Source organism: Stigmatopora argus, chromosome 10, assembly GCF_051989625.1.
Source record: "Stigmatopora argus isolate UIUO_Sarg chromosome 10, RoL_Sarg_1.0, whole genome shotgun sequence".
Classification (NCBI taxonomy): Eukaryota; Metazoa; Chordata; class Actinopteri; order Syngnathiformes; family Syngnathidae; genus Stigmatopora; species Stigmatopora argus.
In genome coordinates, this window is record NC_135396.1 from 13,488,363 (window position 1) to 13,632,541 (window position 144,179).

The 144,179-nt window shown below is 38.7% G+C and overlaps 3 protein-coding genes across 14 annotated transcripts in view; 2 read left to right on the forward strand and 1 right to left on the reverse strand.

The window, feature by feature from the left end:
* The first annotated feature begins 16,252 nt into the window (after positions 1-16,252).
* mecom (MDS1 and EVI1 complex locus) lies at positions 16,253-87,734 on the forward strand. Of its 12 annotated transcripts, XM_077611837.1 has the most exons (18): positions 16,253-16,387; positions 16,536-16,713; positions 58,871-59,005; positions 66,628-66,733; positions 66,828-66,941; positions 67,029-67,140; positions 68,871-69,018; positions 69,148-69,328; positions 72,097-73,471; positions 73,947-74,037; positions 75,188-75,214; positions 79,037-79,203; positions 79,503-79,580; positions 80,616-80,785; positions 82,593-82,737; positions 84,092-84,328; positions 84,700-84,886; positions 85,920-87,734. In XM_077611837.1, exons 2-18 carry the CDS (start codon positions 16,711-16,713, stop codon positions 86,052-86,054), a joined length of 3,411 nt encoding a protein of 1,136 aa, XP_077467963.1. In that variant the 5' UTR covers positions 16,253-16,387; positions 16,536-16,710; the 3' UTR covers positions 86,055-87,734. The 12 variants fall into 12 exon arrangements, with proteins under 12 accessions (XP_077467963.1, XP_077467962.1, XP_077467964.1 ...); XM_077611836.1 differs by having other exon boundaries at positions 16,340-16,713; XM_077611838.1 differs by having other exon boundaries at positions 16,340-16,713; positions 73,950-74,037.
* Positions 87,735-105,695: 17,961 nt separating this feature from the next.
* The window catches only part of egfem1 (EGF-like and EMI domain containing 1), a 47,241-nt gene continuing 8,757 nt past the window's right edge, over positions 105,696-144,179 (reverse strand). Inside the window, exons 5-31 of the mRNA XM_077611257.1 lie at positions 140,010-140,132; positions 139,154-139,276; positions 138,551-138,676; positions 138,308-138,430; positions 136,363-136,485; positions 136,055-136,192; positions 135,861-135,983; positions 134,870-134,992; positions 134,296-134,532; positions 134,084-134,212; positions 132,056-132,184; positions 131,792-131,920; positions 124,559-124,693; positions 124,150-124,284; positions 122,450-122,581; positions 117,105-117,233; positions 115,738-115,866; positions 115,522-115,650; positions 113,301-113,432; positions 112,935-113,063; positions 112,356-112,481; positions 109,640-109,768; positions 109,349-109,477; positions 109,089-109,217; positions 107,119-107,244; positions 106,874-107,002; positions 105,696-106,661 (exon numbers count right to left, since the gene is read on the reverse strand). Coding sequence (XP_077467383.1) covers positions 106,582-106,661; positions 106,874-107,002; positions 107,119-107,244; positions 109,089-109,217; positions 109,349-109,477; positions 109,640-109,768; positions 112,356-112,481; positions 112,935-113,063; positions 113,301-113,432; positions 115,522-115,650; positions 115,738-115,866; positions 117,105-117,233; positions 122,450-122,581; positions 124,150-124,284; positions 124,559-124,693; positions 131,792-131,920; positions 132,056-132,184; positions 134,084-134,212; positions 134,296-134,532; positions 134,870-134,992; positions 135,861-135,983; positions 136,055-136,192; positions 136,363-136,485; positions 138,308-138,430; positions 138,551-138,676; positions 139,154-139,276; positions 140,010-140,132 — 3,524 coding nt within the window. The 3' untranslated portion in view covers positions 105,696-106,581. The remainder of the gene's footprint in view (positions 106,662-106,873; positions 107,003-107,118; positions 107,245-109,088; positions 109,218-109,348; positions 109,478-109,639; positions 109,769-112,355; positions 112,482-112,934; positions 113,064-113,300; positions 113,433-115,521; positions 115,651-115,737; positions 115,867-117,104; positions 117,234-122,449; positions 122,582-124,149; positions 124,285-124,558; positions 124,694-131,791; positions 131,921-132,055; positions 132,185-134,083; positions 134,213-134,295; positions 134,533-134,869; positions 134,993-135,860; positions 135,984-136,054; positions 136,193-136,362; positions 136,486-138,307; positions 138,431-138,550; positions 138,677-139,153; positions 139,277-140,009; positions 140,133-144,179) is intronic.
* LOC144083421 (EH domain-containing protein 2-like) lies at positions 126,105-131,152 on the forward strand. Its single transcript, XM_077611256.1, has 6 exons — positions 126,105-126,433; positions 126,493-126,669; positions 127,685-127,782; positions 128,171-128,583; positions 128,671-128,835; positions 130,601-131,152. The coding sequence occupies exons 1-6, from the start codon at positions 126,213-126,215 to the stop codon at positions 131,150-131,152; spliced, it is 1,626 nt and encodes a 541-aa protein (XP_077467382.1). The 5' UTR covers positions 126,105-126,212.

Genomic DNA, 144,179 nt, shown 5'->3' on the forward strand with positions numbered 1-144,179 from the left:
CTCCTTGTGCCCTGTGATTGACTGGCCACCAATTCAAGGTGTCCCCAACCTGGTGACCAAAGTCAACTGGGATAATCTGCAGTATCCCCCGTAACCCGAGTGAGAATAAACGTTACAGAAAATGAAGGAATTTCTAAAAATGGTCTTTGTATGGGACACTTGCATGAATCTTTTCCGTTAGTGAGACTGTTACCAATACATGTCTGTGGGATTTAGTTGCCTAAACCACAGGGATTAGTTTTTCAGTAAATATGGTCACAAATGCTAATAGATTGGCTCTAATGAAAGTGGGGGATAAACTGAAAATGTCAACGACTTAAAGTTGATTTTAAACATTATTTGTGAATTTACAGCAAACCGCCATGGTAAACATCAGCTCCCAATCAACACAATTGTGTGGCTTTATGATATTGCCGCTCTCTATATGAAGATGACCCTTGCCAAAGGTTGTCTCCCCTTACTGCTTTACATTCCACATATTCACCAGTCTCCATCGTGCCTGTGTGTTTGGATGGCCTCGGCACTCTGTCAGACTATGAGGAACTGCTGTTTTTCTTACAGGCCAGATCAAGACAAGAGATGGGCCCCGGAGGGTTTGACAATGTGAAGCTTCTGACATGTCTCGTAAATCTAGGGTGTCCCATCTCCAATGCCCGATGAGTGCACGGCAAAGAGAACGGCAATGGGGCGTGAGGATGAACATTCCTCAAAGTTTTCTCACAAACAAACCTCAGGGTTTTGCTTGGAGATTTTCTTGGGACACATTTCATACTAGTGAACTGTTTACCTTTCTACTTAAATAAACTCTGATCAGATAGACTCTGAAATCCCAACTGACCGACGAGATTTTTTTTATGAAGATGACCAGAGCCATTTCAAAATACTGTATGTAGGAGAGAGGGATCAACACGCAGCACCCAGGACAGCGGGTGGTTTGAAAATGTAACAATCTCTGTGTTGATTTATCACGTCTGCCAACACTATGTTGTTAAATCTTCACATCTGTCCCATGTATGTGGTTACATTACTTAAGATGAAGCCAACCATTTTGTGTGTTGCTTATCCTATTTAGGATCATCGAAAAGCAAGGTAGCTGGCTTAAGGCAAGAGGCAGGTTGACCACTTTTGCAGCAATTGTAACTGTTTATATAACATTTTTTTTTTCTTTTTAATCACCTATTTTCCAAGAAATACTGTATGTCCGAATTCTCAAGTGTAAACAACAAGTAGTTACAACTCAATAAAATCATTCAATCATTTGCCAATCAGGTTATCCTCACAAGCGTCATGGGAGGTGCTCGAGCCTATCCCAGCCAACGACAGGCAGTAGGCTATTGGTTTCCAGAAATCCCAGGGCACAATGAGATGGACAACCATTTGCACACACACTCATACCTACAGAAAATTTGGAGACAAGCACACATCTTATGGGCATTTGGAAGGAAGCCAAAACACCTGGAGAGGACGCACGGGCAGCACCTGCGAAACTCTACACAGGAAGGTGGGAACACACCGGGATTAAACCCTCAATCTCAGAACTGTGAGGCGAACGTGCTAACCACTCGTTCACCGTGCCGCCTTATTCAAATCAAGGTAAAGGAAAAAACAAAACAATGTCAAGTGACAGATAAACCAGATCCATCAATAAGAAAAGGTGTTTGGGTTCAGTCGGCCCATCATGTTCTTCTTCTTCCTTTCATCCAGTGATCCGCGTAAGGAATGTTAGCCAGATTTTTCACCCAAATGGAAATGCAACCTGTCACTTTACGCAGCCTCCAATCGCTATGTCTGCCAAATCCGTCATCACGCACAGGCAGCTCGGCAAATAGGCCTGCCACTCTCGCTGTCATCTGAGTAACGGATGTCCCCAGTTACCAGTGGGTGGGGCCAGGCTACACTCAAGTCCACTTTCACCTCTCTTGCCCTAAACCATTTTCACCCGGTTGTCTTCTCAAGACTTCTTTAAACTGCTAATCAATTTGGCAGTTGAGTTTATAGTTTTACTAGTTTTCTGATTCTGCCTACATATAAAGCACTAATATGTATGCAGGCACCCCTAAATGCACCGACTTGTATACTGTATCAATCCCTGATCAGGTCTCAAGAGCTTATGTATAATAGGAGTAGTAGTGATACGGTGAGATAAATTGCGCCCTGCATTTGTAAACTAACAACCATCATAAATAATGTAGAGAAGATGGGGCATTAGAAGCTATTTATTTTACGGGAGCTGAGCTATCGATCTATGGGGATGTCCCATAGATAAGAAAGGGATGACGTTATGGTTATTTATAGGGCTTCTTTACGGAAAAGCTAAAGAAGAGCTTTCAGGGTGACATAAAGGAGTTTTGAGAAGAGGAAGGAATTTTGGCACCAGTGAAAAAAATTGTAGTGATTGAGGTTCTTAGTGGGATGCAGCTATAGATACACTCAAACAGACGTTCGGTCTGTCATGAAGTCATGCACAGATATCTACCCAAGACATAAATGTATTATCTTTCCATACAAACACACATTAAACATGCATACCAATACATACCCAAGGATGCACAGTGCCTCTTGCGTGATTAGATCCTATAAGTGTCATGAAACAGAAATGCTAAGAGGGGGAAACAGTATGTCTCTGTCTTACAGCTCTATAAAACATTGGTGCTCCACTGGTGTGATATCAAGTGAGCCCTAGGCCAAATTCAATAGAAGTCTCAGACAGAATTACCATTCAGGGATCACTTGAGAGGCCAACATAAATATAAATGAGCTGCTGATGCATCATAAAACTAGTGAGAACTATGAGTTTCAGAGTTTCATTTCTAATTTCAAAACAATTTACAGAAATTTAAAAAAAAAAAATCTGGTTATAAGTGGATGTAGTTAGTGGGGAGGTTTCATTAAAAACATTGGTCATAATTTCTGCTTCAATCAGGGATTAGAATCCTCCTCCTGCGTGAAACTGCATGTTCTTGTCATACTTCTATGGATGTTTTTGCTCAAACATCTTCACATATTTCAAATGCATGTTCCTTAATTAAATGCCCTGAATTGTCTGTGGTGTGATTGAGAGTGGCAATGGTTATAATTGCAGTTGTCCAACGAACAGTACAGGGTGTACTTCGCCTGTGCTGAAATGGCATAAGAAATAGATAAACACTGCACTGGTTGCATTTGTAAAACGAAATACGAAAATGATACCATCTCCACATCAACTAATGATAAGTATATGATAATTTTCCATTCAAATTACTATGGTTATAGGAACAGAATGGCATTCATCAAAATATCTTAAAAGTGTAACACATTTTCAAATTGCTGTACAGAGTTGGACAGAAATCAATAAAACAGATGTAATGTTGATCTTTTTCAGAATTAGACTTTTGACAGAATTTCAAAGGCATACAGCAATTTAAGATCTCATTGTTGATATTTAGATGCATTGGAGATACTAAAATTGATGTGCTCTTAAAAACAAAAAGCAGGGGTTTATTGAGATTTGGGGAAATAATTCTTCTCTTTCTTCATATCTTCCCATCCAACATTACCGCACAGCAAATAAAGGCAGATTGTTTTGTTCTCAATAAGATTGTATAGTGTGTCATTCAATGACCTCAAGTGCCTTTTTCTTATCTGTTTTGTTTAGTCATTCATTCAGTTTTTTTTTCTCACTCCGACCACATATATGTACTATCAACCATTTTTACCCATAAAGACGAAAAAAAATACTAAATTTGTTTGTCAGAATTAGTTACATTGATGTCCTATTCACAGCCAAACATTCATTCATTCATTTTCTGAACCGCTTTATCCTCATATGGGTCACAGGGGGTGCTGGAGCCCATCCCAGCAGACTTCGGGCCAGATGGGCGGACACCCTGAATCAGTGGCCAGCTGATCCCAAGGCACAAGAAGATAGACAACCATTCACACTCACAATTTTATAGTGTTCAATCAGACTACCATGCATGTTTTTGGAATGTGGAAGGAGGCCCGGAGAGAACATGCAAACTCCACACAGGTGGACCAACCTGGATTCGAATCCAGGACCCCAGAGCTGTGAGGCCGACGCGCTAGCCACTCAACAGCCAGGCTGCCACTTTTTTAGTGTATATAAATCTTTTAATGAATACTTATTCATGTGTCCACATTATGGTGAAGCTTTAAAATGCATTGGACCTGTATAATGACAATAAAGGCACACAATTCAATCTCATAGACCACAAGTCATAGAGCAGGGGTGTCAGACTTGGGTTGGTTCACGGGCCGCGTTAACGTCAACTCGATTTCATGTGGGCCGGACCATTTTAGATATAATATTTAGATTTTTTTAAATAAATGGATTAAAAGAACTGGATTAAAAAGCCCTGAATATTCAGTTTTTTATAGATATAAAATAATGTTTATTTTAGATTTTTTAAATATATTTTTAGATTTAAAAAAATGATTTTTTAACTAAAAGCACAGAAAAAATAGATAAAAAAAATTACAATTATTGATTTAAAAGGGGGAAAATCAGGAAATTTAATATACGTCTATACTCTTCATTTTAATTTGATCCTAAAACAGAAAGTCGGCACTCATGATTTACTTTCCCAGGCCACACAAAATGATGCGGCGGGCCAGATTTGGCCCCCACGCCGCCACTTTGACACATGTGTTAGAGTATGATTTTTAAATGCATATCTAACATATCAGCAATATAAGGTACAATTAATACGTAAGAGACCAATTTGCTTTAAAAATGGCTCAAGAGACTTACAGTGTTTTAAATACAGAAGGAGTGACTCCCAAAGCGCACTGAGGTGTAGAGAGAAAGGGGAGTCAATGCTTGGCACACTCCAATGTGTTGTTTTGTCACTGGGCCCTAAGCGACCAACAGTATTGTGAATATTAGTTTAGAAATGCTGGCAGCTATCCAGAAATTGGACTGGCTGTGTGTGTGAGAGACATACCAACACTGCTGCCATTACTTCCACCCCCAATCACCAGAACACACTTAAAGACTAAAAAGGCTCCAAAACAACAAGATGCGTGGAGCCTAAAGTCCTGCCCAGCCCTGATAACAAGTCCCAGCTTTTAAAAATAAGCATGCACATATGGCTGTTTGATGTTCCCCTACGCTTATCTTTGGTAACTTCAAATTCTCAAAGACTTTCTCCTGTGAGATCAAGTTGACTTGCTAATCTGCTTGCTTTTTATGAATTATTATTATTATTTGGGAAGGGGGGGTGTCCTTTTAACTACTTACTCAAAAGCTTACAGCTGCACCAATGGTGTTTCTGGGGGCCTTCTTTTAAGCTTTAATGAGAAAGTAGAGGAGAGGCCATGAAAAGTCAGCTGAACTTCGCAAAACTTATTTAGTTTTGAAACAGGAAAGTTGTTCCCTTACTGTTAACAATTGCAATTACGCTGCAAAAACAGATCTACTCAAAACTAGTTTAATTCTTTCATTTTCAGTGTAAATCTACTAGAAATAAGTAAAATGATTTGCCAGTGCCCCATTGGACGACGTGGTTGGGCATCTTTTTAGCTTTTTAAAGTTGACTCATGTTGAAAACATGCACACCTGCAGCATTTTTTTCATAATAAGCAATGATCACCTACTATAAATGAGAAATTAATGAAATAACATTTTTTAAAAACTTCCATCACTTATATCGAGCAACAAATCAATTATATTCTAAGTTCCAGTGAAACATTTTGATGTTAAACTTTTCCCATACATGAGGATTTATGGAAACCTAGATTAATGAACTCCGAGTATTTTAAATGTGTGACATATTATCTGAAATTGTCTAGCGACCATTCCAGGTTGTACCAAACACGGCACAGCTAAAACCTTGATGAAGACACGTGGGATAGGAAAAATGCTACTGTGCCAATTTGTTCATTTTCTAATGCACTTTCCTGCTATCTCATATAGTACAGAAGTCGGTCAGTATTAGCCTGTAAGCACATTGAACAGAGCAATCATCCCCTAATAGTTTCATACCCCCAAAGATCTTTTTGTGTTATTTTCACAGGTTTTAAATTTTGGGGATCATACCATTGCTTGATTATTATTGGGAAGGGTACAGATATTTATTGAGGAGTCAATTATCTTTCCCTTGTGGACTGTATTTGTATTGTGAAATGAAAAGTGCTCCTGTATGATGATACCAACCTGTGCTTTTGCAGCTAGGCACAAAGTCAAAATAACAGTGAAATATAGAGTGAATTTAACAGTGATAAGGCACATCACTTGCAGGGAGTGGGATAAGGATGCAGTCTCTATTCAAGAGGAACAAGGAAACACAATACAAACAGGTCATTGTTGGGTCACCAAAGTCCATGAACCCTTACTTTTGAGATACAAGTGTGTAAAGGCAAGTAACTTCATCACAGTTAAAGTGTGTCTATTTTGCAGGACTTTTACCTAGCTTGGCCCACTCATGGCTTATTTCACTTCAAAAATGGATGGAGAGAAAATAACTCTCTGTATGTGGTTGCGCTCTTAAAAGTCCTTTAAGGTCAAATTAAAATGAAGAATTTTTTTTGGACTGGGCGAAATAAAGACTATTGTTAACAACCTGGACAAATTTGAATGAATAAAAAAAATGACTGCATGAAATATGTCTTTACCGACCCACTTTCATTTTTACACAACAATTACACAATAGAATCCTGTAAAAGAGTATTCAAACCTGTGATCAAGACTTACCCAGATCATTAACTATTTAAATTGTACGCCAAAAAAACATTAATGTAACATTGCCATCAGCTTTGTTAAAAAACGATGACGTCACAAGAATGCAGGAGCCAGCAGAGGGAGTATGCCTATATAGAACCAGAGTCACTAGACAAATTCTTATTGGTTCTATTATGGAATATGAAACTGAAAGATGGTCATATGCCGCGAAGAACATGAGATTGTACCATACGAGTTCAAACCGGCAGCTGAAACGTCTTAACACAGGCCCCATGACTCAAAATAGAAGAGACCTACTCCCGACATGGATCCATCTTGGGCGCCATTCACATAGGCTATAATGAATGGTAAATTTCTTACATTTACGGCCCTTGACTCTACAAGCAAACGTGGCAATTGAAGTTTAGTGTTGTTGTTTTGGTTCCCATGCCAATGACTAGGGCAGCTAGTCCGATCCTTTCGATTCATACAGTATCTCAGAAATACCACATGTGATGATTTTTCTTAAGATTTTCCCTTCAAAGTGACATATTTGTACTCCCTAGTAAAACCATGAATATGGAGGTGAAAGTTGTGAATCAGGGGGCGTCTCATACGAGAGAAATCGTAAAATACAACGATTTTAAGGCAATTCTAAGGGCACGGCTTATACGTGGAGGCGGTCAATATGCGAGAAAATACCGTAGTTGAATGCCATGCAGAAAGATACATTCACATGTATATATTTTTAAGCCAACCCTAAAAACAATCAGTTTGCATCGCATTCATATAATAGCCACATTTGTAAGAAAAATCTACATGTATGTGAAGAAAGGTGTTTTAACTTTTGGTTCAGATCTCTCTGGCAAAGGTCATATTACTCTAAGTATGTCTTTGGCCTTTCACCCATGACCTTTTCGCCAGTCAAGACAACAAAGGACTGAATGAAGGGATACCATGGTAACACTACTAGTGGGTCAGTGAAGGGACAGATGCTACATAGTTAGTGTAGTGATTGCATGGCAAATTTAAACATGATCAAGTATGAATGCCCACGACTTAGGCAAACACCTGCTCCTTTGGCCAGCCTGAAGCAAACATGAAAAGCTAGTACTTTCTTCACAATAAACGTGCCGGATAAATCTGTGATTTCTAAAATTAGGAGAAAACAAGCAGAAATGGAAACCAGCGTGTCAGTTAGGCAGGAAAATATAATAATAATTCTACTATGACTCAGAACATATTGAGGAAGTTTACTTTATGTTTAAGCCAATTAAATAATTACTTGAATCTATTTCATTTATTCATTTTTTTGTTATACTTATCCTCATAAGGGTCATTGGGGGTGCTGGAGCCTATCCCAGTTAACAATAGGAAGTAGGCAGGGTACACCGTGAATTGGTTGCCAGCCAATGGTATGGCATAATGAAACCAACAACCATTCACACTCCTACAATTTTGACTGTTCAATTAGCGTACCATGCATGTGTTTGGGATGTGGGAGGGAACTGGAGTAAACTGGAGAAAACCCACGCAGGTACGGGGAGAACCCCCCACATAAAGGCCGCCATCGATTGAACCCTTGATCTCAGAACTGGGAAGCAGACGTGCTCACCACTCATCCACCATGCCACATTATTTCATTCACTTATTAAAATGTATTCCGAAAAAAATTCTATGAACCTCAACAAAAAACAAGGAATCTTGATTAATTAACCAACGTCCCATTGTGGACATTCCCCTTGACAATTTATTTGGCAGCGTCATATCCAAGCAGTGTTGTTCATGTTACTTTTAAAAATAAAAAGTGCTATAGTTATCGTTACTTCTCTGAAAAAGTCATTCAATTCCGATACTAGTTACTTAATTAAGAAAGTAACTATTACTTCACGTTGTTTAAAAAAAATAATATAAAATATTATTTGGCTTGCCACATATTGAGGGTGTCCTCTTGCTGGTGTCCATATTTGACAGGGACAGGCTCCAACACCCCCAGCAATGCTTATATTTCCACCCTGAAAAGGCACTGTGTTATACGCACTTGCCATTGGAGCATACTTTTATTTAAGTTTTGCGTGTGTGTGTGCGCAAACTGGGTTTGTATGTGTCTGTTAATAAGCCATACTAGTAAGACCCACCCTATTCTGTCAAACTGTCTCTGATTGGTTTAACCTGACACCTTGACCTATGTTAGCCGATTGATAACCTCTTCCGTGATGCACTTTATTCACGGTAGAGTGAGAAGAGCCCTGTTGACTCTAGAATGTTGTTTAAGAACCAAGGCTGCCAACTGAGACACCACGGAGAGCAGCAGCTGTGAATGACAGACCGACCCACTTGAAAGTGCAGATGTGCGTTTGAACATTGCCTGCAGGCTGAGGGATTTGGACCAATAAAGTTTGGGGACAATGCTCAGTTGAATGAAAGTCAATCGAGTTTCCTCACAGTGTGTCTCATGTCCATTCATAAGAACGGATAAGTACTTTTCATTTTGGGCCGTTATATGTTGAAAATTGTAGCAAGTTACAACAAAAAAGTAGTTTTGTTATATAACGTAACGCATTTAACGGCATTAGTTCCAACACTGTATTAAAGTAAAAATTCCACTGATAAACACAATGCAGTTAAAAGGAAGTTTGAAAAAAAATACCTGCGTAGTGGTGAAAAGTGTTTGACAGTGTTCATTGCCATTTTCTCCACATTCAACCCTCCTTCTGGCAGCCCAGAGGTTGAGTGGTTAGCATGTCGGCCTCACAGCTCTGGGGTCCTGAGTTCAAATCCAGGTCTGTCCACCTTTTTGGAGTTTGCGTGTTTTCCCCACATCTGTGAGGGTTTTCTCTGGGCACTCTGGTTTCCTCTCACAATCCAAAAACATGCATTGTAGGCTGATTGGACACTCTATGTTGCCCCTAGCAATGAGTGTGAGCGTGAATGGTTTTCCGTCTCCTCGTGCCCTCCAATCGGCTGGGCACCAATTCAGGGTATCCCCTGCCTCTGGCCCCAAGTCAGCTGGAAGACTATCCGGCATTCTCGGCGACCCTAGTGAGGATAAAGTGGTTCAGAAAATGAATGAATTAACCCCCCTTCCAAAGCAGCCACTTGAGCCTCTTCACAAAATTACCCAAAATCTGATCATGCCATTCTCTTCAGTAATAAGTTCCAATAGCAAAACTTCACAATATATAAACTATTGATTCGATGGAAAATAAAGTGTCCCAGTTGACAAATAATTACGACATCCACTTCTTTGAATTTGAATCTCAATATATGTGTATGAGCATGCAAAAAGTCAAATGTAGTTGAACTCAGCTAATCAGAAACTCTGCACATTTTTGGGAGTGTATACTTCATATTGCTCCTGCAAAGTAATAAATTACCACGCTTCCCACAAAATGAGGATGAGTTGCTGAACTCTCAAGTCTCTGTCCCAGCTTGGCTTGTGGGCGGGGCGATGAGGCTTTGTCTCTTATACCCCTTTGGTTAGAATACCCCTATAATAAATCTGGATCTGGTAAATAGCCCATGAATAAAGGCATATTTTATCCTTTGTGGCATGCAGGAAGATTTAGTGAGAAATGGGCCTTTTTCCACAACTACAAAGTGGTCACTCAGTGAGCCTTGGGAGGCATAAAAAGCCTGCGGTAGTTCATTAAATATCCAGAATGAAGATGGGACTGCTGTGGTCTTGATTTAGAGTCTTCAGGTGCATATATCGAGGTGACACTTGGCCCCACCTCCAATACTCTGTTTGTCTCTGAAAGGAAATAACTGGACATTCTGTGCAATTTTTCGGATACGGGTTTGGAAGCGAGGGTACTGGAGGAAAGAGATTAGTTCGGGAAGAGAAATATAGTATTTTTCCACACATTATTTGCCCTAAACATCAGTTCAGAGGCTATGCACATGTTGAGTTAGGAAGGTTCTGTAATTAGTATTAATTTACTCAATCACCAGTTTTCCGCTTCCTGTCCATTTAGAAAAATCACAAGAGGCCACAAGTCTAATTTGCAGATGTAAAAGCAAATATAATTATGAAATGAAAACTTTTATTAGCTCTTAAATTGTATGATATCAAACTACAGATTTTATAAAATATAAATGTATGTGTCCTTGGTGAATGGAATTGTCATCATATGAAGTCCCGGACGTATTGTAACTTAAACCCTCAATAAATTATCACCATTTTAATGTTATGCCACCGCACATGTTCACGCATGCACACAAATCTTTTCCTCTCCTGCTGGCTTTACTTTGACCTCTTTGGAACACATTACTTTTTTACAAGTCTGAGTTTTTCACCTGTGTGACATTTACGGCTCAACCACTTAAGATGTAAAACATTCAATATTTGATTCCACATTCTTAAGTGTTTTTATGTCTGTTATAGGGTGTTTGCGTGCTCAATCCTCTTGGTCCTGCTCAAATATTCACACACTACATGGGAGGGGACACCTGAACAGTGCGGTGGATCTGTTTGAACCCTGACACAAAGAGTTTGATAAGACTGTCAAATAAAGAAGTAGTATTATCTTGGATCTCATTGATGAGTGGAACAAGTTTTGTTGGATTTTTGAGAGATGGCCAGACTTTTTCTCAAACATGAAAACCTGAATACCTTAACATAAATTTGTTGTTCTGAGAATGCCTAACTTATTTAAGGCAGGAGACTGGTTAAATATTGCACTGGTCTTGAACATTCACAAAAATGTATAGTTAAAAATCCATTCATAGGGAAGTTTACTTTGATTGTGAAAAGTTGTAAATGAATCAACACATCCCCAGAGTACAACTTTCTGCCCTGGCCAAACAAATCTATTTCTGCTTTAAATGTAATATTAGATTTAAACAGTGATGTGCCGTCAGGGCCTTCAAGGCCTTCTCTGCTGGCCTAAGAAATATCTGAATCACAGACTGATGTTAATTATATTTTGTCCATGAATACTTATTAAATAATTCCAAATTGTCTGTTAGCTTCCTTTCATTACTTTCCTCCCTGGTTGCACTGCTTCCAAATGTGTGTTTTCATACTGAAGCATTTAACCAATCACATTTCAGCCATTATTTGTTGCCAGGGTCAGAAATCTGCCTCAAGGCCTTCACAATCAGTTCTGCAGTCTCTGCTGCATTAAACAAGCGTCGATAAGACTGTTGCTTTAACCAATCAGAATTCGATTTGGTGACACCAGGGCCTTCTCGCAGGCGTAGGGATACGTCATCACTTTCACCAACTATGATTGGCTAGTGATAGAGTGGACTAGCCAGAGCTACCAAAGTGTATCTGGAGCGAGCTGCACAAGCAAATATATTGTTGTGTTGATTTAATAGCGGTTTTGTCAACCCGCAATGGCTGAAGGAGGAGAAGAAATGGATTTGTTTGCAGATTTACTGTCAAAGCCATTTTCAAGACAGAATTTTCAAGAAAAAAAGCTGGACATCATTAAGAAAGCCTGCAAGCCTGTCACAACCGGGAACGAACATTTTCAGCACTAAATCGAATAAAAACATAGAAATACGACAGGACAGGCTCGACTTTCAGCATTAGCTTCGATGGCGATAGAAAAGAAGGAAGAAAGAAAGGAGGATGGATATTGTGTACAGTTAAAAAGGATTTTTGGTGAGTAAAATATGGCTATATTCCTAAATAACATTTCAATTGTATGAGGTTATTATTGATGATTTTTTAAGTGTCACAGCTGTAGCTGCAGTAGAGGTTTTATAGCCATAAAATAGTTTTTAAGGGTTGGATTGATTCCGATAGCTGAAGGCGTCACTAGGAAATTCACGGACCGCCACTGGATTTAAATGATACTTTTAAAACACGGCAAATCTTTGTTGACTCAAGTCACACTTCTTCATAATTTTGAGAGCGGTTCACCATTATTTATATTTGTTTAGGACAATGAGTCCGTTGTCTCATTCTATCGCACTCTCAATCCAACCTTATGTTATTTATTCACTGAACTATATCTCACAACCACTACAGAATGGCAAATGTATAGGATGCTGCTTTTGACATTAGCAAACTTATAAGGCAAACATGCTGCTTGATACCAAAGTACAATTGTAGTATTGCCCCATTCGAAAGTTTCTCTCTTTTCAGCAACAGCAGTGCTTGAATTTAGTTCTTCATTTCCCTTCCTTTCTTTACCCTTCAGCCACCTCTCCGGTGTCAGGATAAAGATATAGGGCCTGATCAGTGGAAGCTGATGTCCTAATAGAGACGTAATGAAAATAGATCTGCTAGCTGTCGGGCCGTCCTCGAATCCCGCCACGCCGCTGTGTTCAACCACTCATAAAAGACATGAGGGGGAGGTTGTACGATGCACTCCCGCCCCTTCGCGCAGAGATAATATTCACTCTTTTATCCAGCTGGCCTTGACAAATGGCTGTCATTAATCAGAAATCATAGGTGCACAGACAGAGGTGAATAGCGAGCATGAGCCTTATTCACTATATGGAGAAGAGGAGATTGCATACATAACAGTTACAGTTTTATGTGAATAGAATCATCTTGAAAATATAGATGTAGAAGTGAGAAGAATAAATGTGGAATAAAACAGACATGGGGGCCGCAGTTGCTTGCACTCTCAGCGGCGAGTGAGAAGTACACAGTAGAAGTTTTGTATGAATTCATGTATCATAACCTGATCCAACTTTATCATGAGGCTAGGTCATTAATCATTACATTGACAGCAAACACGGAGAGCAAAAGACAGACATTTGGCTGATAAACCTAGAGGGACAGACCGTCACAAAAATAACACGCATAGACTTGGACCTCCAATGGATATGTTGTTTTAGCAATCCCATAACTACAATTTCATTTGGAGGGAGTCCAAACATTCAACACAAAGGGAAACAAACATATTGTTTGTTGGCAGATAGATGAACAGACAAGCATTGTCATTACATCCAGTTAATTAACAACTATTATGGGTTCTTCCTTTGATTGATAGGTAACTCTCAACAAACCTCAGTTTAAATCATTTTAATTCTTTTAATCCCGTCATCTGGTTGTGAGCAATTACTTAGTGTCTCAAGAACTGTTCTGCAATTTGTAAATGTCAGTGCACATGTAGAGTATTTTTCTAGTTGCACAATTCCAATTAATGCCCTACCAAAATTGGCCTAACAGGGCACTGACTTTGATTCCTCTGTTAAGTCTTGACTGGTCTTACATGTATATCAAATTGACAATGTAGGAATCACATATTAACGGGTTATGTTCACCATTGTTTCGTATGTAACGATTTACCAAGACTGACCACTGAGGCAGCGTCCCCCCTTTTGCAAGGATTCCCCTCAGTCCATTGAGTGTAGATATCCATTTTGATCAAGAGATAACGCACTCTGTGTAGTTGATCAATTATATCAGTGGAGCCTATTTTAGTTTTCTCCCTGAGGTGCATTGGAAATGGAAAATGTTTCCCAGAAGGGTCTGTTGTTGAACAATCGACAAACTGAGCATTTTTTAGTGAAATCATCAATGACGTCGCACATATATGGATGCCACCAATGTAGGTGTGGTCGTGTTATCTGTGTCTTTGGCAAGGAATCTTTGAGATTTTCCAGTCTTTCTTGCTTGAACATTTGCCAATAAACCAACTGAAATCATCATAAGCTGACACGCATGCTACATTGACAGTGAGGAGAGAAAGCTTATTGTTTATTTCTAGACCAGTTGCTCATGTCCTTGGCTCTTCTGTTATCACAATCACTCCTCGGACATTTATAGGACATCTATACACATTCCAAAAGAGCTCATATGGTTTTTAGCACTGTTGCCAAAAAGTCTTGGGGAGATCATTCACAGTGATCTAATTTACAACTTACGTGACAAATTAAGGCAACTTTATAGTGCATTATTTAAGACAGAATCTTAAGCAACATGCAAAATATCAATTTATCTTTAATTATAAGATATCTTATATCATCTCATATCATTTTCTGAACCGCTTTAGCCTCATTAGGTTCGTGGAGGGTGCTGGAGCCTATCCCAGCTGACTCCAGGCCAGAGGTAGGGGACACCCTGGATCGGTTGTCAGCCAATCGCAGGGCACAAGGAGACGGACAACCATACACACTCACACTCATACCTAGGGGCAATTTAGAGTGTCTAATTAGCCTACGAATGTGTGAGGGAACTGGAGTACCTGGAGGTAACCCACGCAGGCCCGGGGAGAACCTGCAAACTCCACAAAGGTGGCCGTGACCTGGATTTGAACCCAGGACCCCATAGCTGTGAGGCCAACGCACTAACCACTCGCGCCACCCATTACGTATAAGATGTATTCATTTGTCTCTCATCACATTTATCGTTATCTAACCTGAAAGCATGACAGCACGTTTTACTTATTTCATTCAATATTACGGTACTTCGTCGTGATCTGTCATTGCTTCGTTTACGCCTTTCTTAAGAGTCCATCTAAAAGTCACCATCCTGAAAGGACTGTACCAGCTCTACATGTGAGAGCGTTTAACAAGGCCATAGCCGCAGTGTTTAATAGTTCTGTGATGGTAATTGTGGGCTGCGTGATGGTTTGCTCGTTAAAGTCTCTCCAGTAAGATTTGATTTCATGGTAGTAATTGCAGCTTCATATAATCAGGCCAATCAGAAGCCTCTGCTCGCCTCTTCATCCAAAGTCTCTCGTTCTTTGTTTATGTCAAACTGCAGGAAATAAACAGGAACAGCTGACAGCGATTTGTTTTGATTGCTTCCTGCCATAACAGCCCTGTAAAACCATTTTCTAAGTTTAATAAAGTTTTCATACATTCACAAGCTAATTGCATGTGCCTCTCATACTATCTTTTGGAATTTTAAAACCAAAGGTAAAAAAACAATAATACTAAATAATAAGAGAAATAACTAAATCAAAATATGTATTTTGATAAAAAAAACCATTTCAACCAAAATCAAGGTAGCTGTACATTACATTTTTTTCTGGGGAACTAAATAGAATTCTATTCTATACTAGTTGTAAGTATGACCACTTAGAAAATGTGTAAAATGTACTTTTTTACACTAAAATAATGTTGCCAACAGTTACAGTCTAAGTGATTTAAAAATGAGTAATATAATGATTTACATTGTATGACTTCTTTGCAGGTAATTTTGGTTGGGAAACACTGGTGTATTCATTTATATACCTGTAAAAAAATAAATACAATTATTAAAGAATATTCAATGTAATATATTACAAATGTTACAGTCTTTTTTGCCAATATCATGTTGATGCTGAGATATTACAAGTTCTAGTCTAGTGGTACACTAGTCAGACTTCATGGAAACAGTCTGATTTCAGTTGTAAATATTAATAGTCTTTTTCCTCTAAATATAACCTAAAAATGACTGGCAACGTGACCATCAGGAGGACAAGTGTTGCAGGAAATGCTTGCATTATGGATGGATCAATCTTTTTTAAATATAGATAAAATAGTTAGGTTTCAAATTATTGGTTTATTAGCTGTATATGTGCATTTTTTTCATATATTCTAACTAAGAAAATATCCTGTACAGCCAGAGGTATCCAAACTATTTCATAAAGGGCAGCATTGGGTGCCATTTTTCATTCTAACCTTTCCACCAATCTGGTATTTTAGAAATGCAATCAGTGGATTGCAGTCAGGTGCTTCTTGTTTCAGCAAAAAACTCATTGGTTAAACTATTTGTGTTGGATTAGTTGGATCAGAAAAAGCTGCAGGAGACATTGATCCTTTAGCTTTTCAAATGTGAGTGAGCTTTCATAGAACCTCTATTTACTTGTGAAAACTTTGTTAGGTGCCGCTTTAACCTGTATATTGCTAAATTTGGTTTCACTTTAGGCCTAGCCCTATTGATTATTCAGAACATTCTAACTTTAATTGTCTTTAATGTCAGTTCTCTCAGTGTTGGCAGCAGAAGATAGAAAGGGCGGATAAAATTTTTACACGGAAGCAAGGCCCGAGGCCACCCAGCCCTAGAGGAACATTTATATGGCCAGGTTGTTAAATTGAGAACTCATTGTGACAGTGAAGACTTGTAAATATCACAATCCGGCCGGCGAAGAAGTCCAATGGTAAGTTGTTGTATTTCTGTACTACTTTTGCTTTTAGCTTTGCCTTGATGGCCTCTGTGTTAATTGGTGGTGGTATTTTCACTTTGTTTAAACTGCACTCCAGATTTTAAAAATATATAAAATAAAATAATCATTTTACCTCTAAGTTAATGCCCCTTAAATCCAATGTTTCCATTTGAGTCTATAAAGTTGACAGATGAATTACATAATTTCATCACTGCATGCATCTTTCTTAAATGATCAGAGAACCTAGTTTATATTACCTTTATGCAATAGATGGTTGTGCAACGTATCTAAATAAACAAAAGGATGGGATTATAAAATAATGTTTAAAAATGGAGTGGACGAGTCTATAGCGCGTCGGCCTCGCAGTTCTAAGATCAAGTGTTCAATCCCCGGACTTGTGTGGGTTTTCTCCGGTTTCCTCCCGCATCCCAAAAACAAAATTGTCCCTAGGTATGAGTGTGAGTGTGAATGGTCATCCATGGCAAGCAAATCAGGTTGTCCGTAGTTGGCCGCAACCCTTGTGAGGATTAGTGTTGCAAAAAATGTCCTGAAAAGTCTTCAGAGGCTTTTGAAGTCATAAACAGTGTGCAGGTTATATCTCTTAAACAAGCCCTTCGGCAATGTGAGTGTCTGGCGGCAGCCGAAAGCCGGACATTGTGGCCTATCGGCATGGCCTTCCCCTTTTCTTAGTTTTTTTTGTGTTTTTTTTTTACTTATAACATCTAAGCATGTAAAACTGTAGACTAAATTACAGGGGTCCTTAGCAGATACATCACACTAAACCAAACATTGGAAACAAAGACCAGACAACATAAATATGAGTACAACAAAATGCACAACCTTTTCTTTTACTTTATATTAAATTCAGCAAAATCTGCGTAAATGGAACGATGGAAGTGATGATTCACCACATGTAAACAGCATCACCATCGCAGTAGCCTAGAATTGTGAATATGACTGTAAAGAGCAATAGCAGTCAGAATTGGAAATTATCGCATGTGATTACTCAAAACAGTTCTACTGTTTAAACATGTCTGTTGACTTAAATTAGTAATAATAATAATAAGATTTGTTCTGCTGGGATTTGCTTGATCAAAAACTTGCCTTTTGTGCACTGCCGGTCTCCTGCCTTTTAAAATATGGGCTTCTTGATAATTGATCAAAAGCTAGAATATTTTTTGTCCAGAGACAAACATGAGTAAACAACAACAAAAATCGATGCCCAACAAATGATCACATTTCCAATGACAGTGTGATTGCTGGGTTGGATTTCTTAAGTCTAAGTAGTTATGAACATGTATTGACTTCAGCATACACGAGCAGTCAAGAAAGAACAGACCAATAGCAATAAGTGCATGTTTAGACTTGCCAATCACGCTGTGTGACTATTTTTATGTTTTGATGTCATTTTACATAACCCTTAAAAACTATTAGGAAAAGAAAAAAAATATTTTCTCACGCTATCTATTGGCTAAGGCAGACTGACTTGTTAGTGCAATTTGAAAGTATGAATGTCAATGTATTTAACTACTTGGATGTTGGTTTCTATCCAATGTATCTCTGCTCTCTCAATAAGGAACTTCTAATAAAGGCTTAAAAAACGAGGTGCCCATGACTCTTTCTTGAGGAATGGGGTCCATCATTCTCACCTCATCGCTGTAGACGGTATTATGCAGACGCCTTAACATGCGCCTGTGCTTACCCACGCTTAAGCACAATTGCACACCCTCTGATGCTCATATTTATGTCTCTCTTTACGAGTCAACCCTGTGGTCTGTAGAAACAGATGCAATGCTAAACAACACGCATCCATTTTTAAACTAATTAACACCACCATTCCTAATATCGGTACAGAAAATGAATGAACACTACCAGTTTAACTTTTCCTTTTGGTTGATTAGTGTCTGCTCCAACATGCATACAATTATAAACTCAGTGGAGGTCCGTGCATTTTCTCATAGCGCCATCAACGAATTAATCCAACCCTCAAAAACTATTTTATGGCTATAAAACCTCTACTGCAGCTACAGCTGCGACACATAAAAAATAATCAATAAATCAATGCATAAAAATGGGGTAAAATCCACTTCCTAGCAGCATTTATTGATTAAATACGAATACTGGAGCTTTTCAGACATAACAACCGGCCCAGGGGGGGAAAACAATGAAAGTAAGCTAACAGACAATTTGGAATTATTTAATAAGTATTGATGGACAAAATATAATATATGATTCAGATATTTCTTAGGCCAGCAGAGAAGGCCTTGAAGGCCCCGACGGCCCGCCATTGTATAAACTAAATAAATTGGCCCACTAGTATTTTCTATTTGGTTGAATAGAGATAGCCATCCAGGTAACAGTTACTTTAAACAACTCTTAATTTTCTTCTTTTGCATATAATTGTTACATAATTAAGATTACATGATAGGACCAATGTGTTAAAGAGCATTTCAATACATGTGTTAGTCACAGCTCCCATTAATGCTCTCTGGTGGACTATTTGGAAGTACGAGTCATAACGGCAAAAATTAAATAAATACACTTGAAAAAAGGCAGGGCTGGCACACACAAAACCAAATAAAAAAGATTTTAAAAGGCCTGCTGAAATGAGGATGAAAATCAGGAATGAATCAAACACTTGCCATTTCAGTAGTAATGATAAGTAAAGTAAGTACTTGAATCACATTTTAGTTTATAAGCCAAAAGCATAAACATAAGTCTGTAAACAGGGCATTCCTGTTAAACAAAAGATAATAAGGAACTCCAACAGTAAGTTATAAACACAGCCATAGAAAACAACTTTGATTGTGAGCTAAATATAGTATATTAGATGAACTCTTACTCATAGTCAAGGAATCCAATTGTTTATGACTGTCAGTGAAGTAATGCTGATGTTGTTGACTATATGCTAGTGCACTTTCATTTGATTGTTGCCAGAAACATTTGCTTATCTGCAGTGTTTGTGCGTGTGAGTTGTTTTGAGTGATTAGTAAATATAAATTCTTGAAAAAATGATGGATATGGATCACTTTAAAATATTTAGTGAATAGACTACATCACATGTATCAAAGTGGCGGCCCGGGGGCCAAATCTGGCCCGCCGCATCATTTTGTGTGGCCCGGGAATCATGAGTGCTGACTTTCTGTTTTAGGATCAAATTAAAATGAAGAAAATAGATGTATATTACATTTCCTGATTTTTTTCCCCCTTTTAAATCAATAATTGTAATTTTTTAATCATTTTTTTCTGTGATTTTAGTTCACAAAATCATTTTGTAAAATCTAAAAATATATATCAAAAAGCTAAAATAAACATTGTTTTAGATCTATATAAAAAACTGAATATTCAGGGATTTTAATCCATTTATTAAAAAAATCTAAATATTATATCTGAAATGGTCCGGCCCACATGAAATCGAGTTGACGTTAACGCCGCCCGCAAACCAACCAGAGTCTGACACCCTTGGACTACATTGTCGGAATTGGGCGTTTAAACTTAAATTGTATTAAAAAAAAATGAAGCCTTCAAACGCACTGGGTCGAGTTTTATCTGGTGTGGGACACTGTCAAATGCACTAATATCTGTATGACAAGTCCTACACTAAACTACAAAGTGAGCAGTGAAGCAACCGCCAATGCTTCTGTGCCCTTGTTCGTTTTGTCAAGTGCATGTTAATGTATTAATATAATGCAGAGAAGAAAGTGGGGGACATCCATATAAACGACTAATTAAGATAATGAGAAAGGGAAAAAAAGCACGTAGCGCGGTATCACTATTGATTAATTCATTCATAAAAAAACGAGGAGGCGCAGCCAGGGGACGGCCCATGACAGCCGTTGCTTCAGTGTTCTTCACGGAATTAGTCAAAAGAATTTGCGGCTAGCGAGAAATAGGTGATGCTTCACTCCACCAAAAAAAATGCGTATAGAATAATAATCTTGAGGAGAATTGTGTCGTAGTTCTAAAGATTATTCGAAATATTTTATTTTCATCTTGTTCATGTGTTTGTGAAGTGTTCAGAGTATGATATTGAGTACCATTGGGTATAATTATAAATGTTACACATTTGCTTTGTAGATAAATCTTGTTTGATATAAAGTTATTTATCTTTTAAACTTTCTATTACTGCCCTCTCCTCATGTAACTTTCAGTATTCGTATTAATCGGCTCAATTGCATTTGCATTTACCCAGTGCTCGAATACAAGACCATGAGAATGGTGAATCTAGATCCAGGGGTGGGCAATCCGGTCCTTGAGGGCCGCTGTAGGTCCAGGTTTCTGTTCCAACCGATCCAACACAGATTGTTTAACCAATGAGATTTCTGCTGAAACAAGAAGTGCCTGACTGGAATCCACTGATTGTCTATTTAAGATACCAGATTGGTGGAAAGGTTGCCTCTTATGGGTTGGAATGAAAACTTGCACCAACTGTGGCCCTTTATGGAATAGTTTACCTACCCCTAATCTATGCACATGGCTGTTATCTTCTGCTACTTTTCTCAAGCCTTTAATATAATAATTTATATTGCTTTGTAGGCTGATTGTGCCATGTTGTATATGATCTTGTTCATGGAGTAGAAAATGTAAACACATCTGTGGTTAAAAACCGCCAACTCAAATGTACGCCGTATACTTTAAGCACATTTCTGGCGCAAGTGTTTCACATTCACTTTCGACATGTCTCACTGAATCTTTTTCAATGTGGCACTCTATGTGAAGGCAACAGCGGGCGACTTGACTGCAGACAGACATTCTCTGCTCCCTGCAGACTCGAGGCCCATCAATCATGTTAACATGTTAATTACTGGGATTTATTTTATTCATCAGAAATAACAATAAGGACCCCATTACAGAAACTGGCCTGAGGGTGTGAGTCCATGTGTGTGTATCTGTTAGCATAGTCTGTGTTAACAAATAAGCCAGGGAAGGTCCTTTGGGAAGTCTTTCCTTTCATCTGTAAGGCTTCCTTTTAATAGCATAGTGTAAAAAAAACAATATTGTCATGATAATCAATCTATAAATGTCCCATTCATTTATTTAAAAAAATGTGAGACATAATTATAAATAGACACACCTAATAAAAAGAGCAAACCAAAATGCAAATTACATCAATGCTCTAGTAATTCATTTAGTAAAGTCAGTGTATCAGGAACATGTTTGGAAGAGTGAGGTCATGTCTTGGTCACATACAACAACATTTACACTCCACTGCTCACTCTCAGAGTGCAAATATGATAATCAAATAATAAGTGGTGTTCAGGTTACTCGAACTGACATTTAATCATAGGTTTCATATTCCATGAACAGCACATACATGGGCCATATCAGGCGCTATTTGCACGGTGTTTGACATTTGTTGAGTGTGTTTGGAGGGGATAGTGTTAGTTAATGTGAAAATTGAAGGGAGTGTTTGCATTTATTTTTTCTTCTGTGTAATCAATGCACCTCAATTACATAGGTGTGATGAACTTCAATTGTAAAATGCTCGGGCATTATTCTCGATTTGCATTTAGTGGTTGATCATCAAGGCAGGGCATGTGTCGCTGACATTAATAAAAGCACAGAGCTTGGGAGGGAAACGGTAGCTGGGAATCTGATCTACCCTGTCTTTATCTTGCCCTGTAAAACAACAGCACTCCAAAGCAATCCATTCTACAATGGACATTGCACATGTTCAATGCTGTGTACGGCTGTGTGTGTCTACATGTGTGTCATCCATTGAAAGAGACATTACCTCAAATTCAAAGTGAAAATTGCTTACATTGGGATATGCCAGTGGATGCAAAACAGTCAAACACTGGATATTTTAAGGACCTTAGTTCTCAATTTCTGTTTCAACGGGAATGTAATATAAATTTAGTTTTAATTATTGCATTTTTATTGGGGGCGGCCCGGTGGGGCGTGTGGTTAGCGCATTGGCCTCGCAGCTCTGGGGTCCTGGGTTCAAATCCAGGTCACGTCCACCTGTGTGGAGTTTGCATGGTCTCCTGGGCTTGCGTGGGTTTCCTCCGGATACTCCAGTTTCCTCCCACATTCCAAAAACATGCATGGCAGGCTGATTGGAAACTCTAAATTGCCCCTAGGTATGGGTGTGTGCATGGTTGTCCGTCTCCTTCTGTCCTGGGATCGGCTGGCCACTGACTCAGAGTCAGCTGGGATAGGCTCCAGCACCCCCCACGACCTTAATGAGGATAAAGCGGTTCAGAAAATGAAATGATGAGATTTTTAATTGGTAAAGCAACAAAAGCATGTGAGGATGCAGATTCCACACAGGACAAAACCCACTGTAATGCTTAACCTGACTATGGAGCCATCCACAGAATCACAGAAAACATGAACATTAAAAACAATGTTTTATGTGTGTTTTGCAATGTGACCCTTTCACTTCATGTTCTCGCCTCATAAAAATGAAAAATGACCAAAAGACCTTTTTCAGTGTTCAGTAATTTTAAATGACACTTTAATGATTTGGCTGTTCACTTTTTATTGTCTCTTTGTATTCCATACCAGTTTTACACAAGATCAAAGTAGTACCCAATTGCAAAGACTGAATGACGCTGATTCATCATGATATTTAATACGTAAACTTGAAGAAGCAATTCTCAGTTATAATAAGATCATATTAGAAAATGCGTTCAATTAGTTTAAGGTAAATACTTGTACTCACTGACAGCACCACTGGCTGAGCAAAATGTAGTATTTTAAATTATCTGGGGGTTAAAAATGCAAAGGTTGCAATAACATAAGTAAAAAAACCTTGCACCTTCATTAACAGGATCTATACTAAGCACTGACAAAATATGTAATTGGTTTGCATCATTTTATAGGCATGAGAGTACCAGATGTAACAGGTTCCAGTTGCAACCAGTTTTGTTTCCTGCTCATGTGTACCAAAGAGATGCGTGCGAGCCTGTTTAATTGTTTTACCACCTGTGCCCACCCTGTCAACAGATTATTGCCTCCTACACTGACACTAAAGCTCAGGTTCTTCAGCTGTCTTTGTGTCGAGCAGGTTAAGCGATTCGTTTTCTTTTTTTTAAGTGGGCCTATCCAGTTTCTCCTACTGGGTGACCAGGCAAACTTCCGTTGCCATCTAATTTTCTTTCAGATTCTCATTGTGCCTCTTATTTTAGCTTAGAATACGATCTCCTATACATTTATCTGATAGCCTATCTGTCCATACCCTAGATGAATGTAAAGCTAATTGCTTACACTCATTTAAGTGGCATCCTATTTGCTAAGCAGGAATTGGGAGTGGGCAGCAGAAGCCTAACAGAGTGGCCCAGAGAGTGGATAAATGGATACTTGCCAAGCAAACTCCCTCCTTTCGTCCATCCCTTACTCCTTCAGAATGTTGATGAGTGTACCCACTCTAAAAGCTCACAAATTCTACTCGCTGTGACAATGGTTAAGTCAGCCTAGATAAAGCATGTCCATTAGAGGCAATCGAGCTAGGGGACAGTGACAGACAGGAGGGCAGTATGGGAGGAGTGAGGGGACTTTGACAAATAAAGGTGGCTATAATTCTTCCTGCCTCTGTTGCATGTATTTTTCCTTGGAGCCTGATAAGTGTCTTGGAATCAAATTGCTTTTAATTAGCAGCTCCTAAGTGGTGATTGTCATTAAGAAACTAATTAGCATATCACACATCATATATGTGGCAATGGATGGTCTAGCTCTCTTGAGGTAATTTAGTCCATTTAATAAAAAGATAGATATACTTTTGAACTACACTAGAATTGTTATTTTTTGTGAACTCATTATCCATCACCTTAGAAACAGTAACATATTTTTTTTCGTTCCTTCTTTCAGTTCTTCAGTTTCCCTCACCCTCTCTGTTCACGGTTAGCTTGTGGTTATGTGGTGTTGGAAGCTGATGACTGGTGGTTGGTGGCTGTTCTGCAGGGATTATGGAGGAATTCATCTGTGACCATGTGGTTGTAATTTGGTCTGATGGTAAAGGCTGGTCCGTTGCGGTGGCATTGCAGAATAATATTCCTTATAAAGAGGACAACTGTATTATCGAGAACATTGACTCAGATCCGTGGTTTACAAGATTTACATGGACTTAATCATTCAAGCAGGTTAATGAGGTGTTCATCTATCCATCACAGGAAAGACAGACAAAGACAACCATTTGCTTAACACGTTTTTTTGATTATGAGAAGAATATGTACCGGAAGAACATTTCAATTCAAACGACTCAGAAATTCTTGGTGTTACCTTTTTCCCACATCATAAAGCCAATCTGGGGTTTGACCAAGCTTCTTTTGAATTTTTTCCATTTTCTGTCATCTCGCACTTGTACTCATTAGGGTTGTGGGGACAAGGTGGTATCAATTTTATTAAAATTTTGCCAAGCGATTAGGAACACATACCAACTGCAGGACACATACAAAAACTATTATCTCTCACATATTAGCAATTTATCAGTGTCAATTAATCAACCGTGCATGTTTATGTAACATGGGTGTAGGTAGGTATACCAAGAGACAACCCATGTAAGCATTGGAAGAGCAAGGCAACTCTAACATAGAGCCAAGATCTGAGCTAAAAGCTGTATGGTAGATCTATGATTTAACCTCCAGTATTCCTGTCCACCTAGTCTACCTCAAGTTTTTTACACTTAGTATTAGTGTTAGGTTGTATTTACACTAACTTCTCTGCCAGTGTTCGTGTTCTCTACGTCATCCTCTTTGGAGTGATGTTGCATGTTATCTATAATCCTTATAAAGTGTGATTTATGGATGGACGGATGTATATGTTGACATTCTCACGCTACGTTTGTCCAAACCGTGCGTCGTAGAGTTGAATTTTTTCCGACGGCTGTTGAACCCTAAGAGACGAGTAAATTTCTTCACCTTCTCAAAGTGTGTAAACTCAAGCTTTGTATTTGTTAAAGCCGAAAGCAAAGTTGATGTATGGATCGTTGTTTTTACATGATATCCCTAGACGCACCGCCTGGCTTATTGGTCGGCGAGTTCCCAGGTGCGGGAAAACTGTTATCTTTCCATGCTGACTATGCCTTACGGTAGATATGTTCATGCTTTTGTGTGGGCTTCATGTATAGCCTTGATTGGCCCTGATTTGTTTGCATTTCGAGGTATAGCTGTCTTTGGGCCTCCTGTGCTTTGTAAACAGGGTATGTATGCAGAAGTATGGGTGTGAGTTGATGGTCGTCGTCAACACAATCAAATCAGTGTAAATGTGCATTTTAAAGTGTTACTGCTGCTTGGTTGATTTGTGTAATTCGTGTTGGTGGTTATTGTTTTCAATGGGTTTGGGCTGACTGTGTGGGTGCTGCTGTCTTGGTTTTTGGTAAGTAAACTTCATTTTAGCCTTAGCTCTCTCCAGAATATTCATGTTTTCTTTCACTTTTTATGAAAGAGAATTCCATTTCTACATATTCCTCAAACTGATATCGTGTGCTACTTTGTTTTGGTATCCTACTGACGTTTTGGCTTGATTGAATTGAACTGCTGAATTGCTTCTCACATCTGTACATTTTGCTTGATTGATTTGAAGTGCTGAACTTCTTCTGTATCATACCTGAACATAATTGTATAGAAATGTGCTATGCGTTTAACTGACATTTTTATTTCTCATGTAACTCATTTTTCGAAAATGTTTTTTTTTAGAGCGCAACAACTGTCTTTTGGTTCTAAACAAGCAGGTGGTATCAGCCAAGCTGAGCACCTCAGCTTGTTTAATATAATTGGTGAAACATTTAACATTCAAAGGTATTAGTTGCCCTGAAATCAGTTAAAGGAAAACTTGAATAAAGGGAATGTCACGGTCGTGGGTGAAAGGCTGCAAAGTAGGCAAGAGTGACAACTCTGACGTTGACAATATATCAGACAGACAGAAATATAACATTTGGGACATGCAAATGTTCAGGCTTGCTTTTTAAGAAAGTAAATATGTACTAATCATTGCACATATGCCACTCCATACAAACAAATGCTATAAAAACAAGTACAGCTGTGAGACAAATATATCCAGAGTAATTTAAATTGCATATGTGAGTGCAGTAAGAGATCAATAAATGTATATGGGATGGCGGGGGACATGTCAACGCTTTCAGGACTGGTTGTAAGTATTGGGTTGAATGACAAAGCAAGAGGGAGAAGAATGAGTTGTCTACATTTGCCCCATGAAAAAAAAGTTGCTTTTGACTCATTCCATATCACACTTTTTTAAATATATGTTTCCTCTTTGGGGCATCTTGTTTCCCATCTTTGACGACCACGCATAATACCTCAGATCACTCCCCATCCCCCTAATGGGTATTGTTTAATATTCTAAAGTTGGCTTACACTGCAGCCAATACGGGCTGATGAGCTATAAATCTGGCTGTGTTGACCAGTTACCTCATTGAGGTCAGCAAGAGACAGAGAGGAGGAAAACATGTTTGTATTGTGTGCCTGTGAGGATCTAGCACATAGTGAGAAGTGTCCGAACCTTGAAATACAGACAAGACTGATAAGGCGAATTCTAAGTCCGTCAAGCGCTCAGTTTAAAAATTAAGCCATAACTAAAAACAAGGGCGGTGACCTCGGCTTTTCTATGGATCAACGACTCAAGCCTGTTTGAATAGGAAACACTTGATGAAACACTCTGGGGCTTTTCAGTAATCTCACAGGAACGTGCCATGTGTGTGTGTGTGTGTGTGTGTGTGTGTGAAGGGGAAGGGGTGGTTTAGTCGCCGTGTCATTGTAACTGTGTGGGTTGAGTTCCATAAAATAAAAACAGAATGCCGTAATATATGTAAATAAGTCAGAGAACAAATGTTTTGCACATTTTGACCTGTGTAAGTAGCTTCTCAACTCCAGAGTTACTACACTCATTTTAATTCTTGTTATCATTAAGTTTATATTAAAATGACATATTGAAGACAGGTCGTCTTACTCTTTGTGGGCTCTTCGGCTGACTGGGGACCAGTGTAGCGTATAAACTGCCTTTCGCCCAAAGTTGTCTGGGATAAGTTCCAGCAACCCCCGCAACTCTTACGAGGATGTGCGATGTAGAAGATGAATGAATGAATGAATGAATGTTGAACACATTTATTGGGATTGTCTAGCCAAGGCTTTCTTTGCTCTGGTGAGCTCAGAAATGTTGCTGAAGCTGCTTTCACCTCCATGGCATTTAAGCGGTCCAGCATAATTTTCTGATTGTTCTGTTCCTTTTTTGCATGCAGTGTATCTGTCGTCAAGAATTTTTGACGTAATACAGAGGTTGCGCACATGACAAGCCTATTCAGCAACAAGCCCAAACATAACTATGTTGTCATATGATTAGGTGTGTCAATTACGGATTCTTTTATATTGGGTTATGTTTGACAGGTTTAAATAAGTCACACCTCATTCTGTTACTCTGCTATGATGTACTTAAGAGGTGCTACTTTTACAACTATATTTAAAACCCATGCAAAATTAATCAGACTTCCAACTTACATGCACACAGAATGATACATTTATTGGATGAAAATTAAATCCATTCAGACTCTGTATTAACCATTTGGAACCTTGAGGTAAAGCGATGTTTTTTCAGGGAATACAGAGTCACAACAGGCTCTCAGGTGAGAAGCATGTCTGCACTGTGAGACCATGCTGTTCCACTCAGCACAGCCAAGTGTCTACATGTCTGTTTCTTTTTTAAATTGTATTAATATTAACATATGATAATGAAGGCGCAGACACAGACAGTGAGGCCTTTACTCTCGCACTGGGCCTTTCCCCTCCCTATGTCTTTGCAGCACTCTTCCTGTGACAATCTAAACCAGATGCCACGGGTCAGAGAGTTAAGGAAGAGGGTGAAGGTGGTACTGATGTGTGTTTGTGTGTGTATGTGTGTGGGGGGGAGTGGACGTCAGTGTCCAGATATGTGTGGCTGTGCTTATGTGATTTGGAAGGGATCAAAAGTCTGGACAGGAGGGAGGGGAGGATCGGCAGGGAAGTGCCAAGCGAGAAGTCAATCGTCAGAGGTTGGGGTTTTGGGGGTTGGCGTGGTGGGGGGATTGCAGGGGCATGGGTCATTAATTTGCTGTCCTTTGTTTTGTCAGTTTGTTTTCATGATGGTTGGCCTGAAAGTAAATGCACTCAGGCTGAAAATTGTCTGCCTGCTCTGCGGAGTGTTCTACCCTCTGGGCTGACTGAGCCACCCCTGGGATGAAGGGTGATGTGTGACCAAGGAACTGGGTCTAAGCTGGGGTGGGGTAGGTTAGGCATGATGAGAGTTGGGGGCAGCCAGGGGTTGACCCCACTTTCCATGCATACCATCCTCGTGGGTCAAGATTGATCACAGATTACAGATAGCAGTGCCGCTTTTTCGTGTTCTTCGTCTCTTGTCTCCCACCTTCATTGCTTCCTAAGACAAGCGCTTATCAGAGACCAAACCTAGCTAATTAATATCAGGAAATGAGTGCAAGTCATAAAGCTCTAATCAATGCACACTCATGAACAGGTCTAGGAAGGTGTTTATTCATTCAACCAAGGAATCATTGCTTTAAACTGCTCAACATCTGGGTCTCCTTAGTCTCATCACAGGGTAACTTAATTAGAAATATATGTTGAATAAGTTCTAATCATTAAGACAATTTGCCAAATACAGTGGGTACCTCTTCTTATGAAATTAATTGGTTTCGTAATTTGAATTTTCGTAAGTAGAGACTCATTTTACACGTAATAACCTTAATCCTTCTAATCTTACCTGCAAAACCCTTTAACAATGACAAGAGTATACCAGATTTGTATGAAATATGTGAAACACACAAAAGGAGAAAATCATAAAATTATTTATTAAACTATTTAAAAAAACATACAAATATTTTCTAATGTTGTTGAGGGCAGGTGGGAGACGAGGAGGCAAACGTTTGGCAACTAACAAACACACAAACACATAAATACACAACCTAAAAGTGTAAAATTTTGAATTCTTTTTTTTTTGTATAGTGTTTTATGGGGAGTGGTTAGCATGTCACTATTCTGGGATTGAGGGTTTGATCCTAGGTGGCTCTTTACTGTGTGGAATTTGGATGTTCAACCTGGGCTTGTGTGGGTTTTCTCCAGGTGCTCCAGTTTTCTCCCACATTTCAAAAACATGCAGGCTAGCCTGGTTGAACACTAAATCCAACATACATATGAATATTAGTCTATTTTAAATCTTGTGATAAAAAATATCACAGTAATATGTACTTGACAATAAAATGAATGAAGTAGTACGTAATGATATACTCCAAATTATGTAAAAATACACTGCGGTTTTACGTAAAAAAAATTCAATTATTTAATTTATTTAAATGAAGAATCCTCCAGAATGTGCTTCATTTTTGGATCTCCAATGATTTGATTTTCATGAATGTTGCATGCTGTGATTGTGTTGATGAATCGTTGTATCCTCTTCTACATTTGAGCTATTTACCGAGAGACTTTACCATTAAGGATATTGAGTCAGATGGAAATAACAAACAATCTAGAACGCCGTCAGAAGAAAGTTTTGTCACTCACTTTCCGTAAAATATCACGTGACATCAACTTCCCTCTCTCTGTATTTGGTTTCCTACACCGTTACACTTTTCCTATCTTTTTTTTTAATTTAGCCATATTGCCCTCTTTTTTCCCCTCATTTTTAAGACTGTGCATGGAATGATGTTGTCATTTATTTCTGTCTGTGCTCTAAGAGGCCCAGTGCAGTTAAATGACTATGAGTCGTCTTAAGTTTCACAACATGTAATTAGGGAATAAGTAGAAAGGTCAGCTTTGGTCAGCCTTGTGGCCAGCACTCCCATTACCTCTCCTTCCCAGTCCTGCCACACGTATCTATCTCCTTTCATTTCAAATCACTTTTTAATGACAACTTCTCCTTTCTCTCTCTCCTTAAATGAGGGCCCCGTTCCAAAGGCATCATATAGTTGCATCGTGCCATTGACAGCACTCTTGCGATTTCAAAAGTGAATAATGTGAAAGCCTATTTATAAATACATTTGCTTAATTGTTGATTGTTCTCTTATAATTTGTTAATTGAAATGCCAGCAGAGTATTCTGGTCCAACAGTCAATAAAAAAGTCCTCTGAATAAAAATGTACAGCGATTGTCTTGTACATAATTAAACCCTTAAGGCACTTCAGAAAAGTAAATCCGTACAAATTAATGATTGGGCAAGAGCAACCTTCTGAAAAGAAAGAGTTACAGATAGAGAAAATGTGTGTTGAGGGAGAGCCTGTTTAGAATTTTGCTCGCCAATCATTAATGCTACCATTGCTGCATACACCCCTTTACTTTAGCTGACAACAGCATGGCAACTTTTTGATGTTAACGAAAGCCATATACTATAATTCTACTTTAAATAATGTCAGGATTGTCCCCACTCTGGTGCCCGTAGTTGGCTTAGATAGGCATTAGCACTTGCGACCCTTGTGAGAATAAGCAGTTGGGGAAATGAATAAATGTTAACACTGCTAATGCATGCTATATACAAAAAATGTCATTATGACGACAATACAACTATTGTTAATTACTGTAGGCGATCCCTTTACTGCTTCACGATAAAAAGTGGTCTGTGAGTTGCCTAAAAGAGGGTATTTGTTTGAAATCCTTTGCCCTTTCATAAGCAATGCAATGCAAATGGGTTCAGATTGCCCACACAGATAAATGCAACCTTCCAACACACCGACACATGCACACTCCCTCACAATATAACAAATAAATGTGATTCTAGGAAACGAGCAAACATTTAAAGCCTCTTATGTGAGTGTATGTATACGTTTGTCATTCCACGTGGATCTAGTTTCTCTTTTTAATGGCATAACATCACAATATTCACTTCTCCATTCACAGTTTACATGGAAGTTATTACAAATTGTTTCACGTGAACAGATAGGTGCTAGCACACGTGTGTGTGTTCTCTATACACATCTGCTTACGTGAGTGAAGTTATTGGTCTCGACTGCGCAGGCCCTGCTTCTTCTGACTGATGATAAATGACAGCGCCAGCCAGAAGCAGATAACCCTTAAGGAGTTTTTGCTCTGGAGAACCGAGATGGAGAACATTCTGAAACTCCCCAATGACTTGACACACACTGTAGCCTCTGTCTGTTTGTTTTCTTTACCTGGATCTTGCTCCTGCTCTAGTCCTCACTTTTTACATCCTTGCAATTGGTCCCTCACCCCCTCTCTCTTCTTTCTCTTTTTGCTCAGGCCAGTGGTAGAGGAAAGGCCCAGAGCAACCTCTTCGCTGTGGGCAGTACACCATTCTTGGCGCCAGGCAGTCGCTTGAGCGCCTCCTCTCAAGTTTTTTTTTTTTTGGTGTGGGGGTTGGTTTGGGTTAGATTTTACTGCTTTGCACCTCTGCCAGTGTGTTATATATGAGGGAAGAAAAGACATGCAAAATTTGGGTTTGCTTAGTTTGGTCATAGGTGCATAGACATTTATTATAGGAGTGGACATGCCTGTTAGAGTAGCCTACATGAAGTTAAAGATATTAACCAATCACAAACCCATGTATAATTTTTAATGAGATATAATGTAGAAGTAACAGAACGGTGAAACGTGATGCTTTTACAGTCGAGTAAAAGGTTCTGTTTAATAAAAAATCAAGTAACAGATCCAACTGTGTCATAAACCCTTAATTTCAGCTGTAAGTAACAGGTTAGGCTGAGCTGGCTGCAGTCTGAATGCATTCATTCATTTTCCAGACCGCTTATTCTCACAAGGGTCGCGGGCGTCCTGGAACCTATCCCAGCCAACTATGGGCACCGGGCGGGGGAGACCCTGAATTGGTGGCCAGACAATCGCAGGGCACAAGGAGACGGACAGCCATTCACATTCACACTCATACCTAGGGGCAATTTTGAGTGTTCAACCGGCCTACTCTGCATGGTTTTGGGACGTGAGAGGAAATTAGAGTACCCGGAGAAAACCCACACAAGCTCGGGGGAGAACATGCAAACTACACATAAGGAGGACCCACTTAGGCTGACACGCCAACCACTCGTCCGCCGGGCCCATCTGTATCCATGTGTTTTGTAATTGGCAAGGTACGACTTTGTTCACTTTTATATAGCGTCACTTAACCACTGGTCTGCCCTACTTGCAATTTTATTAAATATTCTGTTTGTTCAAATGCTTGTTCCATTCAGAAAACAACTAAAAACACCACTGCATATGCCTCTTTTTTTCAATTGATTGGTCGAGTAAAACAAAAACGCTGCAATTTAAATTTGGCTCGCAAGTCAAAGTAAAATAAAAGTGACAGCTCTTAGTGTGCAAAAATGTAGGTCTAGGTACCACTGTAATTCAAAATTGAGCTTGAAACAGTATACATAACTTTTGCTCCGTGGGATGCCACAATGACAGTCTTGTTGGTTTGCTTTGAGGATGTTCACATTTAGATTGGCCTTCTGTAAGTGTTTTGGGTTAGTTACTTGGAGTTGTTCCTGGCATCGAAAACAGAGGTTGCGCCTGAGGCACCCTGTGGCATGCCAGGCAGGATGTGCTCAAATTGCCAGAGGGTAGCTTGGTTTGGCACTGTTCAGTCACCAACGGGAAAATTGACAATGAAGTTAACCATTCTTGTCAAGGATTTTTAACGTAACTGCATATAGTTTGGCTGATCATATTCATCCGCATAATGTAGTTATACATAAGATAGTGGTCAAGCGCCCCTCACACCCATTGGCTTTATTTAGAGCAGCTGTGGTGACCATTATCAGTTTTTGACAACAGACGCCATCTCTGTAAAATGACAAAAGTTTTCAGTGTCTCGTGTTTTCTTATTGTCACCCTGTCCTTCAGATATTCCCTTCATACTAGTGCAGGGCTGTCTCCTCCTCCCACTGTTTGTGTGAAGAAGCTTGTTCCCCTGCTGGGATAGAGTGCATGGATGCCAGCCCGAAAGACCCCAGGGGACAGAACTTTTTGAACCCCTCTTGTCCTACTGGTTTGATGCAGTGCATCTCTCTGTTGTGGGTTGTCTTTGTGTGGCACAATGGGAGGTCCATTACTTTAGATCCCTCTGAGTACCCTTTCACTTACTTTAAAATACATCCACTCCCCGATTTCTGCAAACAATTTATGTTGCAGATGAACTTCGAGACTGTCACTGTTTATTAATTTACAATAGTATTATGAGAGACTGGCTGGTTGTTCAGTCAATTACTGTGTCATGTAATAATGGTTGTGGTGAGTTAAAATTTCATTCTCAAAATTTACCGTTACTTTCTACTGAATAGGTTTTTTTTTTATTTTTTATTCAGTCCTTATATAGTCTTTTGCATTAAGTGAAGAATAACCAACCAACTAACCATTAGTATGGTAAATAGTCCAAACCTGCCTGTAAACAACTCAATTTTTTATTTTATTTTATTTGAACCGCTAGAAACTTCTCTTTTAAAAGGATTTAAGGGTGAGTGTTAGTCATCATAGTCTAATGATGAATAACAAATGAATTATATATTGATGAATACATTTCAACAATGCTATAAATGGAACTGAAAACATGGTTTCATATAAGACATGGGGTATATAGTGTTCATCACATTTTGACTGTCAGCAACCCCAATTCAAAAATAAAGGGAGTACGCATATGTCTGCATGCATGTGTAAATATACTGTCAGTTTAAAAGGGGATCTGATTATTTAGATATGGGATTTCGGATGTCCAGCAGGTTAAAGGGCGCAATTAAAAACAGACCAGGGTCAAACAGACATTACGATTCTGCAGGCTCATCTTACTCCACTACTCAATCTCAGGAGCCATTGTCATTATTGAACATTAGAAAAAGATTTCCTGAACTTTGGTAAAAAGTTAGTTCAATTTCATTGACACTTAAAGGGATTTTTAAAGTACTAGGTTGAATAGATCATTGTTGGATTAAGACATGGAGTAAGGCATCATTGTCTAAATTTAACATTGTTACCTAAATTTACATCTTAACATAAAGTTAAAAGAAAAAAACATGTTGGGCTCTGGCACTACAAAGGTTTGGGAATTTGGCAAATTATAAGCTTAGTTAGGGTCTGTCCATTTAGATTCAACGAGCACCTAATAATTGCTGATGGACAGGTAGTCTTGATTTAAGATAGATTCCTGGTTTTTACATTACTATGTGAGTCTGATAAAATGGAAACAGAAGGACACATAATCACCATGGCCATCTGAGCATTAATATAGTCCCACAAGGAAGGACAGCATTTATTGTCTTCTCACATTCTTTCAGCGTCTACTCTTTACCATAAATGCATATAGAATGGTCCAACATAAGTGATCCGTTGGAATGGTAGTCACCAAGTGCCCATTTGACTGCTCAGTTCTCTCGTGCCAATTTAATGTAATCTGCCCGCTAGGTTTTGATCATACTACCTGGAACAAACCAATTTCTCCTCACATTAGGTAGAGGAAGTGTGCCGTTATTGAAAGGAATGTAAAGAAGCATACTTATTGGTGCAAAGGAGTCTGCAATGTCCATTTCTATATCCAGCACATGCCACTGTCTTCCGAACGTGCAGGCATGTGCCTGTTCACAAAATTACCCAAAGTTTGTGTAAAACACATCTTTGCTCATTGTAGTATTGCACTAAGCGAGGTTTAGTTAAGGTATAGTTAAGGAGGTCTACATTCATGACTGTGATGGCCAGAACTCAGTTTGAAACACTTCTCCACAGGGAGGTACAGATTTGGTTGAGAGAAAAATCAAACTCCCAGCCCAACTTCAATGTTTTCTCTCATAAAATGGTCTAAAACATAATCTAGGAAGTGCTTTTCAGACAAAAATCAATATTTATAAAAGTATGCCTCGTGGGTGTCAATATTTTTTTCTGCCTAGATGAAAGTTCAACTTGCATTTGTGGCTGTGCGTATCGACGCACTTTTATTCTATCATGTTATGTTACAGATGTTTCCATATACCATCCCTGGCCCTGCATGGTTTTTTGTGCCACTCCATGTATACTGTATACTCTAAATTGCCCCTAGGTATGGTTGTGAGTGTGCATGGTTGTCCGTCTCCTTGTGCCCTGCGATCGGCTGGCCACCGATTCAGGGGCTCCGCCGCCTCTGGCCCCGAGACGGCTGGGATTGGCTCCAGCAACCCCTGCGACCCTAATGATGTTAAAGCGGTTCAGAAAAGGAGATGAGATGAATTTTGCATTTTCTTTTTATGGACATGAATTCAACTTAAAGCCCCTTAAATTATGTTCTATGTGATGTTTTGTGGCTGTTTATTTCTTAAAATTTCACATCCTATATGGGCTACCCTCCCAATGAATTTGATAAACATTTACGGTAAAAAGTAGAAACTAAGAGGATGTGCATATGTTGATGAGAAAGGGAGAACACCCTGATATTCGTGCCCACCTTGTGTGAATACATTAATTCATTTACCACTTTGTGGCTGCCAAACTCAAATATTTACTTCTGTAGATATTTAATATTTATGATGTAGAAAGTAAATATTGGCTTGAGGATTGAGTGACACGGAGAGGTCAAACTCTGGGCTTGGCCAAAGGAGGCAAAAGGGAATGTTATTAGTGTGTGTGTGCATTTGTGTGTGTGTGGGCATTCTCCTGAGAGAGCCAATCCACATCTTAGAGGTGCCGCACACTGCTCTGTTTGCTCAGTAAAACACATGCAAATATGACTTGGTTTAACAAACAATCTACATGAATTTGTCTATTATACATTCATGATCTTAAATCTCTCCATGTCTCCTACAAAAGGCATCTATGTTGATGAAAAGGTGCTCAAGAGGACATTAGGATGAATGTGGATGCTTTGCCTTATGCTTTCAAATGTGTGTGCATCCAATGTTTTATGCACACACTACTTAGCATCTTTAAGAGTATGTACTACGTGCTTTGGGATATACGTCTCCGGAAGCTGATCCATTAGAAGGGACAGTTTTATGAGCTGGATCAGCTAGATAAGATCTTGTTTCCTTCAGACAGATCTCCCTCACCATTGATTCCGGCTCAAGGGCTCCATGACTAAATGGTGCATACCTAATCTCTTTTGAACTGACACCCAATAGAGGCATCCCTAAATTATAATATCAAGTTTTCTAACAAGATCTGCTTCCAGATAACGTTGCACGTAGGCTTTGTGACTGTATAGCGCTTTGGACTGACGGCAATCAGCGAGATGGAAAAGACGACAATAAGATGACCTGTCTTAACCTTGAGGTTTCATTAAAAAAAGTGTGTAAACTTAGTATATGAAGGTCTATGGTGATAAATTGGCATGTAAAAGTAGATTAGACTTTCTTCACTGCAGAATCCATTCAAGCAACTTCCTTGTAAACTGAGTCATCCAAAACACAAAGAAACCAGCTTTTTCTTATCTCACCCGTTTGTCCCTTCTGTTTCTATCTTAAAATTTATCTGTCCTTCTTTTACCTTCAACAAGTTATTGTGCATATATTTCAAATGCATAAAAACCAATAATGATTATGAAATGATTGGTTTGTTTGGTTTCTAGTTGAAGCAATTCAGGGTGTCCCCCGCCTCTGGCTCGAAGTCAGCTGGGATAGGCTCCAGCAACCCTAGTGAGGATAAACCGGTTCATAAAATGAGATAATGTAATTTTGTGAAATAAATATCTGCAGAACTGGAACCTCTGCCAACGGACGAAATGTGTATGCTGTTAGTCTGTATAATGTATAATATCATATCATATTCTAAGCGACATTTTTTACGGGCAATCTTTTGACCTGAAATAAAGCACAGATTTCACTGTCCTTAAAACTGAGGGGGCTGGCCCGGTGGTGAGTGGTTAGCACGTCGGGGTCACCGTTCTGGAGTCGTGGGATCGAATCCAGGTCGGTCCACCTGTGTGGAGTGTGAGTGTGAATGGTTGTCTGTCTCCTCCTGCCCTGCGATTGGCTGGCCACCAATTCAGGGTGTACTCGCTTGAGCCCGAAGTCAACTGGGATAGGCTCCAGCAACCCCGTAACACTTGTGAGGATGAAGTGGTTCAGAAAATGAATGAGTGAATAAAACTGAGGGGTGAGCACAAGTTATAGGTGTGGCTATGTTTTACACAAATAATGTTTGAAATTAAATAGGGTAATTATTTTGGAACCCAGAATACAGAATGCTTGCTATGGAGAATAGAGAAAACTTGCTTGCATTGCTCATTTCTGATGACTTCAAATGATAAATATTTATGTTTCATGTCAACCTGTTCATTGCATTTTCAACAAAGGAAATTTAGGCCCAATTTGTGATAATTAGTAAACAACATTTTATATTGTGAAGGCGAAAAGGCCAAGGCCATCTTCGTTGAAAGGGGGTGAAAATGAGTGCCTGTGTGGGAATGAGTCGACTGTGGCAGCTGGTAACACTCCCTCTCTTCTTTTGTTGACTTAAACCATTTGATGCCAATGAAACAAAGCAAGACTGAATGAATGCAAGAGCAGAGGTGATTGCTTGTGTGAAGGTGCAGAGCAGCGTGATGCAATGTGAGATAGCAGCTGTGTAAGGGTTTTGTGTGGGTGTGTTTGCTTGTGTGTGCAAAGGAATGACTAAATTCTTTTAATCGCATCAGCTTGCCAGTCTATTTAAAATCTCTTTCTTTCAAAACCTCTCACTCATCTCGTACCCTCTTGTCCATTTACATCCGTCTGTCCTTTTATTTGGTCAAATAGTGAAATAAGAGGTGGTAGCATGAGTTGGAGAAGATGTTTTGAAGCGTTTGACAGTTCCACACCTGTGTTTGTAAGCCAGTTGGAAACCTTATCTTCTCTGCTTTGTGCGTGGCCTTTTTCTTTGGCAATGGATATGAACAAATTGAGCATTGTGTTTGGTCAGAAGCCGCGGGGATTGTAGGGAAGGAAGCCAGCACTCTGCACAGCAGTAGCCTGAGAAGGGAGAGGAGGAGTGATTCCATCTTTAAGAGTGCTTCCTTCTCACGGAGAGTGCTAATGAAGTGTGTGTACCTTTTGTTTGACAGGCTCGTCACACAAAGCCAAGTGGTCTTATAGAAGCGGTAACCTCTTTTATACCATATTTGTACATCGGATTATGAACGCAAATGAAGGTTCTCCAGATTTGTCGCACCATTCTGGTACATGTTCCGTCCATCAATTTATTATACCAACCGTCATGTTCATGGTGTCAGAAATGTAAGGTATTGGATATTCAAGATATTTAACCAGTTAATTACATTAAGAAACTACCATTCACAAATCTTTTCACATTGTCAAAATTGTGAAATACAGCCATGGGCTTCAGCAGAATTCAGGAGATGGTGTCAGGGTCAGGATAGGTCAGGGTGGAAGGCAGATCTTCAAGTGCCCCACTTCAAATTCTAACTTGTCATTTAACTCCTTTGTCTGATTTTGCATGCCTTCATGTTTCCTTTATATTTCAAAGAAAGACTACCGTAATTACTCGAATATAACGCGCACTCGAAAATAACACGCAGGTATAACTTTGGGCCAAAAAAATCTGGAAAAACACAGTACTCGAATATAGTGCGCACCTAAAATTTGCCGCTGACGAAAATCAGAAATCTTACCTTTTTTTCTTCGTTTCACGATTGTTTTGTTCAAACAAATTTATTCATTAGAATCCTTCAAATGAAAAGTTCCTCTCTCTCTTTGTCTGTCCTCTCATACATCTCTTCGTTGAGAATCCTATCAACGTCCACGCTTCCTTCATCCACTTCCTCTTCCTCCCACAACACATCATCCGATTGGCTTTACGAGATGACGTAAAATCCGTGCGTCAAAGTGAGTTTGACAATGCTTTTTTCGATCGAAAATTTGTAATTTATTTTAGTTATTGATTATAACACTGAACTGAGAGAGGGTGAACTGAGACGGGTACGAGGCTAGAGGGGGGCAGTGGTGGTCTCGGCTTCACGAGATGACGTAAAATCCGTGCGTCGGCTCTACGAGATGACGTAAAATCCGTGCGTCAAAGTGAGTTTGACAATGCTTTTTTCGATCGAAAATTTGTAATTTATTTTATTCAATTCAATTTCAATTCAATTTATTTGGCAAGAAAAAGCACCAGGCTAAGGGCCATGTAACAAGACAAAAAAAATAAATAAAAAAAAAAAAAAAAAAAAAAAAAAAAAAAAAAATAGTTTTTGATTATAACACGCACCCCCAACTATTGGAATTAATTATTTTGCAAAAACCTGCGTGTTATATTCGAGTAATTACGGTAGTTTAAAATTGCCATCTTTTCAGGAAAACATGATCTACATATCCAAACTGTTTTCCCCCCCTCACTCTAACCACATATATATGTATAAACATTTTGGACCCATAAAGATGAAAAAAACACTGTTTTTGTAAGAATTAGTTACATTGATGTCCTATAGACAGCCAAACATTCACTCATTTTCTGAAACAATTATCCTCACAGGGGTCGCGGGGGGTGCTGGAGCCTATCCCAGCTGACTCCGGGCCAGATACGGGGGGCACCCTGAATCGGTGGCCAGCCGATTGCAGGGCCCAATGAGACGCACAACCATTCACACTCACTCATACCTAGGGGCAATTTAGTTTTCCAATCAGCCTACCATCCATGAATGTGGGAGGAAACCAGAGTACACAGAGAAATCCCAATATACAATGGTAGAAAATGAGACTGGATCCTTTTATATATCGCAATTCAACACAAACAGCAGTTAGGGTCATTGTCGTTTTCGGCATTAATTCATATTATGGTCAAAACATGTTCTATTCAATACATAGACCAACAGTGCCAAAGAAGATAACACATCTGAGTAATTCTTTTCACCAAGTTGTTGTAATAAAGTCAAATTTAGTTTACAGATCATTTTCAAAATCACTTGCACACTCTAACTGAATTTGTGAAACTCACATATATCTCTCCTTTCTCACCGGTTGCCACAAGCATCTGTCCTCACTTGTAACTATTGTCGATTTTTGGTTTGACATCACAATGGAATCAATCGTGGGATATGTAATTCTTTAAGGAAGGGGTGGCGAACGAGCATGCGGCCCACCGGCCAAAATAAACAAGGCTCTTTGCTTCTTATCCTTTTTTATATATACTCTGGCTCTTTGCCTTGTTTCATATTTCTCGTTTCATGCAACTCTGGCTAAGTTGCATTTGATGTATGTGTGTGTTGAGGGTGGACACTTACCTTGAAATGAACACATCTTTGTTTTGTAAGTGGAAGAAAGTTTTATGGTTTTAATTGTGTGTTTTTGCTCTTTGTGTCTAACTTGTTTGTAGTGTTTTCCATCGGGGATAAAGGGCAAAACAAATGGCAAAATATGCACATAAACACGTGATCCATCCAGCATTTTAAAACGTAGTATTCATGAGGACAATAAACCTATAAAACTCGGAGCATTTTCTCCTGTTTTACTGGGTGTGAGTGAATGAGCACGTGGGTGACATAATCACAAAATCACCAGGCTTGAAAAACAGCATGCGCACAGGACACGCCGGCCGTGCTTCGACCCCAGAGGGTTAAGCTGTCTTTCAGCGTTTATATTCCACTGAGCAAACCAGTTTCTCCTCTCACCTGTTAGAGGAAGAACTACACTACTCCAAGACCAAGTGTTTTAAAACAATGTAAAGAAGTCTGCTTATTGGTGCATATGAGTCGGCAGGGTCCTTTCCAAATCAAATACTTGCACATGCCCACAAAATTACCAAAACTGATCGGAAACACCCCATTGCTTGTTGCCGACTGCGACTGGTCTAGATTATGATAGACTACTATTTGAAAGACAAGTCACCTCACATAAACACTTTAAGTACTATTCAACAGTATATCGACTGAGCCAACCGGAGCACAAACGTGACCTTGTTAGCTGTTCTGTATAGTTCTGTTTGCTATACCAACTTGACAGTGTAATGGTTGCAACTTCCAGTCATGCGTTGGCATTACACATCCGGGCTAATTTGGCAAGTGAGTTATATTGTACAATTATCCTATTTAAAAAAAAAAAGGTCCGTTTTTAGCAAACATCCCAAGTCATGTATTGTGTTAGCCTTTGATATAGTATTCACAGTTTATTTTATGTCACTTTTTCAGTAAGGTGTGTGTGTGCGCAGTGGTGTCCATTATAGGAAGGGAGGAGGGAAGAGATTAGTCAGTTTGGGGAGATCAGAAGAGACAGATACCCTTGTTTCCATGCATCCTATTAGGACGACTCCTGTTTCCAATTATAACTGGCTGTAATGATAGCACAATGTGACCAGCAAGACAATGGTATGCCTAGTAAATCCTCGTTTAGCGGTTGAGAGGTGGTTAGGCTGAGCGATGAGGCTCAAAAATGAACTCGAGCATCAAAGCAGTAAATGATGAGAAAGAGAGCAGGGAATAGACTTAGTGTGGTATGGTTACTTTTTCCAAGGACATTTACGCACTATCATGGATGAAGACAAACAGTGTCAAGCCTAGATAACAAATGCAGGACTCCAAATTAAGTTTTACACAAAAATAACGTAATAGGTCATAAATCATGTTACCTCACTGTTTTCTCATTTCAAATATCTATTACTTTTATTTATCACTACTGCCAAAGTCCTCATTGTGTTTCTTCACGGGTTTGGAGTAAGTACTGAGAAACCTGCAGGACCACTGCTCAGCTCTGCAAACCTATTTTACTTTCACTCTACACTTTATCTGTCTTGCTCACCCCAGCATGACCCAAACGTGCAGACAGCGTCTTCACTGTTTTCTGGACATTTGGGAAAGTATGGAGGCTCCAAACCAAACCTCATCCATGCCAGGCCTAGGAAGGAATAAGCAGGCTCCTTTTTGAGAGAAAATCATCACAGAATCCAAATAACAGGGCTGGTCCCGCCTGGGGCCCACTGTCAGGCCAATGATCGATGATGGAAGTCTCAGATGCATGGCCACTGGTGAACAAAGAGGGGCAAATATAGAGACACGAGGAGTCTTCTTGAGTTTTTCCATGCCCGATTGGTGGGTTGGATCAGGAAAGGTTGTTGGTTTTTATCAAGTGTGGACCAAAGAAGCCCTTGTTGTGATTAAGAGCTATATAGATAAATGCAACTTGACTGGATTTTACTTGAATCCATGCCATGGTTTGAATGACATCCGACTAGGCCAAGGGATGAAACAGAGAAGAAGGAGGGGTGTTGAACCTTTCCGGTTTGTTAATTGCTCGTCTCTTTGATTCAAAAAGCAGACATGTCTTGCTGTTTTATTTTGTCTGCACTGTGTCCAAAAATTGCCTGCATTGAGACAGCGCTACATTTTAGTGATTGCAGCTCCCGCAGCTGTGGCCACAGGAATTCAGACCAGCCTTTTTCCACTTGGTTCCATCTACAAGGCTATCTCCCGTTCAGGTCTTCTCTCCCAGCTTTCTCTGCATCGTCACTCTCCCCCTTAAGGCAATGTCTTAATTCAGACAAACACAGCACCCTCATGTTTAACAAGACAGCCCCCCTCCAACTACCACCTGTGCAGTCATTAAACTCCCTCTCCTGTTTCATAATCATGCTGCATTCAGGAGTGATTAGCAAAAAAAAGTTTTTTACCTAGTTCTACAATGTCTTGCTACTGCAACCAAGAAAATTCCCGAATATGGGATGAAATAAAGTTCTAATCTAAATGGGAACGTTTGCATCATATCCGAGGCCATCATGTTACTGCGTCCTAATTACTACAATATTTTAAAATTAATATCACTTACAAAAATATAACCAGTAATATCGCTGTCTAATTGAGCCTAGTAGATCCTATGCAGCTTAATCAACATTCTTAACTGAACATTTAACAATTGCATTTTTCAGTCAATGGGATGTAGTACTCAACTCAATAGTCACAGCTCAATAGGGAAAAGGAGCAGGGAAAATGATTTACCATTGTTATGTAGTACATAAACTTAAATAAATCTTTCGGTCTCGTCATACTTTTTTTTTGTTGGTGTAATGCTATTTTAGCGACTTCGCTGTTAATTGTTCTCTTGAGGGGTGACTGGGGCAGCCAAGAAAGACAGCTGCTGTACTCACCATGTTCCAAGCAAACTTTCAATCAGATGCACTTTTGCCAGTAACCATTCATTTGCACTCAAAGTCTGCTTCCCTCCCAAGTCATCAAATTGATGGTTCTCTTTCTTCTATCTTCATTTTTAAGAGACGCCGAGGGAAATTAGCATGAACTTTGATGACAATAACAGCCCCTTAGCATGGGAATGAGAAATGTAATGCTGTAAATAGGGAAAATCATAATTGGGGAAACAAGATTGAAAGAACATTCGTCCTGCGTGTGAGTGCAGTGGGGAGTAGTTGAAATTTGCTTTGGACCAATGTATCAATGTCTAGTCTATGTGAAGTTCGCGTTTATGTTTTACTGTCAAGTAATTTTTCCTTAGAAGTCCAGACAGAGCCAATTAATAGTCAGGAAATGAGTCAGGTCACGACTGCAAGTGAGGTTGACGTGTGGAGGAAATGACTGCTAGTGACCAACTGAGGAAGAAGAACGACTGATCTGGCAGTGTGTGCATGCAGACACATGTCTATCCTAATATGATCTTTTTCCCTCTGTAATGTGATATATACACATGTGGATCCATGTAATCATGAATAATAACACATTTTATGAGACGGACTCTGTTTTAGGTCTAAAGTGAGTCAGATAAATATAGGATTTTGTGCAGGATTCAACAGGTACTGATCAAAACGAATGGTCTGCTTGGTTTGCATGCACACATTACTAATTTCTTTTTAAGGACTCTAAGTGAAACACTTTATGCATGAAGAGAAAACTTTTGTATCACTACCCTAGTGAAAGTGGGAGAGATCATCTTTTGTACATAACTAATGGGAAAATGTTTAAACAGGTGGCATAGTATAGCATATTTGTTAAAGTAAATTAAATGGTAAATTTTAGGTTTCGATTATTTTGAGAAAACTATTGGCATTGCAATTTTAGCCAAGCAGCAGGACATCAATCTTGTCCTACATTACAATTTATTTCTCTTTTCGTAGGATTTCCCTAAGGAAAAATTACCTTGATTAGTTTTTAAGTTTTGCAATTGGCACTTTATGCCTGTTTTTTGTTTTTGTTTTTACACATCTTATTGGTGACAATTTGTGTCTGCCAACAGCATGTTAGGTGGGGACAGAGTCTGAGTGGGAGGACGAATGCTGATCAAATGAGTAGTAGTAGCTAGCAGTACTAAGCCTGTGTTTCTTTTGTGTACCGTATGTTGGTTTATTCCTAATAGTCATTCCATCTCCTGCAGAACAACAAGAAGAGCTTAAAAGATGGCCTGGCTACTTTTTGCCAAAGGGGAGAAGGAAAAGCTATGTAGCTTGTTGAGCACTCGTATTATTACTCCTCCAGAGTACTTTATTGCAGGGTCAATCTAGTTAACTAGTGGCAGGCGTTCAGATGTTTTGTGCTCCAACTTCAAACAGACAACATTATGGCTGTTCACGCTCACAGGATATTGCACTGTAAGGCCACTGAAAGTGGGCTGGATTACAGAAGGGAGGCTTTGTATCAAGCCCATTAATGGCCGAAACCAATCCTAATGAAGCTGTTTCCGTTACAAACTGCATGGCTCAAGGGAAACTGGATCTAGGTCTTCATAAGACCAGCTCCAATCCCTACTAATATGCTGGATTGAAAAAAAAGTGATGGTACTGAGCGGGCGACTAGTGGTCCTACACTCAACCTCCTTTGGAAAAGTTAATTACGCATGATTAATGGAGCGTTTTCCCTGCAATGATATCTGTGACAGCACAAAGCTGTCGTAAGGCTTGTCAGGCCCAATTCGAGCTGAATAAGTATTTATGTGATCGCATGTGATGGGGCTCCTCTCAGCAGCACCAGCCCTCATCAATCAAGCCCTGCTGCACGCAGTAGTGGGAAATTGGTCTATCAGCGTGGCTGCCTCCCACCCCCCACCTCACCCCCAAACCGCCACCACCACATCAGCCACCTCCCTCCCTCCCCATTCAATCAGGCCCGGGGCTACAATGCTTCTTTAGCTCTTACTTCGGACCAACGCAGAGGTCATGAGGGGAAACGGGAAGCCAGAGCCGAAACCCATCCATTACAGCTCTTGTTTCTCTCAGTGGCAGCCGGACGGCGGGATTCTATTAAGAGCTTCGTCTATTCAGCACTGAGATTACACCAGGGCCTTCTCTCAGGACACATCTCACCCACCAACCCCTGAGCCATCGCCCAACCCTATACCTAGCCTAGGGGCCATTGGAACTCACCCCCTTCTGCCGCTTTTTCTTTTTTAACAGCCGTAGTCGTGTTGTTTTTCTACAGCCTTAATGAAAAAGACCTACAGAGAGCATGAGCCCGAAAGACAGGGCAAGGAGCCTGGAGAGGAATGAAAGCAGACAGCTTAAGCTGAACCTATTCTTGTTTGGGATGTGGACACTCTCCCAGTCTGTTCGCCTTCATACCATTCGGCATTGAGTCTCTCTCACATTGACACACGGTCAAGAGGAATTAACGTACACATGTACTAAGGAGAATCCTCCTTGCAAAGTGAAGATGGAATGATTTAGCAACAGTGCAGAGTGATGAAGGCCATCTTGACTTTTATAAACACACTTCCATAAGTAAAATCACAATCATGACTCTCTTGCAATTAAGCAATAAACGTCCCTCAACACAACACAAACTGTCACTTCGACGAGATTTAAGAAGCTTGTTTTGTCTTTTGCATGCCTGAAAGGACTGGCCTAACCCTGCACCATCAAGCAAACGTGAGCATGAAGGAAACTGTTGCCAGGGTCGTGGGCTGGTTTGGACAGATGGGGGTTCTTCCCATCAAGGAGGATGAGAGAAAGAGGGATTCTGTCAAACACAAAGAAATTGAAGACACTTGCTTCTATTAGGATGTCCACTTGGTTTACATAGTTTTTAAAGCTTGGTTATGAACAACCCTTCAGTCATATAAACATTCTCAACAAAGGCATTCATCAGGGATAGAGAGGTGGAGGTGGCAGAATGTTCCGTCCTCCACGAGAGACCTTGCTGTCAGATCTTTGTTTTAAAGAGAGAAAGGGTAGATATGGAAATAATAACACACATTTAAATTATGACTCTATGTATATAAGGAGTAGGATTAGGATTCAAGCATCAGCAATAAGATTCATTGGGCAATCAAAAAAGAAAATAGTTTGGTGTAATGGAGAAGTAGGACAATGAGTCAGAACCAGGATACCGTTAGATAATAATTTTAGTTTTCTAGTTTAACTTACTTTGCCTATAAATATATTGTAATACTTAACTTAATTACAAATATTTCTTTGGTCCCCATTCATCTGTTATCATCTATACCAGGGGTGTCTAAACTATTCCACAAACTGCCCAGTGAGTGCAGGTTTTGTTCCAACTGATCCAGCACAGACAGTTTAACCAATGAGGTTTCTTCTGAAACCAGCAGCACCTGACAGCAATCAACTGAGGACACCAGAGGGGTGAAAATATATGTACCTTACATTGAATGCAGATTAAAGGTTTGCACCAGGCTATGAACAGGTTTATTTTGATGGTGATTTTAAAAAAAATATTAAACGTATTTCCTCGGCTTTCAAGTCAGCCACCAATGTGGATCGAGGGTTACTACAGAATTTTAAAAGACTTATGTGGACTTATTTTCCCACACTGGAAGATGCCCATTGGAAATTCTACTAGTAGTAGTCTTATATTGTCAAATCTAAAAGTAAAGTACCCCAAATTGCTAGTTGTTGGATGCCAAAGAAAACATTTTACAACGTCAATGATGGTGGAGAGGTACATTCACCTCAAATTTGTGCAGGGAATTCCCATTCAGTGATGGTGTGAAACTTGAGTGCAAATTGGTTGCCCATCTCTGTATTTCCTGTAACAGTTGTTGCTTGTCTTTTGCACAAAAGTTGACTGAGAGGAAGGGATGGACTGAAATTTTGCTACCCATTCACATAGAAAGTTATCAAGTCATCAAACTTTGCCAGATTCCACTTTTGAAAAAGTTTTAGGTTTGAGCACTAGTTGTTTCCAAAGGTCCTGTATGAGTTTATGTACTGAGGTTCTTCTGCACTAACTGTCATCAATTCCCCAAATGGTTCGCACAAAGTTGGAAGTGTAGTTAATATCTTAATAAGTTTGACTTAAGTCAGGTTTTGAGGTTCCAGCCCAACCAATGTTCACTTAATTTAGTGTGAAACGTTCCTTTGAAGGATGTCAAAATCAAGAAGGTCAAGTGTCAAACGATTCTGGTACCAATGACAACTCCTGAACTGAGGCACTCAGGGCGGGTCAACAAATGAGGATTACTTTTACAGTGTTTTGTTGCTCAGTTGGGAATTGGCAGCCTAATCGCAAGTTCACAGGATCGGAATGCTTCTTTAGGGGGCAGCGTAATCAGCACCAACTTCCTCCGATTCACAAACCATGGGCTTCGCTCTCTGGCTCTTTTGTTTCAGCTGAGCTGCGCTGACAGCATAGAGGAAACAGCCATCTAATGGTCAGAGAGATGATCAAGGATAACACCATATCTATTCAGAAAGAGAAAGAAGTTTGACAAACTGAGATTTGACTAATGTGTCTGTCTGTTGACGTGTGCTCGTGCCACCTCTGATGAAACACTCCTTTGTGATAGTTGTTTAAGCAATACTTGGTAGTTGCTGCTTTTTTGGGTCCGTCATCTCCAGCTGCAAGCCTGAAACTTTTGTCTTTGTTAAATGGTGTGTGACAATGAGATTTTCCAAAGTGCCATCTAGATAAAGAAGTGTAGAGAGGGGTGAATGGGCGGTTAGGGGGATTTTCGATAAGCGCTAAGATGGTCTGGTCATAGTCCAGAAGTCGTTTATCAGTCCCTCTCCTCTAGATATATCTGCTCCCTTGCTCCAAAGAACTCACGCACACTCCTTCATCACTTTTGTTTGCAAACACACATGCAATGGCACCAAGTCATAGTGTATAAACACACACACACACACCTCCATTCCATCACCACAGCTCTAGTTCCTCCATCGATCCTCTCTGCTCACCGGCACCACAGCAGACACCTGCAGGTGATTGATCCCCAAATCAGTCGCACACAATGCCAGTGCAGTAAAAACCATAACAACCCATCATAAAAGTTGATTTATTTCTAGCGGAGCCTCAGTCACACAGTTAGAATATTAACCCATAAGTGTATAACACCTGAATGATTGGTCTGGAATTGAATAAACCCGACAAGCACCAATGCTCACATCTGATGGGTCTGCTACGGAAATTGTCACGTGAGATTCCATTATATTAACATAAAGCCTTCAATATAACTTTACTGGACATGCTTGTGTGGAGGATTTGTATTTCTATATCATAAATTGGAAGAATTGTATAAATTGTTTTGCCCATTTTGGCAAAATGTTGTTTTGTCAGTGGCTTGTATTTACATTTTAGATACTTTGAACTTTCAAAAAGTGGAATGAATTTTGGTATCAAGGAGAAAAATTTAGTACCGTATTTTCTGGGCAATAAGTAGAATTTTTATATATATGTATATATAGTTTGGCGGGTGGTGCAACTACAACTCAGGAGCGACTTATCTGTGAAATTACTAACACATTATTATATTACTTCAAATGATATTTTTACACTAAATCGCAAAAGGGTGCTCCTGGCCTGTGTTGATAATTTTAACATTAGCGGTGAGTGGATTTTGTTATTCTTATTTTTATTTAATTCAATTCAAAATGACACTTCTGTTTGTTTGTTTGTTTTGGATGTTACCAAATACAACCCCCCCCCCCCAAAAAAAATGCGACTTATACTCCAGTGGAACTTGTTTGTGTTGTTTTCCCGCTCATTGTGCATTTTTTTTAAACAATTTCGTCATACGCAGCTGTGTATGATGACAATTAGGCTTTTGTCTAGTCAATGATGATGACAAGCCTATCTCTGATTTTATTTTTTGGCAACCAGGACTTACACTCTGTTACTCATATCCCAAAATAATCATTGTTTTCCTTCAACTTTTTTTCATTTAATCTATTAGCTAGTCCCCACCCCAACCTCACTGTTTTAATAATCAAATGAGCATAAATGTAGAGAAATGACACACTCATGTATTCTTGTAGGACATTTAAAGGCATTTTCTTTCTGTTCGTCACATGCGCACGCTGTGCAGTAGTGCTTCAGGTTTTATATAATTCCAGCCTAACTCAGAGCTGCTTTGAAGCTACTGAAACCCACTGAAGCCTTTAATGGGAGTCACACGGTGTCACTGTGTTACTCTTACTGATTTGTTGTTTTCTCAGGTAATTCTGACTTTAATCATCACCCTTACACACTAAACTACTGACCTGAGCTGCCTGTAGCAAATCTAGTGCACCGTGGTCTTACATTCTCTCGGTTTCCCACTTACAATACTTTCATTGGTTGCAGTTGTGATCACCTACACATTTTGCTTTTAAAAAAATGACACCTGAATATTTGTTGAGGTAATTTAATATTATTTAGTATGGTAATAAAACTGTTGAAATAAATATACTAGCAATTTATCTGTAAGACCCCCACCAATTTATGCTGTAAAAAATATCTAATTTAATTGTAGAAAATATCAACGTAACGTCACAGGCCATGATTTACAGAGATAAACCGTTATTTTTTACCTTCCGTCTGCTTCCTTATGTGTTCAAGGATTTAGTTTCCTCAAATCCTCTTTTATCGACTAAACTTATGTAAGTGACAGGGAAGTGTTTCCTTTCTGTCATCACAAAGATCAAGTCAAACATGTAAAACTGATATTTTCCAACATTAAATATTAGCTTTCTCATTAGATACGCCACAGGGAAAGTAAATTGTCTCCAAATTCCTTCTATAGCAGGACTTTAAACGTAACAGGGGAGGAAAACGCCATGCATGTGTGAAATTTGCTGTCGCTTGATTTAAGGCGCCGTTTGCGATTCCATCACTTCTTGCCTTTGCAGCATTAAAAAGGCCTTTAAAGATGATCTCTATGAGCGTGTTAGAGCCTTTAGAGACTGTTCACCCTGTGGCGATGGGCAACATGCTCTAATTACCTCCCCTCTCTCCTGTCTCAACAGGGCGAGTGAGGCTGTTTAAGTTTCCAGTACATTCTGAACATGAAGGAGCTGAGCACCAGTTGAATTTATGTCTGAAAAAGCAGCCCTTTGCCCTTTTTGTAGCTTTATTGCACCCTATAGGCAACATACAATGTGGCCATGTATGCTGAGGTTCCATAGAGGAAGTGTCGGTGATGTACTTTCTGTACATGCTACAATTGGCACACCCTCAGCCTCATTTTCAATTGTTTAAAAACATCTAAGCCTGCTGACTTTTGCCCATTCAGAAATCTTTAAATAGATTGCTCCAACATTGTAGTATGTTATTGAATCGGAATCGTGTGCAGTGCAGAGTTAGTTTATCTACCAGTCAAACAATCTGCTCTGGGACGTCAGTCCAATCTCAATGTGCGTGCGTAGAACTTGAATTAAAACCAAAATAATTCATGTCTGTATAAAAGCCACCAGTTGATGAGCCCTGGCAGGTGTGTCTTGTTCGGGCAGACAGCGTTTTTTTTTTCCTGGACAGGCAGCCTCTTGTTACTTTTGGCATTTCCATAAAAAATAAAAATAAAGAAAGAAATAACAGCGGGCCTTCCATGGAGGATTGTAAATGGGTGGTAGTTTTCTGGCACATCTTGATCAAGGCTTCACATTGTCACTCTGTTTGGATTGAATTGGATTGGTTAACTTTATTCATCCCGTATTCGGGAAATTTCATTGTCACAGTAGCAAGAGGGTGAGAATGCGCATACAGGAAAATACTTTTTAGACATAACTAGATGGGTAATAAATAAGTTAATAAATAAATAAATACATAAATAAATAAGCGTGTTGCTGAAATATATACGTATGTGTGTATATATATTCCTATATATATATATATATATATATGAATATATATATATATATATATATATATATAGATATAGATATAGATATAGATATAGATATAGATATAGATATAGATATAGATATAGATATAGATATAGATATAGATATAGATATAGAGATAGAGATAGAGATAGAGATAGAGATAGAGATAGAGATAGAGATAGAGATAGAGATAGAGATAGAGATAGAGATAGAGATAGAGATAGAGATAGAGATAGAGATAGAGATAGAGATAGAGATAGAGATAGAGATAGAGATAGAGATAGAGATAGAGATAGAGATAGAGATAGAGATAGAGATAGAGATAGAGATAGAGATAGAGATAGAGATAGAGATAGAGATAGAGATAGAGATAGATAGAGAGATAGATAGAGAGATAGAGATAGATAGAGAGATAGAGAGATAGAGATAGATAGAGAGATAGATAGAGAGATAGATAGAGAGATAGATAGAGAGATAGATAGAGAGATAGAGAGATAGATAGAGAGATAGATAGATAGATAGATAGATAGATAGATAGATAGATAGATAGATAGATAGATAGATAGATAGATAGATAGATAGATAGATAGATAGATAGATAGATAGATAGATAGATAGATAGATAGATAGATAGATAGATAGATAGATAGATAGATAGATAGATAGATAGATAGATAGATAGATAGATAGATAGATAGATAGATAGATAGATAGATAGATAGATAGATAGATAGATAGATAGATAGATAGATAGATAGATAGATAGATAGATAGATAGATAGATAGATAGATAGATAGATAGATAGATAGATAGATAGATAGATAGATAGATAGATAGATAGATAGATAGATAGATAGATAGATAGATAGATAGATAGATAGATAGATAGATAGATAGATAGATAGATAGATAGATAGATAGATAGATAGATAGATAGATAGATAGATAGATAGATAGATAGATAGATAGATAGATAGATAGATAGATAGATAGATAGATAGATAGATAGATAGATAGATAGATAGATAGATAGATAGATAGATAGATAGATAGATAGATAGATAGATAGATAGATAGATAGATAGATAGATAGATAGATAGATAGATAGATAGATAGATAGATAGATAGATAGATAGATAGATAGATAGATAGATAGATAGATAGATAGATAGATAGATAGATAGATAGATAGATAGATAGATAGATAGATAGATAGATAGATAGATAGATAGATAGATAGATAGATAGATAGATAGATAGATAGATAGATAGATAGATAGATAGATAGATAGATAGATAGATAGATAGATAGATAGATAGATAGATAGATAGATAGATAGATAGATAGATAGATAGATAGATAGATAGATAGATAGATAGATAGATAGATAGATAGATAGATAGATAGATAGATAGATAGATAGATAGATAGATAGATAGATAGATAGATAGATAGATAGATAGATAGATAGATAGATAGATAGATAGATAGATAGATAGATAGATAGATAGATAGATAGATAGATAGATAGATAGATAGATAGATAGATAGATAGATAGATAGATAGATAGATAGATAGATAGATAGATAGATAGATAGATAGATAGATAGATAGATAGATAGATAGATAGATAGATAGATAGATAGATAGATAGATAGATAGATAGATAGATAGATAGATAGATAGATAGATAGATAGATAGATAGATAGATAGATAGATAGATAGATAGATAGATAGATAGATAGATAGATAGATAGATAGATAGATAGATAGATAGATAGATAGATAGATAGATAGATAGATAGATAGATAGATAGATAGATAGATAGATAGATAGATAGATAGATAGATAGATAGATAGATAGATAGATAGATAGATAGATAGATAGATAGATAGATAGATAGATAGATAGATAGATAGATAGATAGATAGATAGATAGATAGATAGATAGATAGATAGATAGATAGATAGATAGATAGATAGATAGATAGATAGATAGATAGATAGATAGATAGATAGATAGATAGATAGATAGATAGATAGATAGATAGATAGATAGATAGATAGATAGATAGATAGATAGATAGATAGATAGATAGATAGATAGATAGATAGATAGATAGATAGATAGATAGATAGATAGATAGATAGATAGATAGATAGATAGATAGATAGATAGATAGATAGATAGATAGATAGATAGATAGATAGATAGATAGATAGATAGATAGATAGATAGATAGATAGATAGATAGATAGATAGATAGATAGATAGATAGATAGATAGATAGATAGATAGATAGATAGATAGATAGATAGATAGATAGATAGATAGATAGATAGATAGATAGATAGATAGATAGATAGATAGATAGATAGATAGATAGATAGATAGATAGATAGATAGATAGATAGATAGATAGATAGATAGATAGATAGATAGATAGATAGATAGATAGATAGATAGATAGATAGATAGATAGATAGATAGATAGATAGATAGATAGATAGATAGATAGATAGATAGATAGATAGATAGATAGATAGATAGATAGATAGATAGATAGATAGATAGATAGATAGATAGATAGATAGATAGATAGATAGATAGATAGATAGATAGATAGATAGATAGATAGATAGATAGATAGATAGATAGATAGATAGATAGATAGATAGATAGATAGATAGATAGATAGATAGATAGATAGATAGATAGATAGATAGATAGATAGATAGATAGATAGATAGATAGATAGATAGATAGATAGATAGATAGATAGATAGATAGATAGATAGATAGATAGATAGATAGATAGATAGATAGATAAGATGTACAAGACGGGCATAACGAGGAGGATAATTTCATTCTATATATCTCCTTCAAAATATGACTTCTGCAGTTATAAGAGCACAGCAGTAAAATACATTTCCCACTGTCATGTGCCCAAGTATTGTCATCACTTTTTTTCTACCTTTGAGCTCCCTTTCTTATGTAGCGGTTTATCCTTTTTTTGTCATAAGGAATATGGAAGTTGGAGCCACGTGCTAATAAGCAAGTCCCGTGTCATGTGATGGCTGCACTTAAATGTGGGGGTTTTCTTTATTTAATTGACAAAAACAAATAAATCTGACCTTTATGCGCTTGTCCTAAACCGGCGTTTAAATGTCGTGATAAGGAAATGAACACGATGGGCCATACGCTCTTACACCGAGCTGTCAAAAGCAAAGAAAACAGAGTGAACACAAAATATCCAGGTGCTAATTCAGCAAACATGTCAGGCCTGTTTCTCCTAGGCCACAGAATTTGTCAGAAAATCATCCCTACTCATTCTTTCTGCCGAAATGGCTGGCTGACCCCCGGCAAATGAAAATAATCCACAGTAATTAGAAGTGGGTTGGTCTGGTCCTGAGAGCCCCCGGGAGGCCGGGTAAACATGGCGGAGGGGCCAGTGGAAGGGGAAGGGGGTGAGCTGACCTTGTCCACATAAAGCAGTGATTTATGAAGTGCAGGGCACAGCAGCGGGGCTTCTGTCTTCTCCTGCAGAACCAAATTACTGAGGTAGAGATTAACACGCTGCTCACGACAGGCCTACTTCCAGGCCCAACAAAAAAAAAAAAACGTACATTTCTGCTTTCATTTCCTGCACTCTGATTTAATGGTAATTGATAGGTACTATGTGGATGGAAGTTCCATAAAGCGGCAGGATTATTCCACGTTACGATCATCTGGGGTCAAGATATTTTAGATTAGAGCTAACGTCATGCCCGTAGCTTTTCATCTCATCTCTGGAGGTTTTCCCAATGAACAGCAGATGATTTGAGGTGGATTGGCTGCAATGTAAACTTCTGCTTTTTCTCAAAGTGCCTTCTAATGCAGGAATGTGACACGCAGGCCTGCCTCCATGTGGCCCCTCAGCAGCAGCAAGACCCTCGCTCTTTGCATGGTTGGAGTCAGTTTGCAACCCACAAGGGACCCCCCCATACAATCCCATTATGATTTACAAGAATCCGGAGCCCAGTAGCAAAAACCATTTTTTTTCAAATGTAAAAAAAAAGGATGATCAATAAAGCTGTATCTCCCTGCAGTTAAAATTAAGGAACGTCACCATAGAGCTTGTCTTCAGTCATGTATGAGTTTGTTTTAGTGACTGAACTCTCAAAACAAACAACAAAGCCACAAGATTTCACAGTGCTTTCAAACCTCAGCACAAAACATAATTGAACAATTAAAAGATCCAATAGGTATGAAAAAAATGCTGTGCTGTTCAGTACGAAGCAACATAGCCTGAAGTCTAACGTTTGTAATGTGTTGATAAACAGCTTTCCACCAGGGCAAAATCTTTACAGCTAAGAGGTCAAATAATTCAGATAAAGCAGATCTATTTCATCTGGGCACATCACGATGGTTTTCATGGCTCAAACAAATGCAAATTAGAGCTACGCCTCGCAAATCTGTCCCGGTTTGTTAATACAATATTTACACGACAGTTTTGAACTATATAGCTGCACAGTCAGGTGATTAGAATATATAAATCCAAGTGCACACAGTTGAATTTCGTGTTCAGTGCAGCAAGTGTGGTCACCCAAATGTATAATACAGAGCAAAATGCAGGTTATATTAACATATGGCATAGATTGAATGATCAATGCAATATTATACCTCTGTATGCAAAATGCTGACTTTTCTAGTTTAATATCATTTTCTAAAATCTTCCATTCAGTGCAATTGGAAGTTCATTTCAGTGGACTACGTCATCTTCTGGCAGAGTAGAGTAATGCAGCATGTCCCGATGGAGGAGGCGTAAAGGCGTCCCGCAACACTGTTACCCCTGTTGACCTCCCCCCCCAAAAAATCTGAAGTGTGCATCTTTCCTTTTCAATGGACAATCCGAATTGTGCATCAGACGCGAAGAGCCCTTGAAGCCTTCTAAGATTACTTGTATTTATTAAACAATGCATCATAAAACAAATCCCTCATCCTGACAGGAAGAAAATAGAGCAGCTCATTTGGCTTGAGCTTTTCCAATTTATGGCTAAATTAAAAAGGCTTCCAACAATGGACAAGTCGAGGAGAGGCAGGAAATCAATGACCGGGCGGACCGGGGTCTCTGCTCGGTTCTCAGGGAGCACCAAACGATGGGAATCGGTGGCGGGGTCCTGCCTTATTTACACATAATTTTTCCTGTCCTTCCTGCACATTTGCTCCGCGATTTGCCAAAACAATGGCTATTATCTGAGATGGAAGGTCAATGTCACAGAGTTGAGACATTATCCATCATCATCTGCTCTCATCAGCCCTCCTCAACTTTATGAGCTGCCTAATAAACTCTAGTTGACAACAGTGGCCTTATTTATTTGCTCTTGCAAATCTGACTATTTCTACAACCATGTGCAGCTATTCTCCAAAAAATAGTATTACCTTACCTTGAAGGAAACTGGAGAAAATGCCCCTGATATCACAATGAACCGACACCGAGTGTTGTGAACAAGTTTTGAGAAGACGTGAACAATGGCCGCCTTTGAAACTTCTGTTGGTTCATTAAAGTGTGCCGGGTCTGTTCATCCCCTAAGAAGCCTCATCCCGACCTTTTTTTGACCCCGCTCAACCTCTCCGACCCAGGGCCCCCGTCACTTGACAATTTACTGCGGAGAGGAGTCGCTTCCGTCGGGGGGACAGTCTCCCCAAAAAGGGGCCGTGAGGATGGATGTTGCTTTATGAGATCTTGCTTTTAAAAACAACAAAAAAAGAGAGAAAGACACTCAAGAGAAGACCTCTTAAAGCGCCTCTTTATCATATAATTGATACATCTTAAGCATCACAATCCGGGAAGAGGGCGGGTGGGTGTCTGCGGGGGGGACACCTGGGTGCGTCAGGACAGGAGGGGGGGACATGAGAGGAGCGGACGAGTCGTGCGCAGTGAAAAGTTGGAAGCAAGTTGATGTACCGGAGGGAATTGCAGCGGGGACGTCTGTGGGACACTGCGAAGAGAAGAGAAAAGGAGATGTACCGGTCGGACGGGAACGTGGGATGAGAGAATTGGACTTGAGAAAAACACGCGCTCTGCGGCGGATAGTCAAGAGTGCGCGCACCGGAGAGGCGTTGGTTCGCGTCTTGGAGAAGCGCAAAACATTTTTTTTTAATCAAATGGACCTCGCATCTTAACAGCAGCGAATGAGATTGTTGCAAATAAATCTATATTTCTTGGAGAGGAGTTTCCATCACTTTTTGCGCACTTTGAGCGGCACTTCATCTTGATGCGCACGCCGACGCAAATCGCTTTTAGACGGTAAGAAAAGCCGACTATGATTTTTTAAAGTATTTCTTTTATTATTCTAATAAGGCGTTTGTCCGCGGGGGATGTCAGTGTAAACGCGGAGTGACTTTTAAATTTGGTCAAAACGGGAGGAACAATGTTGGCGAGACAGACAAAAGGATTCACTCAAGCTTAATAATTCATTCTTCTTTTGATAATACGATTTTGACGTGGTCGACTGTGATTTTAAAAGGAACACAAACAGGTCTATTGTTTCGATTTATGTGTGTATTCCAAATGAAAATGCATGTATTTTAAACATATTCCAAAAACGGCGTCAAATAGCGTGTTCTATATAATTTTTGCACTGAACAAAAATGAGTTATGTTCATATTAATGTTTTTTTCATGCAATAAATATTTCCATTCATTTTTCTGTCGGGCCAGAAAATGAAAGTAAGTAGCGTTTTTTTTTGTCACAGAGCTATTCGTTGCCTTTGTTTCTAAATAGTTGGTTTTAATTGATTTGTCCTTTTTTTGAAGATGGAGTATATTTATAAAAGGTTGTTCTTCAGTTATCTCTTGTCTGGTGTGTAGACGTGAGTGTGTGTGTGTGTTAGTGTGTGTTAGTGTGTGTGTGTGTGTACCACGCGATAAAGTTGCGTTTTCCAGAATATAATTTTACAATGCAGATTATTTATCACAATAAAGACTACTACTCATAGTAATAATGTTAAAAAGTAATGTATTTTGAAAGTCAAAAATCTAATAAAATCTAACTCCCTGCAAAAAAATAAGATCCAATGTGTTTTCATGTTCACACACATTCATTTTTATACATTTACCAATCATTTCATGCCAACAAAACAACACGTTTAATTCACAAAATGATCATCTTTTTATATTGATCTTAAAATGTCATTTTCTATATGAAGTCACTTCCAACATTCAAGGCTTCTGGCCTCAAAGGGAGGTTAGTACACTGTAACCTGGACTGATATTGATCTGTACTCATCTCTTTCTCCCCAGATCTTGGACGGGTCAGGCCATGTAAAATACTGTGTTGATGCCAGCAAGCCAGATATCGGGAGCTGGCTGAAATTCATCCAGTTTGCCCCCACTGCCAAACAACCTAATCTGACTGCCTGCCAGATAGATGATCAGGTATGTGGAGACACCTACTACACACTGACTTTCATGATTTCATTATTTATCAATCTGTGCTCTCTGCTGTGCGTTAGGAGAAAACCAAGCACAACCTCAATGTAGCAGCACCTTAATTTCATAACCGTTTCCCCTAAACGCTTGCCTCATTTTATGCCCACTGTCCTGCTTGTCTTAAAAGGTGTTATTGTGATCCAAGTCAGATAGTCCCTTGTGCGACTGGCCCACCCTGCTCTCAATTCTCGCACACACGCATACACACAATGCAGTATAACTGCAGACACTCTATGCTATCAGCGTGTTTTCATTCTGTAATTGTATACTGGCTTCTGCCATGCGAGGACCACAGGGCAGGATCAGAGGCGGCCTGTTGAGATGATATTTCTCCACACTTCCCTGTCACGCTGGCGATATAAACTCTTAGATATGTCAGGAATGTCACAGTCCTTTGCTGCTCACCTGGCTGTGGCCAAAGGTGCGTGCTGCCCCCATGGGGGTCTGTTCACCTCACTAATCCCACTCAGTCATTCCTTCTTAGAGGGCGGTGGACAAGAGACTAAACTTTACCTGACACGCGTGTGAGCATTCTGTGACATGACCTGTGTTTGGGGAGGAAAATAATTTAAACTTCATGCTTGTCATTATCGCTCAGTGAGAACTCAACAAACTGTGCTGAAAAAGAATTCTGTCTGTTAGAAAAAAAAAGATGAACAGCATGTAGATAACAAAGTGGGGCAAAATGGTTTAAAGAAAAAAGTCTACCAAAAGTCTACCATTTCACAGCAGCCGTTTAGACAAAGAAAATGGAAAATGACAGGATTATGCTAAAATCACCAAATCACATTTTATACAACTTCCTAGACGGTTGTTTCAGGTGTGAAGAACCTATTCAAGTTTAGTGATGTCCACTTAAAGATAAGATTACTGAAATCATCCATCATTCAGAATTCTAATGATTCCATCAGTTTCCTACAAGAACAAAAAAAAGATGAACAGTATGTAGATCAGAAATTGGGGCAAAATGTTAAAAAGAAAAAAAAAGTCTACCAATATCACAGTAGGCGTTTTGACAAAGTAAAATGACAGTGCATGAATATAGTAGGATTATGTTAAAATCACCAAATCACATTTTATACAACTTCCTAGACGGTTGTTTCAGGTGTGAAGAACCTATTCAAGTTTAGTGATGTCCACTTAAAGATAAGATTACTGAAATCATCCATCATTCAGAATTCTAATGATTCCATCAGTTTCCTACAACAACCAAAAAAAAGATGAACAGTATGTAAATCACAAAGTGGCAAAGTGAGGCAAAATGGTTTAAAGAAAAAAAGTCTACCAAAAGTCTACCATTTCACAGCAGCCGTTTTGAGAAAGGAAAATGGAAAGTGACAGTGCAGGTACATGAATATAGTAGGATTATGCTAAAATCATGTTTTATACAACTTTCTAGACGGTTGTCTCAGATGTGAAGAACCTATTCAAATTTATTAATGTCTACTTAAAGATAAGACTACTGAAATCATCCATCATTCAGAATTCTAATGATTCCATCAGTTTCCTACAAGAACTACACAAAATTCTATGGCAAGGCTTTGTTTGAAATCAGAGTTCAACATAGTACCATTCGGTATCATTGGTGCAGTAAATCCAGTCTTAGGTGGACAACAGAAAATTATTCAGGAACAAATCAGCGGTTCCCAGGTCTTCACACTTTTCCTAACAGGATGCCGAAAGGTCCACTTCAAGTTCCCTTGAAAGACACGAGGTGTCTGGAATCACTTGGCCTCTCTTTTTTTCAAAGTGACAGGCAGACAAACAAGCATAGAGAACCGTGCGCAAGGTGTGACTTGCTGTCAACACGGTGGTTCTGCTCCGGTGCCCGTGTAAGGCTCCGACAGGTCTCGGACATGGCTGTGATGAGGTGATTGTTAACTATTACACACTGTCACAGCGCAGTACAATGTGCCGTCTTTAAGCCTTCCGGCCAACATTGGTGTTTTTGAAAACACGCTGTAGCGACTCACAATGCCCGTCTGTATACTTCAATTGAATAGACTAAATGTGGGGTGGTCTTGCAAAGCCCGGTCACTTTTGCTACTGTGTGCATTTATGAGGGCATTTTGTTTGTGCTTTTTTTTAGTCCAAATGCATGCATTCAGTAATTTGTGTGAGTGCAAGGTGTTGCATCTGTTTCCCTGGGCAAGTCATCCCCATATGACTAGAAAAACGTGTGCGGTCGATTGGTGGCTGGTCTTTTGGTCGCCGTCTTTTGGTCGCCGGTCTTTTGGTCGCTGGTCTTTTGGTCGCCGGTCTTTTGGTCGCCGGTCTTTTGGTCGCTGGTCTTTTGGTCGCCGGTCTTTTGGTTGCCGGTCTTTTGGTCGCCGTCTTTTGGTCGCGGTCTTTTGGTCGCCCGGACCGCCACAACGGGCGACCAAAAGACCGGCGACCAAAAGACTGGCGACCAAAAGACTGACGACCAAAAGACCGACGACAAAACAAGGTAAAACAACACGGTCTACGCATCAATAAAAGCCAACAATGGCCGTGAGCAGTTTCACTGAGCCGACGTGTGAGTGTATAAGAGTTTGTATGTACATGCGTTGTCCCTTTAAGAAGCTACGTCAGTCAGGGTCTTAACAAGTTCTCCAACAAAAAAACAATAAAAGTCTGGGAAATTTGGAGCTTTTCTTTAGCCTAATAATTACTAGGGCATTAAGTATGACTAAATAGTAATTCGCAGTTTGTATTTAGGGAATTTGAGCAACGATTTAAATGGTAATTATCAATAACCTTCCGGGCGACCAAAAGACCGGCGACCAATCGACCATGTACAAAAGGCCGCTTCCATAGTCCATGAGACCATAGAGAAGTGCTGAGTCTGAAGTCTGGAATAAAGTACCACACACACACTACCACCAGATTTGAACAGAGGAGACAGAGTGGGCTCTTTTGAGTTTATACTGCTGCTAAATCTCTTCTAGTGGTTTTAAACAATCCACCTTTACTGGAGATGATTTGCTGTGAGATTTATATGACGACAATGTCATACAAACTCAGCAATTTCCAGGTGTGTTGGTCATTATGGCTCACTCGCAAGTTCCATTTCAGTCCTTATAGTGTGAAAGTAAAACTGGCCCCCGTCCTCTTATTTCTGACCCAGTTCTGTTTACCATAAAACTTTATGGCCAAATCTCGAGAGGGTGAGTGTGCGAGTGAGGAAGGAATGAGTAAGGAGAGAGGGGAAAAGAGGTTGTTTTGTCTCGTTGTTTGGGATTTTTTTTTTCTCTCCTCGCGCTTTTCAACTACATCATGAATGCATTTTGTAAATGTAAAATCATCTTCGTGGATTTAGCAAAAATATGGAAATATATTTTATCAATACTGGATACACCTGTTGCAGCACAATCCTCATAAAAGATTAAACGAGACATGCAATCCACAATTTTCAGAGTAAAGATGAAATAACATATTTATTACATGGTGGGGTGTTTTGACTAAATGCCAGTTCTGAATATGCAAATATATAAAAATTCCAGCCATTTTGAAATTGTGTTTAACTGAATTAATGGAGCCTGTTGGTCTCAGCCAAGTAATACACTCAATTTTGCATGAATGAATCAAATCAAAAGCCTTTATTGTCACCATACACAGCTGCATATAACGAAATTGGTGGGGCTACTCCACAAAGTGCGTTTTCCCAGTAAAAACATAAATAATTATAATATAAAAATATAAAAAGTCAAGTCCTAGCAAGGTAAATTCTAAAATATTGCACAATCTAATATATTGCACAGTGTTATTGCACACCCCGAAGTTATTGCACAAAATAGCTTTAAAATAGCCAATAAACATAGAAAAATACACCTCTTAAACAAAAGGTGGACTGATCATCTAATACAATCATTTAAAAATATATATATAGCAAATTTCTTTTTCCTGTAGGCTTAAGTATTTGTCCACCACACTTTTATTTTAACCATTTTTCTTTAAATGTATCATTTAAAACTATACAACGGAAAATTAAGAGTTGACTTATACAAGTTAATTGCCATCACAATTCAGGGTAAAATCTCACTGAGGGCATTAAATAGAAATTGAAAAGATGAATTAAACTTACATTAAAAACAACAATCGATCAACATGTCAATTAATGTAACTCATTAACCTTTAACATGAGTGTTAAGTGTCAGCTTTTGACAATCTGTTAATGCTTCATTAATGCTCCCATTGGTTTGCTGATGAATTAAACAAGGCAGTCTGTGGAAAAGCTTCCACAAGCTGTGTGTTTTGTCATTAAGATAATGTCGACAATTAGCGATTCAGAAGCCTGTGCCACTCTCCTCATTCTACCGTTTTAACTCAGTGGCAAAAGGATTATTAGCCTAATTATCGTCATCCAGCTTGTTCAAGAACATTTCACAAGATACTTTAAAGAGATCTGAATGTTTGGGTGTGCTCATGTGCCGATATGATTACAGTGCTTTGTAGAAGGATAATGTAGTCACAGTTGTCTGGTGAGTGTGCAAATTAGAAATGTCATAAAATTACAGCGATGAGATTGGGGTGAATATTGTTTGTTGACCTGCACCCTGCGATTCAATGGTGACTAGTCAACAATGAACTACGCCCCAAGGCCAAAGTTGGTTTTGATAGACCTCGTCTTACACCATCTTGACCCTAATCACATCAAAGTCCAGCACAACTCGAATGGCCTTTTCTGAGTGCGTCCTTAATCTCATTGAGTCTATTGATTCTTACTTAGTATTGAGTGGGGACATGAATGCATCTCACAATGATTGTCAGTTACTTAGAGATGAAACCACCACATGAATAAAAATCAATGAGACGGGAAGTGAAAAACATGTCTCATCCAGATATTCAAATTCACCACAATAACTTTTTTGTTTGTTTGTCCAGAAATGTTTGGTTATTTCTTTATATTAATATTATTGATACATTTCATTCGTTCAATCATTCCTTCAGCTTCTATACCGTGCATCCTCGTAGAACCTCTACACCAGGGAACCTATGGCTCGGGAGCCACATGCGGCTCTTTTGATGGGTGCATGAGGCTCTTCGCTAACCTGTGAGCTATAATATGGAAAGCGCTGAGTCCCAAACACACCAATAGGAGCGTTACATCGGTACTGTGGCGTTGACACAACCTCTACTGCCTTTTTATTCATTTTTTTTTAAATTAGACTCTTCTCCATGCATATCGCCATTGATACTCAACGGCATAACAATCTTGTCAAAAGAATTCAGTCTATTTGTACTTTAAAAGTAGTCCAGTGAAAAAAAACACACTTTCATGTATTTTGACTTTTACGAGTATGGCTCTCAAGGAAGAACATTTGAAAATGTGATTTTTTTTATGGCTCTCTCTGTCAAAAAGGTTCCTGACCCTGCTCTACACCATTAGACAGCTTGCTGTCATTCCTTAAAAATTATATTGTTTGTTACATTCCCCAAAAGAATTGTAAAATGTTGCATTTGAAATTGAGTTCCCTGGCAATTCAATGCTTTAAAGAAAGCTACTTATGCACTGAGAAAGTAATTCAGTTATTTGCCAAACAACAAAACCATGTTTTGCCTTAGCTTGTGCAATTATTATGTGATCATATCACATATTTTCACTGAATTCATTCGAGAGGCGGTGGATGCTTATCATTAAAAGGTTTGCCATTCTGGTGGGTGCAAATAAAATCATAAAACAGAAAAACAGTTTGTCGCTTCATAGGATGGCAGTGATTAATCGTATTAACCAGAACAAAAAATATACAGAATTTAAAAAAAAGAAGTTGGATTCCTGTGGCTTTTGCTCTCATAAGTTTTCAGTGCACTATTATAATCTGTACTGTGATTTTGTCTGGTCTTTTACCACATGAAAAGTTGGCTAAGTGGCATACCAATCAGATGAGTGCGCGTAGGAGTCACCGAGGTGTGGGTGCTAATAATATGGCTAAAACTAGTTATGTCAAGTTAACCAGTTGGATTGCCTATTCTGGTAATTGCACCCATTGATGGCTAAACAAGCTTCATAAAAGAATCCGGTAAAAGGTTCTCAACTTCAGAATGGTATTTTATTCAAAGCACATGGGACTTCTTTTTTCTTCTTCACTTTTTCAATGGCAGTCTGTAGTATTGCTAGTAAGAGGGGTCTTTGTCCCCGTGAACTCCACCACCCTAAAGTTATCTAATCTATAGAAGAACCTGCTAACTTTAACCACTGTGAGATCACTGGGTGTCGGGCAATGTGTGTGCAAATGAGTAAGTGTGTGTTCACTGTTCGTCTGCGGAGGCCTATGGGAAAGAGGTGGAGCTGTTAGGGGAATTCCTCAAGTGTGGCTATGCCTGCGCATGCGGCAGTACTTTTACTGTTGCACTAGCAAAAAAAGGCTGGTCAAAATGACTAAATCAGTAGTTGGTGTACCAGCTATTTCACTTTATTATTCAAAAATTAGGTTTATTCTTGTTAGTCACACAGTACCTGTTGCTATTCCATCACACATCTGTCAGGACAAACAATGTTTTACATTCAGATTCATACCTTTTTTTATTTTTTTATTTTTTTCTGGCCAAATTTAATTCAAAGCATTCATGAAATATAAATGTTTTAGCAATACAAAAAGGAGTGATCCGGACATTTATTTTATTGTATTTTTTTACGAGTGAGATTAAATGACGTATCCCATTATAAAAGAAAAAGGTTATTAGTAGTGTTCAATACAATGTCAACCCTTTTTTCAATGAGTGAAAAGTCATGCCAACACAAGATGAGATCATTAGGCCATGTTTCTAAAGTCGCTTCAGCCATAAGCCCCTTTTAAGGCCCCACAACTTTTTGTGTGTATAATATATATATATATATATATATATATATATATATATATATATATATATATATACATATATATATATACATATATATATATATATACATATATATATATATATATATATATATATATATATATATATATATATATATATATATATATATATATATATATATATATATATATATAATTAAAAAAAAATATATCATCTATTGTATTAGATCTGTAATGTCTTTTCCGGTATCTGTGTTTTCACCTTTTTGCTACTGCAACAAAGTGAAACTAATCTAATCTAAATGTATAAAAATATGGGGCTGGGGCAGAATATTTAAATTTTAACTCCTTTGAATTGTGAACATTCATAAATTGAATTTTGGTATCGTCACTAAATATATTGAATGTTTTAAACCATGGTTTCCCAGGGTAAAGTAACCATGTCTCGGGTGATTGGCTCACTGTCATATCCAACTACACACATTACCCACTAGCTGTGTGTCTATCTTACAAAGTACTTGCTGAGCAATTTGTCTATGTTGGAGAATTGTATTTGTTGCCTTTTCTATGATTCATTTCAAAACAATGTGTGAATGTCATACATGTTTTTGTATACAAAAAGGTGGATGCTTGTAATAAATGATTTTACCCTTTTTGGGTATATACTCCCAGATTCTGTCATCATGTATTATAATGCAACTTTGGACTGAAAAAAATAGTTTTTTCGGCATTTATTTGAACTAAGACATAACATGTTGTGTTTTTTATTTTATTTTATTTTTTTAGATCTTCTACAAAGTCACTCGAGATATTTTTCCCGGTGAAGAGCTTCTACTTTTCATGAAGGCAGAAGAGTACTCATGTGATACTTCCATGGCTCCTGATATTCATGGTCCGTATCATACACTCATCATTGCAGTATGATATTGATCACTGGGACAATTTACATGGGGATTTATTTAATCAATCTTCCCACTGTTATATAGAAGAGAGACAGTACCACTGTGAAGACTGTGACCAGCATTTTGAGTCCCGCAGCCTACTACTGGACCACCAGATGAAGCAGTGTGGGATGCCCCCCTCCTCATTTCTTGATGCAGGTTTGAAATGGTTGTTTGTCCGGATAGTCAATACTGCATGCATTTGGAAATATTAGGCAGAATGTGAATTATTTATCTTGTCTTTAGGAGAGGACAGTGACATCAATGCCCAGGAACCTCAGGACTTGCGACCCTTCCACATGTCTCATGAGTTTCATGAGTGTAAAGAGTGTGATCAAGTCTTCCCAGATGTCCAAAGGTAACTTAATTATTCACTGGCACACATTGTGTTCTCATAATAAAGGCGTTGTTTAGTGTAAGGTCACCAAGAATGGTTATTTTGATTGGTGATTCATTAGTTTAAGTAGTGCAATTAAAAGGAATTAATTCACCACACAGAGCATACATACATAAAAATCATGTTTAGTATTAACTCTTAAGCTTTCTAGCTGGAAAGGTTCTTTCAAACCAAAATCAGATGTTTGCTAATATATTAAATTGATTAATCAGAAATATATTTTGGACTATTGTCCAGAGTTGTCCAGAGAATGATGAAATATACAACTTAGACAAGAAAGAGTAAGCTATTTCCTTGTCCAAACACTTTTTAAGGTTATTGACGATTTTAGCTCCAATGATCTTATTACATTTAGATTAGATTAGATAACTTTATTCATCCTGTATTCGGGAAATTTCACTGTCACAGTAGCAAGAGGGTGAGAATACAGACACAGGAAAAGACATTTAAGACATAAATAAATAGGTAATAAATAAGTTAATACATAAATTTCACTCTAAGTCAGGCAAGTATGCACAGTATGGATGATGAATTAATTTATTTATTCATCAAGCCGCAGTATTTTTTTGCATTGCAGTGTCATAGTATTCCCAATCAGGTGGCAACAATGTCAACTTCTGTAATACTCACATTGACATATTTCAAGTTCATCCTTTATGAGTTTTTTTTTAATTGTTCTTTTTTTATCTGATTCCTGATGCCTGGAAGCCCATATGCTGTCTCACTCTGAGGAGAGGGAATATAATATCAATATCAATTTTGCATAAACAAATTCCTTCAAAATGTCCATAAAGACAAGAAAAAATAGACCTCTTAAACAATAAGTGAACTGACCATCCAACACAGTTTATCATTTAAAAAAAATGAAACTATAGCAAATTGCTTTTTTTCTGATGACTTAAGTATTTGTCAACCAGATTTTTATTTTAACCATACTTCTTTGAATGTTTAATTTAAAATTGAACAATGGAAATTTAATAAAGAGTTCAAAAGCATATCACACCAATACATAAATAAGTTAAGTGCCATCAAAATTCTAGCTAAAATCTCAATGAAGGCATTGAATAGAAATAGAAAAGATGAATTAAAAACAGCAATTAAGCAACATGTCAATTAATGCAAATCATTAACATCTAACATATGAGTGTTAAGTGTCAGCCTTTGATAATCATTAATGCTACCTTAATGCTCAGATTGGTTTGCTGATATATTAAAGAAGGCAGTCTGTGGAAAACCTTCCACAAGCTGTATGTTTTGTCATTAAGATAATGTGGGCAATTAGTGATTCAGAAGCCCGTGCCACTCTCTTCAGACTACTGTCAATTGGATGATTAGCCTAATTATCGTCATCCAGCTTGTTCAAGAACATTCCACAAGATAATATAAATAGATCTGAATGTTTGGGTGTGCTCATGTGCCCATATGATTGCTGGGATAGGCTAAAGTAACCTCCGAAACCCTTGCAAGGATATGCGGTATGGATGATGAATGAATGAATTTATTCATCAAGTCCCAGTACCTCATGGCACTGCACTATCATAACCAACCAGGTGGCAACAATGTCAACTGTTGTAATACTCAGTCACACATTTCAAGTTTATCCCTAATGAGTTCAGGGCAGCATAAGACACATACAATTTCTAAGAAATGTATTTTTTTTTAAATGTGCTGTTTTTATCTGATTGATGCAGCCTGGAGGCCCACACGCTGTCCCACTCTGAGGAGAGGGAATATAAATGCGACCAGTGCCCCAAGGCCTTCAACTGGAAATCAAACCTTATCCGACATCAGATGTCGCATGACAGTGGCAAACACCACGAATGTGAAAACTGCTCAAAGGTAATGTGATGACTTTTTGGGGGAAAAGTGTGGCAAATAAACACTGTTTGCTTTGTTTTATAGCCCTCGGTTCTATGCCTTTGGTCGATAGTAACACCCCTCATGTCTCTGCATGGTTTCTTTCCCCAGCAGGTGTTCACAGACCCCAGTAACCTGCAGAGGCACATCCGCTCGCAGCACGTCGGGGCACGGGCCCACGCCTGCTCTGACTGCGGCAAGACGTTCGCTACGTCTTCGGGCCTAAAGCAACATAAGCACATCCACAGCAGTGTCAAGCCCTTCATGTGTAAGTCACTAAGACCCTACCTATGTAAGTCTCCTCAGTACACTATAATAATTTAATCACTCAAATAACATGTTTGTGTGACTAGGAAACCTTTCCCACCAATTGTCGTTTGATCCTTTTTTCAGCTTTTCAAGCATATAGTATCCCTAAAGGGAATAGAGAGGAGGATATTAATATTGAGAGTCATGACATACTCTATTTAAAATAGGAACTCTACATACTCAGCCCTCGCAGGCATACAAATATGTTGATGATTATTTAACTAGCATGTAATTGGATCCACTTTTACTTGGTCTAACCCAAGTGACCTAGACTGACATAACACCCCTCCACTTACACTCGCATGCGCGAGCACACACACACACACACACACACACACACACACACACGTCTTTATCCTTCTCACATACCCAGTACGACACATTTTGACCTTTCACACTCTCCTTTCCCTAAAGCATTATGACCTTCACCCCCTCTTCTAGTTCGCTGACCCGCCACATGAAGCCATGTGAAAAGTTGTCCCGTTATTCGACACATATTTTCAATCGAGCACTTTAACGTTCATACTGTAAATAAAATCTAGGATGACTGCAGACCCTTTACTTCTTCCAACCAAGGCCTACATCAAGGGTGTCAGACTCGGGTTGGTCCGTAGGCCGCTTTAACGTCAACTTGATTTCACCTGGGCCGGACCATTTTAGATATAATATTTAGATTATTTTTAATAAATGGATTAAAAGAACTGGATTAAAAACCCTGAATATTCAGTTTTTTATAGATCTATAACAATGTTTATTTTAGCTTTTTTAAATATGTTTTTAGATTTTACAAAATGATTTTTGAACTAAAAAGACAGAAAATTATTAATTTAAAAGGGGGAAAATCAGGAAATTCAATATACATCTATACTCTTCATTTTAATTTGATCCTAAAACAGAAAGTCGGCACTCATGATTTACTTTCCCGGGCCACACAAAATGATGCGACGGGCCAGATTTGGCCCCCGGGCCGCCACTTTAACACATGTGGCCTACACTCTTCTTCCCAAATAGCAACCACATGTACTGCTGTCTTCATAGTACTTCAGCCTATTTGCTGCAATCAACTGAAATATGTAGGCTCCATTACTATTAAGGGGTGTGTGAAACCATAATGTGAAACGCTATTCATGTGAAATGTTTCTCTGCATGTACGTACAATCATTCCTTGACATTATCAGTAGTGGCTTAGAACAAGAGCCGTCGGGATTGAAAAGTTTCATGCTTGGAAATCATATGACATTTCTCATCATTTTCTATTCTGTTGTTTCAATCCCTAATTAAATGTTGATGCCAAAACATTAATTCATTCATTCATCTTCCAACCGCGGGGGTTGCTGGAGCATAACCCAACTGATCTCAGGCACCTTAGACTGGTCGCCACACAGAGAGACAAACGACCATACACACTCACAATCATACCGCCATCAGGGGGAATCGAGCCTGCGCTTGCCCGCACCGAAGTTGGGCGAGTGAACCTCTACACCACGAGGTGGCTTGATGCCAAAACACTTAAATATTATTTAGTTCACCTAAAAACCTGAATATTATAGGAAAAATTATTTTGGAAAAAATGCATAAGAGTTGGAGGCACGATGGGCAAGTGATTTCCTCGATCGGTCCTCACTGTGTGGACTTTGCATGTTTTCCCCGGGCTTGTGTGGGTCTTCTCCTAGAATAATAATTGTGGTATGATTTGATTATTGCTTCTGTGATTCCAATCATTTCAAGTTCACATACCTAAACATTCTGATACCAATATAGTTGGGATATAGGATTAAAAAAATCATAAAAGGTTGACCACACTTGACAACAGTCATTGTATTTTTTAACTTATTGAAAGAGAAAAATACAATACCAACTTAACTCTATAGAAACAACACCTGTCTGAATATGAGTAAACAGTAGGGATAGTACTTTATTGTTGACAGACTAATAATGGAAAACGATAGTGCCTCTGTTCATCTCTCAGGGTCAAATGTTGTCACAAAAGGAATAGAATTGACTGTGGGAAGGTTACCAAGCACAGGATGACAGGGACACAGCTTGGGGACAAGGTGAGGGGGCTGGAGGGACGATAGGAGAGACGTAGGGTGGGCAATAGGGGTGGGCAGCAGTAGGACGTGGGACCTGTCCTGGGAACCAGACTGCAGGATAGGATTCATTCAACTCTACTTCCTTCACAAACCCAAAATAGAGCCATTGTACTTCATACTGCTCAGAATGTGCATGTGTGTGTGTGTGTGTGTGTTCACATTCATGTGCACGTCAGTATGCTTGCATTCTTTTGCACATCCTTCTCTGTGACATAGTTTGTCTATGTTGTGTGTGTGTGTGTGTGTGTGTGTGTGTGTGTGTGTGTGTGTGTGTGTGTGTGTGTGTGTGTGTGTGTGTGTGTGTGTGTGTGTGTGTGTGTGTGTGCGTGTTTGTGTATGTAATTGTTTATAGAATCTGTGGGACACAATGAGGCAAGGGATGCCTGGGAACTTGTTTTGATGTGCAGGTGATGAGTGGTAACAACTGACTCACACTGTCATCATATGACAATACCAGGATCTGAACACACCTCATCGTATTTTGATGGGAAACCTGTGTCACACTATTGATGTGAACCTGAGTATTTCACACAGAAATATTTGAGTGTCATATAATAAGTAGATATGATTGTGAGATGAGTTTTTTTTAGCACTTTTTGCGTCTTCATCTGTGTGCCATATAGTGAAACCCGCTTTTCTACTTTTCTGTGCCCTTCAGGTGAGGTATGCCATAAATCCTACACGCAGTTCTCAAACCTATGCCGTCATAAACGCATGCATGCTGACTGCAGAACGCAGATAAAGTGCAAGGACTGTGGTCAGATGTTCAGCACCACCTCGTCTCTGAATAAGCACCGGCGCTTTTGCGAGGGAAAAAACCATTTCACGACAGGAGGATTATTTGCTCAAAGTATGTCACTCCCTGGTGGGCCAGGTTTGGATAAAACAACTTTGGCCATGGCCCATAGCAGTGCTGGATTGGCTGATTACTTTGGGGCTAGCCGCCATCACGGTGGGCTTACTTTCCCTGCCGCTCCAACCTTCCCGTTTAGTTTCCCTGGCCTTTTCCCTTCGGGACTCTACCACCGTCCACCGCCCTTTCCTACCACTTCTTCTCCGGTTAGACAACAAGTTCTCACAGCTGTTACTGGGTCTAGTGCAGAGCTAGGCCGGAATCCACTCCTGCCTCCTTGCCCTGGAGTTCAGGAGTCTAGAGAGCTCCTCAAGGCACTTCGAAAAGATGACAGTGGTCCTGAAAGTCAGATCGCAGATTCAGACCTTCACACACATAGCGCATTGTCCTCCACCAAGCAACGCAACAAGCAAAGCGACCAATCTGAAAGCAGTGATCTTGAAGACATCAGTACACCAAGTGGAAGTGATCTAGAGAGTATGTCAAGCTCTGAGCTTGAAAGTGATATAGAGACTGACAGGGACAGGGGTGCTATGCGGGAAAATGGCCAAAGCCACAAAATAAATGGTAGCGATGGTAGTCCCCAGAGCCTGAGCCTGACAAGCAGCAATGCTGGACCTTCCCTCATCCCTTCTTCACTGGAGGAGCACACAGCTGTTACGGGGGCTGTGAATGACTCTATTAAGGCAATTGCCTCCATTGCAGAGAAGTATTTTGGCTCTACAGGTCTGGCTGGACTGCAAGACAAAAAAGTCGGATCGCTGCCCTACCCTTCGATGTTCCCTCTACCTTTCTTTACAACTTTCTCTCCACCAGTCTATCCTGTTCAAGACAGAGATGCCAGATCTCAAGTGCTGAAGAGTGAGCCACAATTGCAGGCCGGAGATTGCAAAAAGGCTCAGAGCAAATCGTCGTCAGAGTCACCATTTGACCTCACCACTAGGCGAAAGGAGGAGAAGTCTAACCGTTTTGCGGCTTCCAAACGAGAAATCTCTCACTTAACTGGTCAGGATCAGCCTTTGGACCTCAGCCTAGGGACCAGAGACCGAGGATCCAGTGCAAAAGAAGAAGAGAAAAAAACGATTGATGGTCATCAAGATGAGAAGGCAGTCATGGAAACGTCAAAGCCTGACTTACAACATGCAAGGCCGACTCCATTCTTCATGGACCCCATCTACAGGTACTGTTAATCCCAGTGGTTTTACCATAAACCACACTCCCATAAAAGACTACAGTTTAGCACAGTACACCCTTAGCATTTTTGTCATACAAATTAGCAAACCATGACAAAATTCACATTCATTAGCATTGTAGTGTATGATGCATTTATACCTTCTCATCAGCATATCGTACTGTGTCCAACATGCCATAGACATAAATGCAATTAACTCTCAAAATGTGCCCTTCCAAAATGAAACAAACTTTCCTTCAAAATTGGTATGGATCATATAACGGCCAGAAACTAATATATCATACTCCCATGTGCCAAATAGTAAATTATATTAAGCACGTTGTTTAAATACATTGATTGCTCTAGTCACTTACCTACACTTTCACTCAATAAATGACTTGATTTATTTTGTTGCGAGTTATATTGCAAACGTCAAACTCTGTTACTAATTGTGTGTTGAGAATTGATAGAAATTTACTATTAGCAGGGTTGAGAAGAGGAGAATGAGTGATCCGTTTGAGACACTGAAAGACAAGTACATGCGTCCTGCTCCAGGCTTCCTCTTTCATCCTCAGGTATGTTTTCCTTTTTGTATTAACATTAAGTGGGACTTTGAAACTCTCAGTTATCTATTAAAAATATTTACAAATTTTAGTTAAAATTGGTGTATGAGGGAAGATTCTTTCGAACAGCGGTGGCAAACAAGTTGGACAAAAAGAGCAAAAGTTTTAAACTGAGAGAATCAAAGAGCCACCTGACAAAACACACAAAACACACAATTAAAACCATATTATTCACTGTAACACTTTGTTCTCCTTAATTATTATTTGTTTTTAATTTGAGTGTGTTTTAAGAGAGAATCAAAATAAGAGAAACATGAAACAAGCCAAAGACCCACAGTAAATACAAAATATGATTAGCTGCATTCCTATTGGATATAGCTATAGATTTTTGTGCATGACTTTTTTGTGTGTGTCCAGGGATTGACATTCATTTATTCAGTCACTCTTCTGGGTGAGAACGGCCTTGGAAAGTGAAAACAGCGCTTTCTCAGGCATATGATTTTGTTCACTTTTTTCTAGCCATTTCAGGTCTGTTTTTTTACAGCCTGTTTCATTTGCCTGATTTATGTCCTCTGTCCAGACTGTTGCAAAGGCCCAGCCTGCAACAACCACATGGTCGTCCCACATGCCTTAATGAGGTGTCCTATCAGTAGAAACACTAACAGAGTGCTTAGGCCATCTTTATGACTTTATGATGTCTGGACACACAAATCATTCCCAGAAACACCAGACTAGTGGGGGCCCAAGTGAGACAAAGCAAGGGGCCACAAGGGATACTTTTGAGTAGGTTTGCTTATAGTCACCTGACTCACTGTTGGGGTGTAAATCAAGGCAAACTGAGAAAAGCGGATGGACTCAAAACTTTTTTTTCCCTTTAAATTTTTGTGATTCAGCTTTTTATTTCCTGGCAGGAAATTTTATTGCTAAGGAATATGGGCTCATATTACATACTGGCTGCTCTCATAATGTCTTTATTGAGCACATAGAACTGTTGGGAATTATTACAGCCACCCACCTACAATTCCCTCACCATAACTTTGTAGTTAGGCAGCTCATTGCACTTGTAAGATTTAACACATCAAACCACTTTGGACATGTTTATGTGTAAAAATCTCAATTGCTGCTCTCTTTTGATTTTTTTCTCTCTCTTTTTTTCCTTCAGTTTCGTTTGCCAGATCAGAACACTTGGGTAAGTTTGTTTTTGTCTCTCACTCTCTCCCTCTCTCCTTCTCTCTCTCTCTCTCTTGGTCTCTCTTATATACATATCGTACATGTTTTCTTAACTCAAAGTGAATATGCAAGAATATGAATGTTTTATCAAAAACAACAACAACAGCAAGCTAGCATTTTTCTTTCTATTCAATCTAGTTGTAGCGCATCATTCCACGTGAGACGCTTTTGTCATATATTGCTACAGTTGCTGTCCTGGTAGCTTTCAGATTTCTGAGTTTACTGTTAATTGGAAGTTGTGTAATGTAAGTCCATCACAAATTGTCATATGCAACAAATTAAACCACTTTCATTACTGCATTACAAGTTGACAAAGAGTTCATATTTCCGAACCGCTTATCCACACAATGGTCACTGGGTTCCTGGACCCTATCACAGCCAAAAGGGGGTAGTAGGCATTGTACACCTTTAATTGTTTGCCAGCCATTCGCAAGGCACAACAAAAAAAAACAACAACCATTCATGCACACACGACTACGAACAATTTGGAGTGTTCAAGCAGACTTCTGTGCATGTTTTGGGGGATTTAGGAGGAAACTGTAATAGCTGGACAAAAAACCACAGAGGCACAGGAGAACAGATACACTCCACACAAGAAGGCCAGAGCATAGGATTGAACCCCTGATCTCATAACTGTGAGGCAGAGATGCTAAGCACTCACCCATTGTATTTATTTATTTGTAAAACAGCACTCTGGAAAACTTTGCTATATTGCATTATACAAAAAAGACAGGCACACTGCATTGGAGACTTTAACATGAGACTTTAATATGTGTTTGTTGTAATGTGTAAGCTTGTTTTCATTTTACACACAACACGTGGCATTGCCTGATGCAGTACGTATTTTTGGTTTTCCCCCATTTTAATGATTTTAATTTGTTTACATTTTTGTATCTCCATTAAGTCCTGCTCTGCGCTCAAATTTAACGCTGAAGTGGGAATTTCCAGCGGTGCAACACCCTAGCCAACCACTTTTGAACATTTGCTGTAAAGATAATGAAGCACATCTATTTAAAATGGGCATGGGAGGGCGGACAGTGAATGGTGTAGTGAAGGTTATTGTTTAGAGGGGGGGTTGCTAAAATTGCGCTGAGGGGTAAATTCTCATTGGGACACTGCCATGAAGCGGGGGGTCGAGGGTTGAGGTAGTTGCTCTCGCCAAACATCTGGTTGGTGATAGAGATCAACAATTGAGAATGCATCTCACTAATTGGCCCCTCGCAGCATCACTGACTTCTGAAGATAGCCAATCAACCGCTGGTCCCACTGCGACACTACAGCAACAAGCAAGTTCACAAATGCTTACACACTGCCTTGGGGAGAATGAAAGGGGAGTTTCATGAGGTGTGTGTGTGTGTGTGTGTCTTTGTGTGTTTAAATGTATGAGTAAAGGGGCCTGTTATACAAAAGAGTAGGATGTATGACCATGGGAAAATTACCTCAGAGTAGAGTCTGGTCACTTCTTGACATTAAGTAGCTTAAACAGTTCACACACAGGGAACTGTTACATAGTCAAATAGACTTAATCAACCTAATCCATAAAAAGTATACATCAATCATTTTTATTTATCTTCTGTGGTTATAGTAAGTGTTTTTCATGTATTCCTATCCTTTGGCCAAGGTGTTATGAGTATATTTTGAGCGCAAATAATATTAGCACTTAGAAATATCATGAATAAAGATTATAATCATTCATGTTCATTGCTACTGTAAAATAAACGACTATATTACACTGTTATTGTTAATAATGGATAAATTACTAAATTATGAAGCTAGAGTTATAATTGTTGGTAGGTGTAGAACTTTGTGTTTTTACAATGTTTAAAACAATTATAATCATTTATGTTCATTGCTACTGTAAAATAAACTACTATATTACACTGTTATTGTTAATAATGGATAATTTACTAAATTATGAAGCTCGAGTTATAATTGTTGGTAGGAGTGTAGAACTTTGCGTTTTCACAATGTTTAAAACAATGTATATTTGTGTAAATAATACGCTTTTCAAAAAGTACAAGATAATGTATAATGATGAGCAGGTCTAATCTTTTACGTGATACAATTGTAATAATGGGCTCAATCAATATCTTAGCAAAAACTTTCCATAGCAAAATATTCCTTTTACTCTTTCCACATCTATTTTTTCCCCACTCACTTTTCTCTTTTTCTTATCATCTTGTCTTTCTTCATGCTTCCTCTTCATGTCTCTCTCCCCTGGCCATCTACTCTGTCTTAGCATGCAGTCTGAGTGTGACAGGAGCTGAAAACAGGAGATGGAGTGTCAGAGTAGGGCCGAATCACCTTTGATTTGTTGCCTTGATAAAATAAAAACAAGGAGAAAATTCAAGGCGCACAAACAAAATAATGCAAATTTTTGCAGCTCCCATGAAATACAAGAAAATGTGTGTGTGTGTGCATTTGGGGGCGGAGGGTATGTGTGTGTGATGGCCTGTCAGGCCCGTTGCTCTACTGGGACCACAACCCCTCTGCCTCCCCCTTCACCCCCCTTGCATCCGTACTCCTCCCCCACTACGCCCCTGTTCGGAACAGCGATATCATTATTACCCATGTCTGGCCCTTGATCAGCAATGTCAACATCTTTCATATTGACGAATGTGCTGTCTTCCCACATTGTGCGCAGAATGGTTTACTGCCCTGGAGTGGACATGAATCACTCCACACACAAACACAAATACAGGCGGACATGGATTTGACAACACACAGATACACACTTGGCACATACAATCATACGCGCTTACAACACACATGGCTGTAAGCACACGTACACACATTGTATACCTCACATTCATTACAAATACATTCCTCTCCCTCTCACTCATGCATCAATTTTCACACACATTGGTCGCAATTAATCAAGTATGACCACCTCACAGCAAATAGTTTCTTGTCCATATATCCACAGCCAATGTAGACCAGAATGCATAATTCTTCTGTGGATATCTGATGAAAGCAACTGTTCCACTTCATTAGCAGATTGCCTGAAGTCATTAATTCTTTCTGTGTCTGTCTTTGTTGGTTTTGTCTGTCTGAGAGTTGAGTTGAGTTGAGTGAGTTGAGTGAAACAATCAAAAAAATGTAGGCTGTGGAATTGGGACTCACATTCACATACAACTGTTTAGACCAGGGGTGTCAGACTCGGGTTGGTTCGCTGGCCGCTTTAACGTCAACTTGATTTCACGTGGGCCGGACCATTTTAGATAGAATATTTAGATTTTTTTTATATATAAATGGATTAAAAGAACTGGATTAAAAGCCCTGAATATTCAGTTTTTTATAGATCTAAAACAATGTTTATTTTAGCTTTTTATATATATTTTTAGATTTTACAAAATGAATTTTGAACTAAAAACACAGAAAAAAATCGATTAGAAAATTACAATTATTGATTTAAAAGGGGGAAAATCAGGAAACTTAATATACATCTATACTCTTCATTTTAGTTTGAGCCTAAAACAGAAAGTCGGCTCATGATTTACTTTCCCGGGCCACACAAAATGATGCGGCCGGCCAGATTTGGCCCCCGAGCCGCCACTTTGACACATGTGGTTTAGACTTTTTTTATCCAATTATTGCAGGTATATTTATATACCTCTGTGGACACTGAGACACACAAAAAACACGTGTTGCTCTCTGCTTATTAAAATTCAGGCAAAAATAATTCCAATGCGGGAGTTTAGTCCATTAATTAGCATGGACTTCCATCTGAATTGAGTTTCCTGGAGTTTTCAGTTTGTATCTTCCTGTTGCTTCCCTTCAGATGTCAGCTATTGAAAACATGGCCGAGAAGCTGGAAACTTTTGGCTCATTGAAGCCTGAGTCGAGTGAGCTGCTGCGCTCTGTCCCTTCCATGTTTGACTTCAGGGCTCCACCCTCAACGCTTCCAGAGACGCTGCTACGCAAGGGCAAGGAGCGCTATACTTGCAGGTATTTACAGTACTATTATCCTGAATATATTATTTTTCATCATAATTCAGATGGGTTATTCTTATAAAGAAGCTGTCAAATTTAAAGGTAACTTTTCCCTTACAGAAATATACTAAATAGAATTTTAATAATTATCACAAACATATGATGTGCAGTCAGTCAGTGTATGTTTTTTCACATATTAATGTACAACTAGTGTATTTATTTTTATGTTGTTATAGTACATGTTTAGGGTCCTTTTTTGCAAGTTGTTTTCAAGAAATCTGAAAACATGCTTACATTCCTTTGATCTTGGATAGATATTGCGGAAAAATCTTCCCACGTTCTGCCAACTTGACACGCCACCTTAGGACTCATACAGGGGAGCAACCTTATAGGTAAGATTTTTTATATATATATATATATATATTTACTATTTAGTAAAAATAAATTCACTATTTAGTTTTGTGTCAAAAGTGAAATTCATTGTCGTGACTGCCATTTTTCTTGAAATCTTTTCCATTTAGTAAAGCATTTCATTGAAATTATTTTTTTGGGGGGAGTGGGTAGTTTTACTGACAAAAAAATACACAATATAAAAAAAACATTTTGACCAAATAGTATGTACTAGAATGTTGAAAACAGTTCATAAATTTTCCAAAATATAATGGGGATGACGAAGAGTATTTCTCTTCTACTTGCCTTCCTTGTGATTTGGTTTTTTTTGGCTAAATGCCTCACCAGGAGAATCTTTAAAGCTTCTTTCAAAAGCTTTCATAAGGCCCTATCCTTGATTTTCCAACCAATAAAAATATCTCCATACTTACTAAGGAACCAAGAATCAAGCACATTTGTTGATTCTAAAAGCACCTTACCTTGTTAATATAATGAGTAATCCCTGGCCAGGAAAGAGCTTTGTAGTTACCAAGATGGAGGAATGTTTGCCCAAAGCTCGTTGGAGGCCTTTTGACCACAGGGGTGGGAGAGAGCCCAACATGGGCCTCGAATGCCCCAGCCCGATAGCCTCCATCTCATTCGCTGGCATGACATTAAAGATCGCTGCTGTTTACTGTAATTTGTTATGGTGATAAACATGGGTGTCCTGAGGGATAGCCAATCGAGCAAGCTAATTCCAGCCAAAGAAAAGATGTAATCTTCTCCTATAATTTTGCATGAAGGAACTTGGCAAAAGCGGTTAATTTTGCTGGGATACAGAGAAGAATGCAATTTTATTGAGCTGGCTGAAGATAAGAGGTAATTCTGTTTTACCTTAAACAAGCTACTCCATCATGTCTGGATCTGCTGGAGCCAAAAGTGTGTGTGTTCTGCATTAGTGCCCCAGTTATGTTTCCCACAGAACAAACCAGGGGTTCCAGAATAGTATGTGTATTTGCCATTTGATTTGACCTCCAAACAATTGTCTTTTTCTACAGGTGTAAATACTGCGACCGCTCTTTCAGCATTTCCTCCAACCTGCAGCGCCACATTCGCAACATCCACAACAAGGAAAAGCCCTTCAAGTGCCACTTGTGTGACCGGTGCTTTGGTCAGCAAACCAACCTGGATCGTCACCTCAAGAAGCATGAGAATGGCAATCTGTCAGGTAAGGACAATTCCAAATGACTGTTTGCATTCTACCTTCCAGGTGGATTTTCACATAATTCACTTTTAATGCAAAACCATTCAAAAAGGTGAAAAATTACAGTAAAAACATAAAAAATTAAAAAACGAAAGAAGAGAAAAGAAAAAGGCACAAAATATTGATTAATATTGGAAACATTCCTATGCAGTATCGGGTTCTGGTGCAAAATGAATTTATAGATTAGGTTGAAGTACTAAACTGACATTTTCAATCCATGAACAATAACTCAGGCCTAGTCTTTGAAGGAGCATGATTATGCTCGCTCTCCGTGAACTGGTGTTAGGGTTATTAGAACCTATCAACTGGCAAAATGTGACTTAGTGGCTAGCCTGCACAGCGCTCTTCATTTTTTTTCATTTTATCAATAATAATAATAATAATCGGACATAGGCTTTGTCATCATCATTGACTTGACAAAAAGCCTAATTGTCATCATACCCAGAAACTGCGTATGACGAAATTGGTAGTGCTTCTCCATAAGGTGCGTTTTCCCGGCAAAAGACCCAAATAAGTGATAATTTCGGACTCGTAATTTTGCATTCTGCCGTGATGGATACATCGCATCACCCCCGAGCAGATCACTTACCTCTCACTGTCTTTCACTTACCTTCAGTCAGCCAGTAGGAGGCAGATCACCGCCCAACGTCTATTCATATTACCTCACCCCGAAGTTATTATGCAGAAAGGATTGTGTGTCGTGTTACTGCAAATTTAGAGTCCTGATGGATGTGGGAAAAAAACTGTCCTTAAGCCTATTTGTCCGTACTTTGTGGGACCTATAGCGTCTGCCAGAGGGCAGCAGCTGGAACAGATTGTGACCAGGGTGGTATGGGTCCCCGATGATGTTCCTGGCTCTGCTGAGGCATCGAGGGCTATCAACAGATAGACAATGCTAATGTTTGATTTCCTGTCTACATTCTTAATGTTTACCAGGTCGTCACAACTTCCGGTCTAAAATGGAGTCGGCAACATTGTCCATGTATATATTGTAGTGTAAAATGGTTGGTACAATCAGAAATATCAGAAGCATGCCGAGTTGTGCCTGCATGCAATTGAAGTTGTTCTAGTCGTCAGGTTTGCCTTGTGCAAATGGGGTGAGAAGCTTCTTACAATACCATCATCTTGGAACACAACAACAGAATAACCCACAATTTTCTGCAGTGTTGCTTGCTACGAGGATTTGAAATTATTTGGGATGGTTTGAATGTGGACTCCGTGTCCAGTTCAATTCTTTTAGCAATGACCAGTCAAAGAAAAGCAGTCGCTTCCATCTAACCTGGCCACCGTTTTTATTCTTCCTCCAAGAGTAACAATGCAGAAGAATGACCCACTTGAATCAAATGTGTTGTCCAAGGATAATTTAGCTGCCCAATGACACAGCTGATATAAACCAAAAGAACACATTTCACACAACTGCAGCGACACTAGGAATTTATCAATCAGATCAAAACTTTTGTGTCCTTTTTGTCGGCATTTCTCACCTTAATGTCAATACATTTCTACTTCACTGCGTTCGATTAGATTATATAAAGTAGCTAGTGACTCAAACTTTTTGACTCTTCAACAAAAATATATTTTACAAGGGTTTATGAAGTTCTACAGTTTGATATGTTAACAAAACACATGAACATTTTGCCCCAGCATGTAAATTTTCGACATGTTGGGAATTTTGGACAAGAGTTGCCCCCCTGACAATCATGCATTTACTGCCAAGGTGCCCCAGGAAATAATGACGAGAAATATATGTCTCCTTTGTTTCTCTGCACAGGTACCGCAATGTCTTCTCCACAGTCGGAAGTAGATGGTAGCAGCGCCATATTGGACGACAAAGAAGACTCTTACTTCAACGAAATAAGAAATTTCATCAGCAGCACAGGCCAAAGTCAAACATCACCGGAGCTCTCCGAAGAAGGGTAGATAGACATCTGAACTCTACACTCCACATTTTTAGACACGAAATTTGTTCAACAGCTGTCTGCATAACCTACACTTGCATTTTACAATCACCCCAGTCCATCTTCCTAATTGCGTACTGTTCAGAGAGCAATCATGTGTATCAAAATTCAAGGATATCACATCTCTTTCTTGAATTAAATCAGGTGATGTCTCTTTGCTTACGAGTTTGGCTGTGTATTATGCAAATACATTCTTGAAGCTGTGATCAGGTCAGATAGCAGTTGTACAATCTGCTTGGCTCTCGGAGTTTGTTTTCACGCACCTCATGTCGGTCCGATCCCAGGCCCGATTGTTAGGCCAGATAGAGATCTCGTAGACTGCTCCATGATTGGCCTCCGAGAGTAGCAGCAGGCGTAGGAGCCTCGGGAGCATGGGGAAAGAAACCCAAATGGGGAGTGTGGCAGTTAACCACATCTGGAACCAGCATGTCGGTCTGCAGGAAGACGGTAGAGGGGGTGGGGTCACAAGGTCGGCCTGTGTTTCCTTTCAAAATGGTGTGCTTCTGACTGCTTCTGATAGATACTTTATCCCCAGCAAATTACCACGTTTGAAAGCATAATTAGCGAATCTGTTTTCTTAATCACAGACCTCTTGCTGGCTCTTCAAGTGTCCATATTCTGAGCTGTCTGAGCTCAATAGGGAAAAGAACCCACCCCACCAGGCCCAAATTTACTCTATCTCAATGAAGCACAATGCAGTGTCAACAACATTGAAAAATAATACAACACATTTTGCACATGCTTAGTAAATGTTATCCCATCAAATCAGGAACTGTATAATTTTGACAATGTGTGTAAATTTCCCTTCACCCAGAGTTCTCCGAGCAGATTTTTAAGTATGTGACAAAAGACATCTCTGGGCGTAATTAGTGAATCAGCCTCAATGTCGTTACAGGTGATTTAGCAAATGGTGGTTTCCTCTGGCACTGAGACACAAGGAAAAATTAAGGCTCTGGAAGTTTGTATAGCTGGTTCTCTTTCTCTCCTCAAGGGATAGCAGAATGGATCGCTTGGCAATGCACTCATAATTCAACTCCAAATGGACTGTCAGCTAAATATTTTGGCCTATTTGATGATTGCAAGATAATAGTAAAGATAAACAAGATGAGGGGCTGATGAAGTTGGTGCTGGTGTGCCAAGATGGGCCCTGTGCCCTCGATGAACTACGAAATTCTGCCTTTTGCGCCTTCATAGCCAAATACTACCCATTGTTTTTGCGTATGCTAGAAACACATTGTAATGTATATTGAGGCAAACGTGGTCATGGTGGACACTTTTTTATAACATAAAGCTGTGTACTTTTCATCTGCAGTGTCAATGGAACAGAATTTGAAGAAAAGGCTCTACTGATGGCCAGGCATGGGTCACATGACTTGGAAGATGAGGAAGCAGAGGAGCTTGGTGCTGACGAAGAAGGGGAAGAGCCCAGTAATATAAAACCCCAGGACAAAATCCCCCCCAGCAACAATAGTGATGACATCATGCAAAATGAACTTAATTTCAGTCAGGCAAATGACTTGAGCCAGAATTTTGAAAATTCTCCCAAGAGGTAAATCTGACATAAAAATGAATATTCATTCATTTTACTAACCGCTTAACCTCACAAGGGTCGCAGGGGGTGCTGGAAGCTATGCCAACTAACTCAGGGCACCTGGTGGGATATATACATATATATATATATATATATATATATATATATATATATATATATATATATATATATATATATATATATATATATATATATATATATATATATATATATATATAAAGACACCTAGGCTAGCCATGCGGCTGGCAACCAATTCAAGGTTTGCCTACTGCGTACAGTTGCTTGGGATAGTCTCCAGCACCCTTGTGGGGATAAGCGATACAAAAATGTATTAACGTAAAATATATGTTTATGTTATCTGTTTCAAGGTATAAGGATGAGGAAGAGCCAAGTGGTTACTCTGCCTTAGATCAGATTCGTCAGTTTTCAGATCTCCACAAGCTCGAGGAGAGTGAAATAAGCGATGGGGAAGGTGACGAAGAATCTCAATCGTTTCCCCAAACCCCTCTGAACGAAGCAGTCAAACAGCCTCTCTTTAGGAAATCCAAGTCACAGGTATGGGAAAATACTGTAAGTAAATATAGAATTGTAGACCCTTTAATGCCGCATCATATTGAATTCCATTCTAAAATGCTATTATTTATTTATTTATCTTTTCTTCGAAGGTTTTATCAATTTGAAACAACCTTGTCATATAGTTATAAAAGTATTACAGTTGTTAACCCCTTGATACGTATTTTGCCAGATTGGCTTTTGATTTAGGTTGTTTCGGGAATAAGATCAAACGCTACTAAACACAGATACATTTTAGTGTACATTTCATGTTTGTTTTTTGTGGATTTTTCGTAATTTATCACACGAGACGTATTTAACTAAGCAGCCATGACAAAAATATACTGTATGTAATGTTGTCACATTAAGGTCAATTTCTAATTTGACAGTTGACATCACACTTTTGCCACTTTTTATCATTTTTTTGTGTTGGCCTAACAAAATGGCATAAATCACAATCTTATGCCTAATGGCAATTACATCCAGGATTATTATGACCCTAATTTCAAAGCCTTTAACTCTTGAAGTACTTGAGATACTTAATACATAAAGTAATTCAAAGTGCTTTATACCTCATTTAACCAGATATCAAATTATCAAGTAAAATTGACGATTTAAAACAAGAAAAAACATAAATCTGCATGAACAAGTTTGAATTTACTACGACCAGCCAAAGGAACCCAAACCTGGTAATATTTTAGGATTTGCACTAAACCTATTTCAATTCCTCATGATGGCTAAAAAATCTGAAGAATTGATTCACATAGTTCCCTATAATATTCTTACCAAAGGTTATTCTGATGCCCTCAATAACAACACCAAAGTGAATAACCTTTTTAGCTCAAACCCTGGCAGTTTAAAACAGCAATTTACACTGGCAGAATCATTCAATTAACACTATATTTTTATTGCAAGCACAGTATATCCTCAAGTCAAATTATTCCCCTCAATCAAAACAGATTTTTGCTATCTTTGAAAATTACAGTTTTCTTTTGTTTTGCAACTGAGTGATTTTGTCATCTCTTTCCCTTCCCAGGCATACGCCATGATGCTGTCTCTGGCTGAAAAGGAGACACTCCACCCCTCCACCCACACGGCAGCCTCTATGTGGCACAGTCTAGCTCGAGCTGCTGCTGAATCCAGTGCCCTGCAGTCCCTCAGCCATGTATGATGACCCCTGCTTTACACCTTTTATGCCATATGCCATACATACACTGACTCATGGAACTGGGAGCCCGTTGCAGGGGTTACTCTTCCCCTTCAATGTCTTCGAAGTGACTGCAAAGCAGAATCACGGCCCTTCTGACTACCAAGTGGGGCGCTTTGGACACAAAGCAGGGTCTTTTCAGGGCCCCAGCCCAGGAAACCTCAAATTCTGGAGAGAAAAACATCCCTCTGAGACCTTAAAACAGAATTCATAATAGGGCAACTCGGAGGATGACACCATTGTGGTGGAAATAATCAATTTAAAGTAATAATAGTGGTATTTATTTCTTCATTTGCACACCAAAGGCAGCTGGTGGACTTGGAAGATGTGCTGATGTATCTTTGATAGACTGCATTCACTGCCCCGTTCACTTAAAGCAGGGTGAATATTTTGGAGTTGCTTGTGTCTGAAAGACAAGACAATTAGACTGTCTTTAATGACATGTACTATATTCAATTCACTATATTCATTTTGATTTCAAACCGCTGGTGTCCATGTGTTGCTTGTAAAAATAAACAAACAATGCACTTAATGTAATGAAGGGTGGTAGCAACCTTGATTCAAATAGCTCCATCTCATCAAAGTTATTAAACAAATAATGATAATAAACCAAGAAGTACCCAATCTGTATTCACAGTGTGTCTGCACAATCATTGCACTGTACACAATTGTCAATCGACCATTCTGTACTGTGCTGCATTCTGTCCATCTCGCTATCTGTGAAAGGTTATAAATAGATTGTCATTTCAGTGGATGAAAAGAAAACAATGTTTTTACTAAGATAAGTAGCCAGTGCTGAAGTTAAATGTTGTTCTGTAAAGGGCATTTGTCTTTTCCACACTATTGAATTCATCCTAGACAACCAACAATACCACTAAATAGCCTGAATGCTAGTTGTTATCCTTCCATTCTTGTGTATTTCAGTCATCTTAGACAATCATGATTTTGTTTAATTTCTTTTTTTTTCAATGTTGTTGGTGTTGGTGTTGTTGTTTGCTGTTGTATGTTGATAATTGTATTTATTTCTTGGCAAACTGTAGTTTGTTTACTAAACAGCACTGCTCCAAGCCCAGATGACGGCAAATTCCTCTCTGGGACAAACCCAGACTTCAATGTGGGCTGTAGATTCCATTTTGAGTGCCACATAGTATTAAACATACTTGTACCCCTTATTTTTTTAATGGAACTGGTGAATGAATAGCTATTAGGTCTTTTTAAATGACGATTTATTGATTTAACTATACAAAACGTGAACATAGATTAAAAACAAATCAGTGAAATCATTGAAAGACGAAAAAAAACAGGTATCATCATTTGTTTCATAAGCGCATGATTGGTCTGCTAAGATTTATGTTGACATTTTCTACGGTTCTCTGTAAGTTTGTGTGGCGTTCGGTTCATGTCAAGCCCTTGTGCCAAACTTTTAAAACAAAATAAAATAACTTCAACAGACTGCTCTTATGATCTCTCCAATTTTGAGGGACCACCGTTTTCGTTTTGTCCTTGTTTATAATAAATTTTTTAAAAAGTAATCAGCAAGTTGAGGTACTTTTATTTTCATGCTTTTTACGACGTAACTGTTATGCATTTCAATTCTAATAATGTGCGAGGAACAAGAAAATAAATGACTCCAATGTGGATTGATGTCTTCCTTCCTCTCATTATTCTTCCACAGACATTTTACTCATCGAGTATTTGAAATCTCTCTCAGAGGACCCCATGCTTCCAGATTTGTGTTTTCATATTTAAGCATTTAACCAACAACATTTCAGCCATTATTTGTTGCCAAAATCTACCTCAAGGCCTTCACAATCAGTTCTGCAGGCCCTGAGCATAAAATAAGCATCCATAAAACTGATGCTTTTTATATGTGTTGCAGCTGTAGCTGCAATAAAGGTTTTATAGCAATAAAATAGTTATTGAGGGTTGGATTTATTCAGACGTAGCAATACTGAAGAATTACATGTAAAATGCACAAAAAATAGATACAAGAAATACTACACTGTTTTCATAACGTGTATTAGTCTAACACACGTTATTAAGGCCATGCAGAGAGTGATTAACACAGCCCAGAAGATCATCGGCTGCTGTCTGCCCTCACTGGAAGACATTGCCAGCCCTCGTTACCTCAGCAGAGCCAGGAACATTGTCGGGGACCCATACCACCCTGGTCACAACCTGTTCCAGCTGCTGTCCTCTGGCAGTCGCTACAGGTCTCACAAAGTACGGACAAATAGGCTTAAGGACAGTTTTTTTCCCACATCCATCAGGACTCTAAACTTGGGGTAGCACGACACACAATCCCTTCTGTGTAATAACTTTGGGGTGAGGTAACATGAAAAGACGTTGGGCGGTGATCTGCCTCCTACTGGCTGACGAAAAGTAAGTGAGGAGACAGTGAGAGGTAAGTGATCCGCTCGGGAGATGATGTGATGTATCCATCACGGCAGAATGCCAACGAGTCGGAAATTATCACTTATTTGGGCCTTTTGCCGGGAAAGCACACCTTATGGAAAAGCACTACCAATTTCGTCATACGCAGCTGGGTATGATGACAATTAGGCTTTTGTCGAGTCAATGATAATGACAAAGCCTATGTCCGATTATTATTATTATGAAAACAATGTATTTTCTGTGTGTCTATTTTTAGTAGGAGTGGCCGAGGTCAGAGTTCAAATGGTCGCCGCCATCTTCAAAACGGCGGATGAGCCAGGAGCCAGTACGGGCGTGGACTGCAGAGCAGCTCAGAAGTGACGATTTACCAAAGAAAGACCTGATAAACTTCTTACAGCACAATGCGGTGCATTCGGTAGGTTGTCATTTGGGGATTTCGAAGCCCCAGTTCTCATTTTAAGAGTGCTTTTTGACAGGAACGTGCTTCGTTGGCATAATGTAGCGCCACGTGGTTGCAGACAGAAAAATGTTTGCAAACAAATTGGCTACATTGCGTTACCTATAGCTCTTTATGTTTGAATAGAAATCATAAGATTGTGTGTTTCAGTTCCTCATCGAGCCCAGTCTACTGGAATGTATCGAGAATGTGGCCAAAACGGGTAAGGTAAGGTGTAGAGCCATATCGAGCTGTTTGTCAGCAAAGTGAGTCGTTTTTTAAATACTAGTTTCTTTTTTCTCTCTCCATGTAACAATTCAATGTCAGCGTTCAATGCTTTGCTCAATTAGCTTGTTTTTCATTATGATACAATCAAATATCGATTGAAAACACTAACTGATCTGGTGTTGATTTTTAATAGCAAGCTCCTGTGGTTCTTAACCTTGTGGGACCTACCGAACCCTACTTTAATGTGAAATAAACTGATTTTTTTTTCTAATTCAAGATAAATTCCTCGCAGCACTGATTGCCCAAGCAATGTCACGTGATCATCTGCAGCCAGCAATGGTCAAGTGGGGCATGTTATCGTGAATAGACATGATGAATCGATGCGTCTTGACCTCCGTGGCAGAGGCTCCACTGAACCCAGGTTAAGAACCATTGATATATACCTTTACCCTGGGCTTGGACCTTTGGAGAGAAACCGGACAACATACTTTTTAAGTCAAATGAGAAGCGTCGTCGTGCCGTTAATGCTAAGATAACTAGTCACATGGAGCACACAGCCGGTGGGGAAAAGGAGCCCAAACTTAAATTGTCGACGGTGTGTTCAACCTGGCATTAAACTAACAGATTTGTTGGTGTTTTTGGCTCAATTGATTCCTAAAAAATCTAGCGGTAGCAGGATAGAAATGCACTTAAGCGAGTAAATTGTTCCACACCTTACCTCGTCTTGCTTGTCGTCTGCCAGGATAGAAAATGCTGTTCGAAAGGAGGAGATACTGCGCATGTGCTTAATTTACGCAGCTGCGTCGACAATAGGCGTAACCACGCCCATGTTGTCCCGCCATATTGAATGTGGAAAAGATGGTGGCTTGCTTACCACGCTCCACGAGGTGGTTTGTCCGCCCAACTCAATGTCCATGTTTTCAAGATGACGTAGAATAGTCGTGATTTTTGTGGTCTTGATGCTATACTACAAAGAAACTCTAATGCATCTTTAAACTCAAACAGGGATGATTTAGTAACTATTGCATCCCTCACTGAATGAGTGAACTATAGTAGAGTTCATTCATTCATTTTGCTTTATCCTTAATAAGGTCGCGGAGGGTGCTGGAGCCTATCCCAGCTGACTTCGGGCCAGAGGCTGATTGACTTTGCAAACATGATGACTCAAGCGCCAGGGAAACCATTTCAGAGTGGGCATATGCTAAGTGGTGGGAAAGACAGTTGACGGCACTTGTTGGCACACAAAATAAAACTACCATATTTTCTGGACTATAAGTCGCACCAGCCAAAAAAAATGCATAATTAAGAAGGGAAAAAACATATAAAACGCACTGGATTATAAGTCACATTTTTGGGGGAAATTTATTTGATAAAATCCAACACCAAAAACATACGTCATCTTGAAAGGAAATTTAAAATAAAAATAAAATAGAGAACAACAGGCTGAATAAGTGTCACCCTGAATTGGTGGCCAGCCGATCGCAGGGCACAAGGAGACAAACAACCATTCACGCTCACACTCATACCTAGGGGCAATTTAGAGTGCCCAATCAGCCTACCCTTCACGTCTTTGGAATGTGGGAGGAAACCGGAGCACCCAGAGAAAACTCATGCAGGCCTCGGGAGAACATGCAAACTCCACACATTTGGACCGAGCTGGATGTGAACCCAGGTCCCCCACTGTGAGGCCGACGTGCTATCCACTCATCCGCAGCCCGCCCAGGTTATTATTGATGTTTTTTTCCCGTGTCGTATCTATAGCTGCAGTGAAGGTTTTATAACCATAAAACAGTTCCTGAGGGTTGGATATATTCAGACGTAGCACTACTGAAGGCTTTGGTGTGAAATGCACGGACCGCCACTGGGTTTGAATGTGGTAGTGGGAGCGAAGGCAGGAATGTGTCGTCTTTATTTGGGTCTGTTTGTGGGGCATGATGGATGAGGTGGGTAGATGTGATGACCTGGCTCATCGCTCAAATGCTCAATGAGCGACCCATCCAGTGCGTCCAGCTGCCTCGCCCCCCTTTTCTGTCACTGCTGCCAGCCGACGTGGGCGGACATTGTGGCCGTGAAGGTTTGCGGCTCCATTGTCCGCAGGGTTACTACATAAAGGACGGAGCGCGGTGGGGTAAATTGGGCATGAAGGTCTCGATATCTAAGTGGCGCTGACTCCCCATATTTACAGTGTTCTTGTATCCTAATGCATGATGAGTTTTCTTAGGGGCTGTCATCACCCCTCTGAGCCTCACGGGGTGCCCATCTTTGATGAGATCAGGGGGGTCAGGCATTGTTGATGAGGTCGGCGTGGGTCATACAGCTTTGATGAGGTCATCTGCAGTGGTGATGCATGCCAGCTTCATAATGGAGTGACCATGACAATGTTCCTGAGTGGGACTTTTGCCACCTGTTCTAGCGTTGACCAATTAAGGCCTGTTTGAATGTGAATCCGATTTTATTTTTTTTCTGTCTGTGTTTTACTTCATGGGAGTTTCTTCTCATTTCTGGAGATCTTTCAGAGTTCCTATTGAGGTTCAAGAAGACGGACAACCATTCACGCTTATGCTCATACTTAGGGGCAATTTATAGGTATCAACCAGCATAGCCTGCATGTTTTTGGGCTGAGGGAGGAAACCGGAGTACCCGGAGAAAAAAAACCACGGAAAGCCGGGGGAACATGCAATCTCCACACAGTGAGGACCGACCTGGGATCAAACCATCAACCGCAGAACTGTGAGGCCAACGAGCTAACCACTCGGCTAACAAGCCGCCTCCAAGTGATTAAACATTCCAACTAGTTGAAAGTGTATTGCAATTAGTATGCGTGGGTGTGGGCAAGTTCTGTATATTTCCATTTAATATATATAGCCTGACCCCTGTATTTTTTTGTCTGACGAGTAATACATGTTTAATGTATTGAGTTTGAAAATATTTTTTTTTACTTTTAATTAATTGTGTTTAGCACATAACTTCCTTTTTTCATTAGGTTGGTTTATTGGCACTCCTAAGTGAGTTTCTCATCAAACCCAGTGCCATCCCAATTTACACAGTATTGTGTGTTTAAATCTATGAGAGCACATAAGTCTCAATCCCAAACATCATATGCCTATCGGAGGTGGTATTTCTAGACAGGTGGGCACAATGTAAGTAGTCCAGTGACTCGAAGCCACTCAGCTAATAGGACATCTGGCACACCCTCATGTTCAAATCCATTATTCAGGCTGTGGTTTAACTCCAAAACCAACCCCATCCCTTTCCATGCTTTCTCATCTGTTCATCTGCTGTTGGTCCAGTCAGATATCACTGTGTGGCATGTAAGTGAAACATACATCATGCCCCAGAGGGAGGGGCCACCTCAGTTGGCAGCTCTCACGCTGATTGACTTGGCAAACATGATGACTCAAGCGCCAGGGAAACCATTTCAGAGTGGGCATAGGCTAAGTGGTGGGAAAGACAGTTGGGGGCACTTGTTGGCACACAAAACAAAAGTATTGTATTTTCTAGACTGTAAGTCGCACCTGAGTATAGGTCGCACCAGCCAAAAAATGCATAATTAAGAAGAAAAAAAAACATAAGTCGCACTGGAGTATAAGTCGCATTTTGGGGGAAATTTATTTGATAAATGTCATTTTGAAAGGCAATTTAAAATAAAAATAAAATAGAGAACAACAAGCTGAATAAGTGTAAGGTATACTAACGTTACATGACATGCCTGGTAATGTCAGTAATGATGTAACATATTAAGAGTTATTCAGATAACTCTAGCATAATGTTAATAAGTTCACGCGTAAGTCGCACCAGAGTATAAGCCGCACCCCCGGCCAAACTATGAAAAAAAGTGTGTCTTATAGTACGAAAAACACGGTAGGTTTGTGTGGTGACTGTTGTAAATTAATATAATAAACTCAATATACAAATATGTACATTCTTCATCTTTTTTTCCTGACATGGCTCTTTACTGAAAGAAAGGAGGAATTTATGGTTGGTGTTTGAAATTAACTTAAAGTACATTTATTTATTTTTGTTGATGTTATTGATGGGCTCTCAGAAATACATGTTTGGACAATAAAATCCCAGATTTTTCATTTACTACTTTGAGCTGCTTTTCCCCTCTGTTTTCATCAAAATCACAGTACAGACGCTCCCCTACTTACGAACATTCAACTTACGAACAACGGTACATACGAACATGTCTGCAAATTGCGTTTAAGTCCAAAAATGTTCGAAAGTCCAATTTTGTATTTCGCGCCTTTTTCGGAGTAGTACTTCTTTCCGCCGCTAATACCGACGCCTGGCGCTGTGAGAGCTCAGCTCACCCAGCATCTACCTTCTTCTTCGTTGCAATGTGGAAGTGCGTGAATGTATCTCCAGTGTGCAAAGAACCTTTTTTTATTTGTATCATTAAATATCTCATGCATCCAATATTGAATATGGTTGGTAAAAAGTTAAAGGCTTCTATTGAGGGAGTTGCAAGGAAGAGGCAAGCCATTTCATTTGAAACGAGTGGCAATAATAACGAAGCTTGATGCGCGTGAGAGTGGTGAGCGTTTCACGGGCATTGAATTGTTCGAGCGTCAGTACCATTTATAAACAGAAAGATCGAGCAGCAGGACCCAAATATTGAACGTTGCACAAAGTTTGCAAATCAATTGAATGATGCCATACAGTGCTACCGCATCATTTATGATGAAAAAAAGAAGAAAACTGCAATCGTCATTAGGTCGCTTCTTTTGGCCAGTTTCTAATACATAAATCTCTCTCTCTCTCTCTACAGTACTGTACATATTCTCTACATTTTATTAAATGTTTTTTTTTTCAGTACAAACCAATGCGTGTTACTTATACAACCCTTAAACATACAAATGCACTTATATAAACCTTCAATATACTTATATCGGCCTTAAACATAAATTATAATACAAAATATAGCACTGAATCAACTTACAAACAAATTCAACTTATGAACAATCGCTCGGAACCAATTGCGTTCGTAAGTAGGGGAGCGTCTGTATATGTTTTGACAAAAGTTTGGCGACACTCTTTCCTTGTCGACGATAATGTCAAATATTTATTCATCTTATTAGACGTGCTTCATAACTGAGCAAAGAATACCCCGAGATTTGGTACAAACGTAAAGCTGGCATGCAAAATGACTTGAATGGCTGGACATCGTAAGGCTTTTTCTTTAAAAAAAAAGTGGTCTATGTAAAGTAAAGCTTTTATTTGTTTGAAAAATAAATACTATGTATATATAGTCAGGCTTTTTTCTTTAAAAATGACCATGTATATTAAGGGTTTTTATTAAAAAATGACCATGTATAGTAAGGCTTTTTTATTTAAAAAAAACGACCATGTACAGTAAAGCGTTTTTCTTAAAAGACGACATAGTATAGTAAGGCTTTTTTTCTTAAAAAAATGACATAGTATAGGCTTTTTTCTTTAAAGACGACATAGTATAGTAAGGCTTATTTTCTTTAAAAACGACACAGTATAGTAAGGCTTTTTTGTCTTTAAAAACGACATAGTATAGTAAGGCTTTTTATTTACAAAAAAGACCATGTATAGTAAGGCTTTTTTCTTAAAAAATGACCATGTATAGTAAGGCTTTTTTGTTTAAAAAAGACCATGTATAGTAAGGCTTTTTTTCTTAAAAAACGACATAGTATAGTAAGGCTTTTTTTCCTAAAAAAACGACATAGTATAGTATGGCTTTTTTCCCCTAAAAAAACAACATAGTATAGCGTGGCTTTTTTTCTTGAAAAACGACATAGTAGAGGAAGGCTTTTTCCCCAAAAAACGACATAGTATAGTATGGCTTTTCCCCCTAAAAAACGACATAGTATAGTATGGCTTTTTTCTTAAAAAACGACATAGTATAGTAAGGCTTTTTTTCTTAAAAAAACGACATAGTATAGTATGGCTTTCCCCCCCTAAAAAACGACATAGTATAGCATGGCTTTTTTTCTTGAAAAACGACATAGTAGAGGAAGGCTTTTTCCCTAAAAAACGACATAGTATAGTATGGCTTTCCCCCCTAAAAAACGACATAGTATAGTATGGCTTTTTTCCTTTAAAAAACGACATAGTATAGCATGGCTTTTTTTCTTGAAAAACGACATAGTAGAGGAAGCCTTTTTTTCTTAAAAAACGATATTGTATAGTAAGGCTTCTTTTCTTAAAAAACGACATAGTATAGTAAGGCTTTTTTTCTTTAAAAAATGACATAGCAAGTAAGGCTAAGAGAGTCGGAGAATAAATCTGACTTCTGATTCTTCACCTTCTAGTTGTTGCTGTGGTCCACTGGCGAAATCATTGGGTCAGGGCTTTTTCCCTAAAAAACGACATAGTATAGTATGGCTTTCCCCACTAAAAAACGACATAGTATAGTATGGCTTTTTTTCTTGAAAAACGACATAGTAGAGGAAGCCTTTTTTTCTTAAAAAACGATATTGTATAGTAAGGCTTCTTTTCTTAAAAAACGACATAGTATAGTAAGGCTTTTTTTCTTTAAAAATGACATAGCAAGTAAGGCTAAGAGAGTCGGAGAATAAATCTGACTTCTGATTCTTCACCTTCTAGTTGTTACTGTGGTCCACTGGCGAAATCATTGGGTCAGAACATGAGGCGGGAATCAGGAGTGAGTTCAATTACACTCGTTGCAATTCTCAAATTGTTTATTGAGGTAATGAAAAGGATAAATACAACTTCCAACTTTACTGTGGTGCAGTGGCAAAGACAAAGGGTCAGAATTTCAGGTGGACTCAAGTTCAAATCAGAAGTGAGTTTGATTCCACTCTTTGCAATTCTCAAATTGTTTATTGAGGTAATGAAAAGGATAAATATAACTTCCAATCACATCATTTCAGAATACACTGTGGTCCAGTGGCAAGAACAATGGGTTGAAATTGAAGTTGGACACAAGTTCAAATCTGGAGTGAGTTCAAGTCCACTCTTTGCAAATCTCAAATTGTTTATTGAGGTGATGAAAATGATAAATATAACTTCCAATCAATTCATTTCAGAAGTCACTGTGGTCCAGTGGCAAGAACAATGGGTTGAAATTGAAGTTGGACACAAGTTCAAATCTGGAGTGAGTTCAAGTCCACTCTTTGCAAATCTCAAATTGTTTATTGAGGTGATGAAAATGATAAATATAACTTCCAATCAATTCATTTCAGAAGTCACTGTGGTCCAGTGGCAAGAACAATGGGTTGAAATTGAAGTTGGACACAAGTTCGAATCTGGAGTGAGTTCAAGTCCACTCTTTGCAAATCTCAAATTGTTTATTGAGGTGATGAAAATGATAAATATAACTTCCAATCACCTCATTTCAGAAGTCACTGTGGTCCAGTGGCAAGAACAATGGGTTGAAATTGAAGTTGGACACAAGTTCAAATCTGGAGTGAGTTCAAGTCCACTCTTTGCAAATCTCAAATTGTTTATTGAGGTGATGAAAATGATAAATATAACTTCCAATCAATTCATTTCAGAAGTCACTGTGGTCCAGTGGCAAGAACAATGGGTTGAAATTGAAGTTGGACACAAGTTCGAATCTGGAGTGAGTTCAAGTCCACTCTTTGCAAATCTCAAATTGTTTATTGAGGTGATGAAAATGATAAATATAACTTCCAATCACCTCATTTCAGAAGTCACTGTGGTCCAGTGGCAAGAACAATGGGTTGAAATTGAAGTTGGACACAAGTTCAAATCTGGAGTGAGTTCAAGTCCACTCTTTGCAAATCTCAAATTGTTTATTGAGGTGATGAAAATGATAAATATAACTTCCAATCACCTCATTTCAGAAGTCACTGTGGTCCAGTGGCAAGAACAATGGGTTGATATTGAAGTTGGACACAAGTTCAAATCTGGAGTGAGTTCAAGTCCACTCTTTGCAAATCTCAAATTGTTTAGTGAGGTGATGAAAATGATAAATATAACTTCCAATCACCTCATTTCAGAAGTCACTGTGGTCCAGTGGCAAGAACAATGGGTTGAAATTGAAGTTGGACACAAGTTCAAATCTGGAGTGAGTTCAAGTCCACTCTTTGCAAATCTCAAATTGTTTATTGAGGTAATGAAAATGATAAATATAACTTCCAATCACCTCATTTCAGAAGTCACTGTGGTCCAGTGGCAAAGACAATGGGTCAGACAGACCTCAAGTTAGTGGATTTGACTGCCATGTGGGAAATGGGGTTCGAATCCTGCTCTCGTTTGACTAATCACTACACTAGTAGTTCAGTAAATGGGTAATCCTTTTTTCATTCAAATAAAGACTTAGTCATTTTTTTCAGCAAAACAATATTTCCGGTCAGCCTTCGGCTGACCGGAAGACAGTTGGGAGGGGGGGGTTCCTGGTGGTGTTCGACAGTCAGCCTTCGGCTGACTGCCGACACCATACAGTTGTTGACTGGCGACACCGGGACGTGAACCCTCGACACCCATGTCGCAGGCAGGTGACTGACCCACTACACCACGAGGCGGCCCGCCTATACATGATTGGAAGTTATATTTATCCTTTTCATTACCTAAATAAACAATTTGAGAATTGCAAAGAGAGGAATTGAACTCATTCCTGATTTGAACTTGAGTCCACCTGAAGTTCTGACCCATTGTCTTTGCCACTGGACCACAGTGACTTCTGAAATGATGTGATTGGAAGTTATATCTATCCTTTTCATTACCTAAATAAACAATTTGAGAATTGCAAAGAGAGGAATTGAACTCATTCCTGATTTGAGTCCATCGGAGTTCTGACCCATTGTCTTTGCCACTGGACCACAGTGACTTCTGAAACGATGTGATTGGAAGTTATATCTATCCTTTTCATTACCTCAATAAACAATTTGAGAATTGCAAAGAGAGGACTTGAACTCATTCCTGATTTGAACTTGAGTCCACCTGAAGTTCTGACCCATTGTCTTTGCCACTGGACCACAGTGACTTCTGAAATGATGTGATTGGAAGTTATATCTATCCTTTTCATTACCTCAATAAACAATTTGAGAATTGCCAAGTGGAACTGAACTCACTCCTGATTTGAACTTGAGTCCACCAGAAGTTCTGACCGTTTGTCTTTGCAACTGGACCACAGTGACTTCTGAAATGAAGTGATTGGAAGTTATATTTATCCTTTTCATTACCTCAATAAACAATTTGAGAATTGCAAAGAGTGGAATTGAACTCATTCCTGATTTGAACTTGAGTCCACCTGAAGTTCTGACCCATTGTCTTTGCTACTGGACCACGGTGACTTCTGAAATGATGTGATTGGAAGTTACATCTATCCTTTTCATTACCTAAATAAACAATTTGAGAATTGCAAAGAGAGGAATTGAACTCAGTCCTGATTTCAACTTGAGTCCACCTGAGTTCTGACCCATTGTCTTTGCCACTCGACCACAGTGACTTCTGAAATGATGTGATTGGAAGTTATATCTATCCTTTTCATTACCTCAATAAACAATTTGAGAATTTCCGAGTGGAACTGAACTTACTCCTGATTTGAACTTGAGTCCACCAGAAGTTCTGACCGTTTGTCCTTGCAACTGGACCACAGTGACTTCTGAAATGAAGTGATTGGAAGTTATATTTATCCTTTTCATTACCTCAATAAACAATTTGTGAATTGCAAAGAGTGGAATTGAACTCACTCCTGATTCCCACCTCAAGTTCTGAACCAATATTTTTGCCACTGGACCACAGCAATAACTAGGAGAAGAATCAGAAGTCAGATTTATTCTCCGACTTTCTTAGCCTTACTATACTATGTCGATTTTTAAAGAAAAAAGCCTTACTATATACAGACGCTCCCCTACTTACGAACATTCAACTTACGAACAACGGTACATACGAACATGTCTGCAAATTGCATTTAAGTCCAAAAATGTTCGCAAGTCCAATTTTGTATTTCGCGCCTTTTTCGGAGTAGGACTTCTTTCCGCCGCTAATACCGACGCCTGGCGCTGTGAGAGCTCAGCTCACCCAGCATCTACCTTCTTCTTCGTTGCAATGCGAAAGTGCGTGAATGTATCTCCAGTGTGCAAAGAACCTTTTTCATTTGTATCATTAAATATCTCATGCATCCAATATTGAATATGGTTGGTAAAAAGCTAAAGGCTTCTATTGAGGGAGTTGCAAGGAAGAGGCAAGCCATTTCATTTGAAACGAGTGGCAATAATAACGAAGCTTGATGCGCGTGAGAGTGGTGAGCGTTTCACGGGCATTGAATCGTTCGACCGTCAGTACCATTTATAAACAGAAAGATCGAGCAGCAGGACCCAAATATTGAACGTTGCACAAAGTTTGCAAATCAATTGAATGATGCCATACAGTGCTACCGCATCATTTATGATGAAAAAAAGAAGAAAACTGTGCAATCGTCATTAGGTCGCTTCTTTTGGCCAGTTTCTAATACATAAATCTCTCTCTCTCTCTACAGTACTGTACATATTCTCTCCATTTTATTAAATGTTTTTTTTTTCAGTACAAACCAATGCGTGTTACTTATACAAGCCTTAAACATACAAATGCACTTATATAAACCTTCAATATACTTATATCGGCCTTAAACATAAATTATAATACAATATATAGCACTGAATCAACTTACAAACAAATTCAACTTATGAACAATCGCTCGGAACCAATTGCGTTCGTAAGTAGGGGAGGGTCTGTACTATTATCAAATGGTCATTGGTAAAAGCCCAAGAATGCTAGTGTAAAGCGTTTGTTTCCCCAGCTGCTCTGTTTATGGACTGCATTTGAGAACTTCAAGGTTTTAGGTAGTATTACCGCCGTTCTATCAGATTTTGCTACCCATCAGATTTGGTGCCTAGACGTTCTGCGCATTTGTGCTCACGTCATCTGTGTTACAGCCATAATTTATTGCTCCGATTGAGGAGGTCTCAAACATCGGTGACTCTAATACTCAACACGTTTTCATAGGGTGCAGTGGAACAATCAAAATGCCACCGATAATACCACCAAAAAATAACTCATTGAAACTAGCTAGGATTGATGCCACAGTGATATTGAGTCAAATATCATCGATCTATTAATGCACTGAGTAATGGAAACATTATTTGATAGGCTCGATTTAAACATCAAAATATGCTTCCCATAAAGAAAGATTTACTAACTTCGTAATGTTAGTGCGATTAGATGTACACAACTATAATGAAAAAGTGATAGCAACATTTGACTAAGTAGCAAAAAACGATTGGCGTCTCATCTCATTTTCTGAACCACTTTATCCTCATTAGGGAAGCGGGGGGTGCTGGAGCCTATCCCAACTGACTCCGGGGCCAGAGGCGGGGGACATCCTGAATCGGTGGCCAGCTGATCGCAGGGCAATCAAGGAGACCATGCAAACTCACACCCATTCCTAGGGACAATTTAGAGTGTCCAATCAGCCCACCAGGCATGTTTTTGGAATGTGGGAGGAAACCTGAGTACCCAGGGGAAACCCACGCAGGCCCGGGGAGAACATGCAAACTCCACACAGGTGGACCGACGTGGATTTGAACTCAGGACCCCAGAGCTGTGAGGCAGACGCGCTAACCCACAGCACCAGGCCGCCTTTATGTTGTTTGCTATTTGTGTATATGTTATTTGTGCACTACGTGGTGAAACCTTTAAATCTAATTATACTTATAATTATAATAAAAATGGTCAATTCAATTCAATAACCACCCACAGCTGCTGGGGAAAAAAACCTGAGGGTACATGTTGTACTCTTGAAACACGTTGTGTTCACTGCACACTCATTAAAGTGTTTCAAAGTACAGAGTAAAAAAAAGGCTGCCCTGCATTTTGGTGTAGGCCAATCAGCCAGTTGGACCCGTGTTTTGCACTACCTCTTGATTCATTAGTGTGATTAGTTCATTAGAGCTTGTTAGAGTGGTTTGTTCCTTAATTTTATGACATTTAAAGCAGGTCCAGATTGTTTTTTTGCATTCTGTCCTGGTCTATATGCTCATCTTTCACACCTGCCCTGAATGAGATGTAAGAATGTGAATATCCATAGTTCACTTTCTTTGGTCTGGATTCTTTTGCGCGGTTCCTTTATACACTGCAATTTTTCCAAGCGATCTAGGATTTGTCGACAAACCTATGAAAGTACAAGCATTGTTCAATTATTGGACAAAACAGTGTTGGCGGGGTGAAATACGGAAGTAAACAATAACGGAGATCCAGCGCCCGCGCTCACATTGATAGGGTTCATCCAGCTACAATCCTCAAGTTAGAGGGTATTGATGCAACGTCCATTTTACGTTGGCATCTAACCAAATATCGAGAAGACATTCTGTCTCCTACTTATAGATGTCTCAGAAATCTGCCTCGAGGCCTTCACAATCAGCTCTGCAGGCTCTGCTGCATAAAACAAGCGTCGATAAAACTGTTGCTCTAACCAACCAGATATCGAGTTGACGACAGCAATGCCTTCTAGCAGGCGTAGGGATACGTCAATGCCTTCTAGCAGGCGTAGGGATACGTCATTGCCATCTCGCAGGCGTAGGGATAGGTCTTCGGTTTCACCAACTATGATTGGCTAGTGATAGAGTGGACTAGCCAGAGCTACCAAACTGTATCTGGAGCGAGCTGCACAAGCAAATATATTGTTGTGTTGATTTAATGGCGGTTTTGTCAACCCTCAATGGCTGAAGGAGAAGAAATGGATTTGTCAGCAGATTTACTGTCAAAGCCATTTTCAATACAGACTTTTCAAGAAAAGCTGGCCATCATTAAGAAAGGTCGGACAACTCCGAAGCAAGCAAGCCTCTCACAACTGGGAACAAACATTTTCAGCACTCAATCAAATAAAAACTTATGGCAGAAATACGACAGGACAGGCTTGACTTGCAGCATTAGCTTTGATGGCGATAGAAAAGGAGGATGGATTTTGTGTACATATAAAAAGGATTTTTGGTGAGTAAAATATGGCTATATTCCTAAATAATATTTCAATTGTATGAGTTTATTATTGATGCTTTTTTATATGTGTCGCAGCTGTAGCTGCAGTAAAGGTTTTATAGCCATAAAATAGGTTTTCAGGGTTGGATTGATTCATACATAGCACTGAAGGCGTCGGTTTGAAATTCACGGCCCGCCACTGCTAAAACGTGTCCTCATAACATGATGAGGGTTTGACAAGTCACTGCTTATGTCGTTTGGGGTGTGTACACTAGCTGTTTTTTTTCTTGGCTTTTCCCCGTTGTCTCCCGTGCGATTACCCATTGATTTCACCCGCTGTTGCCTGCCCCTTGTGTCTCTCACTATTCTACTCTCGTGTTACCCACCTGTTCCTTATTGTCTTATCAACCCCTGTCTGTCTATTTAAACCCTTCGTCATTGTCTCCCCCTTGTCGGCTCTGTTCATTATCACCATAATCTCCCCATGATCTTTGTTTCCTCCTGTAAATTTGGATTTTCTACTTTTGTTGTGACATTACATTTTTTACAGTTTTTTGTAAGAAGGTTTGGTTTGCAAATGAGTTTATGTTATTTAAAGAAGACTTTAGTGCACCTCCGTTCTTGTGTCAGCCTGTTTCCCTGCGCAAAAGTCCATCTCCATTCGCTCACCCCACACCTTGAATCCTAACTGCATTTATTTGGAGGGATTACAATGAAAGTTGTTAAATAAATTGTACGGATACTTAAATGTCTCAGAAAAATTTGTCTTTTTATATCAGGGCTAAATAATTAATTGAGAACCTATCATTGCCCGTAGGCTTGGAGTACAGGGGTGGGAAAACCGGTTCTCAAGGGCCGTTATGGGTGCAGGTTTTTGTTCTAACCAATTCAAGACAGTTTAACCTTTGAGGTTTCTGCAAAAACAATAAACACCTGCATAAATACCAGATTGGAGAAAAGATTGGTGTGCTCTTTACAGTTGAAAATAAAAATTAAAACCAAACTGTGTTTCTTAAGGAGAATTAGTATACTTATTTGGAAGTGGCAGGAAACGTGAAAACTAGTGTCTTAGAAATGTGAAAAGAAGTAGTATATATTTTGTAATACATCTCAGCTGCAGCACATTACACACACTATTACTTAATCAATGCATTGGGAGACTTGTATAATACACATTTCATTTGCCAGTTTGACATTTTAACTTTGAAAAAGATAAAAATGTATTCTTTTAAGAAGCAATCATAGAAAATGCTTTTTCAACCTCACCTTTTGGGATATCTACTTTTGCACACAGTGTTAGAAATGATATCCAGTACGTGCGGCAAAGGCCACTAAGTGATAAAATCTTCACGCAATCAGTAGTGTATGCCTAATTACAAGGAAAAAGTACCCATTATTTGATCTTAACTTTTATGGGCTATTTCATCTGTTCCTTACAGCCTTTTCTGTCTCCAGCTAGACACACTGGATGACATTAAACAATTTCCTAATGTCCTCCAGCACAATTAACTTACATGTTTAGATGGAAAAATTATTTTAAAAACACTCATGCACAGCCTAAGGGCCTAAGCCCTAAGGCAACAGTATTGTATCTACAAGTAGAGTACAAAAAAAACATCAAGTACAATAACACTAAGTGAAAAAGATTGAAGCGTCTCTGTTATCTCAGCCGGTGTTTAAAACTGGCCTTTTGGGATATCCAGCAAAGGGTTAGAAATGATATCCAGTACGTGCGACAAATGCTGGTAAGTGATAAAATCTCCACGCAAACAGTGGTGTATGGCTAATTACAAAGAAAAAGTAGCCATGATTTGATCTTAACTTTTATGGGGCTATTTCATCTGTTCCTAACTGCATTTTTTTGTCTCCATCTAGACACACTGCATATGACATTAAACAATTTGCTAATGTCCTCTATCAAACGTTTAGATGAAAAGAAAAAAAATAATAGAAAGCACTTATCCACAGCATAATACCCCCAAACAAGAGCATTGATAAAAGTACAGTACCACAAAAAAAATCAGTATTTGAAAAAGATTGACGTTATTGCTATAGTTTAACATTGTATAACTCTAAAGCGCACATTTACAATACTGTTACATGTTTTATTTTAATTTTTAAATGGGTACAAGTTAATTGGAAGAATTGCTTTACCCTTTTGTAATTGCGCATATGACATCAATGGAACTTAAAAACACTTTCCGGCTTTTGTGAACAGAACAGTTCAACATTGGTGTAATTTACATTTTAGTCTAAAATCTTGGATTCAGTATAGAACGTGACGTAGGGAGAATTAGTTCAATAGGTTAAAAAATTTAAATAAATATAAATAAGACATCAGTGTTGAAAACATAAATAGTCAGTATAATTTGTATTTTAAATGAAAAAATAAAGTATTAAGTCATTACAATTTATATTTAAAAAGTTCCAAATTATACATATGCAGTATAGAATTTTTTCAGGTCAGCAAGATCTATAAAATATATATTTCTAAGGTAGCGCATTAAATTGCAGCACCATAATGTTAAATGGGTTTACAATAAAACCCTCCTGACCATTTCAGCCCATTCTCAGGTGATCAACCACACATTCTGCAAGGGTTTAAAAAATGTCAGGACTGAGGGGGTAAAATATTGATTTCAAACCAATTTTGAAGGTGGGTTTGCTTAGTATTTTTTTCATGGAGACGTTTTACCTAATTGCCACCTGCGTCCTGGACCTGCGGCTTTAATGGAAGATAGCATGAGCGCACTCTGGTGGCGTTTTGTTTTTCAGAAGTGTCATGTGGAGCCATTAGTTTGAACTTGTAGCATAACACAACAAAACATTATATGAACACATACACACATATATATGTATATATGTATATATATGTATAAATGTATATATATATATATATATATATATATATATATATATATATATACATATATATATATATACATACATATATATATATATATATATATATATATATATATATATAACTAAGCTTCAAATTCATATATATATATATATATACATATATACATATATATATATATATATATATATATATATATATATATATATATATATATATATATATATATGTATTTGAAGCTTAGTTGGGTAGCTGTGCAATATACAGTGATACAGTGGCCACCCAGAGTTTAGTGGATGAATAGCCTTTCTGTACTTGTTTGACTAGAAACAGGTGTGTGTCATCTGAAGATGAAGGCCTCACCGATAAACATTATTGAAGTACATCTGCACCCTGTCACAACACAGGCTGAGCTGGAGCAGCCCCTCGTCTATCCATCACAAACACCAGAGGGAGGATGGGTGGTGATTTCCATCCGCCACTGCTGGGTTGTTCCCCCATCAGTCACCCTGGGGATGCTGGGAGGTGTGCACATTCGGCCAAGCCACCTGCCTGCCGCCGCCAGACCACAACCACCTTTGGTCGATAGCAAAGGAAATGCTCCAGTGCTCTTGAAAAATGTCCTATCTCTACCCGCTCTCACAAATCCATTGCACACAACACTGCATGCCAATGCACACGATTGATAGATAAAAAGCAGGTATTCACAATTGACAGATGAATACATTTTATGCAAACACAATGTAGCACCACCAACATAGGACTTGGCAAAAGGCACAGAAAGCAGAACACTGACATAAGTCACCCACGTTACACAAATACATTTGTAAGGCAACATTAATACTACAGCCTGCTTTGGACAAATATTTACAGCAGGCAAATTTATCATTTACAATGACCTCTGTACCAGCTTGTGAATCACTTTAACACATTAGAATGAGCCGCCACGGGAACACCTTTTGCCTGCAATATTTGGCATTTATCAAACATTTACAACAAGGGAGCCTCTGATGTGTTCAGAATCGCAACAGTTCAATTTGGAAATTCAAAACAATCAAAATAAATGAATATGAAATGAAAAGCTGGGATAAACTGTAATTCACTAAACAAGGCACAGCAGAACAATTTCAGAAAAAATGAACCAGACAATTAGATTGATGGATGAAATGAAGTTTGCACAAATTAAATACAGAGTACTGCTATTGTTTAATTCATTTAGGTAACCTGAGTATTAGAAGCACAAAAACAAGGCAGTGCCGTTTGAAACATACATAACAGATTACTAAGTATCAATACTTGTCTTTAGATGAGCTATCAACTGCAGTTTTTTTCTCTAGACTAGATGTTAAGTCAATACGGACCTAGGGGCATAGTTGCTGAAATACATAAATATAGTACAGCATGAACAAATGATAGAGCATGATGGTCACATGTTCTATCAAACACATGTATTCATTCAATTACTTTATACTTTCATTAATTTTATAGATATCCCCCTTATAAGGTTTTATCTACACCAAAAGAGTTCTACAGAGGAAACAGTTTGTTATTCTCTGAGGCCGGCTCACGGATCAATCCTATTGGTTGATTGTCTGGAGCTCCAGGCTCCGTAATGGAATAGAACTTTCTGACAAATACACATGACTTCATTTCCGCCTTTACACACTTTTACTACCTGCTCTTCTCTTTTTCTGGGACACAGAAATGTTCAGCTGACCTCGTGTTGGATGACGCAGCCCTGAAAGGGAAATAAGAAATAAGCAAATCTTTAAAATCAAAAGCAAATGTTCTAGTGAGCCTGTCTTTGAGGATGTAAAATAAAGACAGACTCCAGTTTGACTTCATGCTGTGTGCACGTTAAAATAACTGTCAGGAGAAACAAGCAACTATTGAGAGAGACAGAGCGAGCCAGGGAGGACTGATGTGTATGTTTAGGTTTGCATATGCTACCTTCACTACAGGTGGGGCCTAGCCAGGTGAGTGGGCACTGACAGCGTCCAGTCAACCCATTACAGCGGGCCCCGTGAGAACACTGACAAGAGAGAGCACAGTCCGGGCCAAACCGATCCCCACTGCAGTCTGAGACAGAGAAACGACAGGAATATTGATGAAAGGTTGTTCTTCATGGCAGGAAAAAAAGTACATTGGAGATTTTCTAGATGTCTGCACTGTGTCTTTAGTCGGAGCAAATCTACCTTTTTCACACATCTGTCCAGTCTTTCCCGGAGGACAGAGGCAACGTCCAGTGGCTGGGTCACATGAGCCACCTGAACAGTCACATGACATTTCACACATAGAGCCAAACTTGCCAGCTTCACAGCCTAAGAAGCACAGAAAAAATGATTCATGTTCAGAGTTGAGGGAAGGACAATCATTCACGCTCACACTTAAACCTAGGGCCAATTTGCATTTTTTTGGGACGTGGGAGGAAAGCGGAGTACCCGGAGAAAACCAACCCAAGCCCTGGGAGAACATGCAAACTGCACACAGGAAGGTCCTAGAACTGTGAGGCCAACGCTATAACCATTCGTCCAACGACCCACTATTAATTTGATAAAATCCATCTAAAAAGTCATCCAAACATTACACATGACGACAGTTAAGGTTGCGAAGTCAGGATTACTTTTGAAAGTCTGCCAAGATTTCTCACTCAGCTTTATCAGTTCTTTATGAGGTACATAGGTCCTCCAAATTAAGAATTTGAGTCATCATTATCAAAATATTTAAAAACGCCTTCTACACGAAGCCTGATGAATTCCATTACAGTGGTACCTCGACATACGAGTGCCCCGACATACGAGTAAAATTTTGAGCAAATATTTATCATGAGATACGGGACTATTTTTGATACACGAGCAGACAGCGGACGCGAGGGGCTGCTCATAAGAACATCATGGGCACTGTCTCTCTCCCCGCAAATCCCTCGTGTAATGTCTCTACGAGCACTGGGCGGAGCGTTGCATTTTTTCAGTGTTTTTTTCCCATTAGTCATTGCGACATAAAAACACGAGAGGCAAAATTTAAGTTTGAGCATTGTAGTATTTTACTTAAGTGTAATAATTGGATGCATGATGTGGCAGAAATCCCCATTGTATTATAATGACAAATATTTTTTCTTAAAGATTTTAGTTTTGTTGTTGTGCTTATTGCTGATATCAGAGATCACAAGAAGACATTTTGATACTTAAACAGGTAGAACCAGAAATTTCTCTATGCTTGTTGTACCTCCAGCTGTGACTGGAGAGCCCATTTAAGCCTTCACACTGTGTGTGAGATCCTGGCAAGCAAGCAGGAGGTCACAACGATGGAAGAGAAATGCATTAAGTGGTAGGAAAACACACGTGTCATCAAATAAACAGTCTGTCTAATCTCCCACTTTCCTCTAAACCTGCCGTTCGGCTCAATAGAACCCTACAGACATTTTAAAACTATATCATACCTGCTTGCGCACATCTAATTAGCATTACACAGACTAAGTGTTATTTCTTTACAGCAATCGAAAGCGTATCAAAGAGGGAACTATTCACAGGTACATGTTATTATTCAGTATTTATTCATTATATTATATGCAATAGTTAATATTTATTATTAATGATGTTTGTAGTGCTATGTCAATGAGATGCAGACTGTACCTGATATAAATCTTTACACCTTGACTGATGTACAAGGATACAAGATGTTTTAATTTAGTTCCAATGGGATGTAGCACAAAAGCAAAACCAAGACAATTTTGTAGCATGTAATATTATTTGGAGCTTTTTCTGATGATCCCATTGATGATTGTTTGACCTGGTTATTAGATTTCATTACGAGGCATTCTATTTTAAAACTGGACCATACATTTCGTCTATATCAATGCATATCAATAACGAATGTTCTCAGACTTCAGTCTTAGCACTGCAATTTTTTATCTTGCCCTTTGATACTTGCATGCAAACACCATAGCTACCTCGATTACGTGCTGCTAACTACTTTAGTCACTCTTTTTTTTTAACCTCAATTCATTTTTTTAGTATATAATTTTTTTATGACACCTAATTTATGTGTGCACTATATGGTGACGCTTTAAATCTCATTGTAATGAAAATAAAGACATCCAATTCAATTCTTTACTGATCTGCTTCATTAAAGGTTTTGAACCATGGACTTTCAAATATGTACTTACGGTTTTGACACTTAGACCCATAGTAGCCTGATGGACACAGACATTGTCCTGTTTCGAAATTGCAGGTCTGCCCGGTGAGACAATCACAACTAAAGGCACAGTTGATGCCAAAATATCCACGTGGGCATCCTGGAAGCATAAGAAAGCAATTTACCTATATAATACATTTTCGATCAGGTGTTAGCCGAGAAAATCATTTTTTCAAATATTGTGATGATGGAAAAATAGGCGAAATCTTTGTATAATATGATTTTACATACTGTGTTGACAGGAGTGGCCATAGTACCCAGCTGTACAGTTACAGGTGCCAATAAAGCGGTCACATATTCCACCATTAAGGCAAGGGCAGTCTTGAGAGCAATTTTCACCATATTTTCCCAGAGAACATGCTTCACAAAAAAATGGATATGAAAACTTACTGGAGTCTTTCATTCAAATACATGGAATACATGCCTTTTGACTTGAAGTAATTCTGTGTTTTAGGTAGCATGATATACTAAGGAATAAATATCTGTAATTCCTGGTGATCTGTTTATTTGTGCAACCCTAACCTGTATCACAGTCAGGTCCGGTCCAGCCAAGGCCACAGTTGCATTTGCCATCTATTGGATCGCACTGACCACTGTTTTGACATCTGCATGTGTAGCGGCATTGAAGGCCGTAACGCCCGCTGGGACAGACTGAAGAAATGTTGAGAAAGCAGCAGGAGATTGCGACAGAAATCAGAACACATTAGAGCACATGCCTTCATTACAAGGCTTGTATAAGGCTTTTAGTTAGAGCACAAGTGTCAAAGTGGCGGCCCGGGGGCCAAATCTGGCCCGCCGCTTCATTTTGTGTGGCCCGGGAAAGTAAATCATGAGTGCCAACTTTCTGTGTTAGGATCAAATTAAAATGAAGAGTATAGATGTGTATTAAATTTCCTGATTTCCCCCCTTTTAAATCAATAATTTTAATTTTTTGATTCATTTTTTCTGTTTTTAGTTAAAAAATCATCCCTGTAAAATCTAAAAATATATTAAAAAAAGTTAAAATAAACATTGTTTTAGATCTATAAAAAACTGAATATCCAGGGCTTTTAATCCAGTTCTTTTAATCCATTTAAAAAAAATCTAAATATTATATCTAAAATGGTCCGGCCCACATGAAATCAGGTTGACGTTAAAGCGGCCCGCGAACCAACCGGAGTCTGACACCCCTGCATTGGAGCAATGCAATAGCAGAAAAAAACTGAAGTCGATCAGAACTACAATGACAGTAAGAGGACACCAAAACGATAAAACAATGAAAAGGACATAAATTATAATACAAAATATAGCACTGAAGCAACTTACGAACAATCGCTCGGAAGGTGACTCGTTCGTAAGTAGGGGAGCGTCTGTATAAGGCTTTTAATATTTTTTGCTACGACAGACATTTTTATTTTTGTCTAATATGGCTCTTTCAACATTTTGGGTTGCCGATCCCCGTGCTAGGCGATGCTTGCTGCGCATCGTGTTCGTGAAAAATGGGTACTCTGTTTATTGACCAACCAACTAAAAACAATTACAAATTGATTTGTTTTCTTGCATGAATTGACATTTGGCAATAGGAATGAGGGCATCAAGACCAATCAGAGAATGAGGTTACACCAACGGGTGAACCAAATGAAGCCCTTCTGCAAGCACTCAAAGACAAACATGTTGTTTATTTAATCAACAGGTCATTAAAGAGAGGCACAGTAGTCTAAATTGGCACTGATATAAAGAATAATCATGTTTCTCTGGGCAATTTACTTTGGGGAAAGCACGAGGAAGAGGTCTTTGATTTCTCGCTGTATTTATTTGTTTCCTTGCCAAATCAAGTGACATGGAACACAGAAAATTAGCTACTTTTAGGTCTCTGTAAACATTTAACAGCAGACATTAGGAGTTGGTGAATATATACACATACAGTACATGTAAAAAGATAAAGAAGTGAGTAATAAGTCCATCTTGGACTGGAAACCCCCCCGTTTACAATTTGCTTCAATGCTGATGAACCAGATTGGCTTATTTTTCCCAGGAAAAACTGTCTGAACCATTAGAGGCCCAACACTGGAATATGTTAATCAAAAAGTATTTTCACTGAAGAGACTGATAAAATATTCAAGTTTAAGGTCAGCAAGAGATTGGCATTCATGATGAGGTAAACTTTTAGGAGGATAGAGAAATACAACATCTACTATGAAAAAATTCTTTTTCATTCGGAATATTTTTTCCGACGTTCATCACACCAGAAAAACTATTTTTTTCATTTTTTTTTAGATGGGCATCCATCGTAGCTGAGTTATGCTGGGAGGGGGATTCCCCGTCTGCAGTCACTTTTCAAGGTCTCCTATTTTTACATGATTTAAAACTAAATATGAATGCCAGGCTATTATGGCATGACTGTGACGTTAGTTATGCACACACCCTGGGGCATGAATGCTGACAGACTCAAAAACACTATAATCAAGCTAAAATAAATCATGTAATGTAAGTAAATATCTAATAAAAATAAAGTAATGTATACTCTCGTTATACATAGTTACTATACCAATTCAATAGGTCACTCTCTTCCTCTGTTCATCTGAGAGAAAGATGAAGCCTGTCTTACCTTTTGGGTCTCTCCACATTGTGCAGATATTTTTTCCAACTAGTAGTCATTGTCCTGTTCATACAGTTAAACATCGTAGCCTTCTGACTTTGTTCTGCTTTATTCTTTTGTTAAGGAATAAAAATCCTTAAATAAAATAACTATTAAAGTGATGACTTATATGTATTCTATAGCAAAACCTACATCGTCTATTCCTGGGAAATATAGGCCTTTTGTTGTTGTTTTTGTTGTTTGTTGCATTTGTTTTTCTCCACAATTACAAAAGATTTTTTTCCTCCTCCTCCATTAGATCCAACATTCACCCCTATGACCCCTCAGTCTGTGTCACCACCATGTGGAGCTAAGCTTTGAGGTGCTCTTCTCCCCAGAACTTACTTCAACTCTTTTCCATATATGAAAACCAACATGCAAAAATTGCCTCTTTAGGCTAAGACCATTTTATCAGCTTTTCCTTGTTGTTATCAATGTGTTCTTTCTCAGTTTTTAATTTGAAATTTTGCACCATGTCCTTGTATGCAGAAAAATAAAAGGTATCATTATTATTAATATTTCCGATATAAAATCATGATAATTCGGTGGATTCCAACATTGATAGATTTAGTATTTATCAAAAAAGTGTATATGTTTTGTTATCATTGATGACTATCATACCTTGACAGGACTGTCCCATTCTTCCAATTGCACAAATACATCTTCCATTTGCTGGATGGCACTGGCTGCCTTCCCCACATGAACACAGTTTAGCACAATCTTTGCCATAGTACCCAATTGGGCAGCCTGTAGGGAAAGAAAGAAGGAATTAAAGACATGATAATGTAAAAATGGATTGAGAGAAATAATAGTTGTGATCATTCCCAAATATTATTTTATCCTTAGAAAACTTTTGAAACACATTTGTTTACTTTTTGTTTACATATATACTACTTCTCTTTGGCAAGCGGTCATACGTTATCCTATTGTGAGGACATTTGTGTGCCTCATTTTCGGAATATTTTGAAGGCCATTACAAAAGCAAACAACCCTCGGTAGGTTGCGTCTAAAAATCAGGGTGGGGTTAATTTGTTTTTAGTTCATTTCTATGGGAAACGTTCGTTTGAATTACGAGAAAATCGACATACGAGCTCAGTCCCGGAACGCATTAAGCTCGTATCTCGATATACCTCTGTAATGGATGGGTGGTTGGAAAGCGACAATACACACACAAAAAAGGAGTTGAGATCACAAACGTACGGGAGCTGCAGTCTGCTCCAATGAAGCCTGGTGGACAGTAGCAAGTCCCTGTCCTGAAGTCACAACGGCCACCATTGAGACAACTGCATCGTGACTTACAGTTTGGGCCATAGGTTCCTGAGCGACACCCTGAAGAGATAAAACCCAAAATAATATTAAAAACTCAATTTGAGAGTGATGAACATTGCGACTTATCTTAACTAGTCATATATTGTGTAGATGGAGGTTTAAAAACATGGTATGTGAGCAAAGGGTCCTAGGATTTTCTCCCAATGTATGGAAATAGAATATACTTAAAGCTGAGATTTTTTTGGCACATTGCATTTCATTACTCAGGGAGAAATAAGGTATCATTCTACTACTTACGTAACTTGCAGCTTGCTCCATAGTAACCAGGTAAACAACTACAATTTCCCGTAACTGGATGGCACTCCTCGTGGTCTCCAAAGCACTGGCATAGCTGACTACAGTTGTTTCCATACATAGAAGCTGGACAAGCTAACATAATAGAAATATGTATGAATACTTCAAAAAAGAAAGACAAATACAGTTTGAAAAACATTTTAAAAAATATTAAAGCTAATTACAACAAATATGATTATAAAAATTCAACACACTCTCGTATGAATTTAGTCCGTGAAACGATTCATGGCAAATCCTGCCAAATTTTGAATCCCAAGTGATATTCAACAGGTATGTAGATCAAAATTTTATAAAGATGTGATACAATATGGACATTTTGTGTACAACAATACTTTTACCCCTATTATAATGTTTTCCATATTTCAACTCAATGGCCTCTGATCATTTTAATACAATACAATACACATTTAACATAATCAGTTCCATTTCAACCAAAAAATACATAGATATTTGGATATTTTTGACACTGAGTCACTGTGCATACAAAAATGATTACGATATTGATCGATTTGTTTGTTTTGAATGATTTTGACTCCTCTATTCTTCACAAATAAATATAGTGACGCCTCAAAATATTCAACAAACACAAACTGTAGTCTTAAAGTGGGGTTTTAAAAATAATATTACAAAAAGACCAAGATTAAATTGATTGTGCTTTTTTCCTTTTATTTCCCATAGCCATTAACAGTTTAAGTGAAATAAAATTGTCAAGAATTCTGTATATTATCTTTAGTTGTCTCAATCATCCACAGAGATTAGTAAAGCCGTGAGTTTATGACACTATATTACTATGCTATACTATACTGTACTATATTCCCAATATTCCAATTGTTCCCAATGACACAAAAATGTGTATATTTGTGTCATTGGCAACACTTGCGCCATTTATTTAGGGAACATTGTCAAATTGGTGCTCAAGTAGAATGGTTTTAATAATTTCAAGAGTGCTGTAGTGACAAAAAAGGACTTAGGAATTAAACATTACTCCATTTGTAGTAGTCAAGCATTTTTTGTATGTCATAGTGTTCTGTCTGAACATAGAGGGACTTTCAATATCAACTGGTCAGAAATCAACATTCTCCAGTTCCCCAACCCTAATGGGGAACACTTACTAACAATGATTTTTTAGATAACTTTTCTCCGCACATGCATTTTTGCTCATAACAAGAATGAATGCACTCCTTTGACCATCAGTCAAAGTGCTTGAATCTGTGAAACAAACATGTTTGCGGCCGAGATCGGGGCACTCAGTCAGGCAGCAGAAGGCAGCGTGGGGAACAGATAAGAAAAGGACTCCAGACTAAAGAGGCAATTATGGAGCTGTCATTACGTATATCTGCCTTCCAAAAGCCCTTATCCGCTGCTGAGGAGACAAAAACAATGCTTTCTGTTTTATTTGGCAACTGGTGTGCAACATTTATCAGATGTCTGGGGACTGTGGTAAGGAGCTGAGTTGTTATTACTTGGAGACTGGTACTCAAATGGTAAGCACCATATATTGAAATATCACTTATAGTAATGTAAGTGTTTGCTGCTCATGTTGACGAGGAATACATCAAATATTTACCATTACTAAAGTAAAAGTATTCACCTAGTATTGCTGTATTGTGCATATTTTGGTGTCTGTCATGTAAAGCAGACAGATATGCAGTATGGTGATATTATTTGTCAACAATACAGAGTTTGAGCACAGTAAAATAAGGGGTAATCTTTAAAGGGGACAGCAGTCTTGTCGTCTTAATATAAATATTTGCTAAACTTTTTGCTAACTTTTTGAAGCCGTGAAGTGAAGGATCACAGTAGTGGGGTGGGTGCCAATGGGAAGGGCGCGAAGTGATACCTGGGAGTTAGTTATACTTAAGAAATATACTTTTTGACTAGAATAAGTGGCACGCTCACTATCAGAGTTCGCTCAGGGAGTTATGCAGATCCATACTTAAAACTTACTTATAATTTTATAGAAAAAATATATTTTTCGGTTGGAGGGGGCGCAAAATGTTTAATTCTTGCTTATCGCAATAGATTAATTGAGAAGCACTGTTTTACAGGCTTACAATAGCTTTGAGTCCTACTGTAAATTAATTTCAAAAGTGTGATAGAGGGTTTAATTTGTCTGACCACCTTCATGTAAATCTAAAATGAAATATTATTGTGTCGTTCTTACTTTTCTCGCAGCCAGGCCCTGCAAGTCCAGCAGGGCAACCACAGATCCCTGTCTCATGATGACAAGAGACCCCAGCCGGACACTGACATCGCTGGGTGCAAAAAGCACCAAAGAACCCCAAGAGGCAAGCTAGGCGTTCAAGTACACATGCAGTCACATAATCAGTTCAAGAAATGAAAATTCATTTTTAATTCCTTTTGTGGTTTTCATGCTTACGTTTGTCACACTTGACTCCTCTCCATCCAGGTTCACATTGGCAGTGGCCAGTCACATGGTGGCAATTTGAACTGTGGACACAGTCACACTTCTGCTTGCATCCTTCCCCAAATAATCCATTGGAACAAGCTTTCAGACATAATAGAACATGTATGGGCATCAGTACACTCGACTGTCATGCATTTGCAGCAATGGCATCCAAATTGCAAGCTGGTTTTGTAAGCAGCTACTATCTTTTTCTGAAGAGCTATTATATCATTTTAATCAATCCAGCATTTTACCTTAAGTATCCATACTAAAGTATTTTTTATTTTAATTTTTAAATAATAGTTACAATCCCACAATGCATTGACTGCAAATAATATACCATTTAGACTTGTATACTTGGCAGTACCCCAATCAGAGGCAATATATTTGATTCACATGAGCAACAATTTGATTCCACATTTTGCTAAATTGTTACACATTCCATGCCTAGTTAAGTCACAAATTCTACTGTTGGTCTCCTTGTGCTGTGAATTACAGATCCCAAGTGTATAGCATTCCCTGCATCAAACCTGGGATCGAACCTTTAACCCGATTACTGTGAGGCCAACGCCCGAACCACTTGCCCACCAGGCTGCCATGAAGGAAAATAGTTTTTTAAATAAAGAAAAACTAAAAAGGGAAGACCGTTGCTGCAACAAAAACTGTTTACTATACATTTTTTATGTCAATTACGGTACTTTGTCAGAAAGAACAGACTTCAGTTAAACGTTGTATGCACTAGGGCACATGTGCCAAAGTGGCGGCCCGGGGGCCAAATCTGGCCCACCGCATCATTTTGTGTGGCCCAATAAGTAAATCATGAGTGCCGACTTTCTATTTTAGGATCAAATTAAAATGAAGAGTATAGATGTATATTAAATTTCCTGATTTTCCCCCATATAAATCAATAATTGAAATTTTCTAATCAATTTTTTCTGGGTTTTTAGTTCAAAAATAATTTTGTAAAATCTAAAAATATATTTAAAAAAGCTCAAATAAACATTGTTTTAGATCTATAAAAAAACTGAATATTCAGGGCTTTTAATCCAGTTCTTTTAATCCATTTGTAAAAAAAAAATCTACATATTATATCTAAAATGGTCCGGCCCACGTGAAATCAAGTTGACGTTAAAGCGGCCCGCGAACCAACCGGAGTCTGACACCCTTGCACTAGGGTGTGTTGCTCCTTTTGCTAAACTTACCCTACCCCCAAAAGGTTATTGCTAATGTCTCATTTTGGGTATAATTGCTAAAAACACATCTTAGTTGTATTTAAGGAGAGGATGTTCAGCAGTGAGGTCCTCAATCACACCCCATTTTAATGATGTGGCTTACATTACCCAGAATGCAGTGAGGTCCTGCCCAACCAGCAGTGCATTGGCAGGCCCCTGTGATGTGGTGGCAGCGGGCACCATTCCTGCACTCACACGTCTGGCCACAGCCAAGACCGTAAAAGCCGTCCGGGCACACTGTGGGTTGAGATTAGATGTTACAATTGGCAACTTTACAGGAAAATAATCTTTTTTTTTAAATCTGTCATCCCTCTTTGCTCATTCAGTTCTTCAGCTACTTGTCTTCACTGTCTTAACACCAACTGAAAATGGCAATATCAAATGGCACTGTTAATTCTCAGAGCGTCAGCGTTCATTAAGTTGGGTCACATCGCACATGTGCAGTGGATCTGGGACACATCAAAGTCAGCAGCAGCTCCGAGGCCGTTCCCTTTTTGGAGTGAGGGAGACCATAAATCGAGCACCTGCTGAGTCCGCAGGCTCCCCCAATGCACAACTAAACAGATCCAGGTTGATGTGCCTACTTATGCTAGCCTGTGGGTTGATAGAAACATCTGTTTCCCATTGTTGAATCAACAGACAGATATTGTTCCAAAGAACAGTTGGTCAGCACGAAAAAAAATTGGGAAACAAATTCATCTAATCAAGAATCAACCTGTATCAATGAACGATCAGGTCCCAAAATACAGTATTGTCGTTTTTTTTCATGTAAAGTTCGATCTTGATTCTTTCCGCAATTTTGTTAAACTTGCTTTGTTTCTATAAAGTTATTTTTGACTGGTAGTTTTAGATCATCTGCAATGAAAACATAAAAAAATACAAATTAAACCCTGCATTCACCTAAAAAGTAAAAATCAACATAATTTGCCCGTTGTCAACCTAAAAAAAAGAAACTGCCCGTTCACGGATAATGAAGCCACAATTATTTGAAACGTGATTTAATATATAATAATAATAAAATACAGTATTTTCTCCCATAAATGCCGTATTTGTCTCTAAAAAATGATGACTGAATCGTGGGTACGGCCTATATGCACACAAATTACACTTCACATGCACGAAACGCCATAACGCAAGACATTGCGGTCATTTATTTCAAAATAGAGAAAGGATAAACAGATAAAACGCTTAAGAAAAGTTATTTTGACATCTATAAATGAAATTCAAGAAAAAAAGAAACCATATCTCGCATAAAGATATACGTGGAGGCGCCTAATAAGCGAGGAAATACGGTAATAATTGGTATACCATCCTTGGGCAGCAACAACCTTAAGCAAATGTTTGTCATATGTAGTTGCAGATCAGACCATACCGACAGTGAGGAGGAATTTTGACCTATTAATCTGTATAAAACTTTCAATTCAGCAATACCTGGAGATGTCTGGTGTGAATGGCTCTTTTGAGGTCATGCCACAATATCACTCAGGTTGAAGTCAGGACTCGAGTGTGTGCATTATTGGTTCTTTATCTCTTTGTGCCTTCCCATTGGTTCGCAACCAATTCAGGGTGTACCCAGCCTACTCCCCATATTTAGCTCCAGCCACCCCTCCAACCCTTGTGACAATGAGCGGAAAGGAAGATGAAAAGACCAATATTAATGGCAGTTATCCACAAACACCATTTTGTGCTGCACATATTCCACCATAGTATTTGGCACCTTTTTGTAATTGCCTTCTGCTGGCATGTTTTGGAACTGTCTTCACAGAATATTGGATGCATAAAGGACAAAGTGTTTTTTTTATTTTTCTATCTAACAACATGGCAGACCCACCAAGGTTCAAAGCCTCAGGGCTTTGACTAGTTCTGTTTCAGTTTAATTTGAGTTTTTTTCATTTAGATCATTTGTTGATTATTTATATAACGGGAACTTTTCAAAGTGATTATGGATGATGACAAATTCTGAGTAAATTTAGTAGTTCATGTCATAAATATTATGTATTAAAAATGATTTTCATGTGGATAAGCATGCAACTTTAGTTTAACATTATTTAATTTATGACAATAATTTCCCCAAGTTTCAATTAAAACCTGTTCCCAAAAAGCAATAAAAAAAATCTCGGATATCTAACAGTATGATTGTGGTAGCCTGCTTTAGATAGACTCCTACCCAATTATTTCACCAATGAGCCATCCTGCAAGAGACCACCTCATCTAGCCATACAGAGATCAGTGAACCATGTAACCATAGGAAGCCACAAATTGGGGCCAGCCGAATTGTGGAGTTTTGGTGGTTTCTTCTACTCAGGGTGTTCCCTTTTAGTTAGTTTTTATATAATTTCCTCTTTCTGTGATGCAGTCCACTGCTGCTTTAAACCCACAGCCGCAATGAGCTTGAAGTGTACGCATGCTTTTAGGTATGCCTATCACTGTGTTCCCACGCTGACGGCATGACGTCTTGGCCTGCAACTCCAGCCATGTTGTTAAACCTGTCACCATAAATGAGTTCTATGGTAACACCATTTCAAAAGTACTGGCTATTGTCTGGTGTTTATTATTATTGAAGTTTGTGGTTCCATGCCTGTCTTTTTGTGCATTGCCATGTTTTCAGTGGGGGCTGTTGTTTATTGTGCTTAAAGTCCCCTTTAAAATATATACTAGTTCAAACCTATTATGGTACTTTGCTTAATTGTGCAACTTCCTTTGTAAGCTAAAACAGATCCAATACAATATTAATGCTTAAATCCTCCTTTATCCAGACACAGCAATCTCCTCACCATCCTTGAACACTCATTATTTTGAAATGTAAGAGACCTACGTCCAGCTGACTCAAATCTAGAGAGGCCCATGATGTACTGTTTGAAATTTATTGAATGTGGTTAATGGTTTATTTTTACCAACAGGAGGCGACTAGTTTTCATATTAACCACAGAAGCCTTTGCAGAATCTGCTGTTACTTGTTAGTTTAGAAACATCCCACTTCCTCTCTTGGAATTTATAGGTAGGCTCAGAGGAGTTGGTCCAAAACTACTACCACACACACTGTGTCATCACTGAAAGACTCCATCTCTGAGCTAAATGAGGTCTTTAAGACAGAAGGATTATTTCCAGATCCCTGAATGTGTAAGAAAGAGTGCTGTCAGCCCATAAAGCAAGTCCACAAAGGACCACACAGTCTGGAAGAGAAGACCACAGAAATAGAACGGATAGACAGACCACAAAATAGACATTCCTGATGCCATTTAAGGTTGATACACTGAAAGAGGACAACAAAAACACACCAAGCCAGCATGACATTTAAACAACAGTTCTATGTACCACAGATAGAAACTATTCTGAATTGGGCATCAAATACAAGCAACAAATAGGAGAATCAGCATAACAGCTTTCTTCGACTGAGAAAAATGTTTTGCCTATAATTCAAAGTAGTCCCAGGACCAAAGAAAGTGAAACATTTTTTGACCTTACTAACAAGTCTTCTGAGTCATATAATCTTTGCCATGAATCTCATTATTGAATCATGTGCAAGGATCACTGAAAGCAAAGGTCGTATGACTCGTATCTTTCTATTTTGATTTTGCGAAAGAAAAGACCCATTGAGATCTGGACCATCTCACAGCGTAGGCCTTTTTCTGATTTCTCCTAAAGCCAGAGGCCCGGCGCACTGAGAAACTGAATACCTCAGTTTGAGGGAAATGGGCCTCCAGAAAACACAACCTAGACAGACTGATGGGCCCTTTTGCACAGTAAGGTCCAATCAGACTGACATGAATCATTCGAATGTTATGACAAGGGACAGGAGGCTCTGCTTTAGTGGAGCATAGCCATGATTTTAAGAGGTATGTCTACTCTTGAGGTGATATGAAGTTTTGGGCCTCATAGTATATTTACAGTAAATCTTAAACTTGGTCAAAAGATCATTATTTGAACAACTTTGTGGGACTATATCTATCAACCTTATGCGGAAAAATAAAATGATTCTGAGTGGAATCGATGGATGAATAAATTCAAGCCAAAGATTGAATAATAAGGTACAAACAAAGACATCTTGCTTTCCATTATGGAATTTTGTTTGAATGGTTTAACCAATGGCATCAGAGAGATATGATGATGAAGGCAGAAAAATAAACCTGCAGCGTCCTCTAGTGTAATATAAGAATAGTACTGTTTGCACTCATTATCCTCATAAAAAAGTGAAAAAGTAAATACAGTGTTTTTCATGTACATATATTAAGTAACTCACACAAGGATACACACATCAATACCAAACATTTGGGACCTTGAGTAGATCTTGAAAAAGAATATTGCTGTGACTCTAACAGCAAGGTTGAAAATTGAAAATATAATACATTTTTTGTAGGGCCATGTCAGTCGTGGCCCCTGTGAAATTGTCACCACTCCTCTTACACCACCACTAAAGTGTTCCATCATCAGAATGAGTTCAGCTGAAGGTAGGTAGAGTGAACATATAAAATTCACTATTGAGTCACAGATTAAGTATGATTGCTTTACAACAGGTGCCCGGCGGCCGAGTGGTTGGCGCATCGGCCTCACAGTTCACAGAAGTTTGCATGTTATCTCCGGGCTTGCGTGGGTTAGCTCCGGGTACTCCGGTTTCCTCCCAGATCCCAAAAACATGCAGCGGTAGGCTGGTTGAATACTCTAAATTGCCGCTAGGTATGTGTATGAGCGTGAATAGTTGTCCGTCTCTATGCAATTGGCTGGCCACCAATTCAGGATGTCCCCTGCCTGGTGCCTGTAGTTAGCTGGGATCGGCTCTAGCACCCACCCCCCACGACCCTTCTGGGGATAAGCGGTTCAGAAAATGAATGAATGAATGCTTTACAACAGAGTATGAGTAAGTAAAATAAGCTGATTTGGTCAAATTAAACATTTGACAGAGAGAATTAGACACTGTTTTACATATTCTTTATATAACTTACTTTATATACTTTATGAAACATCTATGAACTTTAAAAATTGTGTATATACTGTGATCCTTCATCACTTCGCGGCTTGATTAGATTGTTTTTTTTATCTTAAGTTGTAGTATTTATATCAAGTGGAGAGGAACTATTTTCAGTGTGAGTACATTATTTAAAATATTTACATTTTTTATATATAGATTATATTTATATATTAATACATTAGTCTTTTCATACGCTTATAGCTGTAATATTTAATAAATACACTCATTGATAATTGTATTTGTGTACTTGTATTTCTGTATGCGCACGAAAACATGTATTTATGGTCGAAATAATAGGGATGATCCTACTTCACGGTTTTTCGATTATCACGGCCATGTCTGGTCTACACTATCCGCAATATTCGAGGGAATACCGTATTATGATTGAAGAAAAACACATGGTAGCAGCAGTCACTGCCTAAACCTTGGACAGTTTTGTTGTTGTCGTTAAATCATATGCATGGGTTGCCTCTCTTAAGAAACTTACTTTCTTCACATTTGTGTCCAGTAAAGCCGAGCTCACACACGCAGTGGCCAGTGACAGGGTCGCAGCCCAGGGTGCTGTTTTGACACTGGCATTTGTTGTTGCATCCTTGACCCCACCAACCAGTTTCACATGCTGCAAAAATAACACACAAATAAACAATAAATACATGAATGTACAACTCAGGTTTACAAATGTATTTTTGAACTACATTTATACTATTATATACTGCAACTCTGTTGTTATCAATAATTAAAAATGCATGATTGTCATTTTCATTATCACTGGGGGAGTAAAGCTTTACAAGCATCTCCAGTGAGGCCTGTCTTCTATTCGGACATGAGATAGATATATGCATTCAAATATACTAATATTGTTTTGTCAATATTCCAACTGGGTACTTATCTCTCAATATCAATATATTGTACAAACTCAGCAGGCTTAAAAAAACACAGACATTGCTTTAACAGTAAGATATTAATATCATAAGTAAGTAATTTTGAGTTTGTTTAATACTGTTAAGGCCAAAATGTGGCATTTCAGCTTGTAACTGAAGTAAACTGTGGTGTTATCTCATTCCTAACCTTCTATTCATTTTCAATATAAGATACATGGTTGAGCTGGAGCCTATGGGAGCTGAGGTCAATCCTGAAATGGTAGCCAATCGCTCACAAGGCATAAGGATAGTCAACTATTCAGTTACATTCACACATTGGAATTTTAAGTCTTTATTAGCTGAAGAAGGATGTATTTAGAATGTGGGAGGAAACTGGACCACCGATGCAATACCGGGTACAGGGAGAACATGAAAACCCACACCAGAAATTTAAAAACAGGATTAAAATCCCAAATCTAAAAACATTCGGAAGATATGTTGCTTACTGTCCTGTTGGGTAGCTCCAAAGAGTACTAAAATGTTCATTTTGTTCTTTCTTTTTTTAAATGTGATTTGACAGAGCAAGTTTCTGAGTAAAAAAGGTAAACGTTGTGGGCATAGTTTAATGTGACACTGTGTACTTTAGCTCAAAGTTGTTGGTAAAGAATTTAACACAACACACAAATACTATGAAGTATATTTCATTCAAACAGAGAGAGAGATCAACCCCAAAAAAAAGTCAGCAACCACATGGTTTCCTTCTATGTATCAAGACATAAAATATGGAATTAACATGCCAGCTAGTGCTATAATGAGTACAGTTAACACCTCAATAGAATATTTAGTTGGAAACTTTTTAAACCCATTCATTTTCAAAGTTACTGTAGCATGCAATTTGAAACACATAATTAAGCAGGGATCTACATATGCAAACTTTAAGCACAGCTGTATTAGATTATATTAGATTAGATTAGAATTTTATTTCATCCCGTATTTGGGAAATTCCCTTGGTTGCAGTAGCAAGACAGTAGCAAGCACAGACACAGAAGACATAGAAGACATTGTAGACCTAGGTAAAAAACTGGAGCCACACACAGGAAGTCCACAAGTTGGGGACCTTCTGCAGACTGAGACTGGGGTTAAATATGCAGCCAGAGACGCTTTGCAATAATGCTGATGCTCCAACAATTCTTTTTTTTAACTGTTAAGACTTTTTAGTCAGGAGCAAAAAATAACAAACACAGTTTTCTAATTAAAATGATTAAGTATATAATAATATTTCCAATAGACACACAGAGTTAAGCTACATTTACGCGGAATGGCTCACCAAGATGACATCCTTCTCCATAAAGGCCCGCAGGACATTGCTGGCTGCACACTCCAGTCCTGGGGTCACATGACCCTCTACCTGGGCAGTCACATGGGTGCACGCAACCTGGACCAAAGAAGCCTGGTTCACATTCTACAAAAGGGCATAAACATACACCACTCATAAACAAAAAAAGTCCCGTTGCAATTACAGTAACCTTTTAAAATACATTACACTTTCACAGCAGAATATGGGAAGAAGTAAGCAATCCCATCTCTATTAGAAAAATTGACCTTTGTAACCCTCACAATGAAAAGTATCATGCTGAGATTCTGGCAGTGTTTCAAACAGTATGTGATCGCAAAATATCGCCAAAGAAAAGTAATACCAAAATGAACAGTTTTCCTACAAAAGGGATTCTATATACCTTTCTCACATTGCAAGCCCTGGTATGCAGGCTTACATATACAGCTCCCCATTTTGGGGTCACAGCCAGTGGAATGTTCTCGAACACACTCACATTCCTTCGAACAGCCAGGGCCGTGCGTCCATCTGGGACAAGCTGAAGGGAATAAGACAAGAAATTGTTAAATATTACTTTGGAGGATTTTACATGTCAGGAATTTTCTCACTCTGGTGTTACCCAGTAAAACAGTTATCACCTTCTTGTAGACTCTGATATTGTTCTTGAGTTGTTTGAACTGCTCAACCCATTCTTCATAATGGCCTCAACTATTACATTAAAGTGTAAATGGCAGCCATTGTAGGCTTTAGTATTATTGTAGAACCATTTGTGGGACAATATTTGCTAGCATCCAGCAAAAAAAAAGCTGTCTGAAAACAACATACATCATGTTTTGTTTCATTTTTTGGCTTGGTACAAAAATAAATTAGTGTTAAGCCAACACATAACTTATATATTAGCTTTATCAAAGCAGCCATGTAGAGTAGCCCCATCAAGTAGTAATAGTTTTTTTTTAACTGTACTTTTTCGACACTGCACTTTAGTGTAGTTATTGCATTTTTCCTCTTTAAATCCACTACACATCCTTGATAAAAGTATAGTCTAACTCTGATGCAGTTACCGAAACCATCACTAATACTACAAAATAAACATACCATGATTTTATACATGTAAATGTATGTTACTAGCTTTTATTTTTAAACATAGATAATTGCATTTATTTATCGATAGATTAGTAGTCTGAGTGCATATGGTCGTTTGTCTCAGTGTTCCCTACGGGTGACTGGCGACTAGTTTAGGATCTAGTCTGCCTTTCGCCAATTGTCAGTTGGGATAGGCTCCGGCAAACTCTGCAACCGTTTCGAGGATGCGTGGTAAGGAAGATGAATGTATGAAACAATGAATGAAATAATGAATGAAATAATGAAATTGCGTGATATATTTGTGGTCTTTTTTTTAAACCATCGACAGCACTACTTTTATACATATTGTAAGTACAACAAATACTCCAAGGTATTTGTGCAAGTAATATTACTGTGCTTACTTGCTATACAGTTACTGTGCGAGACGTTAGTCCGTGTATTTTCATTTTGGTATCATTTACAGGTACATTATACAAGACTGCCCGTGTCAGACTTCCCCAATCTTAAACACATTTTATGGTAGTGCTTTACACCAAAAATCATTTTTTATTCATTTGTCTAAGTTTTCGATAGCCTATATGAATTCAGACAAGGCTGCCTTTCTGCAGTTACAGTATTGACAACAGTTATGAAAATCAAAGACAGATGCAAGTTGAAAGACTGATGAATGCGCAGTGAAAAAATCATAATAATTCTTAGGAATCCTCAATGTAGATGCACTCTGCCAAGATTGTCCCCATGCAGCAGCAAAAACTCCACTCCACCCTTGTCCTGCTTGACAGAGGCCTTGTATGAGGTGCAGCTGGGGTCTCTGGTTACACCCTCTCCACCCTCCAAATGTCGCACTGCAGGATGGAGCAGGCAGCTGTGGGAATCTGACAATACTTTTTGAGCACATTCTTCTATCATCCTGTTTTGTGCTCGCACTGAGTCGCATTCATTCTGCACAAAAACTGCAAAACCAAGTTTTCATAATGTCTAATTGGAGATTTAAAGCCAATCCAAAGATACTTGGGGGTGTCAACATGGTGACAGAGGAGCTAAGGAATCTTTATTATAAACGACTGCTGCCGATAGAGAAGTACTATTCCTTCCATCATTACCACTCTCCAAGCTACGAAGATGCAGACTTTGACAACAAACCCATGGTGCTGGTGATGGGTCAGTACTCTACAGGGAAGACAACTTTTATCAGGTAATTCTACAGGATTCTGTAAAGGAAAAAACACACTACAGTGCCATCGTTGTCTTCAGATATCTTATAGAACAAGATTTTCTGGGTAGCAGAGTGGGGCCAGAGCCAACCACTGATTGCTTCACAGCTCTTATGCATGGAGAGGTGGAGGGAATCATACCAGGAAATGCCCTCACTATGGATCCCAAAAAACCCTTCCGTAACTTGGACCCTTTTGGGAACACATTTCTAAACAGGTGATGCGTTGCGATTGAAAGTGTGATCATATACAGTGGTACCTCGAGATACAAGCTTAATGCGTTCCGGGACTGAGCTCGTATGTCGATTTTCTTGTAACTCAAACGAACGTCTCCCATAGTAATGAACTAAAAACAAATTAATTTGTTTCAACCCTCTGAAAAAACACCAAAAACTGGATATTGCATTGGAAAAACATTTTTATTTGTTCTAATTCGCCAACTTTTAACAAAGTAACAAATAACTAGTGGTTTAATACTACTAAAATGTGTTTAATATTATTAAAATTAGATGGATTTCGCGACGGGGAGAGAGAGGGACAGAGTGAGACGGGGGGACTTCTTGCACGGCAACGCCCTCGTAACATAACATAAACAAATTTAAATGAACTTGGATTACGATGCAGACACACTCAAAAATAATTTTAATCTAACCTTACACTAAACTTAATTCTAATTTTGTTTTAAATGTTGATACCTTTCTTCTCCCGGCCTGGTTGGCTCTATTTGCCTTGCCTCCTCCCTGACTTTCAGATGCAACCCATCGAGGGTTCTTTGCTTTTGTATTCCTTTCAAAATATTCCCAAAATGATGCACACAAATGTCCTCACAATAGGATAACCCACGACTACTTGCCAACGAGAAGTAGTATATATACGCCATTTGCACTGACTAACGGGAAAAAAAAACACTGAAAAAAATGCAACGCTCCGCCCAGTGCTCGTAGAGACATTACACGAGGGAGTTGCGGGGAGAGAGACAGTGCTCTTATGAGCAGCATCTTGTGTCCGCTGTCTGCTCATATGTCAAAGTTTGTCTCGTATCTCAAGATAAATATTTGCTCAAAATTTTACTCGTATCTCAAATTGCTCGTATGTCGAGGTACCACTGTATACATTTATTATGCTAAAAAAAAGTTGCCACGAATGCCAGAAATGTGGTTATTAGGACATAAGACATGTAGAAAAGTGTAATTATGATTTTGAAATATGAATAATCATTTATTTAAATGCAGATTTCAGTGTGTGCAGATGCCCAATCAGGTTCTTGAGAGTATCAGCATTATTGATACACCGGGCATCTTAACAGCAGCAAGGAAAAAACTAAGCAGAGGTGAGTTAGGATACTAGATTTCTCTTTGCTTTTTAACATTTGTAACAATGAATTTCTCTGACACTACATATCCAGTTTATATTAAAGCTATAGTAAAGTCAGATGAGTCAAAGTAGGAATTTGAATGATGCAATGCATAGTCAAATTAATTCGAGTCCAGACCACAGCAGATGAGAACAATTTGAGAAAGTTGGAAAGAGACGGGCAAAAAGTACCCGAGAAGCCTGCTTTACTCCCTTGAAAGTTATCAATGAGTATCATTGAAAAGCCTTGCTAACAGTAACAGCTAGTGGTATATGTTACATGTTTCCTACTGGGGTTTTTTAGGCACAGGGAATAACCTAATTATCACCGACATTAATCAAAACCCCATGTTCCTTCTCCGAAGGCTACGATTTTCCAGCTGTGCTGCGCTGGTTTGCCGAGCGTGTGGATCGGATCATCCTGCTGTTCGATGCACACAAACTTGAGTTCTCCGATGAACTAACCCGAGCCTTTGGTGCTCTGTTTGGCTATGAGGACAAGTTACGTGTGGTTCTGAACAAGGCAGACAGGGTGGACTCCCAGCAGCTCATGAGAGTATATGGGGCCCTCATGTGGTCACTGGGGAAAGTGTTTAAAACTCCTGAAATTTTGCGAGTTTATATTGGATCCTTTTGGTCAGAGCCGAGGCAGATGTGTGACCACTACCAGCTGATAGACTTGGAGGAGGAGGATCTGTTGGCCGACATAAGGAACCTCCCACACAACGCCGCTGTGAGAAAACTAAATGACCTGGTGAAGAGAGCCCGGCTTGTGAGGGTAACATATTACACTACCTGACATGGAACACATTTTCATTCACTGCTAAGATTTTTCAATGTAACGTTTGTTTTGTCGCTTGCTTAGGCCCATGCACACATCATTGGCTTTCTGAAGCAGGAGATGCCGACTGTTTTTTGTAAAGAAAGCAAAAAGCACCATTTGATATACCAGCTCCCAGTCATTTTCACTAAGATCCAGCAGCAACACAGAGTTCCATCAGGAGATTTCCCCGATTGCACCAAGATGCAGGTCACACTGAAAAGCTCGTAACAGCGCTTAACAGAGGCTGGATACTTTATCCAACAGATAATGTCCCATCTGTGTCCTTGACTTAAGCTTAACCCTAAACAATAGCAGGTCAGCTATGAAATGCATTTGGAATATTTGACCCGGGACAAAAGGTTTGACAGCAACAAATGATTAAAATCAGCTTTAAAGGCACTATATTCTCATGATGCTATAGCCTCACCGCTACTCGGACGTTTCGTCAAAAGACGTTTCGTCAAAAGACGTTTGGTCCCCGGACGTTTGGTCCCCGGACGTTTGGTCCCCGGACGTTTGGTCGACCGGACGTTTGGTCGACCGGACGTTTGGTCGACCGGACGTTTGGTAGAACGGACGTTTGGTAGAACGGACGTTTGGTAGAACGGACGTTTGGTAGAACGGACGTTTGGTAGAACGGACGTTTGGTAGAACGGACGTTTGGTAGAACGGACGTTTGATAGAACGGACGGTTGGTCGCCGGTTTGTTACTGTTGAAACCAGCTCTCAAAATTATAATCATGAGAGAGAGAGTGAGTTTAATATCAAAATATCTAATATCAAAATATCAACAGTAAACTCTCTGTCATAATTTGACAGCAAGCGAACCCGGCGACCAAACGTCCGTTCTACCAAGCGTCTGTTCTCCCCAAACGTCCGTTCTACCAAACATCCGGTCGACCAAACGTCCGTGGATCAAACGTCTTTCGACAAAATGTCCGGTCACGAGCCTCACCATGTGAAATTTTGCTTAATAATAAGAAAAGGTTTATTTATTTAAAAACTATCAATACATTTTGGAGTAATCTGTAAATAATTCATTGCCCCTGGAATGTCCTTGTCATTGGCGAACTCAACATGTCTTACAACATCAGTGCATGATTGGACACAAAACATGTCGAGCCAGTTTGCATTCTACTCCGATACTATCCAAAACAACAAATTTCTTAATTCCCAAACTGATTTTGCAAATCAAAACAGCACTTCAAATTATTCATTAAATGGCAATCATATTTTAATGCACATTAAAGTAATGTTTTTTTTTAAATACTTCTAACACGTTTCTCAATGGTTAAAACATTTTAAAAGTCGTTACGCAGAGCACAAGGAGACAGACACACTCATACCTAAGGGCAATTTAGAGTGTTCAACCACCCTATCCTGCATGTGGGAGGATGTGGGAGGAAACCGAAGTATCCAGACAAAACCCTCGCAATCCCGGTAAGAACAGGCAAACTCCACACAATGAGGATCGAAACCCTTTTTCCCGAGAACTGTGAGGCCGACGCGCTAATCACTCGAGCGCCAGGCCGCCTGCCTTCCAGCAATTAGCCAATAATGAGATAAGTACCTTGTGTTTGTCCAGATTGCCAGAGCTCTGTAGGCATTGTAAACCAAGGTCACAAAAATAAGGCAGCCTAAAGAGCAAAGGGTGTTGTGCTCTTCAATATTTTGATTCTGGTTGGAGTGACATTTTTCTTATTTAACTTAATTAAATTTAAGCTCAAACTTGTGGGGGGCACGGTGTAAGAGTGGTCAGCCCATTCGATTCAGAGTACTCCAGTTTCCTGTCATACCCCCCCAAAACGATAAATAAATGGTTGCCCACAAAATATGTGTGTGCGTGCAAGTTTGTGGGTCTCTATGTGCCCTGCGATCGACCGGCAACCAAGGAGTATTTATGAGATTAGTCATTACGTATTATTTTCCTCTAATGTGATCTGATTTAACATTTCCAACTTTATCTTTTTAGGAGCAACTTCTGGGGCAGAATTTCTCAAAGTTCAAGAAACTGAAACCAGGTATGATGGCATCCTTAGACAAACTCCTGAACACTGACATAGCCCAACTGGTGCCGTTGCTTCAGCAACAAGAACTTATGAATGAATCCCTACCCGGGATGTTAGATGGTGAGTTCCTTGGAACTTTCAGGCGCGATTATTACAAGAGACATCCATTTAAAGAAGTCAAAGATGGTGACAATAGTGAACAAGATTCCATTGAATGGATAGTAGAGAAACATAAGCCAAAATATGATGAGATCTTCTACAACCTCAGCCCAAATGAGGGCAAACTTAGTGGAGCCAAAGTTAAAGAATGGATGACAACAACACTTTTGCCAAATTCAGTGCTTGCACATATTTGGAGGCTGTCAGACATTGATGCCGATGGTATGCTGGACAATGAGGAGTTTGCTTTGGCTGTTCATTTTATTGAAGGAAAATTGGAGGGTCATTGGCTCCCGCGTGATTTGCCCGCTCACTTGGTACCACCTTCAAAACGTATGAAAGGTGAAGGGATCTAAACAGGAGAATGAAATATGTACTCCTATATACGTGTATGTGTATATATATATATATATATATATATATATATATATATATATATATATATATATATATATATATATATATACACACACACACATATATTTATATATATATACATACATATATTTATGTGTATGTATATATATATACATATATTTATGTGTATGTATATATATATACATATATTTATGTATATATATGTGTATATATGTATGTATATATATATACATAGATGGATAGATATATGTATGTGTGTATATAAGGAAGACACCTATTTTATGCATGCATTTTTTTTAAATATGTAGATATTATATATATATATATATATATATATATATATATATATATATATATATATATATATATATATATATATATATATATACATAGATAGATGTGTATATACTTTTTTCTTTTTGGTTTAAGGAAGACACCTATATTATGCATGCAATTTTTTAATATGTACATATCTTAGTTGGATTTTGTTTGTTTGTTTTGATGCCATTATTAAAAGACCACTTTGATAGTATTGTAATATTTGTCTCCCTGCTGTATGAATCAACACCTATAAAAAGCCAGCACTAATTATTGGTATAACTCAATTTGGTACTCACGCAAATGGCAGTGTCGCCCATATAATCCTGGAGAACACAGACAAGCTCCGAATAGACGATTGCAGGGTCCATTGTTTGGACAGTTGCACTTTTTCAAGCACTGACTTCCGAAATAGCCTCTCGGACAACCTGCAAAATTGAATGATAACACAATACTGGAATAAGAATTTAATTGAAATTATCCCCCCAAAAATTAAGTTCAGGATACACTGAAGGAAAATATTTTTTAACTTCCTAAACTTCCGTGTGAATTTATGTACAAACCATTCTCGCACTGTAGGCCTTGTATGCCAGGAGGGCATGAACATGTTCCAGACACAGGGTCGCATGTGCCTCCATTTTTACATTGGCAGAGACTGTTACAAGTCGGCCCATAAGTGCCCTGTGGACAAGCTGGAGAAAAATTGGGGTCTTGAGAAAAGTACAGTAAAGTGGGTATCATTTCTCTCATGTTCAAAATAGACATTGAAAATGAAAACAAAAAAGAACGTTTCAATTATACTGGTAAACGAAAACAAATTGACCAAGGGAAAGTATTACAAGAATATACTCCAATGTTTTAGTTACTGGACTCATTTAAATTATTATTTACTTGATGTTATATTTAGCAGAAAACAACTTTTACGCATAAAAAAAATACACAATAGGTTTTACCAATAAGACTTGATGCGCATTATGAACAGTAATCTGTAAGACCACAATTTTTTTTATCATTATTATTAAAAGGTGCTGTAAAGTTATGGTGATTTTCATTTGATACACATGAAATATGTTTGATAATAATATGTGCTGAAAACACAGCCGCAATCTTAGAACGAATGAATTCTGAATGTATGAGTTATGGGCAGAAACGGCTTTGATTTGATTTAACTAATTTTTATTTTGGGGATGGTGGCCCAGCGAATTGAGTGGTTAGCGTGTCAGCTCAGCCTCACAGCTCTGGGGTCCTGGGTTCCAATCCAAGTCGGTCCACCTGCGTGGAGTTTGCATGGCCTTGGGAGAACACGTAGGTGGACTGCGCTGGACTTGAACCGAGGACCCCAGAGCTGTGAGGCCGACGTCCTAACCACTCATCCGCTGGCTTGCTCGATTTATCAACAAAACTATATAAATAATGACATTCTAATGGACTTAGCCCAAGTGTCTCTCCTCTCATGACTACCAGTGTGACTCAGGTTCATATCAAATACAGCCTTAATCACAGAAGTGCATGGAAAGAGCAGGCTGTTGCTTTTAAATCCAACACTGAACGTCCTTGGATTGGTTTACTGTGGACCTTGGCTTAAATGATTCTCTTAAAGTTTTTTTTCTGTTTCTTTTTTTTGTCTACATAAATAATCTTCCAACCTTCACAGAAGACCCAACAAGTTTTGATATATGACCCTGAATCGATGCATGCAGAAGGCCACCTCTCTAAAAACTGGAACTCACTTCTATAGATAGCCAAATAGAACGACCAGATGGATTATCCCAATATAGAGAGTTTGAGAGGAAGTGTACATGTGCGTGCACGTATGTGTGTGCATGCAAAACTTCAAGATAAAGGAAATTATACTGCATAACATTTTTAACTGTCATAAAAGGCAATATAAGTATGTAATGTGTATGCGTACATATACATGAAAATAAAACATTTAACTATATTGGCATTGCATAGAACCAGCCCCCCGGATGAGTGGTTAGCGCGTTGGCCTCTCAGTTCTGGGGTCCTGGGTTTGATCCCAGGGTGGTCCTCCTGTGTGAAGTTCACATGTCTTGTGTGGGTTTTCTCCAGGTACTCTGGTTTCCTCCCACATTCAAAAAACATGCAGATTACACTTTAAATTGCCCCTAAGTATGAGTGTGACGGTGAATGGTTGTCTGTCTCCTCATGCCCTGCAATTGGCTGGCCACCAATTGAGGGTGTCCCCCGCCTCATGCCCTATGTCAGATGGGATAGGTTCCAGCACCCCCTGAGACCCTTGACAGGATTAAGCGATTCAGAAAATGAATGATGAATGACATTCCATGAAACAATAATCCTAATTTTGGTTTAGGCATAAACAGCAGGCCTTGATAGTTGTGCCTTATACTTAAACTATAAAAACATAAAAAGTGTTTATTCTGTATTTTTGAATAAAAACACAAATGGAAAAACCTCAGGTGATATATTTGACCTTTTTGGAATGACACAAAACTTTTTATAACAGTTTAAATAATTTTTGAAAATAATGTAGAGCCTGTAATTTCTAGTGCAAGAAGCAGATGTGCCAGGAACTCTACATATAAAATATAATAAACGGTTGAACTTACTATCATTGCAGAGAGTGCCAGCCCATCCAGGTGAGCATTCACAACGGTCTTTATTTTCAGTACATTCTCCATTTACACAGTCCTCACATCGCCAACTGCAATCTTCACCAAAAGTGTTATCCAGACACACTGCCAAAAAAAGAAAGGAAAATGTTTCCATCTTCAAAAAAGTTAACATCATTAGAGCACTGGTGTTTGCGATTCTATTCTACCAATTTGACTGTCCAGTTGAAATTGTACTGGATGGTTTTTGAAGCTCTCAAACTTTTCATCAAAGTCACCAGGAACATCATCATTTTCACTCCCATATCTGGAATGTGATGCTGCTGTGTAGTGGAGAAGCTGGGGAATGTTGCGGAAGACCAGCTCTGGTAATCTGTAGACTTCCTGCTGTTCATCATCCTCTTCTTCCTCCTCCTCGTCTTCCTCCAACACCTTACCATACAAAGCTACAAAGGCAAAAACATTTTACTTATTTAAGATAATGTGAGATTAAATATTCTATTTGCTAACAAATTTTGTAAAATAAATACTCACTAGAATTTCATGTAGATGGAATTGTTGATTTTATAATTCTATCATCCAAATTCCACATTGATACTGCCGTTATATCGTTTTTTTTGTAAAAAGAATCTAGTCAAGTAGAACTTAAAATCATGTTCCATCCCTAACTTTCCCATGTTAAAGATAAAGTTAGTTAGGCCACATGTGGAACAGGTATCAGAGATGCATGCTGATTTATGTTATTATTCTTATTTTTGTAAGAATTAGGTTAATATTACTCACGAATGCAAGTGTGCTGATCTGCATCCAGACGGAAACCTCCTTGGCACGAACACTCATATGTTCCCAGAGTGTTAACACAGTCATGATCACAGCCTGAAATCTCTGCCAAGCACTCGTCGATGTCTTATGGGTGCAAGGGAGGAGACATACATAGGAGATGGATTGCAAAGTTATCATGGACGATAAAGCACAAAATGTATGTCTCGGGTGGGAACAAAACTCAATTGTAATTACCGTATTTTCACGACTATAAGGCGCACCACATTATAAGGCGCACCCTCAATGAATGACACATTTTAATTTTTTTCCCATATATAAAGCACACTGGATTATAAGGCGCCCTGTCTATTTTGGAGGAAATTTAAGACTTTCAAGTGTGCCTTATAGTCGTGAAAATACGGTATTATATTCGAAACTTAATATTTTTCTAGTCGTTTTCTATATTTATGAAGACGCCTCTTCAGTTGTCATGACAGTGCCCCAGGGCCCAGATTAAGTTATGGGCAAGAAAAAAATCACTGAGTTTGACCTTGAAAGATCAAGCCATGACCCAATCAAACAAATCTGTTAAATCTGGTGCTACATCGACCAGGGTCTCATGCTCCCGATGCTGATCATCTATCTAAAAGACCTGCCTATCATTCTGCCTATATTTTGTTTTTATTAATTTTTTGGGTCATTTTTGGTAATCCCTGAAAAGAAACTCCCTCATTTATATATTGTGTATTTTAATTTAAAACTTTTACCAAACATTTTTAAAAAACTCACAAGATACACTTAAAAATCTAATTGAGAGTCATCCCCAAACTGTAGAATTTTCAGTTATCTTGGTTCTTAGCAGCTAAGAAATCCTGTTATTTGTCGCAGAATCTGGAATATCTTCTATTACTTGAACTCGCTTTGGGTTTTGCATGCAGTACCACTATGCCACATGGGAAAAAAAAAGGCAAAACAAAGACAAGATCATCTGCCAGCAATCTGAAACGCTTACCCTCGCAACCACAGCCATCTGAATTTTGTGTGTGGCCAACTCTGCAGCTGCATTCGTAGCCGCCTGGATAGTTTTTGCAGAAGTGACTGCAACAGGATTCCCCATTGACACACTCATCACTGTCTGGGGTAGTAATACATTGTAAGTTTTGGCAAACAGTACAGAGGGAACACAAGGCTGAAATAAGTTCTTACCTATGCAGGTCCTCCTGTCCATGTCTAACTGGTAGCCATGATGGCATGAGCAAAGGGGCCCATTGGTGGTGTGCTCACACTGATGAGAGCAACCTCCATTATTCTTCTCACAGCTGTTAACAATCTCCATTTCAATGCCTGCAGTGTACACATGTGTACGACCACAGAAAAGACACAATTTTCGGGAAATGAGTTTGGTTTGGAATACAAGCAAAGGAGTCATGCAGTGCATATGAGATGTACAGAATGATTCCCCATCGACAATGCATGTTCAATGAAATTGGAGGAAAAACCTTATCTTTACTCACGATAGCATCGTTTTCCATCTGCACCAAGCTCAAAGCCCGGATGACAGACACATCGAAAGGAGCCCAAGATGTTGACACATCCATGGGAGCACTTGCCATGCCCTGAATTGCACTCATCAATGTCTGTTGAGGAATGGACATGCAAAGAAATACTTGATCATCTATTTTAAATGTGAAGAAATATATGTGATCAAAAACAATAAAAGAATGGAAAAGCATTGAGAAAGAGCTCTAGATGCATTTATCGGTTTAATGGACAAAAATGTTTTGGTGGCCTGAACTAGGTTGATGTTCATGTACATTTCAGCTTGTTTGAAATAAGTTTAAAATATCTTGACAATCCTTACTACAGATGCTTTTGTTTGATACATAGTCATATTATACAGCGTAAGACATTAGAAAAAAATAGAGGCAGATAGAAAAAAATATTTGATTGGGGGAGGTCGTAGAAAGAAAGAAAACAATTGTGCCAAATACAATTATTAAAAAGCATGTGAATAGACTACTCCTTTCAACAACACCGGAATAAAACCTATGGGTGAACATAAAGTCAACTGCTAGTCCAGTGGAAGATAAGTGCAACACATTTTTTTCTGGTAAAACGAGCAAGAATACCATCGGGGGAAAAAATCGTCAGCCCAGGAACTAAGAGTCATTTAAGTAATCCACATCAGCATTCATTCTTTAATTTATTTTCTGTGATTCTATTTCAATCCCAATTTGTTAGCAGTTCGAATAAGTTAAGTACTGTAAAGCGCAAACGTTGAAACGAGAAATCATGTGAAGGTGTTGTTTTTGAGTTGGTGTGCTGGCTACAACATTGCATATGTTGAAACGTAATACATTACAACTGAATCAACCTCCTTCTCACTGGTTGAGACCGAATCTGATGAAGTAATTTGTCTCCTGGTCAAAACCTTTCTTACAAAAATTTCTAATGCTCAGTTGGGCTCCCATTGTTTTGAGAAATGTTTAAGATGGACAGGCCTCAACAAAACAATTACAAAACTCATTCACATTGCAGCATCTTACAGAAGATGCGTCAAAGAAAAGGTGGACTTGCATGAATTATGACAATGCGAAATTGTCATCATTCGCTGCAGTCCAATGAAAAGGCTCAACACAATCATAGACGAAGATGGTCTGCTTTCATATCGGAGGTTGCCTATCTTCAGCTGAGTTGTCAAAAGATGAGAAGCATCCTTTGATTATGCCTCACAACCACCATGTTTCAAAATCGTTGATAAGGCACTTTCACAAACAAGTAGCTCACCACGAGCAACATAACCGAAGAAGCACTAGGAGCTGCGGGCGATTGGATGATTGGCAGCAATTGTTTGGTGTCTTCAATCATCTAAAAGTGTGTCACGTGCCGCAAGCTGCGAGGTAGGTTAGAAGAACAGAAAATGGCAGACCTACTGCGCGATGGACTCAGTCCTGAGCCTCCATTCACTACTGTCGGTCTTGACATTTTCAGCACATGGGCTGTGACAACGGACGCATCAGAGGAGAAAGTGGAGACAGCAAGCACTGGGCAGTGCTTTTTACATGCATGGAAACCAAGGCAGTCCACATGAAACTTATTGAAGCCATCTGAACGGACAGTTGTATCAATGCACTGATAAGGTTTTTCTGAATTCTACAACGACTTCTTGATCCAAAAGACTAAGAATTCTAGTGAGTGCAAATTGATGTATTCAGATTAGAAAAGGGTTGCCACAGGGGAGTAACGAATATGTTTGGGTTCATGAACATGTATACAAAGCTTTAAATAACCATGCTACTGCCAGAAACTGAACTCTGGAAGGGTTGTTAGCTATATCTAATCATGGCCATTGTTTGAAACCAGCGTGTGCGCAGATTCTGAAGTTTAATTTCACAGGATAGATCTATTTATAGATAGGTGTAAAGCAGAGGGATAGACAGACAGAGATTGATTCCTCACCTTCACAGCTCTTGCCATCTTGAGCCAGAGTAAAACCAGGTCGACAGCTGCACTGAACATTGCCATCCACAGAGACACACAGCTGAATGCAGCCTCCATTTCTCTCCTCACAAGGGTCCCTTACTGCCACATAAAAACAAAGGAGATGTGACCAACCCAAGCATATACGATAATAGAGATCTTGTTGATTTAAAGATTGCTCTTTTCAAAATTTGAAGGTGGAAATTAGGACGGATGACTTACATTCACAGTGCCTTCCATCTGTCTTCAATGTGTAGTTCTTTCGACACTCACATTTATAGTGGTTGTTGCCCATGTCTAGACACTTGTGCTCACAACCTCCATTCAACACCAAGCAAGAATTTACAGCTTAAATGCAAAAGAGATGCATACGTATATTAGAGATTTAAAAAATAAAAATGTTACATTATCTAAAGTCACGATACCTACAATCTCTGAAGTAATTTACAATTATGAAAAATATTTGTGGCGCAGAATATCAAGTGATGCTGGATTGTTTAGGCACCCCTTTTACTCCTACGATCTCCTTGCATGCAATTTTCTGTGTAGTGTGCAATACAAAATATACAAAAATGTCTAGGTGGAATTTCCCCTTGAAGGATTTGATTTGATTTTTATAGAGAAGATTAAAAACAGAACAATGTAAAAGATAAAAATAAAATGAAAGCTAGGTAACTCTGGTAGTCTTCCTGACATTGTAATATTCCCATCCATTGACTGTGTACTGAATATGAAATATTACTCATGTGCCTGAGCTTTTATGAGAAGAAAATATTTTAACACTGATGACTTTAGCAGAACTTCAAACTCTGGATTTTTGGTTACCAATGCAAGTCCGTGCATCACTATGCATGCGGAATCCTTCCCTGCATTCACAATGATAAGAGCCTGGTATGTTGATGCATCTCTGCTGGCATCCTCCATTGAGCTCCGCACATTCATTGACATCTAAATACAAACAAATGTAAAACAATGAAATTGATAGCAGTAACCGATCTAACTGCTTTGATTATTTGGTTGAATAGACATACGTCTGACTCCACCCCGAACTTGTAGTAGTATGTGGAAACCCCATTTCCATCAATTCTCAAAAGACATATAATTTACTTCTTCGGAAGTAAAAATATTTATGTTATCATTTTTTGATTTATGCTGAGCAAGATTTGGTAAAGGAAATGCTGTAACAATCAGCGAGGGTCTTTGATGAGATATATCACTGTGCTAAACTCATGAAGCATGGACATCAGATAGAAAAACTACACCACAATGACAGTCAAATTACTTCTTTTTTTAAGTTGAGGTGTGGAAGATATGTTTGTACGTGTGAGACCTGTGCCTGTGTTTTTTTTGATAATCAGAGAGATTTTGGTTAAATTAAATATAAAGAAAGTAAAGAGCAAGATGAGTGTCAAAATTGTGGCCATTCCAAGATATATGGAGTTAAAAAAAATCTCATTCAAGCAGTTACATTATTCTGAGCTCTTTTGTACGTTCAAATTTTGGCAGTAACCCAACGATACATGCTGACTTGATTGACCTGGAGCCTGTCCCTAAATTAGTGGCCAGCCGATTGAAGGGCAGAAGGAGACAGCCAAACATTCACACTCACTCTCACACCTAGGGGCAATTTAGTGTTCAGAAAATGAATGAATGAATGGTTGCATTATAATGTTTTTCTTACCTTGACATGATTTTCCATCCGGCCCCAACTCACTGCCCTGAGGACACTTGCAATAGTAGCTGCCAATAGTATTGCAACAATAACCTTCACAGCCTCCTTGGTCCACATCACATTCATTTATATCTGATCGGGAAAAAAATTATAAATATTGTTTCTGGTTTCATTCAATGTGAACATGTGTGATTGTTTATTTAAACAATACAAACAAAACAACATTTGACTCCATAATCAACAAAGGGAAAAAATAACAACAACACAACAAATTCATAAATCATCTTGAAAAGGCATAAAAAATGTTGGTCTTACCCCCCACAATTCCAGGCTAATGTTGGGTTCTGAGATCAAGGCATGAGATGATGACAAGTGTTTCTAATGAACGTTTACTATTGGAAGAATTGTGTTCTTTACATGCCTAAATGTTATTTTCAACCAGGAAGTTAGAAGTGGTTTAGAAAGAAAGAACAAGACAGAGAGACAGAAGGTAGAGCGAGAGACGTTCAAAATTGTAGAGACTTTGAATTTTAAGAGACTACAGAAGACAGTCCTGTGAGATCTTAGAAACAAAAAATGGGTCGCCGTTTTAAGAATTACACCAGGCCACACCCACTTTTTGTTACTGAAACCAGACAGTAATTTATTGGAGTGTTTTTGGATTGGATTGGTCTGTAACACTCAATTTGTTAGCACTCTGTTTCCAGCAAACGCATGAATAAATTAGAGTTTGCTAAAGATGAGTTTTGTGAGAGATTACAATTTTAAACAAGAAACTTCTCAATTTTGTAGTACAATTTTCCCATCAATTACCATAATTTCCAGACTACTATAAATCATACCTTACTATAATTCACACCAGCTGAAGAATTCACAATCAAGAAGGGAAGAAGTTGCACTGGAATCTAAAACGCATATTTGGAACGGCATTTTTTTGTTTGTTTGTTTGTTTTGTCAGAAACAAACAACAAATAAAATGAGAGAAACAGGCTAAATAGGCATCTGTTAACATTTAAAAAACACCATACCAGTCTGTTGGTTGTCAGTGAGAAAAAAAATCATAAATTTCATTTGAGTATTAGTCACAGACTAAAGTATGAAATAAACAAGATTTATAATCCGGAAAATATGGTACCTAAAATATCATTCAGCGTTACAATACTTTCAATATTTGTTGGCATGGTCTGCTGGTAAAAGTATACTATCCTTTTACTAAAGAAGAGGTAAAAATTGTATTTGAAAATTGGGGATATGGGGATTTAGTAATACCCAGGGGCATGTATTTTGTTCCTGAAAGCCTTATGAGAAACGTTTAAGATGAAAGATATTTGTTAATATTGTCAAGAAAGTTGAACATAATGTATATTTACTGTACAGCTCCCCAGCCTTCTAGAATTAAAATCCTAGTAATATGGCTGACAGCAGTGCAGAATTTTAGGGAAAGGAGCAATTAAATGTGCTTAATTTTACATTCTGTATTGTGTAATGAAACCTGATTTTGCAAACAACAACTGCTGTATAAACAGTTTAATACAAACGAGTATGGTTACAATCAGCTAAAACAAAAGTGGTTTTAAATAATATTTTGAGTTAAAGAATCCAGCATAGCATTAACAAATACTGTTTAATGGAATGCAAATATATAGGCAAATATAGACAAAACCTAAATGAAAATGAAGCTTGGGAACGTCACTAAAATAGGCAGAAACATGATGATATATCAAATAGAGCGAATTATATTCTCTAAAGATTACAGCAGAGTATAAACATGGGTACAATCACACTTGTTGATCATAAATAAACTTTCTAATGTATTTTTTTCACAGTAGAGACAATTATGTAACGTTACATGGCCCTTAGCCTTGTGCTTTTTCTTGCCAATAAATTGAATTGAATTGAATGGAATTATCTTTGCCAGGTATGTAGTTCTATTAATGAGTGCAAGGCATGAACCCACAGCTCAGGTATTTAGCACTGCATTAATGGCATGAATCTGATTGCATGTTCATTTGTATATGATTCCTTCCTTTCTGTAACAACCTTGTTTTATTGGCTAAAGCCATTACATTTTATAGAAAAACATGACTCATCATATAGGTGTTAAAAGAACATTTCCCGCAGGAATTTAGCTTTTCTGTGTAAAATATTAACAAACACCATGTTTACCCATAAATGTGTCAATGTGCATTTGGCACCAGGGCATCCTGAGCAACAAACCTAAGTGGTACACAGTATGTTAAGTCCCAGTAAACCATATCGTGCATCTTCCTTCTTGAGGCAACTGTGGCCATAAAGAGGTCGGTGTTTAGAGCAAGATATGTCCGTGCTTCCCTGCTTACGGTGCTGACCCGGCAACCCGACCGCAGATAATAAAATTAATGGATTGATAATGAAATATCACAAGTCTTCCCAAATCTAAGTTTATACATGTATGAAGCTGCATGATCTTGTTTTCTATATACAGTGGTACCTCGAGATACGAGCTTAATTCGTTCCGGGACTGAGCTCGAATGTCAATTTGCTCGTAACTCAAATGAACGTTTCCCATAGAAATGAACTAAAAACAAATTAATTTGTTCAAACCGTCTGAAAAAACACCCAAAACAGGATATTGGATTGGAAAAACATTTTTATTTGTTCTAATTTGCCATTTATTAACAAAGTAAAAAATAACTAGTGGTTTAATAGTACTAAAATTAGACAGATTTCGCGGAGGGGAGAGAAAGACGGACAGAGGGGGGTGTTTAGGGGGACTGGACTTTTCGCACGGCAACACACTCGTAACATAACATAAACAAATTTAAATGAACTTGGATTACGATGGCGACACACTCAAAAATAAGTTTAATCTAACCTTACACTAAATTTATTTCTAATTTAGTTTGAAAGTTGTATACCTTTCTTCTCCCAGGTTGGCTCTATTTGCCCCGCCTCCACCCTGACTTTCAGATGCAACCTATCGAGGGTTGTTTGCTTTTGTATTCCCTTCAAAATATTCCAAAAATGATGCACACAAATGTCCTCACAATAGGATAACGCACGACCACTTGCCAACGAGAAGTAGTATATACGCCATTCGCACTGACAAACGGGGAAAAAATGCAAAAAAAACGCAACGCTCCGCCCAGTGCTGTAGAGACATTACACGAGGGAGTTGCAACCAGAAAGACAGTGCCCATGATGTTCTTATAAGCAGCCTTTCGCGTCCGCTGTATGCTCGTATATCAAAATTTGTCTCGTATCTCAAGATAAATATTTTCCCGAAATTTTACTCGTTTCTCAAATTTCTCGTATGTCGAGGTACCACTGTATTCCCTTCTGGGCCAGTTGTGTCTGAAAGGGGGCGGTTAAAAAAAAGTGCCCAACAAGTGAGCAAACAGCACTCTGGTTTATTGGTTACATCAAGAAGTAAATCCAAACCTGTGGATTTAAACCTTCGCATTTGGCATTTTGTTTTTCAAAACATGTTTTATAGTCATCATTTATTTCACATAATTACGTGCATTCTAAACCTAACTGTGAAGTGCTGTTGTGGAGCTACTTTAAGAAAGGGAGTGATAACAGTTTCCCATCCGTTAACATAGACAATCCACATCTGCGCAAATGCTCATGTGTTCTCTACAGACAAACTGATTCCAGATTTCTGCATATATCATTAAGTTGTCCTGGCATAACTCGTTCTATGCACTCTACTCAAGAATGTCTCTCAAGACAAAATTACTCTTCCTTCACCAAAAACAGCCTCAAGTAGTCAGTCAGCAGATACATCTAAGGATATGCCATTAGGCAATCATAATTTTCCATAATGCAGAATAAAAGGTTTCTGTGGTTTCTTCAATGTTTTTAGGGAACATGGAAAGGATTGAGCTCATGTTAACAGGTTGTTGACTGAGGAAGATGTCAGTGTTGCAGCTGTGCTGGCCAAATTGAAGTCTCAATCTGACCAATCAATAAACCTTGTATCCACCAAGGTCTGATGCATTCTCGCAAATGATGCTTTTAAGATAATCATTAATTAAAATGGTTCTATGTTTCTTAAAATATCAGAATAGCCAACTTTAAATGAAATATTACATCCTTAGTGTTATGATTTGGCTTTTGTGCCAGCATAAAGGCTAATTAAAAATAATGCAACAAAAAATAAATGATTCAAAATAATAATTATGTTTAGAAATGTTA

Bases quoted from the DNA above. Each gene is read 5' to 3' on its own strand.
- mecom (XM_077611837.1), top strand. The intron at 73,472-73,946 runs GTACTGTTAATC...ATTTACTATTAG, and splicing joins TTCATGGACCCCATCTACAG to CAGGGTTGAGAAGAGGAGAA. The intron at 84,329-84,699 runs GTAAATCTGACA...ATCTGTTTCAAG, and splicing joins TTTGAAAATTCTCCCAAGAG to GTATAAGGATGAGGAAGAGC.
- LOC144083421 (XM_077611256.1), top strand. From the start codon at position 126,213: ATGTCTAATTGGAGATTTAAAGCCAATCCAAAGATACTTGGGGGTGTC. The intron at 126,434-126,492 runs GTAATTCTACAG...CGTTGTCTTCAG, and splicing joins GGGAAGACAACTTTTATCAG to ATATCTTATAGAACAAGATT. The intron at 127,783-128,170 runs GTGAGTTAGGAT...CCTTCTCCGAAG, and splicing joins AAGGAAAAAACTAAGCAGAG to GCTACGATTTTCCAGCTGTG.